General features: G+C 39.6%; 2 protein-coding genes across 5 annotated transcripts in view; both read left to right on the forward strand.

The window, feature by feature from the left end:
- The first annotated feature begins 8,130 nt into the window (after positions 1-8,130).
- lmx1bb (LIM homeobox transcription factor 1, beta b) lies at positions 8,131-86,116 on the forward strand. Of its 4 annotated transcripts, XM_084727883.1 has the most exons (10): positions 8,131-8,166; positions 9,003-9,069; positions 11,081-11,203; positions 11,819-12,005; positions 73,857-74,089; positions 77,663-77,838; positions 79,240-79,317; positions 79,690-79,756; positions 82,478-82,639; positions 84,922-86,116. In XM_084727883.1, the coding sequence occupies exons 2-10, from the start codon at positions 9,015-9,017 to the stop codon at positions 85,077-85,079; spliced, it is 1,239 nt and encodes a 412-aa protein (XP_084584009.1). In that variant the 5' UTR covers positions 8,131-8,166; positions 9,003-9,014; the 3' UTR covers positions 85,080-86,116. The 4 variants fall into 4 exon arrangements, with proteins under 4 accessions (XP_084584009.1, XP_084584010.1, XP_084584011.1 ...); XM_084727884.1 differs by lacking the exons at positions 8,131-8,166; positions 9,003-9,069 and adding an exon at positions 10,420-10,763 and having other exon boundaries at positions 11,007-11,203; XM_084727885.1 differs by lacking the exons at positions 8,131-8,166; positions 9,003-9,069 and adding an exon at positions 10,423-10,763.
- A 48,530-nt stretch (positions 86,117-134,646) lies between these two features.
- zbtb34 (zinc finger and BTB domain containing 34) overlaps positions 134,647-144,179 on the forward strand; it is an 11,869-nt gene continuing 2,336 nt past the window's right edge. The window contains exons 1-2 of the mRNA XM_084727887.1: positions 134,647-134,933; positions 143,711-144,179. The exon at positions 143,711-144,179 is cut by the window's right edge and continues 2,336 nt beyond it. Coding sequence (XP_084584013.1) covers positions 134,916-134,933; positions 143,711-144,179 — 487 coding nt within the window. The 5' untranslated portion in view covers positions 134,647-134,915. The remainder of the gene's footprint in view (positions 134,934-143,710) is intronic.

A 144,179-nucleotide genomic window follows, 5' to 3' on the forward strand; every position in this document is an offset into this window, starting at 1 on the left:
TCTTTATTTTTTATGTCTATTTGTTGTTGGTTTGTATCTCTGTGGTCTGTGTGCATCGCTGTGTGATCGTTTGCAGTAGTTTCATGTGTCTTTGCAGTAATTTTGTCCTTTGTGTAGTAATTTCTAATCTCCTTGTGGTTGTTTTGCATCCCTGTGGTTGTGTGTATCTCTGAGGTGGTTTCACATCTCTTTTCAGTTGGTTTGCATGTCTTAATGGTCATTGTCTCTCATTTTGAGTATCATTATAGTTGTTTGGAGTTTCTTTGTACTCCAGCTGATTCCACTAAATTCCTGTATGTTTTTTTACGGTGTGCTGCTAGCCAAAGTTCTGCATATTTTGTTTTAATTGCAATGATTAATTTCTGTCTTTTTGTCGTACATATACGACGATGATTTGATGCTGGTACCGGTTTGCCTTGAAAACAGAGCCATTTAGTTCCAGCTCTGTATCACAGCCAATCTATATGTAGATGTATTTAGAATATCTTTCACTACTTCAGCCACAAAAGTCTGCAAGCACATGCAATTTATTCAGCAGGCACAGAATTTATGCATTCCACATGAGGAGCGGGTAGCGAAGGCCTTCGCTTGTTGTTAATGGCACACATCCTAAACTCATGCTCCTGGCCTCCTGCAGCCTCCCTTTTCTTGTGTCAGAGGAAACATTATTTTTGTGGAGACAAATCCACTGAATAACATGATCATCTGATGAAAGGCGCTGCAAATCTTTCCTGAGCTGAGACACTTTTTTTTGCTAATGATGAAAACAGTCACGTAAAAACAAATGCCGTGTATCCCGCCGTGACGTGACGGTATTATATCAGTTGCTTAAATTCACGAGCCGAAGTTTGTGAAAGTCCTTTCCCAGAGGAGAAACCATTGTTTTGTTTCTGTGTCGCTGCTCCACTCAGCACCTCTTGTGTGGGATATTAAATGGTCCTTGTTGGAGAAAGATTTAAGATTCTTAAGGCGCTCATCAACAGTCAGAGAGAGTCACAAATACATGTGGGTGTGTGCGTCTCGTGGAGACGTTTGGAGGCCGTGGTTTAATTTAGTTTGAAATGACCGTGCAGTAAGTTGTTCCTCATGTGTCTGAGCGGCTCAGGCTCACATGAGGACTTGTTTGGCCATCGCCTGTGTGTGAAGTAAAACAGAAGGGAAGGGGAGATCCCCACATCACAGAATCAAAAGATTTTGTTATTGCTGGCTTTCATAATGTATCATCTGTTCCCATCTGCCATCCTACTTTGAACAAGTTCTTTAAAAATGTTTTGAAGATAATCCTTTGGAAAGAGAAAAGCATTCGTTGGGTTTCGACAAAACATTTCATATTTGTTTTTATGACACAATGCAGAGAAGACCTCTGTCAAATTATATTTTACAACTGGAGAAAAATACATTAATCTGATACACTGCAAATCATAGCAAATTAATTATGATCAGATCTTTTCATTTTACCTTTGAAATGGAAATATTAAAAACATGACCCATAATACAAATCACCATCATATTTTTCAAGTAGACTTTGCATATTTTTTGCAAGTTGAATGAATTGATGAATTGAAAAAAGTATTTATTGAATAATAATGTCTTTTTTTATTATTTAAGACTACAACTAAGGATTATTTTCAATATTGATTGATCTGTTCATCATTTTCTCTATTAATTGATTTGTTGTTTGATGCATAAAATGTCAGAAAATGGTGAAAAATGTTGATTGGTGTTTCCCAAAATCCAAGCTGACGTCCTCAAATGTCTTGTTTTGTCCACAACCCAAAGATATTCAGTTTACTGTCAGAGAGAAGGAAAAAAAAAACAGAAAATATTCACAGCTGAAAAGCTGGAATCAGAGAATTTCTACATTTTTTTTCTTAAAAATTACTCAAAACAGTTAGTAGATTATCAAAATAGTTGACGATTAATCAAGTAATGGTCGCAACACTGTTTTTACTGTAACTTGCAATATTCTCTAAAAAGATGTTTTTCATTGCAGATGCAGAAGATTGAAGCAACAATAAAAAGTCATTGTAAGTTATTACTGCATACATTTGCATTCAAACTAAAAACAAACAATAATTCAAATTATTCTAATGAAAGTCAGCAGTATAAACAGCAGACAGTGTGTTTAGATTTATGTTCTGTTGTTATTCTCATCAAAAAGAGTTACAGGGGAATTAAAACTGAAAATAAACAAATGAAGTACAAATGAGCTAAAAGCCTTCCTGTAAATATTTTACTAAGTAAGACAAACAGCAAAAACTCATAAAATGACGTTTTGTATTTTTCCTCCTGAGGATTAAAACATTTAATTCATTAAATAATTATGTTGAATATTACAAACCGTATAATTATAATTTACACTTACATGAGTTAAGTATTAAAGACAAATCCAGTATTTTTTCATTTAACTTTTGACAAATAATAATAACATGATATTTTTTGTAAATGGAAAGGATAGAGTAATCTTATTTTTCTCTAATTAATATATTTACAACATGTAGTAATCAATTCTGTACCTGTTTTTCAATATTTTAGATGAGCATTTCTTTAAGTTGTAATAGAAGTTTTGCAGTGAAGGAGCAGAGGGAGTTGAATTGTACTGCCTGGTTTCGTCCAGCAGGGGGTGATATTGTAATTCAGATAGTTGGTTTCAAGGGTTTCAGGTAATATCAGCGTACGACTGTGAAGTAATAATATGTGTGTGTGTTTAGACTGATTCAGGGGGACCAGGTGCATAAATCTGGCTGCATCCTGGATCACTGTCATCAGATGAGCTGCTCCGTCACTAAAACTGCACCGCAGCCCCGCGGAGGAGGAAGTGAGATTTGTAGCTCAGAGCCATGACATGGAGCAGTGACCAACAAGACCTTATAGTCATTTCAGTTTTCACAGGATTTTGATTTATTCTTGTTATTCTTATTACTCCATTCCATTTTTTATTATGAGAAAAGTGCCATATTAATATAACTTATTTAAAGTCATGAACATTACCCTGAAATAGATGTAAACAGAGTTGGAGATGTTTACCAGGAATGGGCTGATCAATCTCCAAAGTATTGATACTGCTGATACAAAGTCTGATTTGAGCATCAATACCAGTGTCATTTGATCAAGTAAAAAAAAAAAAAAACTAGGTCACATGATAGAGGACATCCTGTTCACATGAACAGTCTTCTGCTGCTGTTGTTTGCATGTGTGCAGCAATTATTCACATAATGAACAACATTTATTTATTCATATTTTAACATGCCTGAAAAAAGAAATGCCTCAAATTATTTAGTATTAGTATGTGGTGTTTAGGTAGTCTGTCTGTCTGTCTGTCTGTCTGTCTATCTATCTATCTATCTATCTATCTATCTATCTATCTATCTATCTGTCTATCTGTCTGTCTGTCTGTCTGTCTGTCTGTCTGTCTGTCTTCTTGGGACTTGCTTCTGTTTTTCTTCTAGTGAGTTTAAACAATTACATGCTTGATGGTTTTCAACTTATATTTATTGCTTGGTTGTACTTTTTGAAAGTGACATTAGTAGTGATTATATCAGTAGTAGAAGTACAGGTATAAGCATTTGTATTGTGTGTATTTTTATTAGAGTTAGTGGGATTATGGCTGTATTATTAGATTTGATGTTAATTAAATTACAGCTGAGTTTTGCTTCATATCTTAACAAACGACACAGATGCAGGTAAACAGTTTTCAGACTCACATTTCAAACTTGTCTGTCAGCCGGCTGTCACACAGCGCTCTGTCAGCCCATCTGTCAAGAACTCAATAAATTTGTCAGTGGAAAGAAAAAAAAAAAGCTGAATCCAATAAATCATAACATAAACAAATCTCGCCACGGGTTGACAGTGCTGTATTATACTTTGGCTTAATCCCCGGGGAGTTGGGATTATCCTGCAGTATCATTTTTTTTGGCTGTCTCAGTAAGATGAGGCCGCGTTGTTCAGACGGATAGAAGCAGAAATATTTGAGTGAGGGAGCGAGTGGGAGGAAGTGGATGTGATGTAAAGAACTCCTCTATTTATCCTGCTGTGCATCTGTGAGTTTAAGCATTTAATGCATGTAAATGATATAAAAAATGCAAAATAAATTGCACAGTAACACTTTACAATAGGGGCACATTAATTAACAGAAAAAAACAGTTAACTAATATTTACTGATGATATTTATGTTAACTAAGGTATTAATTTAAACTTTTTTGAATAGTTTAATAGTTATGAAGTCTTACTGAAGGAATACATGTTTTCATCTTTAAGATAAGGGTTCATTAAAGGATAATTATGGATAATTAATTCTTATATAACATGCACAATAAATTATAGGTGAGGCTATAAGTTAAAGCACATATACACGAGGATAAAGTAACAAGCAAACCTCTACATGAAGACCGTGGAGTGACTCCACTGACTTCAACCTTTTACCAAAAATACACTGTAAAAAAATATGTTAAAAAAAAGAAAAAAGACTTGCAGCAATGGCTGTCAAACAAAAACTATAAAATCAGTAAAATATGATTTAAATACATTGCAAAAAATTTAAATATTAACAGGAATTTTCATGAAAGATTTTACAGAGAAATGCTGTTATTTTACAGAGTTTTCCTAAATTATTATGGTTGAACGCCTTCAATAAAGTGACAGAACTAATAGTTTTACAGAGTGAGTCAAAAGTTTGGACTAGTAAGTCGATAATAATTATCTTTAAATAAATATTTTTAATAATAAACTGTTTTCTCTTAATTAAAAGGCTGTGACATACATGTTAATTAATACCTTTATCGACCATACTAATATTAATTAGTACTTTAATTAGCATGTAAAGTTACTTTATGCTTATTTCTGTAGTCACTAATGTTAATAGCATGTGTTCATGTAGAGGTTTGCTTGTTCCTTTATTTTCATGTAGAGGTTTTACATTAACTTACAGCCTAACTTATAATTAATGGTGCATTTTATATAAACATTAATTATCCATAACAGAGCTGGATTATTAATTGTTTATTAAATCAGTTACCAACCATTTTGATAATCAATTAATTGGGTTAAGTATTTTTTAAGATAACATTTTCTAAATTTTCTGATTTCAGCTTCTTTAATGTGAATATTTTCTGGTTTCTTTGCTCCTTTATGACAGTAAATTTAATATTTTTGGATTGTGCACAAAACAAGAATTTTGAAGACATAAACTCACTGATAAACATTTTTCACAATTTTCTGACTTTTCGTGGACCAAACAACTAATCAACTGATCAAGAAAATAATCCACAGATTAATTGTGAATGAAAACAATTATCAGTTGCAGCTCTAATACATAACTGGCCAATAATTGTGACTTTTATTATAAAGTTTAAACCATAAGTAATGTTTCATAGCTATTAAACTATTCAATAATGTTTAACATGAACACATTAGTTAACTGATAATTAATGCATATTATTGCATTAACAAATGTTGATTAAAGTACTCTTAATCAGTTGTATTGAATCAAATGGACTAAATTTGTGACTTAAATTAAAAATGTGAAAGTTGTTATTGGTTACTTTATTATTCAGGGGCCCTCAGGCCTGAGGGGCCCTGCAGTATCTCATCCTCTGTATTTGTTATTACAGCAGCGCACTGCCTGTTTCCTCTTCGTGTGAAATCATAACGTAACAATTTTCATTTTTTTAAAGCATTAAAGCAACTAAAAAAGCTGCAGAAAATCTGAAGATTCAGGCGGTCGGATTAAATTACAGTTGATTTGTCGCAAAGTGCCGCCGTGCAAACCTTCAGTCAGCCGCAGAGTTGATCCAGTGTCGAGCGGTCAGCGTCGAGGAAACTCCTCCGCCCCCTGAAAGCCTTTTTTCAGCCAAACGTCCGCAGGAGAGAGTCGCTAAAAAATGACTTCGTTAAAGGCATTTAGCAGGAGACGCTGCTGCTGCTGCTGCTGCTGCTGCAGAGTGTCAGTCTGTTTTTAAGATGCAACTCGGCTGCAAACAAATTAAAGGAGCTTGTAGTAGTTTTTCTTTCTTTTTTTTTCTTTCATTCGAGCTTTTAAAAACAGCATCATGGAGAGCTCAGGAGCTCTCATTAAAAGATCAAAGTGACTTAAACTATCAAAGTCCTCTAGCCGTGCAATTTAGGGAACCATTATGTCTTCGCTTTGCTGAGTTTCTCCTTTGAGGAGGTGAACTGTTCTTCTCTCCCCTTTTTCACGATTACTTTAAAAATGCTTATCGGTGCGCTTTGTTGGAGCCATAATTAAAAAATATTCCAGTGCAACAAAACCTGCTGTAGCGTTGTTTAAAAGAAACAATGATAATGACATATAAGCAGCGTTTATCCCAGCGCACATATTCAGTTGAATATCTACTGTTTTTATTTGTAATGCATTGATTGCAGCCTGCGGCTGTGAGGCCTGACTGACACAGTGTGAAGCTGTGTGAGTGATTCTCTGGGCTGCAAAATGAATGGATCCTGCGTGGCTTATAAACAGCGTGATGTAAATGTAATTAAAGGAGATAAATTGTCTATATGTGTACACCTATATTATAATTTGATTGATGCGTTTGTTCGAGTGAGATTTAAATATAACGAAGTCATGAAATAATTTAATTTATTTTTTAGATTAATTGATTTACGGTCACTTGTTTTTCCATTTTGTGGCATTTTTTTATCCTTTCAGAGTTGACCGGCATTTAAACAGACGTCATTGGCAGTAAATTTCTTTTTCTTCATGCACTGTCATCCTAACTTTGTTTCCGCTCTTTTGTTAAGTCAAATCTGCCGATTTTAAAGCCAAAACAGGCCAAACTCTGCACAAATTTTAGCCTTCAACTAATTTAATTTTTATTTATTTTTATTTAACCTCGATTTTAGCAGAAATATCCCCTTTGAAATTCATTATCTTTTATTACAAGGGCCAAGACCGCAGCGTGAAAAGTTTCAGACTTCACATAAAATGGATATTTAGATCAGATTTTTCCTAAATCATGTTGAGTCTAAAATCTTTCACTCCTTCACTCCACCCTCCTCGCCGTCTGTGGATTTCTACACGAGCGAGAGGTGAGTGATTTTCGGACACAACTTTGGCTCTTCCTCTGTATTCAAACCCTGTCCTCCACATCATTTCCTTCTTAATATTCGGAGTCATTTCTCTCGCTGTGAAATCTCTAATCTGAATCACAGCGGACGCAGAGCCCGCTGCAGGAATGTGCACCGCTTTAATAATGATCTCCTCTTACCTTTCCGATGGATGCAACAGTTCTGCTTTACTTTAAAGGCTAAACTTTGGGGTCTCTCCTGAGCTGCACACCTGCTGCGGTGTGTTTTCCTCGCAGGGAGGGCTGCTTGTCACGCAGAGGCTCATTAAAACACCGCCGGCTAAAAGTTGGCGGATTGATTTATTGAATGAATGTTTGATGTCCTCATTCACACGAGTGACCTGGACGATAACTGCTGAATGAATGGAAGGAGGACGAGGAGGGAGGAGGGGAGGGGGTGACACAGGGTTTATATATGTTTTTTTCTTTTTTAAAATGTATTGATTATTTTGTATTGAGCTCATAATGCTGCTTAGTGGAAGATAATCCAATATAGTCCGAGGCGGAGGAGGTAATTGACCCCATGCTGATAGAAGAGCTGGAAGGGAAGAAGCTGAAGCCTGAAGGGGTGGAGGACTTCATGACTGGCAGGTATGGACCACTGACATCCATTATGTCAATGATATGGACTGGTGTGAATGTATGGCGCTTCATGACTAAGACTTGAGTATTTATGATATTTATTTATGCTTTTAAACGTGTTTCTAATGGTCACATTTCCCTCAAAAGGTGAAAATACTGACTGTATTCGGCTCTGTCGTAGGGGAGAGCAGGGCATCTCGTCACATGGGTAAGTTGTCAAACTGCTACATCTCCAACACGAGAGCATCTAAAAAAAAATCTAAAAGCTGCATGTAAGGTTGTCAGGAATATTGAAGTACCAACACCTTTTCAAAAACAATAAAATATCAACATCAGATAATATACAAGCACTGAGTGCAGATTGTTACAAAGAGATTTTTTTTTCTTTTTGTCATGGTATCAAAACGAGTATTGAGTATAATTTTGTTATATTAGTAATGTATTACAACTCTGTGTTGCAGCTGACTGTTCTAGTCATTTTGCTCTTCCAGCATGTGTAAAGGTGAGGTGAGAACAATTTTCATATTTCACAAAAAACAAACAAACCACTGTTTATGTAAGAAAACATTTAGTATGTTTATTAAATCATATTTGCACAGAACAGAAGAGAGAAATAGTGTATTTTTACACCTAAATCAAAATCCTCTCTAAAGCTGCCTTGTGGTGCAGCGAACAATAACACACACGTCACTGTGGGCCGAGGTGTCTCATTACTTTCAGGACAAATTGTCACATGAGACAATTTGCCCTAGTTTGCATTATCAGGCTGCAGCCCTGCAGAAACTGACTTTGCTATCTGCAAAATTTGGAGGTCGCTATGCAACATGTAAACAACATCGTGTGTGTTGTCATACTGCTTCAGAGATAATTAGAAGAAGTAATTAAATTGTCATAAATAATGTGGCCACAAGATGGTCAAATTACACAGGAAGGTGCAAAATAAGCCTCTAATTAGAAAACATAATATATATATTTGTAGAAATATGAAAACAGGAGAAAAAATTCATAAGTAACTAAGAAAGGATTAAGGGAAGCAGGTTAAAATGGTTTAAATGATAAACGAAAGACTAATATTGCAGCCCACCACTCAACAAACATCTGTCTAAATGAATCAAGCGTGCAAAGCTTTCTGAAAATATAAAGATTCAACTTTTGTGCACAAGAATGTATTGATTTAATCTGGAGATTGAGTGACTGTGACTTCTTGAGTGAAAGAAAGAAGTGTGACAAGATGCCCCACTCTCCCCTATCAGTGAGCTCAGTGCAGCTGTTCTCAGACTGAACAGCAGAGGGCAACGCCAACAATCTGTTCTCTGTTTCCTCCAAACTGGGCTACAGGTCATCGCCTTGATGCTTCACAAAGGACAGCAGGAACAACACGCAGCCAGAGGCCGCAGGATCGAAGGTAAACAGAGAGACGGTACATCACAAACATTCACATGCATTTATTATTTATTCATTATTGTTATTTTTTAATAAACTACCTTGCTGAAAGTATTGTGAAATAGACTTATATGACTTGTATGTTACCTCCAGCGTGTTATTATTATTATTATTATTGTTGTTGTTGTTGTTGTTGTTGTTGTTTTGTTGTTGTTGTTGTTATTATTATTAATTGTGGCTGTCGTGTCTTCATTATTTTTAATTGAGCAGGTAGGTTTTTTGTTTTTTGTTTTTTATTATATTTAAAATAAAGTCCACCTATCATTCTGAGTGATCTGAACGAATATAAAATATTGCAGTAATTGGTACATTTTTTGAAACATATTTCTTGCATGTGTCCAGTCGTCTTGTCGTGATGTTCTCCTGCCTGGACCTGCTGTATCTGTGGCGTTTTTTTTAAAGATAACAATGAGTCTCTCTCTCCTGCAGCAGCGTGTCATGAGCAGCAGCAGCGCACGATCCCATTAGTAATTTCAGACAGGCCTCAGTGCAACAGTCCTCCTCCGCACCTTCACACGTCTCCATCAACAACATGACAAAGAAATCTAAACCACTGTCCATTTCTAAATTGTGATAATTTACAAAAACAGTAATGTACAAAATTTAAAACTGGGTGTTTTTGAATTTTCAAGTATTCAGATTGGGTTGATTTTAGCCTGCACCGTAGATCTGTAGCTGCTGTGCTCCTGCAAAAATAAATACAAGACCCTCCTGTAAGTATTATAATTATTTTTTAATATTATTGCTGCTATTTTTCTTGACCGAAAGACAGATATAGACATGGTCCGTGTTGGCCTCCTCGGTGCTGGACAGGCAGAGCCGCTCTTATCACCGCTGATCGCCAGGTGCATCAGCTGAAAGGGGACAGCAGCTTCCACCGGAGACAATACACAAAAGAGCAAAGCGAGCATGTGGATGTGATGCTGATCTGTCTTTTTCACTGAGAAAAAAATATACAAAGGTTCATGACTATGGGACGTTTTTTCTTATCTTGATGTAATATTCTTAAGTCGATTTTCAGCAAAATAATCCCCACAGAAAGACACTATTTTGTCAGAAAGCGCGTTGGAAATACGCACAATAATTTAATTATAGTAAATTATTATTATTTTTCTTATTATTGTTATTGTTGTTGTTGTTGTTGTTGTTGTTGTTGTTGTTGTTGTTGTTGTTAGATTGTTGTGTCAGTGTCCATCCAGCAGGCCTACATGCGTAAAATATCATTTTTCTCTTCCCACTCTTCTTCTCTTCTTCGTGTGTGTGTGTGTGTGTGTGTGTGTGTGTGTTGTTATTGGACTGTGTGCAGCAGCGCACTGTACTCTGCTCTCCAATAGCATCCCAATGGCAGTGAATGGGGGAATGAAAAAAGTGTAGCCATGCATGCAGGAGTGGGAGGATCCACTCGCTTCAATCTCGATCTCAGACTTTTGCAGCGACAGGAGCACAAACCAGCCAACCGTCTGAGTTACTGCCGGGACATCTACACACACACAGACACACACTCTCTTGATTTTTTTTAATGGGGATTTGTTGTTGTCAACTTCTTCTTCTTTTGCTTCATCATCCTTAACTAAACTGTTATTCGGTGAAGAAATTCCCCGCGTTCTCCCCTCGGCGCGTGGACGAGAAGAAGCTTCCTCAGTTTGATCCTAACAGGTGACTCTTCAGAGACTTTTATTGTTTGTTTCTGTCTCCACACGCCTCTCTGACACGTCCAGCTGGCTCACACTGACCTTGCCTTGTAACTGCGAGCATCACACTCGAGTATTTTTGCATTTCTTCCACTTACAGCTCACTTTCTAGCCTATTTTTCCTCCTCCGGGCTGCAGCAGGCTGTGTCACACGGAACTCCAACAGGTCTCAACCCTCCGTCTCTTCGCTCCTCTTTTTTTCCTCCAGAAAACGCGTAAAAAAGTGTGCGGCAGGATTTCTTCTTGTCCAGTCTGACCGTGTTCTTATGGATATTGCAACAGGTCTGGTGTCACTGGAGCGCCTCTCCGCGGGAGAACAGTCCGAGACGTGCATCATGCTGGACGGCATAAAAATTGAAGATCATCCCCTGCGATCGGGACAGGCCACGCTCGGAGTCATGCTCGGTGAGTGTCCTACTACTTTTACTGTGTAAACCTCAGAGAATCAGTGTTTGACTGTGAGCACAGATCCAATACAGACTGTTGTTCCTGTCTGGATGCCATTACTGTGCCTCCATGCCCACTGCTGCTTTGTTTCCTGACACAAAACCGAGAAAAGTTCATATTTACGCACGCAAGGGGACCAAAAAAACAAAAAACGAGATTATTATGAGGAAAACGTAGTTTTATTATCATGTTGTTGTAATCCAGCCTAAACATGCATACTTTACCTTCACAGTAACATGAGAATAAAACTACATAATTCAGTTTAAAGATGCATGATTTTCTTTTACAATAACATGAGAATAAAAACATTTTTTTCATTATAATTTTAATTTTTTTGATCCATTTTCGTGCGTAAAAATTTACTTTTTTATCATGATGTAATCAGTGATGTAATATCCAGGCCTTGATGGGGAGAAAATGTCAGATTAGTCCATTAAAATCTGTTTTTTTATTTGATTGAATACATTTCACCTTATTTGGTTTCTTTACGCACACATGGTTTAGGCCTTTAGGGTTTTTATAATCCTTGATTCAGGCCTTTTCTCTCTTTCCTGCCGTCCGTTTTAAATCCAGGGACTGACTGTCATCATCCATCCGTGTGTGAAGGATGCCAGCGTCCCATCTCCGACCGCTTTTTGATGAGGGTCAACGATTCCTCATGGCACGAGGAGTGTTTGCAGTGCACCGTGTGTCAACAGCCTCTCATCACCAGCTGTTACTTCAGAGAAAGGAAACTTTACTGCAAACACGACTACCAACAGTAAGCACAAAATCTCTCTGTCTCCTTTTTGCATTTCTTCAGATTGCTTTGGTTGGTGTGCAGTGATTTAAAAAAAAAAAAAGAAAAAAGAAAAAGGACATTGTGGTGGTTTTGGCTGGCCTGGAGGCCTCATCCACGGTGCAAAAACACAGCGTGGGAAGTCATTCAGCAAGTGTGAAGCCTTATTTTAATTTTACAAGATTTAATTAATGCAAACGTGGAGGTTTGGTGTAAAGTCACCTGTTGTCGTCGCTTGTTCTGCTCAAGTTTATATTTTTCTTGTAAACTTGTAAAAAATAATCAGAAATCAACAGGAAGAAGAGGAATTAAAGATAAGATTTTTAATGGTTTAAAAAGAAAAATGGAATAATAATGAATCAGAGGAATGGAAACGTCTGCGGTGCTCACGCTGGCTGGAGGACGCTCCCATTAGCGGCCATATATTATTGTCATATGCTGCTTTGGCTTTATTATTGTCACAGTGGCCCACGATATTTCCACATTTTGTCTCTGCTGGGACGCATTTATAATAACAAAAAGATGTGAAGATGTGATTCCACTCAGGCCCGAGAGTGTGTAGGCAGCAGGCGTGCAGTCAGGCGCGGGTGTGTTTTTTTTATTCCGCTCTCTGTCATCTATTTCCTGCATCATATGTCACCATCAACCGCTTCAGATTCACTCAAAATATGGAAAACATAATTTCAGTGAAGTTTCTTTGTCGACTGTGAGCCCACAGCACAGGTTGGATTTGTTTTCCGATCAGAACAGAGACATTTATTTTGAAAATCTGGCGTCTTAATTCGCCTTTAATATTAGATTTTTAAAATCTTCTTTTTATGTTTGACAGTTTTACAGTTTTACAGTGTTTTTTTCTTATTATTATTCTTAATTTATTTTCACTTATTTTTATCCTATTTTATTTTGGTCTGATTTATTTCATTTGATATGATGCGTTTTGGGAATCGGCATTTAGCCATTTAATGGATTTTAAAAAACTACCGTTTTTACGCATACCTGCAGACTAAACTGCACTGGTGGATTTAGGTAATAATGGAAAATAATTAGACGCTCAGGCGTTTTTGCGCAGACGCACACATTCACCCACAAACACACACACACTTTCAATTTTAAAGGCATTAATAATTTAGTGTTAAATTGTTTCACCGTTTGGGAACGTGTTTAAAAAATCGGATTTAATGCGATTAAAACGCTGGAGTGTGATTACAGCAGCAGATTCAAAATTCAAAACTTTATTGTCCATTAATGCAGCAATAATGGAACTAACATGATTAAATGCAGGTTCTTATAATTTGCAGAAACAAAATAAGATAATTTAAAAAATCACCGTTATTAATATTATATAAACTAAAAATAATGATTGTATAAATTATACATGACTGAGAATAATATATAAACCATAAGCTGATATTTACATGACTTCAATTAGAGCTGCAGCAAATAATCATTTTCATTGTTGATTAATCTGTTGATTATTTTCTCAATTACTCGATTTGTTGTTTTGGTCTTTGTTTCATTTTGTCTACAACCCAAAGATATTCAGTTTACTGTCAGAGAGGAGGAAAGAAACCAGAAAATATTCACATTTAAGAAGCTGGAATCAGAGAATTTATATGTTTTTTCATACTGGCTAATTTATCATCAAAGTGTCTGGCGATTAATTTAATAATTGTTCCATAATTGCAGCTCTGATCATATATTTATTCTTGTGCCTGTGCTTATTGTTTTTTATAGTGAAATATAATAAAGTTTTCCATTATAAGTTAGGCCAGTATGACAGCCATTAACCTGTGGAATAAAATAAATGAGTAAACTGAATTAGTAAATTATCACATAAATGCAGCAGAGATGGCAGATACATGGAGGCAAATATTGAGGCTGAGTTGACACAGGTTGCTGTTTTGGCCTGCGAGGACCCCGGGGTGTCCCTGTGTTTCTCATCGCATGAGCGCTTTTCATGCTTGTCACTAAATTTTCAGCTTTTTGTGTGCGGCCTTTTTAACAATTCCACTTCGATTACCGGGACATTATGGCTCTCTGCTAGATACCTCGCCAGCGACAAAGAGTTACATCTATTGCCATGCGTGCCATTCATCCAGCTTTGTGACAGCAGTGTAGTCGGCTGATAACAATGGGAAAATTCATAGCAGTAACTATGGGAGACCAGAGTCACGGCGTCACGGCTCAGAGGTGGCTGGAAGCTGAGACAGTCCGGCGGAGAGCAAAGCAGAGCAGAGCAGAGGAGGATCTCTTTCTTTCTCATGCCTCTTTTAGCCCTGACCACTTGGAGTTTTTTTTATTATTATTATTTGCTAAGACAGAAATATATTTTGCTTCCAGATAATACTCCTTCCTGGCATTTTCTTTCTGCTCTGCTTTTGAAGTACCATATTTGGTGCATATCTCACCGTTTTCCTTCTTTTCTCTCTGCTACGTTGAGCCTGTGTGGCGAGTCCGATCCTCCCAGCCAAACACAACAACCTGCTGGGCGACGTCCTGCTCTCACACACTGTTATTCATCACATCTTTTAATTCTTCACCCTCCTTTTCTCTTTTTTTCAACCCCTCCCAGGTTAAAACTAGCTGGAGGGTCCACAAGTATCTCCTTTTTTTCTTCTTGTTTATTCCATTTGCATTGATGGGATACTTAAAGATGTAATTGGCACCTTTTTGACTTTTATGACACCCATTTAAGATGCATTTGTCAGCCCACAAACTGCTTTGGGCGGCGAGGAGAGGAGAGCTCCTCGCCTTACAGAGGTCTTCGTGCCTAATTACATTCCTACAGCAACTGATTCATGCCCCGTAATCAGCTCTCACTCGCTATAATAAATCAAGGAATTGGCAAGCAGTCTTTTTTGGCACCTTTGGAACAGGTCTAAGTGCAGACGGGGGAAAACAATTGTGTACTGTGTTATTAAAACTCCCACCAACACTGTTCAACACATCTCGCTCCATACAGTGCAATTATATAGTAACAAGATTGGATTTTATTAGGCTTTATCCCATATGTTTGCCTCTTTTTATGCCGTGCAGCTGATTGTGTCTGTCTTGATATTTTTGTGAATGAGGGCTATATTTCATGGCTTAAAAAAACAAATGCACAGTAGGCCTTCAACTGAGGATTATTTTCATTATCAATTAATCTATAGATTATTTTCTCAATTTATCGATGACTTGTTGTCTATAACATCTCAGAAAATGGTCTTTTAAAGTCTTGATATTCAGTTTGCTGTAAAAAAAAAAAAAAAAAAAAAAATAATTCACATTTAAGAATCTGAAATCAAAGTATTTTGATTTTTTTGTCTTAAAAAATTACTCAAACCAATGAATTGATTAATAGAAAAGTTAACAATTAATTTGATAATCAATTAATAACAATTAATTCATCAAATAATTCTTGCAGCTTTCCTAGTTATATTTTAATGTCTGAGAAATGTGTCCTAGAACGTAACTGTCGTTGTCAAAAACAAAGTTTACTTTGTGTTACTTGTGTGTTTTTTAGCGATGCAACCGATGATTAACTGATGATCTTCATTATTGATTAATCGATTAGTTGTTTGGCCCAAAAGGCGTCAGAAAATGGTAAAAAAAAAAAAATGGATCACTTTTTCCAAAGCCCAAGATGACGTCCTCAGATATCTTAATATTCAGTTTACTGTCAGAGAGGAGTAAAGACACCAGAAAATATTTACATTTCAGAAGCTGAAATCATAGAATTTTTACTTTTTTATCTTGAAAAAGATGATCAATTAATCAATTATCAAAATTGTTGGCACTTCGTTTAACAATCGATAATCTCCATGCTAAAAGAAAAAAGCTTTAATTATATTTTAATTTCTGAGCTATGTGTCTTAGATTATAATTGTTGTTGTCAAATACAAAGTTTGCAGTTTGGTTTTAGTGTGTTTTTTTTAAGGATACAACTGATGATTATTTTCATTATTTATTAAATGATTAGGTGTTTGGTCTGAAAAATGTGAGAAAATGGTATAAAAAATATTGATCCCTTTTTCCAAAGCCCAAGATAACTTCCTCAAATGTCCCGATGTTCAATTTATTATCACAGTGGAGTAACGAAACCGGAAAATATTCACATTTAAGAAGCTGGAATCAAGGAATTTTGCCTTTTTCTCTTAAAAAAATTACTCAAACCGATTAATCGATCATCAAAATAGTTTGCGTTTAATTCAATAATCATTGCAGCTCTAATGTACAGATGTGAGGTATATTTTCCAGAGGGGGGATTTGGATGAAATATATTCTAGAAGAGTAGAAAAATTGCAATATAGTGCTGCCTTTTGCAGGAATACTTCAGAGCGAGGTTTGATGAAATTGAAGGCAAATACGCAGAGCTGTCAGTTGGACGGCGGCCATAGCCGTAGAGGAGGAACAAGCTCGAACGAGACGGGCGGTATGTAAAAGGTAGAGTGGAATTACACCACCCCGAGAGAGTTTGTTGTGCCCCGGTGTTTGGAGGTCAATTATACATCATTAGAAAGAGGGAGATCTTTTCCCCGGGGAGACCTTTCCTCTGAGCGAGCAGATGCTTTGAAGGGGAGAGCCACGTAATCAGGCCTATCACTGACCCAAGTGTTGGACAACACCCCTGTAATGGACTGCCTTGTTAGAAAGTGCCACGGGCCACAAAACATAACATTAACTAAGTATATTACACACCATGCTGCCTACTTTTGGGTCCTGCTGATGCATAAAAACATCACATTCCAGAGTGGATTTTTTTCCATGCATGCTCTATAAAGTTTTACTGTCTAGCAAAATGTTATTTTAGAATGTTTCATTTGTAACCTGGCCAAAAAGCATGCACATTTTTTCCAATTTTTCTAATTCAGGTGCTGTAAGCGAAAATGAAATTTAGGTCACGGTAGTATGAGTGGTAGAAAAACACACACAGCAGTGATGAAGCCATAAAAACAGAGCTCCCAGAACCTGTCTCACCTCCCATGTACGCTGGACGATCCCCCGGTGTGCTGAGAGCTGCTTTTTAGAACTGTTTGGAGTGCCCTCCTGTGAAATTGTTGTTTTTTAATTAGCTGTGCTTGGGACGCTGCAGCAGTGTGTGTGTGTGTGTGTGTGTGCCGGATAGATGCTGACGGCTGGGTTTCTGCGTTAGCTCACAGAGTCTGTGTCTGTGTGTGTGTGTGAGTGTGTGTGTTTTATTCACTGTAGGACACTCCCGTGTGGCCTGGCACTTTGTGAACACTCATATGCACAAAAAAAAAAGAGAAAAGAAGAGAAAGAAAATAGGATGTACTTTGTGTTGTCAACCCAGCTGGGTAGTTTTGCAGTTAATTAAAGAGTCCTCAGTCCTGCTGCCTCTGATCTGTGAGTGTGCAAGACTTTCTAACTTTCAGCTATTTTCTTTTTTTTTTTTTTAATTCTCCCTAAAAAGGATAAAAACTTGTCTTTAGCCACTGCTCTTGGGTAAATAAAAGAGGACCTCTACAGAGAGACAAATCTAATGTTAGAAACACTAAGCCGGATAATATTGCTTCAGCTTGCTGGGATTTTTAGTGCTCGGCAGCGAGGAGCTAGCTGAAGCTGGCCCCGTTCCTCAGTAAGGAAGTATTGGGTTTTATGTCAACATGGCTCGGCCTGTCCCTGCAGCATACTAGGACGCATCATCTGTCATCTCATGGTTTGCTAACTGCCCACCACCCCACCACCACCCCAACATATTTAGCCCCATTAAAGGACCTGTTGGAGTGGTATTTATTTGCATCACTTGCTACATCTTGGATTTTTTTTTTTCTCTTTTTTCTTTCCGGTTCCCACAAATAGCTCTTTGAGTGATAAATATTTGATGTAAACGTATCGTTTTACATGAACTCTTGTGTGTATGAATAGTGCTGTTATAAATTTTACACCGGCTATGTCCATAAAAGCGCCATAGTCCTCAATAGGCTGAATGTTTTTTGTGATGCTGTCAGTAAATCTGAAGCACAAGTACGAGTATTATTTTATATATTATGCTCTCATTTAGTGGTATACCACCATGCGATATTTTGGGTTCAAGCCCTCCTTCAGACATGACACACGTTACAAGTCCAAGGGGTCACCTGACAGGTCATGTGATTACAAATAGTAAACCAAAAATTATTATTGCGTAATAAACCCCTGACAGGGCGGTGCAGGACCCTGACACAAGGCAGAGAGTCTCCAACCATTATGAAAGGATTTATTTTTCAATAATGACCCGCTCCCTGTACATTATCACATTTATTACATGGCTACTTACTTTAAAGATTTGACATAAAGCATTGATACAAAAATATTTTTATTGCTATGATCCAAACTGCGTCCATAGCAATGGTCTGTCCTTCTGATTTTAGATTCTGAAATTTTAATATTTTCTGGTTTCTTTACTCCTCTGTGACAATAAGCTGAATATCTTTGGGTTTGTTGACAAAGCGAGACATATGAGGACGTCATCTTCAGCTTTAGGAAACAACAATTTTCACCATTTTGTAATCGACCAAACAGTTAATCAATCAAGTAACGCTGAAAATAATCATTAGTTGCAGCCAAATTACTGATGACTATTTATCAAAAATCTCATTATGATAATATTTTGTGAAAACATTAACGGTCATCCGTACAGTACCTCAGCAGTGTTGAGTTATTTGGTCAAAAATATGTCATAAGATCATCGTTATGTTTGCACCATTTGAGAATGTATGGCATGTTGTTTAGAGAAAATATGTGTATATTGAGATATATATCTCAGAATAGCCTAAAAATATTTAGATATTATTAATAAGCCATATTGCCCAGCCTGCCCAAGGGGTCACCTGACAGATCATGTGATTACAAAATAATAAACCAACAAAGGGAACAAAAATGCATAAAATTGTGAACAATGGAAAAACAATAAATATAATCAACTTGGGCTGCAACTAATAATTAACACTTTAATGTTTAATCTATTAAATGTCAAAAAATAGTGAAAAATGCTCACCAGTGTTTCCCACAGCCCAAAGTGATGTCTTTAAAATGCTTCTTTTGTCAAGCATACAATCCAACTCTTCATTTACTGCCAAAAACGACAAAGAAAAGCAGAAAGTCCTCACATTTAATAAACTGGAAATGTTTGACATTTTGAAATTTTTGCTCGAAAAATGACTGAAAGGATTAATTGATCATCAAAATAGTTAGCAGTTTCCCTCTGATCGACTAATGTATTAATCAACACACCACTGCAGCTCTCATTCATGTATCTAAACCACATAAATGCAGCTGAACAGATAAAAAAAAAAAAGGAAAAAGATTGTCTCAAGAAATCAGGTGATTGCACGAAGGCTTATATTATAAAGGTATTTCCGCCTTGTGTTTTAGTATAAATGAGTGGGTGCAGAGTGTGTGTGTGTGTGTGTGTGTGTGTGTGTGTGTGTGTGTAGGAGGGAGGCTATAAGTATACTAGTGTGTATGTATGTGTATGTAGCAGCAGTTGGAACACAAAGCACTTTGCAGGACGCTCTGGGAAGCCACAGAGGCTCAGCCACGGTAATGCCCATCACCACTTTAGAGGCCAGACTGGTGGCGAGGGATGTGGAGCGAGGTCTCTGTGGCTTTGTGTGAGAGAGTGTGTGTGTGTGTGTGTGTGTGTGTGTGTGTGTGTGTGTGTGTGTGTGTGTGCGCGCGGAGGGGGGAGCTGGAGTGCAGGGGAGGAGAAGGATCTGCACAGGGATCTGCCTGGTGTGCTCACATTACACTGGATGATAGCAGAGGGGTGCAGAGGAACTCAAGCATGCAATTTGTTGGTAGCCACAATTTAACCTCATCTCCTAAAGCCGGCTGTTAGGCAGCCAGTGGGACATGTCAGTCAATCGGGAATGCTAATCAGTGACGGTGGAGAGAAAGCCCTCGGCTCGGCTCGACGTACTGATTTTCATTACTGGCTCCGAGTCCTCGGGCCTTCAGGTTTATTTTCACAGCATGACAACTCTTCATAACAAAAAGGAAGGCTACCACAAACCATTAAATGCAATTTACAAATTAGATTTTGGCTAAATCTGTGAAATACTGTAATAGGCTTCTTAAAGTAGGCAGCTGAGGAATACACACACTCAGCAAATGTTTTCTATTTCAATTTGCCAAATTACATGTTTAAAATAGAAGAATAGTTGCTGGATGTTTGCTGTGTTGAAATTATTCATTTTAAACATCGTTTATGGTGTGTCTGTGAAAGTTTTTATTTATTTTACCAGGAAGTCCAACTGAGATGAAAAATCTGTTTTACAAGAGCAACCTGGCTGTAAAAAATCACAACGTATTAAAATGCAGCATATGCAACATTATATACAAGAACACACAATAAAACAAGAAAAGCGCAAACAAACACAAACAACCACGTCTCCATCGCCACATTCTTCATGATGCTCTTAAATTTATCAGTGGATATATGTGCATCTAATTCTATAAATCTGTATACTTGAAATCCAAAATGACACCAGGACACAGAACAGTGAACTATTTTTTTAGTGCTTCAGCTAATGATTATTTCCATTATCGTCATTTTCTCAATTAATCGATCAGTTGTTTGGTGCATAAAAGTGATGATAAATGTTCAGTGTTCCCCAAAGCCCGAGGTGTCATCCTCAGACGTCTTATTTTGTACACAACCAAAAAATATTCAGATTACTGTCGTTGAGGACTCAAGAAATATAGATAATAAATAGAGTGGTGATGATCTTTTTGTTGATTATTTCATGTCAAAGGTGCAAAGTAAGAAAACACAGTTTTTCTCAGATCTGTCTGAACTGGTACAGTAAAAAGCAGCCAGTTGGAGGATTGTAGCTGATAACTACCACAACTGACACAGAGAAGAAGAAGAATATTGGTTTATAGATCGATTATAGCAGTGCTGTTGTCTGGGAGGGCTTGTTTTTTTTTTTCACTAGCCTGGTTGAGCAAGTGGGGCAGGAAGTTACTTGCCTAAAGCCAATTTTTATTTTCCCCTATACAAATTATTTTATTTATTAGCAGTTATCAAATAACAACACATACTAAAGTTAACATGTCTTGTTTAGAACGGCAATAATTAATAGATTATTAAACAATTAGTTTGAATCATTTTTTAGGAAAATAACAATCAATATCCTCTGATTGCAGCTTCTCACATGTGGATATTTCCTGGTTTATTTATCTGTCTATGACAGTAAACTGAATATTGTTGGGCTGTGGTCAAAACAAGACATTTGAGGACGTCACCTTGGGCTTTTTGCAGACTGGGAAACACTCATCGCAGTTTTTTTACCACTGTCTGGCATTTTACAGACCAAATAATCAGTTAATGGAGAAAATACATGACAGCTTAATCAAGAATGAAACTAATCAATATCAATCCAAAACCCAAAGATATTCCGTTTATTGTGATCATGAATGGAGAAAAGTGGGAAAACAGCTATTTATGCAATTTTTGCATGGAAAAAAAACTTCAACAATTAATCTATAATCAAAATAGTTGAATAGTTTAGTTCTTTTTTAGCATTTGTCAGGTTGGGCGAGTGTGTAGCTAGATTTACTTACCTGATATGGCATTTTATTTGCTCTGGGCCCAATGACATTGAACTCACCAAACCATAAAGAATGCAGTGGTGAGTCAGGGACTTTGCAATTGTAATACAACGTAGAGATGCATGATACACTGAATCATGGCCCTGTAAAATGGAGGAGGCTGCATGCGTATAGAACATGTCACCGTAATTAATCAGAGACAGAAAAGTAGCTTCCGCAAGTTTTATTTAGAATGAAAGAAAGTGTGGCATTTACAAAATTACTCCCAGTATTTTTAATTACATTTCAGATGCGTTTGTGTCTGTCGTTTGGAAATAGCCCCCACTTGTTTCTCCAGGCAGCCTGGTCGAACGTGCATGAGAAATTGAGACATGGCCTCTGCTGCTGGCTCGCAGTATCGCTGCTGGCCCCAACTGTGTATATGTGATCCCACTCTGGAATGTTTTTCCAACACGTAGGCTTTTCACAGATACACTAGAGAGGACTGGCATCATAGTGGCAAGTGCTGCATTCAGACTGTTGTGTGCCCAAGGCTTACTCTCACACTCACGTCACACATTCTAGCTCTACATGGGAATGGGCAGAGCAGTGTGTTTGTCTACATACACCCCAGGTTTTTCAGAGGGTGTGGGCGCATGTGTATGTGTGTGTGTGTGTGTGTGTGTGTGTGTGTACACTTGCTTCCTCTCTCTGCTCCTTTTCTTTCTTTGTCTCTAATCTAAGCTCCTTCCACTGCCTCACATTCACTCTCTGTGTTGTAAAGATACATTTCAGCACCTCATCTTAGGAGCTGCATGTCTGATTTCAGCGGAGAAAATTTTTTTGCACAGACACGGCAAAACACATTTCTTTGTCTTCTTTTTTCACCCCTTTTAATCTTCATCAAATGAGATTAGCCCCCAAATACCGGTATTCCTGCCCAAAGTGACTGACAGAGATTTGCACTTTTATCATTAAGTGTGACACTAAGCTGGTCAGAGCTTTGTCTTGAATGGAGGGTCTGACGGAAACGGGGGCTCCTAATCCTTTTATTTGTGTCAGGCCCAGAAAGGGGGAAGAATGGGGCCGGGGTGGGATGGGGCCGCAGAATGCCACGGCCCTTAGTCCCCTCCAGACCCCGGCCTCCACAGCCAAGTGAGCATGAGACTCATCTTATGTGGTCTATGCACTCGAGCGGACGCATACACACTCATGCGCACACATTGGTGACATTGGTGCAGCTACAGTATGTTGAAATGATTGCTCAAGCACATGCACACAGTCGTAAACATGTACACATGCATATGTTCTCCTACTTCTGCAGCCAATCACAGATGCACGCACACATGCACAGTCGTTTTAGTAGTAGTGTGTACCTGCTCACAGTTTTCGAGAGTGTACCTGCTCTGAAATACTGAAAACCATGTTAATTTTGGTCACTATAATTGTGATTTTCATACTGTTTGTTCTCCAGCCTGTCTGTGAGTGCATGGATGGCATTATCAAGAGTCTGGGATGAGATTAATAAATTTTGATGGTGTGTCTCAGGGATGAAATGTTTATCAGTTTCATGATAATCTGCAGAAAAGTTCCTGTTGTATGAGATAGTTGAAAGTCAGTTTGGAGAAGCAGAGAGAGCATCAGCATGGAAGCTAAGCAATGAACTGCTGTGGACAGAGTCACCAACAAAAGGTATTTTAGCAACTTGAAAAAGGTCCAAGAAAACCGGTATCAGTTTAAGTGTACACTGTAGATTCAGTGCTTTACTTTGCCACAAGACAACCTTTTCTGAATGGAAACAGTCATAAATGCCAAAGATGACTCTCCAAACCAACCAAACTCCGTAGGCAATATCAGTACTTTTACCTCGCAGCACACAGGAGTTACTTATCTACAGCTGCCTCACTCTGTTAGTTCGTTTGTATTGTTGTGTGATTTTGGTGTTTTAAAAGGTTAATTTGAAGTCACCAAAGTCACACAATAACACAAAGAAACTAAAAAATAGAGGCAGCAGTAGACCAGCGACTTCCATGTTCTGCACAGTAAAGGAGCTGATTTCACCTGTGGAGTTTGGTTGATTCGGAGAAAGCAGTGTCTGGGTCATATAACAGCAGTTTGCCATCAGAAAAGGCTGTTTGACAGCAAGGTAAGATGGTGAAAATATTCAAAATATAGCATACATTTTAACTGATAGGGTTTATTTTGTTTAGTTGGCTAAGATACTATTTGTTGCTGGCTCCATCCACAGCAGTTCATTGCATAACTTCCTTGCTGGTGACCCTCTCTGCTTCGCCAAAATGGGGGCGGACCGGCCAGCATCTTTTGTAGGTTGTACGCTGACTATCGATAAGTACTTCAAATAATCCGAACTATCCCCTTTGTTTGATTGCTGCACTTTGAAAAACTCATGGTAAATACTGTCCAGAAGTCAACCAGAGTTAGAAACTGTCTCCCAGACACTGGCAACATGTTGGCTTATATTGCATCAATGGAAACACTGACATCACAAAGGACGTGATGCCACTTTTTCAGTATAAAACTTGGTAAAGCGATTTCAGTGTGCGTATCAGTAGTTTTTGAACATTTTCAGCACATTTCTAACGATAACACAATAATAATGATAACTGTGATCATTTTGGTCACTATAACCATGATATTTTCATACTGTTTTGTCTCTGGTCTGTCTATGAGTGCATGGACGGCAGTAGCAGGAGGTTCAGTCTAGGATGAGATTAATAAAGTTTGCCGGTTCCCTGGTCGAGGTCCAACGCGAGGCTTTTGTCTGCGGCTCACATCGGGTTGTGGGGCTTCAGCTCCTTTTGTGTGCGCACCCTCGTGGTAATCCATCTCCAGCGGGAGTCCCCTGGGGCACTTTATTTACTCATTCAACTGTTTGGAAGTCTGTTAGACTGCAGATCAGATGCAGTGAAACCAATGTGATTACTTTAACCAGCACTTCCAGATTCCTGCCCAGCATCTTCTCTCACCCTGAGCTGGTGAGCTCTGCAGGTGGGAGGGAGGGAGGGAGGGAGGGGAGGTCCATACCGACTCATCCCTCTCTCTGTCCTGTCCAGTTCATAGTCTTACTTCCAAAATATACTCCACTACAGATTACTGAATACATGCCCTGGGATGTAATTTATAGCATATTCCATGAGATTACTCAAGTTAAGTGACGTACTTACTTTAAATTACTTTGGATTACTTTTGGAACTCTTCAAAAATGTCTTGCTTGCTTGTTTATCTCCAACTGATGATGCACAAGATAACTTTACCTTAATGTATAAATAGCTGCTTTGATGATATGTCATCAATGTTATGGTCATATTCAAATGTATTCGAATTCAGCAGTAACACTGCAGCTTATATGCACACATTCAAAAAAAATAACATGAAACCCGTTGAATGAACAGATCGTATTTGCAGCTAATACAATTCATTCGTTCGTTACGATACTTACTGACAGTTTAGCTAAGCTAATAAACCAGCGACTTAGCCAAACTAACCAGTAAGTCTAGTCTAATTTTAAGCCCCAAATCACAAATTGCCTCAGGAAGCTTTACAATCTAACAGATTGTAACAAAACCGTCTGTCCTTAACGTTCGACAGTCATTAGCATGACAGAGCACGCTAGCACGGTGAAAAAGAGCGTCCCATGAAACAGCTAGCAGAATGTTTATTGCTTACATGATTCCTGTAAAAACGAGCAGCTAGGGAAGGACTTGTTGCTGATAATGACTGACTTTAGCGCTGAATGTGGGTTGCACAAATTGGACACAAATTTAGCGTACGGCCTTGAGTGCAGGATGAGTCATCAACAGTTTTGAATTGCTTTGCAGGAAAAGACAAACTCTGAAATACCATTAAGAACATCGATTCTAGCTTCATGGGGACTATAAAGTTGCCTCATGGTGCTTCTTCAAATTAGACGTCAAGTCTTTTGACGTGGAAAGCAGCTTGGTTGTTGGCAAGTGGCGCTCACACTGCACCGTAATGTTGAACCCACTTTTTTTTTAATCACCTTTTATGGTGCCTCGTGTGGATTTTAGAGCAAATAAAACAAAACAAAAAAACAATAATCTACAAAAAATACAAATAAGCTGCAACTGTAACAGAATACATTTACTCATATTTTGTATTTTATATACGTGACACCACGTATATTCCGTTACTATCCAGGTCTGCAGCCTGTTTACCGGCCTGGTGTGAGGGCCTGTCCAATATTCTCTGTTATGAAAATTCTGCATTAGGTATTGAACCTCCTGTGCCCACACACTGTAGAGCTGACTTGATTCTTTTATGATCCTTGTGTATTTGACTTTGTTATTTTCTCTCTTGCGTCTCCAAAATACAAGTTCCAAAACTGGTGGCTGGCATTTGTCAGGTCTCTCTCTCAGTAGCTCATAATTCAGCACTATAGCAAGTGTGGTGTCACAGTGTAAAAACTAACATCTATGTTTTATTGCAAACAATGAGATGGATTTGGTTATCCATCCATCAACATAAACCCAGAGCTATGTATTTGGGGCTAACCCCCGTGTTAAACCGTTGCAGGCTGTCAGGCTCTCTGAATTTACTCTCCGTCTCTTCCCCCTGGTGCGGTGGGGGAATATGGTCGAAATCGGCTGCCAGGACCGGCATCTACAGCCAGAGCTCCCTAAACTCGCTGTTTAGAACCAGCCGCTGATTGGTGATGGCTGTCTTGGCAAGAAAAATAACCTCGTACGAAAACAGTGCAGATTGGGTTTCTGCGCGTCTGACTCACTCCCGTCCTCTCTGACCGGCCCCCCCACGGCAAGCCAGCATGATTTGTGCATGAGGTCTCGTGACCCATGGAAGCTTCAAAAAGCAGCGAGGGGAAATATTTGGATGATCCTGATGGGGGAGTGGAGACGTGGGAGGGGAGGCAGGGATGATGGGGGCTTGGTAAGAGCGGGGCTGAGCGGTGTAAGGCAATGCAGATGTGGAGAAATCTGCAGTGTAGCTGCGATGACAGGGGAGTGTGTGTGCAGAGAGGACGACTGTCCACCACCACCGCCACCACCTCCACCTCAGGACAGCCGCAACACAGACGTCATGTTCTGCCCAGAAAGGTGGCAAACAGTAGAATAAACTGTACACAAGGGGTTGGAAAGTTTTACAACATACTCTTAGAAATAAGAGTGCTAACTAGAACCATAAAGTGTTCTTTGTGCTTGTCCCTACTAGAGGACGCTTTTTGGGTCCTGTTAGAACCTTTCATAAAAGTTCCACCCTTTCACAGAGTTCAGACTGATTTTACCCTCTATGGTAAGGTGGTTTCAGGAACCCCAATTGCAGTAAAGTTGGGATGTTGTGTAAAATGTAAATAAAAACAGAATGCAATGATTTGCAAATTCTTTTTGTCTTGAATTTAATTGAATGCAGTACACAGGCAGGATATTTAATCTTCAAATTGAGTGTTTTTGTAAATATTCACTCATTCTGAATTTGATGCTTGCAACACATTTCAAAAAAAGCAGTGACGATGTCCTGAGCTTATCTGAGATCGTGGACATGGAAAGGACCATCCAGATTGTTATCAGCGCTGACCTCAAAAGCCAGCGTCTGTGATGGTATGAGGTTGCTACCTGTCACATCTGTGAAGGCCCCTTTTAATGCTGAAAAGTACATACAGGTTTTGGAGCGACATATGCTGCCATCCAGATGACATCTTCAGCAAGACGATATGAAGATACATTCTGTGCTTGTTCCAGCAGCGTGTCTTTGTAGTAAAAGAGTTCAGGTACTAGACTGACCTGCCTGCAGTCCAGACTTGTCTCCCATTGAAAATGTATGGTGCATTATGAAGCACAAAATACAACAGAGACCCCAGGCTGTTGAGCAGCTGAAGACGTATATCAAGTAAGAATGAGGAAGAATTTTACCTTTCAGAACTTCAACAATTAATGTCCTCAGTTCACAAACACTGACTGAGTGTTGCTAAAAGAAAAGCTGATGTAACACAGTGGTAAACATGATCCTGTCACAACTTTATTAGAATGTGTTGCAGCCATCAAATTCAGAATGAGCGTATATTTACAAAAAACAAAGTTGATCAGTTTGTCATGAATTATTTTGTCTTTTTGCTGTATTCAGTTGAATATTGGTCGAAAACTTCTTTGCAAATCATTGCATTCTGTTTTTATTTACACAATGCCCCAACTTTTGTGGAACTGAGGTCATATCATACCAAGAACCCCTGACAAACTTCTTCTTTGGATGTAAAGGGATCTTAACAGAACACCTAGTCCTAGTGCAAGAACCTTTGGTGACCCTTTTTTTCAGCAGCAAATATTTCTGGGTAGAACGTCAGCCATCCGGGAAGAACCCTTTTGAAACTCTTATTTCTCAGAGTGTAGACGAGGCAGGTACCATGCCATGATACTGATCGTCTGTACCTCACCCCCCTGCTGCACACCCCCGATCCCTTCTCCTCTCTCTGTACCTTTCCTCTGCTGGCTGGATATTAATATTTCCCAGAAAGCTGCCACAATACGTCTTCTCGGGAAATTCCACGACTCCTGAACGCTGCAAAATGATCTGGTGTCTATGAGAGGGATGGATAAGGGGATAAAACATAAAGATTTTTCAAAGTGTTTTTTGTGCGCAGTGCTCTCTGGATGGAGATTTTCTATTCGGTTTGCCTTGATAAGAAAAATGTGTTGCTGCAGGTGAAGGCTGAGTTGTTTGCTCTATTCATCTAAATTTTCTCCTCTAGCTGATAGTATTGTTTGATTCAACCTCATGGCCTCATCACACATTATTTATGCACCAAATCTGCCTCTGGGGCCGCTTCGATGGAAGCCCCACTGAACAGAAATAGTTGCAGCAGGCTGAGGCTTCATGCAAACCCAAACTCAGCATTTAAGAAAGCAAAGCTGTGGTCTGAGGCTACCCCAATCATTCTTTGGCCTGTATGCTTGTCGCTGCCTCCTCCTGAGAGTGGGTGGGTTGACTGACCCCCAGGGTGTCTGTCTGCCTTAACGTTGGCCCGGCAGGCTCGGCCTCACAGGGGAGTGCCAGCAGCCCCCGGGCCGGAGTTTGTGCTCTGAAACCAGAGCTCCAAAGTTGTGTTGTGATCCCAGCTGGAGAGACAGCTCTGGCTCTGAGCGGAGCCCTCTCGCAGCGTGCAGCCGGGGTCACCGGTGGCCTCTCAACCTTCATCACTCCACTGTGCTCCTGCGCAGCACCAACCAGGACTGCATTATTTATTGACCCGCAGTCTTCAGTTCTTCTTAGAAGACTCTGTCTCGCAACAAATATCAGAGAGCTGAAGGTTTGATGAGGTCATGTTATCAATTACATCTGGCTCTGAGGTTAAACTCCACGAAATGTTGGTTCTGCCTAAGCAATTTTCTAGATGAATGTTTCACATGACTTGTGCTGTCAGTAATAGCACTCTGTCAGTGAAAACACAATGAGAGCATCATCTGTTATGTCTACTGTATGTTGGAAGGTCTCGCTTTTTAATCTGTAACCAGAAAAACGCCACTTTGAGTGTTTGTTTTGTGAATTTGTCTTCATGTCTGCAGTATATTTACTGCTCCATTTATGTTGAAATCAGTCTTGATGTTGGGACAGCAGTGTGCAATGATGCAAATTAAGTACAGTCAACAATTCCCCTAAAATGCATTAAAGGAACAGTTCACCCCAAAATCAAAACTACATATTTCCCCTATTGTTGGCCATAGAGGTGTCTGCATTCTCTCCAGTATAATGGGACTAAGTGGCACTTAAACTGGTCTCTTTCTGCAGTACAATCTATCTGAACTACTTTTGAATCTACTGGAACTACTTTCTTTTCTTTTAGAAAGAAAGTAGTTCCTACATGACACTGCAGACAACAAAGTCTGTGGATTATCTTGATCAACCGGGTCATGATTTTTAGAAGGAAACAATTATTTTTTTTTAATTTTTCAAATGTGTGTGTTTTTTTTTTTTGTGTTTTTTTTTGGTGCTTTAGGCTACAGAAATCGAGCACTTTTACTTCTATTACATTGGAGAGAAGGCAGACATCTTCACAGCTGAAATCTCAAAAAATCTGCAACTTATACCAGAAAAATCTAGATCGATAAACAGCAAAATGTGTATTTTTGATTTTGGGGGGAAGTGTCCCTTTAAAACTTAAGTATCAAGCCTGTTTTGAAAATGTAAGGAGTAGAGAGTTCAGATATTTGTGTTAAAATGTAGGAAGTAAAAGCCAAAAACAGTACAGATGCCTGAAAACTCTTAAAGTATTTGTATTTAGTTACTTCCCACCTCTGGTTGTAAGGTAAGGTAAGGTATTTTCACATTTCACATACAAAGGTATCACATTATAGCAAGAAACTTCTCTCATTATGACTATTTATCCTGTTATAAGAAGAAAGGTTTCATCTTATAACGAGATAAGTTATATTATCATATCATAATGTCACACTATAACATGAAATGTGAAAATGTGCTGTCAGTAATAGCACTCTGTCAGTGAAAACACAACGAGAGCGTCATCTGTTATGTCTACTGTATGTTGCACAGTCTCCTTTTTACACTTTAATGTGTAAAGTAACCAGAAAATCTGGTTTTAGGAAAAATGCCACTTTGAGTGTTTGTGGTGTGAATGTGTCTTCATGTCTGCAGCATGTTTATCTCATGCTATCTTCCAGCTTCCAGCTTTGCTTTGCATTCGATCGTGTTTTTTGCATTCCTGTGTGAATGTGCTGCAGCCATATGTGTGTGTAGCGTGCCCGTGTGGGTCTGTCACTCGGCCAAGTGTTGGACATGCTGTTGGCAGGCGACACAGTCTGTGGATTCTCCTCTCGGTCGTGCTGCTCTGGAGGCAGAAAGCGGTGCGTGCCACCCAAACCACCAGCCACCCCCTCACCCCTCACCCCCCCCACCCCCACCCTCTCTATCATCAGCAGAGCGGCCCTCTCCCTGCTCTCCCTGCTCTCCTTTTCCTGGGCCCCAGAGCCTGGGCTGTGGCCTGTGGATGAGTGCTACATCCTGGCTGTCAGCACAGGGGTTAGCTGGGGATTGGCCTGTGGTGGAAGTGCAGTATCAGGCCCTGTCTGTCAGCTCCTCGTTCCACTTCCTCCCACCCCTCAGCGCACACTGCAGTCGGTGGCACAAACACACGCCGGCCGAGCTGCGACTGACTCAGATCTCCAGGCTGAAAATGAAAGCATCACCCTCAGAATAGGCATATTCATCGCCGTGCCAATGAAAAGGGGCCGTTTAAAACCCTTAAGTGCTCGGTGTTGTGTTTTTAAACAGACCGCGAAAGCTTTGACAGATGGTTTACTATTTCACCCAGTATTTCATTTCAGGTACTTTTAACTGTCAGTTTCTGACTTCCGAGCAACGATCATTCACCCGCAGCGTCTATTTGCATACAGTCACTACAGCAGTGTGTTTCTGTCACGACAGGAGAAGAAAAACGGATCAGTGTCACGTTATAACGTTAAAAGTTTATGGTTACATAAACTCAGCTTTTCTCTGCAGTTGAGTCTCCCTCTCTTGACTGTTGTCCCTCTTGTTGTCTTTTGCATAGTTTTCATATTGTTACGTCTGTTGTGTGTGATATGCACTGATGTGTTATTGTTTCATCCATTTAGGCTTAAATCAGCACTATGACACAAAATAAAAGTAATCAATAATTCCACTGAAATGCGTAGTAAATGTAAAAAAAATCCCTGAAAATAAATACTCAAGTATTTGTGCTTAGTTACTTCCCATCTCTGCATACAAACTTATCACATTAAAACTTTTCTTGTTATTACAATATACTGTTCTTCTTTTTTTATTACACATGCTTGTTCAATCTGATCGATCCATTTCAACATCGTACTGTGTGTTATCTCTGAATGGGGACTGTATTCACTGTCTTTACGAAAAGAACGCCCCCCTCTTGTCGTAGTCACAACGTCACAAGCTGGAATTATTCTGAAAGCGTTCAGAGTTCACGACGACATGTACACGACTTCCCATGTCGTTATTACGAGTTCACGAGTTCCATTTGAACGCAGCGTAACAAAGCGTTGCCAAAGCAGTTGTGATCATAGACTCTGGAGGAGCGATAAGTTGGAGAGGGAGGCGGACGACATGCAGCAAAGGACCGCAGGCTGGAATCAAACCCACGGCTGCTGCAGAGGACTCAGTACATGGGGCGCAACCTCTTTTAACTTGGGATATTTTGAATAAGTAGCTGTGTAATAAGCAGGATGAAGACCCAATAATGGCTCCATCACTGTACATAACTTATATTGTTGTAAGGCTGTATATTGGCAGATAATCTGGCGATACAATACGTATCGTGATACAGCGGTTACGATTCAAGATATTGCGATACTGTTAGCAAGATGATGTATCGCTATTTTTTTAATCTAATTTTAAGAACACTGTCAGCATAAAGAATACACCACCATATGCATAAAATCTGAGTTAAAAAATACTTTTTTTTCACGCTATAACATGATACTCATCCGTTTTTCTTTTTCTGGTGTGACAGCGATACGCTTGTGTTAGTTACAGCTCCATTGCAACCTTGTTTTTTCTTTTTGTTTTATAGGAAAGACCCATCCCCATTTATTAGATTGATAAATGTGCAAACTGTCACTCAAGATATTTTATCTTCTAACTTGTGGGTCATATATTTTCTGCTGAGGGTTCAGATTTTGTGCGTATACATGAAGTGATACCTCCACTCTGTGTGTGTGTGTGGATCACATTATCTGATGCACACGCAGGTACGCACATGCTTGCACACACATGGACACACATCTGTAGTGCACATGGTCGCGGACAGGCCTACACATGTCGGAGGATTTGCGACTATAATCAGATTAATTGGTCCATCTCTCCTTGGAAACATCACATATACACATAAAGGCCTCTGGTAGCTTTCAGCTGGATGCTGCTTACACTAACCAGAGGCCAGGCAGCAGGCGTGGGGTCGGCGGGGTCACGGCGCGCTCTCTGGCATCAGCATCTCCTTATGGCTTACATGTTAGAAAAATTATTACAGCCTCGTTCTGTCTGACAGAGGAGGAATTTCTATCTGCTCCTCCTGAGAGTTCCGGCTGGTTTAAGCTGCACTTTCTTTTAGTTACATTTGACACAGAAACACTTTTTTTTCCCCACAACATAAACATGGAAGTTGGTGTTGCTTGGCAGGAGCCGCTGCCTCTTCAAAGAAAGTGGCAAAACACACTTGGCCTTTGCGATGAATATTATAAGAACATTAACCATAATCCTTATTAACATTCTCCGCGCTGCATGCAGGTTCAGTGCCTCAGTACGCAGCCTGTGTTTTTCTTATTACCCACAAGTATGTCTAAGTGAGGGACTATCTACACACATGCTGCCATTCATGATTTTATTAGAGACTTTAGCCTCACCACAACTTATACATAAGAAAGAGTAATGCTGCCTATCTTTCTTTCTCTTTTTCAAATTGTGTAATCTCCTTTTAACTACGTCTCCTCCTGTTCGCATGTATTTTAGTCATTATTATGTGTTGGGTGCTACTAAGAGCTATTATTATTGGCAAGTAGGCCAGCATGATATGAAGAAATGCAATGTGCGATACCTTTATGACAGCAAATACACAAATACTGAAGTGTGCATGTTAGCTAGTTTCATGTCATGGTGCATCAGGGATTTCCAACCAGAGGTGCTTATTCAGAGGGGGTAGTTCAAGAAATTTGATAAAACAGACATAATTGGTTTAAAAAATATATATTTACATTGTTACGGCCCCTAGCTCACGGTGGAAAAGTGAAAGCAGGATAAACCAGATCTAAATGATGAAATAAAGTTTTGAAACATTGACAAACGGGGGAAAAAGGGGAGGTGGAAATACAAAGGGAAGAGGACCACTGGATGCTACTCATCTTAACAGAAGAAATAAGACAAAAACAAACAAACAAAAAGAGGAGCTCTGACTAACTTGTCATGGTAAAAACTGAAATACAGAAGAGACAGCACCCCTATCACCTGGTGTCTCTAGACAGACATTAAATCCTTCGTCTGGGTCAGTAGAATCAGTTTTTAAACATAATACCTGGTTACAGTCCTTCTCTACGACAGTAATCAAAGTGCCTTGTTTTAAACAAAAGTTACTCTCGTTGGCATAAACCAAAAGCAACATCGAGAGGCACAATTGGTGAGCTGTACGTGAGTCGCCCAGACTGACGCTCTCGCCGAGTTCATACAGTGTCGCTCCAGCAGTGACGGGTGAACCGGACTAGGACTGCATCACTTGATAGACAGGACAGGACAGGAGCGGGATTGAGTCCACATCCAAACCACATTTTGTGTGCTGAAATTTGTGTTGAGTGCATGAAAGTAATAGCACAGAGTTAGAAGCAAATTTATTATAATTTGAATTTGGTTTGTGATACAAAATGTGAGAAAGGATTGCTGAAATGCATCTCTCTTGTCCTTTTTGTCTGCTCCAAGCAGCAGTACTGTAACAGTGCAGAAAGACGCACGTCAAAATCCAAGCGGCAGCTGCTTGATCGTGTTTCAGAAACGAGAGCTCACTTTACCTCAGTGCCCAGCCCCAGTAGGAATTTAACCAAACCTACCTAAACATTAACAGTTCCATTCTATGAAAAATAATTTAACATCCTCAATTATATCCACTTTTATAGCATTAATAGTTGAATAATATCCAGTTTAAAATCAGCTCATATGTCAGAGAAGGAGTTCATCTGACGGTTGTACGAGTGCGTCGAACAAAAAACTTTGTGATCCACCGCTGCAGGGGGTGGAAACATGATATTTATGCACACAAGCAAACTTCCTCCCCAAAAATAATGGCAGGAGAACGGTATGATTTTTGTTTAGTGTTTATTTTATCCACCTCCAGACAGCAGCAGGATGTGGTTTACCACATCAGAGGAATTCGGACATTGTTAGGTAAGCTGTCGATCACAAAAAGACCAAATTAACCTTCACATACTTCCTCCTGATTGTCCAAACTTTCTGTCTGTCTGCTCAGCCTCATGTGGTAAACCCCGCGCTGCTGGCACTTAAACCCAGCGAAGCAACCCATAAAAACGTATTTTGCAAAATACTGTTTCACCCAGCTCTGGTTTTTTCACACATTCTGGCGCTAATAAGCTCTGACACACCCTAAACAACCGCCTTCTCAAAGAGTACATCTAGTGTGGAGCGGCGGTTTGGTGTCCAGGGGAAGCCTGCGGTTCTGGAGCCAGAGAAGGAGTCGTGCCCTGCCGTCCCACAGAGATGACAGGAAGATAAGAAAGAGAGGTGGCCTCTCGGCACAAAAACATCCCACCAGGAACTAGCCTAACCTGGGGGAGAAGAGGAGGGCTGCAGGACTCATGTCAAAATCTATCTTTACTAGAAGAAAATACACAGAAAAAACATGTTGCTAGTCATCCAGTGGCCTCAGAATCACTGTAAGATGTTCTTGCGGTATCACAAATATCCATATTAAGTTTATACTACAACAACATGCCTCCGTATGTCACAACTGTGGCTTTGTGACATGGCTTCTCCTAACCAACAGCCACAGGAATAAAGGAAGGGGTGCAGTAAGAGCAAGCAACAAACTAAGTATCTGAAAAAATGACTTTGTATCTCAGAATAATCACTTTTGTTTCAAAATAATGACTTATTATCTCAGAATGATAACAATAATGATTAATTATCTCATAATAATGATATAATATCTCAAAATAATTAGAATTATAATGACTTGCAGGATATTTTTTCATCACACTGGGCTTCCATACACGTTTAGATAGCAGAATAGATAAAAAAAAAAAAGAAATGATAGATGAAAGATATGATGCATGATATCTGTTGCAGTAATACAAACATCCATATCAAGTTTATCCTACAACAGCATGTGTCTGTATGTCACAACTTTGGCTTTGTGACATGGCTTCTCCTCACCAACAGCCACAGAAATAAAGGGTGGGGGTGGGGGGGTGGACTAAGTGCAAGCGACAGGCTCTTGGCAGACGCAGCCCCTGCAGTTACAGTACAACTCAGAAAACCGCTTATAGTTTGCAATATTTGAGAAGGCGAAGTGAAAAGGTAGCCATTTCTCCTAGACGATGCGTAATGAGGGAACCGTAGGGAAGGAGAAAACAGCGAGCGGTTTGTGGAAGCGGCACTAACACAGGGATCAGCAGCATTAAAAGAGATTTACACCCCCAGCTCTTAAACAGTTTTCTTTTGCTCAATGGTTCCTCTTTTACAGATATTTCAAGGAAGTAATAAACTGCACTGACAAGCGTTCGAGTGGCTTTGAAACATCCCTCATGGGCAACAGAGCTCCATCACTTCTATCACAGCTGCCTCGGCTCCGGGTCATTATTCCTGTACAAGTCAGCCTGTTTCTCTCTCTTAACAGCATTTGGCCTCTCCTGGATATTATGATCAGCTTGTTGTTGTTTATATCAAAGAAATGTTGGGTAACTAACTATAATCCGTCAAGCAGCGCACGTTCTCCCCGAGGGTGAGCCGGTTCAACATTTATCTCGTTGTGAGCGGTGTGGTTTAGGCCGACAGACTGTTTTTCCTGACGGTTAAGTTCTTTTGAAGCTGTCTGCACGGTCCAGAATGAGGCCCTGCACAGTGTAAGATGTCATACTCCCACTGTGCTGCTGACCAACATGCTCTGTGGGCCTGGATGTGCCCATAACATTTAATGGTACTTTGGCAAATGCTAATGGAAACTCTTACTTTGCCCTGCAATCACATTTCATTCCCTCCTCTCTGGTTGGTCTTTTTTAAATTTACCATAATTATTTATTTGCCCCCTTGATATACTTAAGTATGAACTGAAGCCAGACCAATATATCGGTCGGCCTATATTATCGGCCTGATATTGGGCCGTCATAACTGTATTGGTCTATATCGAATCGTGTTCAGTATGCGCCAATTTGAATGCTTTTTTTGACCAAACATAATGCAGATTTTGTTTATTTTTTATTTTTATAAGCGGCATTTTATGTATATTTCATCCATTTTCTCCTTTTGCAGAACTTAAATGGTTATGAAAAAGTCATAGAAAGAATGCAATATATTTAGCAATATATGGATCTCAGAATTATTTTCCTCCCTATTAGCATCGGCCCCAAGAATCCTGCATCGGTCGGACTCTAGTTTGACCCCATCTGTGAGAGAGAGGAGTGGAAAAAATAATGCGTTATCTGCTAATTATTAAGATTAAAAGTGGGATAAATAAACCAGAACGAAAGGGAACATTTGTCTTGAGTAAGGCACGGTCGGTTCTCCATGTTCTGCTACCCCACAGCATGGATGTTTGTCTCGCTAGGATAGCAGAACATCACAGAGTGTCCCTTTGGATGTGGAGCTGCTGGGACCAGGGGTGGCGAGGAGGAGGAGGAGGAGGTGGTGATGGTGGTGGTGGTGGAGGAGTAGGGGGGTTAGGTCATGCTGTGGCACGTACACGTCTCAGTGTGGGATGAGGAAACATCTCGACCTCGCGCAGGTTCAAGGAGAAACAGCCTGCTTCTGATTAGTCACTCTGATCCGCAGTGATAAACAATTCCTGTGGTCTCCTGCTCGCAGAAACATCACTGGCAACGGCTGAGTGTTCACGGGTGGTTTGTGTGTTTGTATGTGTGCTCAGACATGCAGGGTTGGAGTGTGTGTGCGTGTGCTTTTTGTGTGTTTAAGAATATTTCCAAGAATGTGATTGAAATCATCAGTATCTCCCCCAGAAGTAGCGTGAATTCTGATTTATCTGGTTAGATATGGACCTTAGTCGTATTTGCAAAAGCTTGAAATGGAATAATGTGATGTTCTTATGGTCAAGAATGACATCAGAGTTGTAGTCTGCAATCCAAAACATGAGGATTTGTGGTGATTTTATTAACTATAGTAGGATGGTTACGCATATGGAAGCCCATTTCTGCCAATGTGATGGGAAAAAAAGACACTGTGAGTCATTTTAACAAGAAACATTCTCAAAATAATGACTTAGTATCCTGAAATAATGGCTTGGTATAGTAAAATATTGAGAACTTTTCTTAACAGACAGAGAAAAAGTGTACTGACTGAATATTTGTTTGTCTTAGAAATGATATTTAAAGCATTTTTGAGATACTAAATAATTATTTCATGAACATTTCTCATTACGTCTTCAGGATCTTTACTTTTTCATCACATTGGCAGAAACGGGCTTCCATACACACGTTAACATAGCAGAACAAATAGATATATGAAAAGATATATGATATATAAAAGATATGATGCGTGATATCTCATCATGCCAAATCTACAGCCCGACACAGTCCAGACCCATAACCAGAGGATGATGTAGGACTTTTCTGCTGTTGTCCTCCTTGCCCCTGCTGGTAACTGGCAAAGTTTATCTGTTGCTGCACTTCCGCGCAGATGCCTGGCATCGAGCCTCGAGGTGATAAAAACGTCCTCAGAAGGTAAGTGTTTATGGTGAGGATCCATAAGGTTAGCAGGATCAAAGCTCCGCTGAAAGGACATTAAGCAAAGAAACAGGAATAATAAACAAAAGAGCCAGTTAGTCATACCATCCGATTTATGACATCTAGAGACCATGTCAGGGAGAGGCAGGTTTCTGTTCTTTATTGCTGCAAAAAACCAGCCTCAAAGTCTGAAAAAACAGGCCAGTTAAGTAAAAAGAACAATAGCAGTGAGGAAGGGAGGGAAGCATTTCAGATTTCACACCATAAATATAGTGGCGGATCTTTTTTTGGCACTTTATATTTCTCTTGTGTTATTTTCTCCTTCTCGTAGAGGATTGAAATAAGACGCTGATTGGATGGAGATCGTGTTTGACTTTTTCATTCTCAGTGAATTTCTGGGTTTGTGGGGAGAAATGCCCAGCAGCCCTCTGTTTGTCTCACAAGGAAAAGTATTTTAGTGTCAGACGGGAGGCTTGTGTGCGGCTCGGCCTGGGTTCTCCCTGGCGCTCGTCGACCAGGAGCGGCTGATTGATTTGACTGTTTTAGCTGGGCATGCTCACAACCCCCCCGCCCCTCCCCTCCCACCCAAAATCCCACGACTCTCAACGCGCACCTCAGTGCCAGATTCAGGACAAAGTTAATAAGTGAATTTCACTTTTTAGACAATTGGGAAGTTAAAAACATACTTGTTTTTGTTTTGTTTTGATGTTCAAATCAGGTTTTAGCAGTTCTTAGCATTTCCCACAGTGGTCAGACGTTTTAATTTTTTTCCGTGTAGCCTGTGGGAGTCCTGCAGGAGTGGGAGTGGTGTACCACCCGGGCCTGCCATTCCCGTCCCGTCCAGTCATTTGCTCGGGGCTGCAGCTTTAAGTGGGAATTATTACTCTGGAGGTAAGTATGGAGATAAGGCGGTCCTTGGCTGTGAGATGTATGAGGTGTCTGGACACTGGGAGAGGTGCACCTGACCTGGAAATGAATGGTGTGAAGGTACAAGTGCACCACATGAACCTCCTTTTTCATGCGGCCCCAGATCATGACACAGATATAATGAGGTGCAGACAGTTGTAGTTTGTGAGGATTATACAATTTTATTGGGTGTTTAGGTTAAAACATCAGGAGTTTCTGTAGCGTAGCACTAAAGCTGTAAGGGACCGTATGAAAGTTATTGCATGAGAAGGAACGTTGAACTTTATGTTTCACTTTCTCTCCCGTTGGCGTTCTTCATACTTTATTTGGATCCTCCCATTGAATCAGGAAAAAACTGCAATACTCAACCAGTAATATTTCACAGTAATATAACAGCACTGGTGCAACTTGATTCACCATTAATAACTAACAGAAGCAAAGGTTAGTATTATTTACCATCTGTTTTTTTTTTTTTTTTTTGTATTTAGTCCAAGGCCTGAGCATTTTAGTTTGATCCTGGTTCAAGAAAACTGTAACTGTTTTTGTTTTAGTCAATGAAAACTTCAGACATTTTAGTCTTTTTAGTCCTCAGATCATAGTCAGTGTGGTCTAGCCATAGCCAATCAAATGTCAAAGATTTTATCTTATTATTACCCTCTGGAAAACAACTAATATGATAACCACCATCACCTTACACAGCAGTTTGAACTCAGTGCCTATGCTGGTATTTTTGTTTGTTTTGATGTCATTTCTTGTCAAATCTTCAAATGCTTCACATCCCTAACATATTTACAACCTCAGCTAGAAGGTTATAAAGGTCAATAAACCACAATAATTGATGAAAGCATTGAATTTGTGTCATACACGTGGCCATAAATAAAGAAAAATACAAAAATCAGAAATGTTTTTTCATCAGATTATGCTAAATAAGCACACAAAACATACTGATCCGAATGATTAGTAAATGTAGAAACATGAACAAAATGTCTCGTAACACTCCATAAGTTGTTTAAAATATGTACGTCGTTTGATTTTTGAGATAGTACAAAGGCGTTTTGATAGTTTCGTCTGTAATAGAACTATTTCCCTCATATGTGTCCTTGTGATGTCATTTCCTAGATTATCTTAAAAAGCTTCATATCCCTTAAATATGTACAATCTAAGCTGAAAACTACTGACTCAATCCCATTTCTCTCACCTATTTCTTGACCTGCATCACCACGTTTTGTACCATACATAACATGACATAATGATGTCATCAAAAGCGTACTACAATATGACGTGAAAGACAGAAACCTGAGCTCTCTGTTGCATAAAGAATGAAAGCTGTAGCTGTTATGCTTTTTATTTTAGATCGATTCAGAAAGGATCATGCAACCAAACGATCTCTGCGGTCAGTTGTGAGCCACATGCAGGAAGTCCGTTTTCTTCTTGTTTCTGTGGATGATATTTCATCTCCTCTTTTTTGCCAATGGAAATAAAGAAAGTTTTTGTTGTTCAAAGTACAGTTTAGTCTCATCTTCTTTCTTCTAGTCGCAGTTAGTGTTTAATATCTGGAAATTGTCGCGTCTTGTCGTGGAAAGAGATTGTTGACGAATGTTTTTTGTTACAGATTTTGTTAACAAAATTAACACAGCAAAGCATAAAGAATTTAAGATGGTGTGCCATAACCTTAAAATTTAACCCTAATGTGTTAATTAATTTTTAAAATCATTATTCTACAAGGAAACATAAAACATCAAGTGAATTATTAAGCTTGGTTGCCACAAAATTAAAAGATCCTCCCCTGCTCTCCCAAAACTACGATCCCTTCTGCAAAAAGAATACATGCAAATAGATAACGCCCTTCTCATTGTGCAGTCCATCTATGCTGTATTAGTTTACTTTATAAAATGTGAAAAAAAAAACATTTAGGATCTTTAACTTTCACTAAATAAAAATGGAATTAATGTCTAAAAACTTAATTGTCTACACAATTAAGGAATCTGAGATTTGTCTTTTTGTTTTCAGAGAAGAAAATTGATTAGGTTGCCTCTTCTCTGAGGTGTGTGGGAGAAACATTCCTCCTGCCTGGTATGTTAATTCGCAGCTCCGGGGCTTGTACCAGCCGTCGCTCTTTGAAGTTTCTCCTCGCGTTGCCTTCTCCCCATCAGGTGAACTTGTGGCCTCTTAGCATTTTTTATTTATTAGACAATCCCTCACATGTAAAAGAAGACGTTGACGTGTTACAGGCAGTCGACACTTTCGCCCATTGAGGAGAGCGCTTTGTTAAACACAGCAACAAATTTGAGCTTTACATTTGATGACACTTACATGCCAAAGGAGTTTGCTCATTGGACGGCTGCCAAGACACTAAAAAGAGGCCAGACCAGATCATTATGATCTTATAGTGTCAGTGAAGCAAAGTACCTGCAGGATATTTAATCCAGGTATTAAACCCAAAAGTCTGGATCAGCCTCACAACATAACTGCAACATAAATAAACTCAACAGATTCTCTGAATGAGAGAAAAATACTCTTAAGGAATATATGATCCTACCAAAAATGTCTTTTTTAGTGTGACAAAAAAGTGGTGAACCTCACACAAAGTACCACAGAAAATCTGACAAATGTTTATTACTCATACAAGTAAAATATAAAAAGTTCTAAAAGATCCCAGCCGACTTTGCCCCGGTGCAATCGCACTGTCTGCACTGTCTGTATTTACACCCCTGTGAGCAGCAATGGGAAATTGTGGCATCATCAATTTCAGTATTTTCAATACTTTCCCCTACTTTGATTTCTTAAGACTTTTGATTTATTATAAATGACATATTTATGAGACTAGTTGAAAGAGTTTCTGATGCAGTTTTTATTTACTTCTTTGCTCCTTCAATTCATTTGATTCATCTGTGAAACTTGCTTTTTGTGTAGCATGCGATTGTCAAAAATTTTAAAGTATCAATACTTCTTCAATATCATTTGTTATGAAACAGTAACATAGTAACTTTTGAAAGTATTGAAAGTACTGAATGCATTGGAAAAAAAATGATCAAAGTGCTCATTCAAGATCTCAGTTCAGTCTTTATTTTCCTGCCTAATATTTGGCTTGCAGACAGCAGTGTTCAGTACCTGCACTGTGTGCAGGTTGTTCATTTTAAAAAAAGGCACAACATTTTTCCTTTTTTTTTGTGTCTGGGAGTTTTTTTTTTTCTGTAGTATTGAAAGAAGTATGGAGTACCATTTTTTAATTCTAATATTGTATCAAAGTTTAAAATTGTGGTATCATGATATCTCTGGTGAAGAAGATGTTTGCTGGTTAGCTACCTGGAACATTTCCTCTCCTCTGCCAGTTGCTTTTTTCTGCTTTGTCTTCTTCTTCTCTACTAAGAATCGTTGTCAGGCAGCCAGCTAATGTCCAAAGAGGTCACCCGCTGTTATGATTGAAGCGAGCACCGGTGGTTTGACCCACCGCACGAAGAGTTATAGGTGGCCGGTCAGCTTGTCAGTCAGGTTGGGTGGTTTTTTAATCATTTCATCTTTGCTGGGGGGCTCTCCTGAGACTCCCCGCAACGTTTAGCAGTCTGCGGCTCAGGACCCCGGGGCTCGTCTAAGCCCTGCCTGTATCCGTGCTGCCATTATTAGCTCTGCTCTCCAGAGCACGCCGCTCATCTCTCCCCTGAGAGGGCGGCTGAGAAATGAAGCGCGCTGGCTGGGCGCGGCAGCGGAGGGCCAATAGCCCGACATGGAACAGTAATTACTCCATTGATATTCCTCACACAATAACACTGTCATCTCTCATTTGCATAACCTCGCTCGGCTCGCCACGGCAGATGAATGCATATGATCTCGTCAGGAGAGGCTGCAGGAGCTTCGATGGCAGATGAGCGGAGGGGTTTTTCACCTCCTTCAAGGTGCCAGTTTTGTTTCAAACAGTCGGGATAAACTGTTTGATTATGATTAAGTTAGCAAGATGAAAGAAGAAACCACCTTTCAAGTGTTTCTGTGTGTACAGAGCTCTGTGGCTCAGCTGTCTTTGTGGTATTAGAACATAAACAACAAAATGGAGAGAGGAGGCTGTGGTGTATCAGGTTTGTAACAGTGTGTGCATGTGTGTGAGGCTGCCTGAGAGAGAATGAGAGTGTGTTGAGGGGGTGGGGTGTCAGCGGATGTCATAGGGCCCTGTCTCAGTCCTTGGTTAATGGCCATTGGTCATAGGCTGTCTCCCCTTTATTTCTTTTGCTCTCCTGCTCTATCCTTCCAGGTCTCCCACTGGAGCAGCGCCCTCAGGCACCGCATCATTTATTGCTGTCAGGAGTCACAGGGGGAAGAGAAGAGGGGTGTGTGTGTGTGTGTGGGGGGGGGGGGGGGGGGGTGCAAGAGCAGGAGGTGGGGGGAGACAGGGCGAAGATGTGCTGCTGCAGAGAGAAGCCAACGGAGGCGATGGGGAGAGGCAGGCACGCTAGACTGTCAAATCTCAGCCGTTGAATATTTAATGGAGCCTGGAGTGTTTATTTAGTTAGCCTGTCGATTTTTACCGCTCTGTCAATAGCGGCTCCCGTGTAGCCTGCTGATGATCTTTAGTGTCTCTTCCCCCAGGAGAGGCCAGGCACTAAATGCAATTATGGATTTTCCTGCACCGCAATGTGTTTGATATTTTTACTGATCTAATTTGCAATCTGGTAGTTTATTGTTTGGCATTTTAGTGGCGCTCAAGTGGCGAGGCAAATTTGATTTCCCCTCATAATTCTTTATAACTTCATTAATGCTGTTAGCACATTGGCACAGATCTTAAATAAAGCTAGAGAATCATCGCATGGATGAATGCATTCCTCATTTTATTGTCTCCATGCCCCATTCTTTTTACTGATTCTGGTTCTAATTAAAAATCATCCTAGTGGTGTACTGTCTTTGTGAAATATGAAATCATAATCGGATTTGAATGGCTCCCTTCCTTCACAGAGGCATGCGCATTCAACCGAACGCCCAGATCTGTTGTGGGCAGAACCAAACCGAATCAAAACAACTTTCTTCCAGTGGCATTCAGCAGCTCCGGAGACAAATGAGCGTATTAGCAACAGAGCAACAAAAGTAACAGAGGCAAAATAATGCGGATGATTGTCTCCGAGAGAGACAGTGTGGTTCCACGTGTTCCTGTAGAGCCGTAGGATTCGCAGCCCTATGACGGATGTGTTAGTTAGAGGGGCAGCATTAGCCGTAATGCTGTTAGCATGTAGCCGCGTGAGTGATGTGCTAGTTAGATGCCCAGCAGTAGAGCTAATGGTGTTAGCGTGTTGAGCCTTCAGAGGGATGCAATCGGTTAGGCTGTGATGGATGAGTGTCGTGCCGCGGAGGCCTGCGAGCCTCCTCATTCGCCAGGCTGTCAGCTTCTTAAGTGGACGCGCACAATTAGTGCCGAAATCAGAGACTGCCTAATCTGATGGTAGGCTTAACGTTCAGTAGGAGAAATGGCTCATCTAGCCGGTGGTGAGTGAGTGATGGCGGCTGTGAAAAGAAGAGTCAAAGCAGTGTAAGAGAGAAGGGGCCTGATACACATCTTTCTCAGCAAATGTACAGTAAGTAGTACATGATGCTCAGACTTGGTCGTGGATGAGAAATCACTGACAGAAGAGAGCTTTATTTTAAGAACTATCCCACAACATGAGTTCCTGTCTTTCAGATCAAAATAAAAGTACGCCAGAAAATCTTTTGGAATCATCTGTCATCACTGCAACAGCTCTTTGTCGCTGAATGACAGACAGATGCCGTCATGTGTCACAGAAAGCAGAATACACACATTCCACCTCAGAGGTAATGAACGGGGCACATTTTCACGCATTGTTGAGTTTCCAAAACAAACAGAGGAGATATCAAAGGCGCAGGTACAGTCTGTAGCTCTGCCGCCGTGACCTACAACAGAACCTGTTCTCATTTGCCCCTCTGCTCTGCACAGACACATAGCTGTCATTACCCACCAGATTATCGGCTAGACTCGGGTTTTGCAGTGATGACAGAAAACCACGGATCATTACAAATATTTTTGTGTGTTTGTAATATCACATTGTTTTTCCCTTGATCTAATAGTCATCATCTCAACTTAGAAACTGTTATAGATGGTTACAATGGTGGAAGAGGTACTCGGATCTTTTCATTAACCCTAAATTAATCTTAATTATTACTGATATTTCTCTCTTCTTAATGCCTGCAGCCATGTCAGATTCTCCTTAAAATGAGATGAAACAAGCCTGTGTTTGCATTTTCCCAGGCATAGTTGCAGCAGCAGTATGTTTTGACATATATTTTGTGGTTATGGGGTAGAAACACTACCGCTTAAAAATAACAATATCACAGTGTAAAAAAACCCCCACTGTTATAAGTAAAAGTTCAAAATCGTACTCAAGTAAAAGCACTAAAGTATTGGCAAAAAAATTACAATTACTGATGCATTTATTTACTTTATATTCTGCTAATCTGTGTGTGGGATAATGCACAGTGAGCAGGTCATTACTGCAAAATAAACCCCAACAGGGTGGTCTTGAATTACCTTAAAGGGGTTTATTTCATAATAATGACCTGCTCACTGTATATTATCATGCTCACAACATGGCTACTTACTCTAAAGATTGACATAAAACATTAATTTTTAAAATGATTTTATCGATTTTAAAATGATTCTGTTGCTTCTCCAGAGTCTATTAGCAGAACTGTGTCCACAGCAATAGTCTGTTATTCATCACAACGGTCTGCTATTCAGAAACAACAGACCTTAAAATGCCCTAATCAACCAATCAGAATTGAGTATTTAACAAAGCCATGTGATGAAATAATAAATCAGTTAATTAGTTGATTTTGATTTTTATATCAGTAATCTGTAAAGTAACTAGTTATCAAAGCAAAAGTTATGATAGGTATCAAATAATAAGTACTTTACCTCAAAATTGTACTTAAGTACAGTACTTGAGTAAATGTACTTAGTTACATTCCACCACTGGATTACTGAAGGAGACTACTGTTATTTCTTTGGGTGTGACTCTTTTCTTCTTGATTACGAGTTTGGTGCTTTTCTGAATGATGTACAAATAAGTTTGTGGAATTTATATGATGAGAAACACGATGGTTTATTTGTTGAGGCAGATTTGAATGAGAAGATTAAACTGGTATTTGTAAGTTTGAGGTTTAGATAACCTGTGTAAGAGAATTTATTTGTGTAAGAGTACTTACAGAAATCTAATGCTCTGTACACATTAAACTCAGCCATAATTCTGTCTGTACCAGCTATAAATTATAAGAATCATGACGCGGATGGTTACCGTTTCTGATGATTCACTCAGCAAAGATGTTTATGAAGCTCTTGGTGGTGTTATCATCCTGTACCATGCAGTTTCTTCCATTTTTCCTGATTAAAAAGGTGTTCTTCCTTACCAAAATTGAGCGTCTACATAAGGGTTGTAAGCTGTACAGATTATAAAGCCCACAGGGGCAAATTGTGATTTTGAGCTTTATAAATAAAATTTGACTTGACCGTTTGTAGGCTACTTTAAAACAGAAAACATATTGCTTTTATTTGCAGTAATCCCTGTAATCGCTACTGTGTAGGCCCAGTTTGAGCACAAACTTTTATTTTGTAAAGATTTTCCTGACAGCGCAGATCCCCTCTCTAATGAGAACTGTCATCAAATCAGCTGCAACTCTCGCCCTTCCCCGTTTGCGTCACTTGTGGTTTGAGAAGAACACAGACCCTCTCAGCCAACTCCTAATGATATGAGCCGAGCTGAGAGATGTTTGCGCTCCAGCCATGTCTAAAATTCATCGTCCTTATCAGCTGAGATGTGAGGGGGAGCGTCTGAGGCTGAGGAGGATCTCTCTCGGAGCAGGAAATGTCATTTCTCTGTAATAGTTTATGATTCATCCCTCCACCTTTGACTAAATAATGAGGGATGACAATTAGAGCGGGCCATGGGAGGAGGAATCAAAGGGGCTGAGATTCCCTTTGGCAGAGCCCGGCCTGTCTGAGTGTGCTCCCAGCAAACTGGATCCAGATGTCGGGCTCTGTGCTGCCATATACTGCTGCCACAGCCGCACAACAGGCTGTTTCTGCCAGCCAGCCGGCCACTCAGCCAGCCGGCGAGCCAGCCAGCCAGCCAGCCAGCCAGCCAATCTCTCTGCCTCCATGCCTGCAAACATGACAGGAGACTCTCCCGGTGAGAGCCTGGGACAGAGGCCCCGCTAGCTCCAAATAAAAGAATTCCAGCTCGCGGCCTTCACGGAGCCAAGGGCTGCAGAGTATCATTTCTTTGCATGCTGTGATTTATCTAACCCTCGGTTTGTGTCTCTGTCCCCTCTTTGTCTTCCTTCATCCTCTAGTTTGTGCCTCTGTCTGAGTACTGTGCATGCAGGCTGGCTGGTGGTGGAAAGAAAATGTTATGGACATAAATAGGCCTTTATCAGGTGTAATATATCATCATGAAAATGCTGTAATGAGTGCCAAATAATTGAAATAATTCACACATAAACACAAGACCTTTTGAAGGTTTTGTTTATATCCCCCGCATCTATCTTGCTAAGTGACATCAACCACATACGTCACTTTTGTCTGACGGAAACAAGCGCTGTAGTGCTGGGCCAGTCAGTCTGTGCTGTGAAGATCTGTGGCAAACACCTCTTCACAGGTCAGTTAATTATGTTACTGAGCAAATGACGTGTGCCGATTGTGCCTGTAGACTAAAGCGTATTAGATAAAAGTCTTAGAGATTATGTGACTTAAATTTTTACTGAAAAAATATATGGCCCCTCTGAAAAATACCCACTTTAAGACTGGAGTTTGGTTTAACAGTCCTCTCACTTGAAAGACCACTGGGTGGGTATTTTAATGTGAATAATTTACATAAATTGCATCGACCTACCTTCTAACAATGAACCTTGTAAACAGCATAAAGTAATGTAGGAGGTGGAGCTAAAACCAACCTGTTTTCTACTTATCTCAGCCCGCAGTAAAAGTTGGTGCACTAAGCACAAAGTGCAATCAAAATAGAGACAGAGACTCCGCTTCACAAATGACCCATCTTTAAAAATCAATACCAGTTCATGGGTATGCTTTATTTATAAAATCTTTACCACTTTGCATCGCCATCATTCAGCCTTTTGCAGTTGGAAACTATTGTTTTGTTTTGAGCCAAATATCGTTCTCTCAAAAGCCACCAGATTCCTTTAGCAAAAATAGTAATTTTACCTCATCAGTTGTTCCTCAGTCGGTTGGTTAGTTTGTGTTAATGTGTGGCTTTGGTGTTTGACAGCGTTCATTAGGATTCACAGAACTCACATTCTAACACAAACAAACCAACAGACTGAAGCAGCGGTAGAACAGCACCTCCCACGGTCTGTGAGGTCAAATTACTGATTTTGTCAGAAGGCTGTCTGATGGCAAGGTAAGGCTGTGAAAATATTCTAAATATAGGTCAGACTTAAACCGCTGACTTTGTCCGCAGCGGTACATTGCTTAGATTCCTACACTGGTACTCCTGCTGCTTCTCCAAACTGACGGCGTGCCAACCACCGCCTACTGAGGGCAATACAATAACTATGGATACCTCATACAACCCCGCTTGAAAACATCTGAACTGTCCCTTTATTATCATCCAACTTTTTTTCCCCTGCAGAAAAAGTACAGCCTCACAGATCTCTAGTGGTTTGATGTGTCTGTCAGTGGAGAGGATGAGGGGCTGAAGTCGAGGGGGTCGGGCGTTGTCACTCAGCGCGGCGGCTGAATCAATGGTCCGGTGTGGCGGAGAAAAAGGCCAGCGGAGCGGCTATTGATATGTTTAACAAATTAGCCCTGATGACGGCAGGTGTGATTGTGTGCGCGGCGCCGGGGTCAGCTCGTCATATGGTCGCTAACAGACACGATATTGCTGCGTGTCTTGATCTCTCCATTCCCTCACAATGGCATTAGGGGCACCCCAGGGAAATAAAGAGTCCCACTCCCCTATCCCCAGTGCTCTTCAAATTAACTCCCCAGAAGGTTAAGCTCCCTGATTCATAATTATTCAAGCCCACCACCACCTCCACCACGACCAGCAGCCCTCTCTACATCCACTTCCCAACCCCTCTGTCTCTCCCTCTCCTCTTCTCCCTGCCACTTCTCCTGAGTGGCACTTGGCTTTTTGTGGGAAAGCCCAGGAATTAGATTAGCTAAGCCTGACCTGTGAACGTGCAGCCAGATGACGGGAGCAGGATTGGACTTGATCTCTGCCTGTCTAGCTGTCTCTCTATTCAATCTAGCTGTCTGTCTCTCATATGGTGTGTTATTGCTTGTGAGCGTCCCTATGGATGAGACATTTTCAGCCGCAGCTATTCTGCAATTGCATGTATAGCTCTCCGAGGAGCGGCCAGTGTCAGGGGTACATCTCACTTGCATGGACATGATTTGAATGATGGGAGGTGCGATTGGCCTTCAGTTCTCCCTTTGTGGGCTCGTCACGGTCTCAGCTCTGGTCTGCTCATTAAATAAGTGCCAACATCAAACAAAACACAGTGACTGTTAAGCAAAGATAGAAGGAGAGTCTTTCCACATGCAGTCTAATGCACTTACATGATTGCAGCTTGAGGTTCTTTCCTCTTAGAGTATTATTTTTTCTTAATATCTATGATCTCAAGAGGAATGTTGGCGGTCAAAAGCGATGCAGTCCACTGCTCTTAAAAGCAAGTTTCATTTGAAATAAAATGCACCAGGATTATCCATGGTTTTTAAGGAATTTGCTTTTTTTTCTGAGCTCACTTAGACTCTGGATTTCACTGGAAAACAGAATCTCAGAGTCAAGAAACAGACCTGTAAAGGGATAGTTCGGATTATTTGAAGTAGGGTTGTATAAGGTAGTCAGTTTTACCTATGAGGATCCGTTTAACTGTACGCTGTATTTCAAACTGCTGTTATATATATATAATATATATAATAGCAAGATGAAAATATTGATTGGTGAAAATATTCTAAATATAGCCTAGACTTCAGCTGATGTTGATTTTTTTAGGTGGCTAAAATAGGCTTTGTTGCTGACCCTTCTGTTCTGGTACTCTTCTCAGTTCTTCAAACTGGGAGTGTGTTGACCATCATACCTACCATCGTATCTCATACGACACCTCTTTAGATGATCCAAACTATCCCTTTAAATGCTGCAAATGAAGAGAATGTGGGATACAGTTGGCAATTAAATCCAAAATCCACATAAGAATTTGATCAAACCCTCAGAGTGAGCTCTTTGCAGCGATGCAGAGCATGAAGCTGACTCTCAGATCACCACAAAAAGATGCTTTTAACCTCAGTGGTTTTATTTATTTATTTTTTAACCTCCTGGAATCACAATAGAGTAGCACTACTACCACATGTAAAATCAACCATTAATAGTTGTCACACTTCTCAATCAGTGCAGGTCTTCCGTGGAGGAGCCGCTTGCCTCTGAAGTCAATTGGGTTTCTCAGGAGGCCGAGGTAATGTAATGAGGGACCGCTCTGACTGAGGGGCCGGGCTCCTTTCTCCACAATCACATAATTAATCTCCTGATTCCACCACTCACCGTGTCATGACAGATACGTTTGTGTTTGGTGCATAATGGTGAAGCGTTCTGTGCTTTCCCGCACGCCTCTGTTTTGGAAAACGGTTATAAAGCCCATTCCTTCACGGCCTGCAGAGGGTTACAAACAAAACAACGCTCCCTTTGGGCCCTATTAGGAGACAAAAAGAAACACACACACTTCTCAAGCAGGTACCCTAATAATATGTCGGCAATTTAGATAATGACTGGGAGTGAGATAAACTGAGGTGTGTATTACAGGTAATTGGATCTGCAGTGTGTTGGCTACCTAAGCATATATGGTGTTGTGTGTTGTGAGCTTCAGCTTACAAGGTGCACTTGGAGATGGACTGTCAATGATAAGTATTGTAAGGCTTTCTAGCATTTGCAGTAATAACGGCTGATTTGAGATATTTTATCCACCCACCACCTACGGACATCGTCAGAGCCTGCAGCAAATGAGAACTGGCTTCAGATATGTGACTCTGGACACTTTGCATCATTTCTCCTCAGATCCCTGACTCTCACAAGCACGTCCAGTTAGTCAGACGATGACAAATACAACAGCTCACTTAGGCTGTGGATTTTACTGGAAAACAATCTATGAGTCAAGAAAAGAACCTGAAGGGGATAGTTCACATTTTGTATTGTATGACGTAAAGTAGATGCAGCAGGAGTACCGGTGTGGGAAGCTAAGAAATGTGCTGCTGTGGACAGCGTCAGCAGTAAAATGTATTTTAGCCACCTAACAAAATCTATATCCATTTAAGTACTGAATATTTTCACCACTTTACTGTGCTGTTAGTCAGCTTTTACTGTAAGAAAATCACCGTTATATAAGCCAAATATCGCTCTCTTCAAAGAAACCAGTAGACAAAATCAGTAAGTTTCTGTTGCAGAGCTCAGGAGTTGCTGGTCTACTGCTGCCTCAACATGTTAGTTTGTGTTACTGTGTGCCTTGGGTGTTTTAAAGGGTAAGTTCGGATTCACCAAAGTAACTCAATAACACAAACCAACAGATCGAGGCAGCAGGAGACAAGCGACGCCTGTGTTCTGCGAGGTAAAATTACGGTAGTGAGAGCAGGATTAAGCTTATATGACAGCGGTTTTACACTGGAAAAGGAATGAAAATATTCTAAATAAAGTACTTACACTTTTAGGTGAGCCTTCTTTAGGTGGTCAAAATATATGGACAGGTTCAGCAGCGAAATTTGTTTTAGCCGCCTTAAAAAAGGCCCACTAAAGAATCTATATAAGTTTAATTGTACATTATATTTAGATTTTTTTTTTTTTCACTGTTGCTATACAAGTGAAACATCGCTCTTTCCAAACAAACCAAAACTCCACAGGCAAAATCAGTCATTTTACCTCACAGAACATAAGAGTTGCTGGATTACTGCTGCCTCAAACTGTTTGTTTGTTTGTTTGTTTGTTTGTTTGTGTGTTTTAAAAGGTTCGTTTGTATTGACAGAAATCACACAATAATGTAAACAAACTAACAGATAGAGGCAGTGGGAGACCCGCAACTTCCATATTCTGTGATGTAAAATTTCATTTTTTTTCAATGGACTCTGGTTGCTTTGGCTTACATAACGTGGCTTAAGTGATACTGCATACTGCATATGCAGTAATAACGACTGATATGAGATATTTTATCCACCCACCACCTACGGACATCATCAGAGCCTGCAGCAAATCAGAACTGGCTTCGGATACCCAGCTCTGGACAAGGCGAGACTTTACATCATTTCTCCTCAGTTCTCTCGCGAGCACGTCCAGTTAGTCGGAGGATGACAAATACAACACCCGGGGCTGTCAGAATGATCAAGTTGAGAGAGGAGTTTTTTTCCTCCAAGGTGAAGCCTAGAAAAGTTGGAGCCATAATGAGAGTTGTCAAGCCTGTGAGGTGAAGCGCAGAGTGTAGCAGGCAGGCGGTGGGAAGCAACGCACAAGGGTGCCTTTGGGGGCCTGGTGGGCTGGATCTCCTTGGCCTTTAAAGAGATTACCTTGGCAGTGTAAGGAGCAGGTCTACCCAGAGGGTTTGGGGGGAGATAGGCCAAGTAGCCCATTACCAATACTGCAGAGGACCCTCACAAGCTTCATTAATAATCTGATGATGAATCACTTTAATTGGAGCTTTATGGCTGTTGCCTAATCCCTAGTCCCATCTTCTCAACTCTATTCTTAATGGGCTGGTTGTTTGTTTCTCACAATACACACAATAATAATTGTTTTAATTGATTAAGTTTTTGTTACTTATTTCATGATGGATGGGTTGGATAAACAGGAATTGTGGCTAATGTGACGACTCTTTAACAAAGCACTCCTTTCCTTTCAAAAATGCTTAATTTGTCGTTCAGATATGTCCATATGGTTCAAAAGCAGTGCCTGTTTTAAGACTACACACAGGGTCAGATTTCTCCCACTCTTAATTAGATGAGGGATGGTCTAATTAAATCAAATTCATTATCCTCAGCTCTAGAAATCAAGAGGCTCTATTGGAAATAAGGTTAGGCTCCCCCTCATCCATCATGCCCCTAACTAACCAATTTACAGGCCAGCCTTTTGCATGAGGCATTATTACCTTGTCATAAACACTTACCTTTAAAATCCTCGAATCAAGCCGTGATATGCTAAGCTTTTATCACATTAGTTTGTGCTACTGTGTCAGCCTCTTTCTGCCTAAGATAAAGTAGGCTCCCAATAATTATATTAGCCACATAAGGCGGAGACAGTGCAAACGACTGCTATTTAAAGCTGGCTGATAATTCCGTATAATTAAGACATAGTACAGTTCCTCACACAGAAGAGGGATCGAGGGCTTTTCAGTGGTGAAACAATGAAAAACAGAACAAACAGCTCCATATTTATTGTTTTTCTAAAGCAAAAGAGGTGAAAAATCCCTCTAAGATCACATTTATCAGTGAAGAATTTCACTTTGGCTGCATGTAAAGTCTTAATGCCGTTAACTATACACTTGGCTACAGAGTCTCATTCCTGCAGCTGTGAGTCACTCTGCGTCCATTGTCTCGGAAACACAAAAAGCAACCATCATGATTATTCTGATGTGTCTGAGCGGACGAGTCATTCATCACACGGCTCGTCTTTCATATTACTGATGCCAAAAAATGATTAAAATTCTGTGTTTTAATAAACCGTCACAGCACCGCTTCACAGTTTAGATCTTTGCATATTTATATCCAGGCTTCAGGAGTAATGGATTACATGTAATGTGATTACATAATCTGGATACAAAAAGAGTTAACTGTAATCCATTACAGTCAGACGGAAAAATAAGGCGTGATCAGATCACAGATGCGTTTAATAAAAATGGGGAATATTAGCAATATTATAATTACCACTCTGGTCTCATGTGAAACTACAACTAATTTTATGTTTGCCAATCAATTATTATGTCTTCTAGATGAAAGAATGATTTCACTAATAAACCTAAAACAAACATAAAACATTATCAGGCTAAACTATTTCACCATATTTTATACTGAGGTCATCCAAAAGTAGTGGAAACGAATTTAAGTTGCTCAGGAAGAAAAAATGTGTGTGCAATAATACTATTATAAAAATTAGACATGATCACAAACAAAGAAAAAATAAAATAAATCTGCAAAATCTTTATCTCAATAAAATAAAAGTAGCAGCCATGATGTAAGCATGTGCAAAAAATGTCCTACATTGTCTTTGGCAATGAATATTTGAATTATGTATGCATAATTTCAAAATAAAAGCAAACGAGCAGTCCTTTAATAATAATAATAATAATAAAATAATTAACCATGTAATGTCATGGTATGTTTTGTCACAGTCCTGTATGATATTGAGACATTCTTTATTAAAACATTGCTATGAATTAATTGCCAACTTTTTTAATGTAAAAAATGTCCAAATTCTCTGACTTCAGCTTCTTACATGTGAATATCTTCTTTCTTTACTCCTCTCTGACAGTAAACTGAATATCTTTAGGTTGTGGACAAAACAGGATGTTATGTAACTGACTACTTTATTTAACAGGTATTTAGGAACTGTATCTGAATACATTTAAAGTAACCCTCCTAACCGTGTTTATATCTGATTAGTGCAGATTTAGCATGTGAATGGTCCCGGTAAAGATGTGAGAATGCTGTTGTTTAAAATTTATAACAGTCCACCATCGGGCCACAAGCTGCACGGTGGTGGAGCCATATTCTGCAACACATGAGGCCTGTCCTCTGATCTGTGTTGGAAAGTGAATTAGTAAGCTCCATTCTAAAGCCGGTGATAGCAATGGGCTGAGAGCAGTGATTTGTTGGCAGTGTATATTACAGCCCACGGTCAGGGAGGGAGGGATCAGAGGAGCGTGTGTGTGTGTGTGTGTGTGTGTGTGTGTGTGAGGGATAGGACAGGGGGCCTTATCACTCAGTGTTTACTCACAGTAAATTGAGTTGAAATAATAGTCTTTCTCTGAGGCCAAACAATGGAGCAGGCTGCAGGCCGAGGGCCCAGGCTGGTGCAGAGCCGGCCTGCGCCACTTCAAAATGAAAGGCTGAGCCCGGGGCCATGAGGAGGAGGAGGAGGAGGCGCGGTGGGAGTGGGGGGCCTTTATGTGGACGGCTACACCAGTCGTGGAGCAGACACCCCTCTGACAGGCACCTGGGTAGGACAACGGGGAGAGAGGAGCGTGGAGCTGGGAGGAGGAGGCGGGGGGTAGAGTGATGAGGCCTCGGGGCTCTGTCATTAGGTTGGTGGTGGAAAGGAAGATGACTGCCCCGAGGACAGAGGAGCGACAGGTCCCTGTGGGACAGCCACCGCAACCTCTCATTCCCCTGGGTCTGTGCTGGGACTGGTGGGACGTGTCAGTCTGTTAGCCCCCCCTGCTTCAACACGCTCTCATAACCTCTGGCTATGAGTGAGCACCAGGGGACGATGCACAAAACACCTGATGTTAAGATTCTCCTTCAAGTCTGAGTTAAGGTTTCCTTAAAGTAAAATTACTTGCACAAAACACCCTCAAGTCTTCTCAAGATTTCCTTATAATGTTCACTTAACTATTTAAGGTTTTCTCCTCATCTTATACAGCAATGTACACCTGCCACAAGTGGTTTTTAACTGCTTATGAAATCTTAATTTAACACTGATGCCTCTGTATGACCTACATAAGCAAACAAGACCATCCACGAGAAGATTGGCTATTTCTATTTATTCTCCTTCTCTAAATATTCTCCTTGAAATCAGATGAAATGAGGCTGTTTAGATTTTCTCTTTGCAGCAAGTCATCTGTTAGCCAGGTAAAAATAAGCACATTTAGATAATTTAATTTTTTGACGTTACATTTTGTGGTTAATATGGTGGAAACACTACTGCTTTTGTCCACAGGGGTCGCCAAAGACAACAAAATCTGAAAGCCCTTTAAAAAAGTTAGTTAAAAAATAAACTAAAATAAAATAAATAAAACATAAAGTTTTCATATCGGTGCATTTAGGACAAGATATATGTGGATACTGAAAAAAAACGATATGATGGTAATAAGCTAATATCGAGTCAATCATCAGTCAATATATCGATCAAGCTCAGGTATAACGAGCACCAGTGCACGCAAACGTAAACTGTACAATATTACCACTGTAAAATCTCTTTTAATGCATCCTTAATGTTTTGACTTAACTAAGGAAAGCTTTTAAGAGATTCTGTGCAACACCCTTAATTAAATCCCCAGCTAAGGAGAAATTAAGCTTCAAGTGTGATACTGAAGGAGAAAGCATAAGGTGTTCTGTGCAGCCAGGAGTCTAACCTGCAGAGGGTTTGTCTCTCTCTGTGTGTGTGTGTGTGTGTGTGTGTGTGTGTGAGAGAGAGAGAGTAACAGAGAGGCTGAAAGGGAGAGGCGTTAGAGAGCATATCCGTGTATTCGCAGACCCTCCTATGCCATTGTTTGTGCGTGTGTGTGTGTGCTTCAGCTGCAGCTCAGCTCTGCCTCTTCCCCTTCATTTATCATTCTGCAACATAAAGTGCTGCCACAGCATTATAGAAACAGCTGCTTTTTTCAGACGGCCACAGAGAATGGGGCTGCTCGCCGGCACACAAAGACACTCCTGGACCTAAAGAGAGTGTAAAATTGGAGGGTGAATACAAACCTTTTTCCTTGCTGAGAGGGCTGACCACGGGTGTCACTGCGGCGGGAGACATTGTCATTGCGTCTGAAGACAAATAAGCATCCATATCGGCCCAATCATGTGTACAATGAGTGGCAGGGGCACCAGTGAGATTGGCCTTGTTCACGGCCAAATATGCATAACTACAGCTGCCGCTGCATCACACTCTCTGGAGAATTCATATTAACCAGGGCTTGTATGTATGACTCATCCAGGCACCTGTATCTCTGTGGGCTTCAACGGCAATTTATCGAGTCCTGAGCCAAAGCAAAGGGAAAACAAACCCGTCAGTGCTCTGTTAGGGGTCATAATGCAGTCACTAAAGGGCTGCGGTAAGGCCACTGAGTTGACTCGAGGTAAGCGCCGCAGGGCCGTGCAGATACAGTTGGGTTTCTGGGGGCGGCCAGACGTGCCGTGCCATGCTTCACCATTCCACTCTGTGCCTTAAAGGCTCCACGTGCAGAAAAGGGAATTTTGTTGAACCTGTTCTCTTCCAGCTGGAGAGATGAGATTTTACACTCTGTCAACCACATGACAGAGAAATGCTGCGGTGTGTGTGTGTGGGTGTGGGTGTGTGTGTGGGAAAGACAGAGGGAAGTAGAAAGACAGAGCAGAGAGGGCATCATCAGACAACTTCTCTGCCAGACCACCTGGGGCAAAATGCATGCTTGAATACTTGAAGACATGAACAAAATAGTTTCACAGTAACATTAGCTGCGACGATGGAGAGAGAATTTCCCTCTCAAGATTAAACACACAAACACGCTCATACACAATGCAGGTCGCAGCAAGTCCAGACAATTCATTTATTGTTCTTTTTGGGTTATCTGTACCTTGTGTGGAATGTATATCATAGATAACATTGATGAAATTATCAGCAGAAACATTATGTGCTGTAGGTGCTTTTTAAATCCCAACACTAAGAGTAAAAAGACACAATTTTCTTTTGTGTATTTCAGACATAACAACGATTTGCCCTTGGAACTGCGAGCATGCATCATCATGCAAATTAAACACACATTTATGCAAGAAAGAATTTACAAGTAGCATCAGAAATACATGTGCAATTTAAAAAATAGTGCATCACAAGTAAAACTCCACAGTATTTAAATAGCAAAAAAAAGTACCCTTAATTCAAAAATATGGTCCATGTGCATGTTATACCAATATATATTATACTATTGCATTATAATAGTATTTTACTGTACTTTGTCAAGGTGGAGCAAATTCTATGTACTGCTGGGTATTTTAAACAATGCAGTATTTTATATCAAAAAGTAACTATAGCTTTACAATCAGAATCAGTTTTACTGACATACTTTGTGCACAAATACAAGAAATGTAACCATATTTTTCAGGTAAAAAGTACAACTGCACCTCTGAACTGTGATGGAATAGAAGTTCAAAGTAAATGTATTTAGTGACATTCCACCAATACTAATTTGTAGTAGACTAGAGGAGTAAGAAATAACCCAATTTTTAAAACATATATTTGAGATATAATAATTATTGGTCTTGTATCTGTATGTGTAAATATATAAATGAAAACCATATTTGCACAACAAATAAATAACATGAACTCCAAGTAGCAAAAATAAGTGTCTTATTTTAATCAGGAATTAATATTACTACATTGTTGCAGAGTCAATATTAATATAATATAATAATATAATCTTAATATAATACTGTCCAGCATTAACCAAAGTTAGGGTTAGATGCAGGCAGACATGATGCCATGTGGTATGATTTTTTTCTTTTTTTCAAAGAAATTTTATTGAGCTGAAGAAAGTTGTACAGACAGTCTACTGCTCTGTTTCATGTCTAGTGAGGGGAGCAGGGCTGTGACTAATGATTATTTTCATTATTGATTAATTTGCTGATAATTTTCACAATGAATAGAGTATTGATTCTATGAGATGTCAAGAAATTGGGGAAAAAAAGCTCATCACAGTTTCCCAGAACTCAAATCATCAACAATCATCAGATTGTTTCTTTAAGTCCAAAACACAAATGCTTTTCATTTGTTCATGTAAATCTCAAAGAAAAGCAGCAAATTCTCTCATTGAAGAAGATGAAACCAGCAAATGTTTGACATTTTTGCTTGAAAAATGACTGAAATGATTCAAAATCACTAGCAAATAATTTTCTTTTGATAGACTAATCGATTATTTGACTAATCGTGCGGCTTTAGGGAGCGGTATTGTTAAAAACGATTAAAACAGTAATTGAGGGTAATGTAATGCAATACGTGACCTGTAGTGAACCATTCCTTTAATAAAAATATATATGAAATAGCCAAAAAAGGAATAGCTCTCTTGACATATCTTATAGGCCTATTAAAGAGTAAATTTAGTTGGATTACTTTTTAGCAACGTGTCTTTTGTGTCCTGGCAGATCCGTGTTTTAAAACCTCTCTTTTACCTCCATTTCATCGGCTCAGATGTAGCTGAGTGACCCATGGTGGATAAAAAGAGGAGCATGTGGTATTTTGTTAAACACAACGTGACTCTTTAATGGAGCTTTACAGCATTTCTTTTATTCTTCCGATATAAATTCATCACTTTTATGTTTGACTCCCTCAGCAAGGCTCCCTTAAATCAAACCAATTGGGGAAAAAAATGCATTAAAAAAAAAATAACGATGATGCAGAATGACCTTTTTTTTCCCTCTCGACCTAAAGATCCCTGGAATTTGTAGGTGGTCTCAATAATGTAGCTGATGGTCTTTAGTGAAACAGCAGGTTTTTGGTTTGCTCTGCGGTGTGTGTGCGCCCCTCTGTCTGTTTGACACATTCCAACACTGCACCCCTCTCCAAGGCTCCTAACTACCAGTCCGTCGCCATGGTTACAGCCATGCATCCATGCCAGCCCTTCACACTCAAAGACATATTTGTTTGGCTAGTGTAGCTACGTTCCTGACAAAAAAACACAGCTTTTTAGCATAACACCTGCTAATCTTGGGATTTAGCTCTTTGAAGAGGATTGCTGATCAGAAATTCAAATATATTATTTGAATGCTAATCTGAATGTTAATCCCTGGCCCCCGGGTCTTAAAGCATCCTGTCTTTCAATAACAATGTTTATTTTTCATTTGCTTTGCCTTTTTTCATTTTCTCTCACCCCCGCCCTCCCACCCCTTATGACGCTCTGTAGTCTATTCCCTCGAGGAGACCAAAGGTGGACTCATCTTTTAAAGTATGTGCCGATGATTTGGACGCTGCTGGATTATTATCACTTGTTTTGATGTGAATTTTAGTTGACGGTGAAGGTTGCCCTGGGTGAAATGCTTAGTATCGATCTTGCTTAATTGATGCATCCTACCACCGTCTGTCAGACACCACCATCTTCTGGTTTTCAAGATTTCATCTCAGTCACGCCTAAATTTTTAATTTTTGCTCACTATTCCTTTTGAAACGCTTAGACTTGGTGTATTGGGTCTTGTTTTGGCTTAAAGCAGCCATGAATTTCCAGAGAGTTTAACATGCTTTCCATGCCAAACAGTCATACAGGTGAGCAACACCTCTGTAATTTTCCGTGAGTCAAGCGAGTCAGGCCTTCAAAATAAGAGCACTCACAAAACAAAACAAAATAAATGTATTTCTCAAATCTATTTCTCACCTAATCATCTACACAACTAAGGCATTTTCAAATATTAAATGGCTACTGCTGGTCATTGTAGTTTATAAAATAATTATTATTGAGCTGGGGAAGTGGAGCAGTACCCCGAGGAAAAAATCTTAGAATAAATTGGTAAAATCATAAGAAAAAAACCTGGATATTCTCTGAGACTGAAATTGCAAATTTATGTGAAACTAACTTAAATATTCTCTCAGGTTACAAAGTCATGAGCATCAGGAACTACGAAGCGATGGACAGAGGCAAAGATATCATTGGTTGATTCAAGCAGTATTTGTGGTACAACAGGACACACACAACAGATCATCAAATTAATCAGGCCTCAAGTTGCGCATTATAATTTGGTTAGGTCATCCACTGCAGGCGTGATACACGCCAAGCGGCGGCGTTTGTGCTGTGAGAACATTGATCCAACCTTGCAAAGTGAAGCAATGTGATTCCATGACAAAAAAAGTGCTATTTTCTCGTGTGACTCTAGTCTCAGAGAATTTCATTGCTTTTTACTACAAATGTATAACTTTATAATCTCTGAGAATATCTTGAGTTTTTTTTTTCTCGTAAAATTACCCCTTTAATCTGAGAGAATATCCAATTTTTTTATTGTAAATTTGTGGGTGTTTCCTCATAAATGTACCACTCTTTTTCTCTGATAATCTTGTGAGTTTACTCTCTGAATTTTACTGCATTAATATCAGAGAATACTGATTTTTTTTTTTCTTTCAAATCTGTGTTTTTTCTCTCCAACGCGTTGCTTAAATTTCAGAGAATATATTAGTTTTGTCTTGTAAATTTGTGCATTTTTTTCTCTCCAATGTGTCTCTTTCATCTCAAAGAATATCAGATGAGTTTTTTTCATAAATTTATGGCCCTACTACACCGCTGTACAATACGCATGCACATTTTCTTCTTTTTTGCACCATTTTCATTATAGTTCTTGTTTATTTTCCTCTCAATTTTGTTGCTATTTTCCTAGATGTTATCTGCATGACTCTGTATCTGTGAGATGAGTGGGAGGCTGATCTGGCCTTCCTTAAATTATGTTTTAATTCGGATAAATAAATGTAGAGAAAAAAAGAGGAGAAGATAATGAAAGACAGAACGGACCAAAACATATACATCCTTATAAAAACTACTACTGCTTATTGACTTATGTGAGTAGTTAACATGGTGTACATTAGACTGTAATTTCTGACTGTACATCCTCATCCAGTCTGCAGACTCGACCATGCTTCTGTAGCGCTGACTTTTGTCTTGGTTAAGACGCGGTGACAGAGAATCAAGGGCAGCAGGATCACAAACATGCGAATCCGGATCTTGTGAACAACGTCTAATTCCTGGTTGCCTCACATTCTCTCCCACCCAAACTAATTTTGGGCTTAGACTGAATCTCTGTTAAATAAACAGAGCCCCCTCATACAACCATTCTCCATCACAATGATCTCCAGATCATCTCTGCCCATTAAAACCTGGGCAAACACTTTACTTCACACCAATATACTAAAGATTGGAGGAAGAGAAGAAGGGCTTTTTTTTTTTCTTCTTTCAGTCGTTCCCAGATTGTCTCTCTTTCTCCTTTGCTACCTATTAATCCAGTATCTTTCAGCCCTGGTAAACTCCTCAAGATGGACATTGCTTGGTTCAGGGTGGAAAGGGGTCAAGCTCCACTGGCCTCTGCACAGAGCTGTGGAATTTTTCATTAGTGCACAGCTGGGTCACAAGTGGCTCCAAAGCCGTCTTAATATTGTGTAGGCCCACAGATTAGGAGCGGAGAAAAGAAGCCAAAGCGTGATGCTCTCCACCAGACCCTGTCTTTGCATATTTGCAGACTTGTGCTTTAGAACACCTCATATTACTGTTTGTTTTATTTCTTAGACCCAGAACCTCTGGGTCAATAGTAATTATAAAGCCCTCCAATCCAAATGTTGTTTTTTAACCATTCCAGCGCTGAATCTGTAAGATGAGTCCATTTATTTTCTCACTATAAAGAAAGTAAAGTATCTGAGCGTCGCTCGAAGCTTCTCCCGCTTTTTCACATCGTGATTTAATCTAATCTTTGAGGACTTTTTGTTATTTTTTGGACATGAGATCATAATTGTTTTTATTTCACCAAGAGTGATATAAGTATCATGACTTATAGTTAAAGGGATAGTTAAGATTTTTTTTAATGGCTTTGCGTAAGGTAAGGTCAATAGCGATCAGCACACCTCCGGTTTGGAGAAGCAGAGAGGACAACTAACACGGAAGCTAAGCTGTGGACAGGTTTAGCAGCGAAATGTATTATAGCTACCTAAAAAATCAGTATTTTCAACACTTCACCTTGTCATCAGACAGCTTTTTCCACCTGGAAGCCACTGTTACCAAACTCTATTACTGTAACCAAACTCCACAGGAAAAATCAGTCATTTTCACAGAACACAAGAGTTGCTGGTCTACCATTAGTTAGTACCAGTCCAGTTTAATTGTTTGTGTTATTTTGTGACTTTGGTGAATCCAAACTATCCTTTTTAAAACACTGAAGTCACACAATAACACAAACAAACTAATGGATCAAGGCAGCAGTAGACCAACAACTCCTGTGTTTGGTGAGGTTAAATTACTGATTTTGCTGATGGAGTTTGGTTGGTTTTGAGACAGCGATATTTGGCTTATATAGCAGCGGTTCCCTGGCGGAGAGGGCTGTCTGACTGCATGGTAAAGCAGTGAAAATACTCTAAACATAGTGTATTCTTAATCTCAGGAATGCAAACACATGCGTGGTGCGAAAAGAGAGAGCTACCGGAAGTTGGAAAAAATGCAACAGCAAAATATTATAAACCGTATGACAAAAGCTTAAATAAATAGGAATATTTAATATACTCCAATCAATCAAAGCCAGACAGATCTGAAGCAGTGAATTGATGTTTAACATTATTATTATTTTATGAATGAAAAAAGTTACATAACTGTAGTTCAATTATGTCCTCAATCTCCAATAATGTCCTCCCCTTAAAACAAACACAGTCAAACAGGCTGCCTAAGTCTTACCTGCCCTGGTTACTACATCAAACCCTGTCACACTTTAGTCTGTGTTGTGTCGGTCGTACCTCTGTGTAACTGTGTAAGACTCCTGATTGTGATCATTTTACAGGACGTAGTTTGGATTCACAGGATAGGGAGAAGCCAGACAGTGGGAAAAAAATACAATAACCGCAGATAATGACCTCATACAATCCCACTTCAAAAAAATCCAAACTGTCCCTTTAACCCCTGAGTCAATGTCTCATTAAAAAATACAAATAAAAACTAAACCTTGGGTATCTGTGGGCAGTTATAGTCAGCCATAGCTCTGTCCCATGTGATAGCCATTACACTTATTATAGCCATCACTCTCTGTGCTCTTACAGCTCGTTCAGGAGCAGCAATCACTCGCGGTGGTTCGTCGAGCTCTTAATGGTGGGCTTCTGCTCCACCTCACGCAGATTAGCTGAGAAGGGACGGACAGAGACCGGAGCGGTGGAATTATAAAAAAAAATATATTAAATAGGTGCATATGATTTTACAGATACTTTTAATGGCAGCTGTCCAGGGATTTCTTGGCGTCTTGCTTTTAAAGTGTTGTAAACATGTCACATCTCCAGCAGTGATGGCCCTTACAAACTGCCTCACTTAGTGACAAAATGCAGAGCACAGCACTTTATAACAGCCTGGTAATTCACAGTCTTTTCATTTATTTGTTTAAGGATCAACTTCACTTTGAGAACAGGTAAAAAAAAAAAAAAGCATGAAAATAAAGCCAAAATGCAAAAAAACATCTTTACAGTCATAATTTCCTCACTGATGCAGAGTATTGTTTGTTCTGAGCTCTAAAAACTGAGCCTAAATGCGATGTTGCACTCATTTTACATACTCAGGAACACCAGCTGTCCAAACAGCATCATGTGTGCTTGCCTGCTTACTCTTGTGTTTAGATGTGTACTTAGCCTCCTCTGCTGCCCAATACACTGTCCTTTTCACTCCATGAGCTTTGTTCTACCTGTGTGGCTGTGGGGGGGGGGGGGGGGGGGGTTATTTCCACGCTGTTTTCCCAGTGACTCATTAGCAGATACATGTGAAGGAGGAGAAGCATCGGGTCGCTTGATGCTGCAAGACAATTCTCTGCATACCTCTGTTGCCTTTGTAGCTTTGCATGAACATGTAGCCTTATCTTACACTGTGTATTCCTCATATCTCATATAGTTGGACATCAGCAAGCAAGGTTGTAGGTTTCTTTTCAGCATTTGCGGGATATGTAAAGCAGAAAAATTCTGAGCATTAAACACTTCATGTCCTGCATTCTGGTGGTTTTTTTCTGCACCAATTTGTGAGTTTTCTGCATCAGTTTATTATGAGAGTATTTGTTCATACTGAGGAAACTAAAATTGCAGGCACCGTGTCAAAATTAAACATATAATGGAACATAATGAGGCTCAGGCATTCGATTCTTCAGCATTAGAGCTGCAATGATTAATCAGTTAGTCGATCAAAGGAAAATTTGTATGTGGCCATTTTCAATCGTTTCAGTCATTTTTCAAGCAATGATGTCAAAAACCTGCTGGTTCCAGTTTTTCTTTGTCTTTTATGATATAAAATGAAGAGTCTTTGGGTTTTGGGAAATTGTTATGAACATTTTTCATAATTTTATAGACTAAACAATTAACGGATTCATCGTGAAAATTATCAGCAGAGTGATCGATAATGAAAATAGTTGTTAGTTGCAGCCCGAGTCAAAATGAAAGTCCTCAGCTGCTCGGGAATATAACAATGCTAAAAACTCATAGTATAATAATACCACAATAAAAAATCCAAGAAATAATGCAAAAATTAATAAATCTGACATGTATAGCATTTTTCGTTTGTATAAAATTATTTTTTCATTTTAACTCAAAGTGCTTCTGCTTCCCTTCTTTAATAAAATAAAATAAAAGCAGCCAGACATGACCTAAACGTGCAAAAAATTGTCAGGACTTAGTCAGTAGCAGTCCTTTTATAAAATAGGATAAAAATTATGAAATAAATTAATAATGTAATATCATGGTAGATATTGTAGATATTGTCACAGTCCTGTTTGGTGTATTGTTACATCCCCACTGCTACTTTCCTGTTTTTCTTGGGAGGGAAAAAAATTCTCCTGTTCTAAATATTTAGGGGGCCCTGTCCCCTCCATCCCCCCAGAAATCTGCGTCCATGCCAACAAAAAGAAAACTAGTCTAGGGCTGCAACTAATTATTATTTTCATTGTTGATTAATCTGTTGATCATTTTCTCAATTAATCAATTCGTTGTTTGGTCTACAAAATATCAGAAAATGGTGAAAAATGTCAATCAGTGTTTCCCAAAGCCCAAGATAATGTCTTCAAATGTCTTGTTTTGTCCACAACGCAGAAATTTATTCTCATAGAGGAGGGAAAAAAAACAGAAAACGTTCACATTTTAGAAGCTGGAATCAGAGAATTTTTCCTTTTTTTTCCTTAAGAAAATGACTGATGATGGTTAATCGATTATCCACATAGTTGCTGATTAATTTGATAGATGACAATTAATTGATAAATCACTGAAGCTCTGGACTTACCAGAAATTCTGATCTATACATTCACACTATTTGCATGTGTTTTAGACTCTTGCAGTGAGAATCCACATGAATGAACAGCTCCTCCTCTCAAGCACTGCCTCTCAAGTGTTGAGTAATCTGTGAAACACACGGCCGCTGGAATGAGATCATTTGAATAACGACTTAAGGGTTAGGATTTCTTTGTGCAGCTGTGCCGTATAGCGTTATGTACAGATATGCCTGGGATGTCTGTCTGGCCGGGGGACTCGTCACATTCCAGCACATAGGAGCTCATGCTGCCATAGAAATAAAGTGGCCATATTTATTTTCACAATAGCGGACGTGTGGGATAGACGATCCCGGGGACACTCCGCTCCAGACCGACTGCATGTAACCGGTGTCTTTTTACACATCCGCCATAGTTCTGTTCAGCAGCTATTACTAAGTGTGCTCCCTCTGAGATGTAGGGCAGGTGCATATGCATACACTAACACATCGAACACGTCTCCGCTATTATCTTTGCTATGCCAAGTGCAATCAGCTCGTCTCATTCCTCCCCTGTGAGCTCGCAGGCAGCCGCTGCCGCGCTTCAGTGCGGGGAACAAGCAAACCCTGTGGCCAGAGCCTGTGTGATGAAGAAGGCACCTTTGGGCCATTAGTGGTGTACACATCTCCCGTTAATGTGTTTTACTTTTACCTGCTGGGAGTTTAATTAAAAAACAAAGAGCCTCAATTTAAAGGCCATTATTATGCTAATGTAGTAAGCACGGGATGGTGATTAAGCAGCTTTTAGAGCTGACTGGAGCTGGCCCTTGGGAGCAGAAGGATGGCACTTTTTATTTGGCTTCATTACTCTCCATGAATCTATGCTCCAAAGAGAAATGCTGATACTATGAAACAAGGTCAGCTACTGAGATCATTTATGGAGACAGCATTATCGCTTCCACTTTTTCGTTCTGTGCTACTCATGCACACGGAAAGTTTGTTTTAACCTCCTTTCCATACAGGAAGATTGAATCAGTTGCCTTATTTTACACCACTTGCGTTAAAGTAAAACGTTCTTTTGTCATCCGTCCCTCTGCAAGCAATAAAACATTTGCATTAGCCAAATTCAGGTTGCTATTTTTAAACCGGTGTGGTCAACGTCTACTGTCTGCAGCTTCTAGAGGGCAACAGGACCATGAGGTACATAACAAAGTAATTTTCATCATGTTGAGCAAAAGTTGAAAAGGTTTTGCCTTCAAACATCTGGACATCAAATGTTTTCCTCTTTAGCTGAAGCTCTTGATACTGTTGCTCAGAACCAATTTTCACATACTGAGGCGTGTCTCATGACGAGCTGGGAAGTGGCTGTTCAACAGTTCAGAGGCCTCTGCTGCCGCTTTGAGACAGATATGTTTGTTGTGTTTCCAGACATCAAACAGAGCAAGATTTCATATCAAGAAATAGATGAGAAAATGAGCTGTTCATTCATTAAAATTTGGTTTAAATGTCTTTTAGGCATGTGAAAACTGCTTTCTTGTAGCAGTTTGTAGGCTTGGTTTAGCATAAAAGGAAAAAAAATGACTATCCTGGTTCTGTACAAAGGTAACAAAATACACCTCTAAAGTAGAGATGTTCCCAGCGACTAATTTCCCTGTCGATTAAACAGAAATTTAGATTTAGACTAGCCAACTAGTCTAAAAGTAGGAAAGCATTCAGAAAGCAATGTTGGATTGGTTTACCGAGTGTGGCTAACATTAGCAGTGCTAATACCAGCAGCCTGATCTCCTTTCAGGTTAACATCAACATGCCTGTGATGGACTGCTCTGTTCAAATGTCTATAATTTCCAGTTTATTCTGACACAGCATACATACAACCTTATTTTAATTCTCTAGACCAAAATACTTCCAGTGCACCAGTTTAGATGTCATATTTGTCGCACCTTGCTGGTCTCCAGCAAGGTGAATAGATTTCTACTGAACAGATATCTAATAAAACTCCTGGCCAGAAAACAAATCAGTATATCTATCACAATGTTTCTTCATCCTGTGTTCAGTCTTTATGCTAAGCTAAGCTAACCATCTGCTGGCTGTAGGCAAAAATTTAGCCAATAGTTATGATAGTCCTATTAATGTTATGATCTGATTCTCTGCAAGAATGAGAATGAGCATATTCCCCTTGACTTTGACATTTGAATTTAACATTAAAAAGTGGGCGTGTCATAATCAGACATACCATGCTGTTGCTAGCTTGCTAACAAAAGAGTCTGAGCTTGGTGCCACTAAAAGTTAAAGACTAGGTGGACGTCCATATATTTTTGGTTGGAATTAGTTGGTTCAAGCCTAAATAAGCACGTCATACTCATATTTAGTTTTACAGGAAAAAAACAAAACATGATATTTTGACATGTATTGTAAAATATGTGCATAGTGTGACTGGGGATGTGATATAAAGGATAAAAGGCATATTTCATTTCATAACCACGTTAAAAAAACATCCTGCTAAGCTTTTGTTTAGCTGCAGAGAAAAGACTGATTCAAGGTGAAGCAGCAAAATCAGGAAATATCAAGCGAACGCGTCTGACCGGTTGCTCCACATGCCCTCGGTCCTGCCCGGCGGCCCTTGTCTGACCTGCCTCCCAGGCCTCATCTCTCACCTCGGCTATGATTGGCGTGGCCACAGGTTTCCTGCTCAAACACGAGAGCCCATCTTCAAAGTAATAGCTTACAGCTGCTGCCGGGATAATCCTCATCCCCTCTGTCTTTGAAGGGATGCGGTGACATAATAGCCCGGCGCTATTCTTCCCTAAATTGTTATGGTGTTTCTCCGAGTGTGTTGTTCAATAGCAAAAGGGGAGTAGGTGAGACTGTTGCACGTGTTGCTAAATGTAGCATGATTATCAAGCGCCATAAGCAGCACCATACTCTCCCCTCCCTCCTCCCCGCTCTTATTCTTCTGGGCTTCTTTTATCCCGCCCAGTCCTCCTGATGCTTATCACTGCGGCAGAAGCATTAAATGTAATGTCTGTAGAAGGGAAATCATTGGCAACATGTGGTGAGAGCTTAAGATGTTGTCACACTTTAAGTTGCCTATAATCTGTTCAAAGGGAGAGTGCATAGTTCTCCAAAGTGCCGGGGAAAAGGGGGGAAGAAGAAGAAGAAGAAGAGCAGCAGAGACGCCGAAGTCTCTCAGCTGCACTTGGCTCGGCTGAAGTGTTCATCAGACAAAATAACTGTCGGTCCCTGTTGGCTTTTGTCTTCTTCATAATGCTTTTTTTTTTTTTTGTTCTCGTCTGTGTTTTGTGCTAAAAACACAGCTTGTAGCGTTACAAGCCTCAGCAGTGTGATAATCTGTCACGGCGAGGAGGAGAGAACCATAGATAACGTAAGAAAGAGCAGACAGGGGATTACAGGTATGTGGACACAGGATTAAAAAGAGGGACGTAATGATTCCTGTGGGACGGGGCTATGTGCTGAGACGGGCTCTTTTTTTCATTTATGAGTCCGGTTCTGGGGAGGCCTGGGTAAATATTGACAGTTCTCTCTGCTTGAGATGCGGCCATTGATCCGCGCAGGAGGGTCTCAGCGCCTGATCTGCGCGCTCAGGTGTGGGAGGAGGGAGAGCGAGGGCCGGGACGAGGCTGCCCGTCACGCTGGTGGTCTTCTTCTTCTTCCTCTGTGGTGTCACAGACGAGCTTAAAGCTGCTGATCAGGCAACATCGGGAGTCATGTTACACTCTGAGAAATAAAGGTACTAGCTAGAACCATAAAGGGTTCTTTTCCCCACAGGAGAGCACTTCTTGATTCTTTGTAGAACCTTTTTCAAAGGTCCAGTTTGGAACCTTTTCAGAGAGTTCTGCTTAGAACCATCTGTGAAAGGTCTCACCCAGAACCCCCTGTGAGAGGTTCTACACTAAACCCGTCTGTTTTTTTTTTAATTCACTCAGAGGGGTTCTACCAAGAGTCCTTTTATATTCCAAGGGTTTTATCTAGAACCCAGCAAATGTGTTCTACTGAGAACTTTGTTTATATTCCAAGGGTTTTATCTGGTTCCCACTCAGAAGGTTCTACCATAAACCTTTTTATATTCCAGGGCTGAGAACTTTTTTATATGCCAAGGGCTTTATCAAGAACACACCCAAGGGTTTCTCTTGAGAACCTTTTCATATCCCAAGAATTTTAGCCAGAACACAGTCAGGGGATTCTACATAGAACCGGTTTTCTTTAGAAAACACCAAATGGGTTCTATCAAGAACCTTTTTTACAGTCGGAGGGTTTTATTTAGAACCCACTAAGGGGGCTCTACTGAGAACATTTTTCCAAGGGTTTTATCTAGAACCCAGCCTACCAAGAACATTTTTATGCTCCAAGGGTTTCAACAATCATTGAGGAACCCTTCCTTCCAAAAAAGGTTCTTTGAATAAAAACAGTTTTTAGTCTTACAAAGAACAAACCCTTTCTTCAAATAGGTTTTGTTCAAAAAGTAAATGGTTCTGTGTAGAACATCAGCCTTTCAGGTGGAACCCTTTTTGGGAACCCTTATTTCTTCGAGTGTTCCCAGGCAGCTGAGTGTCCAGAGAGTGTATTTTTAGGTCTTAGTGTGGCGGGTCAGTGGGATCAAGTAGAGGCAGAACGTTGTAAATGATCAGTTAAGTCACTTTAAATCTGGTTCCACTCACACCTACAGCACTTTGATATCTTTAATATCCCAGCAGAGCTTCGCAGAACACTGCGAGGTCTCCTTTTCCCGCTAACGCTATCAGCAGCCCCTGTTGTTGATGTGTTTTTCTATATATAAAATCATCATTTACATCTTCTCCTGTGTCTCCCGTCGGCATGCCGGCCCACTGGACCGGTCCTCAAACCACTAATCAGGTAATGTTGGGGAGGTTGAATGGCGTGCCTCCCCCTGGTCAACCTTCACTGCTCACACAGTGGTGTTGTTTTAAAGAGCATTCTTTAGCAGCTGAACTTGGAAAGGTATTAAAGTGGGATTAGGCTCCTCCACAATCCACTGCTTGTGTCATTCAGGGAGTTTGTGTTCTCCTCTCCCCACTGCCACCTCCCCACTCCTCCTCTGTTTGATTGTGGCTAGCCGCAGGAGTGGGACTGACTGTGCCTTTCAAAGGAGAGGGGTAGGGTTAAATCCCTAGTCCACTGCTCCCTGCTAATTCTCCTTGTTCCTTAGAGAAGGATTTACTTCTGCTGCCAGCTTCTCAAAGGCCTTCTCTGCCCATCCGAAAAGTCGCCGTTGCCTTCCTGTGGAGGTGTGGTTGCCATAGAAGGGGCGTCATGCATGGCTATTCCATCTGAACCCCGCTGAGAATGGGGACCGGGGACTGAAAACAGGCAGAAAGTCCGGATTAGACGCGAGGACAAAGCAGGACAGGAAGATTCCAGAAGGGACGAATAGGAATTACAGCAGCAAAAATAATGCAAAGTGACAGAGAGGGGAAATAGAAAAATAATGGCTTACAAGATTAGACTCGGCGAGGAGAAAGAAGAAAGGAAAGAGGGCTGAATGAGAATGTTTTCATCTAGATGAGAAGATTTGAGAGAGCGGTCGTAGGTGAATGCGGAGTCCTGGACGTATCAAAACCGTGCTAACAAGTCATTTCCTCAACTTTTTCTGCCCTCTTTCTCAGCCTAAGCCGGCAATCATTAGCTAAACATTAGAGTTAGAGCTGGGAACTTGTCTTGACAGATTCATCACCTCTTTCCCCTGATCCCAGCATGTAACACAGTAATCCCTCTGAAAACTAGAAACAAGTCCCTGAATATTCAGTTTATCTTGACAGGAGTGTGTCAATGTCAGATTTCCTCTTTTTTTTTTTTTTTTTTTTTTTTTAATTTTATTCCAATTTTTTTTATTAGTAGTGTGGTTCTTGCCTTTTTGTTTTTTGGCGTCCAAACTTGGAGGTTTGTTTAGAAGATAGATCCAGGTTGGCAGGTCACTTAAACTAGAACCCTGCTTGTTTGAGAAACATGCCAAAATTTCTTTTTCAAGGGATTATCCTTGAGGTTTTTCCATAGTTGAATAATAATCTTCTTAACTTATTGTAATAAATGAAAGATTAAAGGATTTTATGAACCCTGCGAGTGCCAGTTTTCTGCTATCTCTGCTGTTTTGCTGCCGCATGACGGTTGAAAAGAAAATAAGATGCCGTTTTCTGTGCCAGATACAGGTGGTGATTTTGATCATAAGGGATGAAACTCGCGAAATATCCTATCAACTGATGTGATGTAATTAAGATACCGTACGATTTTCTCTCCTGATGCTGATCTGATGAGCAGATGTGAAGCAATTATTTTAGAAAGCTGCATAGACAACAGCAAAAACCACACTATCTTGTTTCAAGCGTGCATACAGCTGCTCATACACGTGTGAACACACACACACGCACACACCATATCAGTACTCAATCAGCACCTATAACAGCATTACCATAACAAAACCATCCTTTGGTTTCCCTGCGCTCATATTTACACATTATATTCATCACTATCGCTCATCCCTGTCCCGAACCAGCAGATGATGTCAATTGCTCCTCTTGCTGCCTCCCTGCCTTGCACAATGAAATAGATGTTCACCACAAATAGATAGGCGGTTGCCAGCTGTCTTCCAGACCAGGGCAAACAAAGAGGCCACTAATAAATCCAGCTTTACGGCTGGACAAGATCAACCACACTCCCTGCCTTCTTGCTCCATTTAATGTGGCTTCTTCTGAACAACAGAGAACGAATTAAATGCCTCTCAGTCACCAATAAAACAATGCAAACATCTTCCTGAAAGGATATAAAAGAAGATGGAGGCGTTGTCGGGGAAATGGTGATAGAGGTGGTGTTGCACCACAGAGGCGTGATATTAGCCAGTAAGATGAAATATGGACAGACCAGAGGGCAGCCCAGTAGTCAGCCATGAATCACAGGCTCTGATACGGTATCTGATGCATACAGAGTGTCCTGGATATGAAAGAAATGTGTAAAATGTCAGCAAAGGCTTGATTGGGATCACCAGGATTTGGTGATCACTGCACTAGAACATGATCCCAGCCTCTTTTTCAGATTTGCAAGGGGGTCTGGGTGCCCATGACTGAGCTCGCTTGGAATGATGCGGGGCCGGGCCCACCCTAGACATTTTAACAGATGAGCTGCTGCCAAAGGAGTCACCTCCTTGGCTGCCCGCAGGATCAGCAAGCCAACTTGACTCTTAATCAAAAAGCCTTGATGGGCAAGTCAAGAAAAGGCAGTGGGAGAACATGAAGCCAAAGGAAAAGCATTTTCAGTGTAACTTCTGCTGAACAGCAACCACTGTGGCCACAAGTGACATTTCTAAGATAATGGTAAATGATAAAACACAATATAAGGGCAGTCAACAAGTCAGTGAACAGACACCACCATCTACTTGAGCTAAAATAATAAGCTAACATGAGCTACCTTACTACTCATAAGGTAGCTAAGAAAGGTTGTATCTGCAAAACAAGGATATTGAATTCAGGAATGATGCAGTAAATAGTGGGCATTTGATTTATTTACATTTGTCAAAGAAAGAATATGTTATTATTTTATTACATATTCTCACTTTAAAGCAGTGTATCCTAAGCTTCGGGTCGCTACCTGAAATGGGTCGTGGGCCTGTTTTTATTGAATCCCCAGTTGGCAGAGTAAAATGCACACCACATTTCCTCAAACAGTGGCATGCAGTGCAGAATGAGACACAGAAAGCAGCACCGCACAGCTTAACCCTTTCATGACATTCAACACAGGAAACCATAACTTTTAAATACAGAAATAAAATACAGCTAGTGCCAAGAAATGACACCACCAAATGGGTTAAACTATAAACAGCACAAAAATGGCAAGTTTGCTACGATCAGCTACTGATCAGACCAGACCAAGGAAGTTGTAGCAGCTACACATCTGATACTGAACTGATCAAGAGTGCACTTTATTTCTTATGAGTTGAACTTTTCATATATAAAAGAACCGATGCTCTTTTTCTGCTTTCAGAAGTTATATACTGCTGCTTTAAACAGCTACTTTTTCTCTGTCATCAGCGCTCTTACATTCATCTTTTTTCCCTGTTTTGTAGGTTGTTTGCCACCAAGTGCAGCGGCTGCATGGAGAAAATCGCCCCCACAGAGTTTGTGATGCGCGCCCTGGAGTGCGTCTACCACCTGAACTGCTTCTGCTGCTGCGTGTGCGACCGGCAGCTGAGGAAGGGCGATGAGTTTGTCCTGAAGGAGGGCCAGCTGCTGTGCAAGATCGACTACGAGCGGGAGAAGGACTTACTCAGCTCGGTCAGCCCGGATGACTCAGACTCAGGTGAGCCCCTCTGCACCCTCTCACACACGAGTGAGAACAGCACCGGGGTGCGATCATCACATGGCACCAGGGTGTTGTATGCTCTGTATGCTCCGTTCCATCACAGTGGAAGCCAACACAGACATCCACCATCAGCTGAATCTTACTGGTTTCAGTACTGTGGTAGTAATATGAAAGGAGTCAAACAATATTAATTTGTCCTTAAAGGATTATTGTAGATTATTTGAAGTGGGGTTGTATGAGTTACTTATTGAAAGTCAAAGTATTAACCTGCAGCAGAGAGTCTCAAGTTTTTTCTCAGCCAAGAACCCCCTTACAATAGATAGAAAATATATGGGGACTCCCTCATATGCAGGTGACACGTGCTTGACTTTTATATACATGTATAATTTATAGATTGTTAAATTAGAACTTAATCTATGGAGATTTAAACATTAAAACATTTTTTTTATTAAACTATGAAACGGTTTGTCATGATAATTTAAATGAATGAATCTGAAACCTTTTCATGGACCCCCTGGCAGAGTGCCACAGACCCCTGAGTGGGCCCAGACCCCTATTTGAGAACTGCTTGTGGACCTACAGCAGTTCCCGGATTATTTTCACCACCTTACTTTGTCATCAGACTGCATTTTCTATCGGAAAATCGCTGATATGTAAGCCAAATATTGCTATATCCAAACCAACCAAACTCCCCCCCAAAAATTATTAATTTAACCTCATAGAACACAGGAGTTGTTGGTCCACCTCTTCCTTGATCAGTTGGTTTCTTTGTGTTATAATGTGACTTTGGTGAATTCAAACTAACCCTTTAAAACACAGAGGTCAGACAATAACAAACAAACTAACAGATTGATGCCAACAGCTCCCATGTTCTGCGAGGTAAAATTACTGATTTTGCCTAAGGAGTTTGGTAGGTTTGGAGAAAGCAATATTTGGCTTGTGTGACCACTGTTCTCTGTTGGAAAAGACTGTCTGATGGCAATGTAAAGTGATGAAAATATTCTAAATATAACAGACACATACTGATTTTTTTCTGTGGATCTTTTTTTTTTTATATACCTTTTGTTCCTGACCCCATTCACAGCAGTTCAATGCTGGTATTCTTCTCTGTGTGCTATCCTCCATCTACTATTGATAATACACTGACTGATAGATACCTCATACAACCCTACATCAAATAATGCAAACTATCCCTTTAAAATAGCTGCCAGATTATGTGCTGGAACATCTGAGATTTCTCAGATTTCGCGCATGCAGACCAGGCAGTAAAAAAACTTCTAACATGGCTCCATCTGCAGCTTCTCAATAGCTGATTCTGCAGCATTCTAATTCAAGCAGGGGGCGTAGGTTTATGATACAGTAGGAAGTGGAAACAGGACGAAGCCAAGCCACCCTGTATTAATGGCTCTCCATGCGTGGGCAGGGTCTGGTGCTGGAAAGAATTAAATCACTGTATCGTGGTGAGTGACAGAGGGATTTGGGGCCTTTCTGCAGAAAGCCTGCTCCTCCACTCTTATCAGCTCTAGTGTTCCTCGCCTATAGCCTCCACACACAATGAGGCATCTCGCCAAGCCTCACTGTTCACTACCATCTGGCTCACATTTAGACATGCACAAAAGCGGGGAATTTGTCAAATACATCTGTGCCTGTGTCAACTTTTGTCAACTTGTGGGAATATTTGCTCTGCGTCTTCCTCGTTCGCTTGTGTCCCGGCGTATCGCACAGGCATGTCTTTTGTGCATGTCTCCAAGTTTCAAGATGGAGAAAATGTTGACATGAACAGAGGTTAACCTCGACATGTGGCAGATGAAATGTAGGTTTTTCAGTGGAGAAATGTAGATACTTATCAGATAACAGGAGACACACCGAGGCATCATGTGTGCCTCTCCTTACAGCCCCAAAATCATCATTAACAACACTGCTGGTTTAGATTTGGAAACACGTGTTTTCAGCCCGACACAGAAGGAAAATTCATGCTTTTTGTATCGTTTCATTTATTTTTCATGTTATGTTTACATGGCTTTGTGGCCTTTGTGGCAGACGAAGCTGAAATGCATGAGTCACAACATAATTCCTTCATTGTATTTCATTCTATATGTCATGCCACAGTTATTCAGCTACAAACAACACATTAAAGGGATAGTTCAGATTTTTTCAAGTGGAGTTGTATGAGTCACTTACCCGCAGTTAGTGTGTTACTTGCAGTAGATGGCGGTCAGTATGCTCCTGGTTTGGAGAAGCAGCAAGAGTACCAGTGTAGGAAGCTAAGCAATGCACTGCTGTGGACAGGGTCAGCAGCGAAATGTATTTTAGAGATATTTAGAATATTTTTACAGCTTTACTTTGCAGTCAGACTGCCTTTTCTGGTGGGAAATCGCCATTATATGAGCCAAATATCAATAATCAATACAGGAGTTGCTGGTCTACTGAGGCCTCGTTTGTTTGTGTTATTGTGTGACTTCAGTGAATCCAAAATAGCCTTTTAAAACACCAAAGTCATGCAATAACAAACAAACTGACCAGTAGAGCAACACTTCCCGTGTTCTGCAAGGTAAAATTACTGATTTTACCTTTGGAGTTTGGTTGGATTTGAGAAAGTGATATTTGGCTTGGCATATAATGTTGGTTTCCCGTTGAAAAAGGCTGTCTGACCGTGAGAATATTCTAAATACTGGCTAAAATATGTTTTACTGCTGACCCTGTCCACGGCAGTACATTGCTAATACCTCACTTCAAATAATATTTACTATCCATTTATACAAATTTACACCTAATAGAGGATCGACCCTGATGATACAGTGTACGCAACAATTTTTCAAGTTTCACATTGTTAGAATTTCTCTTCCCTATAATGACTTGTTCTGGGAGAGAATTGAATATGTAGTTATTATGTTTAATAGCTGCAAACAGTAAGCTGACTTTTGTGTAAAAAAAATAAACTAACAGGCATTTTCTTAATAACAGAAATCTAATAAAAACCAAGTTATTATTCCATTTTAATGGCACGTTGTAGGATAGAAGCATAAAAAATACACCGATTTTACTGCCCAAAACTGTAATATCCTGCTGCTGACAGTAAAAATCTAGCCATCCATATGAGCGTTGTCATTATTAAAGGCTCTGAAATAGATCTAAAAATTGGACTTTCTTGCTGCGTCACGGGAGATGCATTTCCCATATGTACTTGTGTTTCCTTTTTCATGTTGCACTTGATGTAGTATTCTTATCAGAGATTGATTTAGTGTAAATCAGACAAAGCTGAGAGCAATAAATTACGAGTGACGCAGTGTCCAGTTCAGTGACAAATGTGCATATTTCATTGTGCTCTCCGAGAGCGAGAGCCGTAGACTTCTGTACGTCTAATCGTACATGTGGCTTTTTCCTTTTGTAACAAATTGATAACAAAGTATCAGAAACACATGTGTCTCCTTTGATTATGCACTTGTGGTGTGTGAATCTCCCGGAATAGGGAAGAACGAAAATATATTTATCAGCAGACTGTCACAGACTAAAAGGGTGTAGTCAGTTCAAGCTCGTGCTGATGATACAGAAAAATGACTCTTTCTGCAGAGAAAAGTGACGATGAGGAGTTGGACATCAAGCCGGAGAAAGGCATAGGAGGCCAGGGGAAGGGGGACGATGGGAAGGATCCGAGGAGGCCCAAAAGACCACGAACCATACTGACCACTCAACAGAGGCGGGCCTTCAAGGCTTCCTTTGAGGTGTCCTCAAAACCTTGCAGAAAGGTAAGACAGTTAAATAACATCTAATTCTTAAATTGCAGTACTTGCTTTTTCGTTTTCTTTTGACTTACTGTGGTTATTGTAATGTACCAAACAACAAAGCAAATTCCTTGTATGTGTAAACCTGCTTAAAGAAATAGTTCGGATTATTTTGAAGTGGACTGTATGAGGTAGTTATTGATATTTAAAGAATGACCTACATTAGATGGGTGAAACAGCCCCAGTTAGGGGAAGCAGAGAGCCGCACCAACATGGAAGCTCAGCGGTGTACTGCTGTAGAGCGTGGTCAATAACAAAAGATATTTTAGACACCTAAAAAAAACCTTTACTTTGGTGCTAGAGAGCCTTTTCTGATTGAGATCTGTCGTTGTACAAGGCAAATATCACTCTCTCCAAACCCACCAATCTCCATAGGCAAAATCACTCATTTTACCTTGCAGAACACAAGAGTTGCTGGGCTGCCACTGCCTCTGTCTTTTAGTTTGTTTGCATTATTTTGTGACTTTGGTGAATCCAAACTCTCCTTTAAAATCACAGAAATCGATAATAACAATAACAAAAAAACTAACAGATCGAGGAAGCAGAAGACCAGCAACTCCCATGTTCTGCCTGGTAAAATGACTGATTTTATCTATGGATTTTGGTTGGTTTGGGGAAAATCATATTTGGCTTATATAACAGAGGTTTCCAGTCACAAAAAGGCTGCCTGACAGGAAGGTAAAGAGGTTTAAATGAATAGTGATAATGATTTTTCAGGTGGATCTTTTTAAATGGCTAAAATACTGTTTATTTCTGAGCTTCAGTGCTGGGGGGCCGCTCTGTGCTTCTCTAATCTAGCTAATACACCAACTATCAATAAGTACCTCATACAACCCCACAAATAAGCCGTACTATCCCTTTAATAAACATGAAATAAACCAGATCTGATTTTGATAAAATAGTAGAAAACCAAGCCATTGTTTTTATATTCCCTGGTCTGCATTTGGATATTTAGATGCTGACCACAAGCCCTACAGTAGTTTCACAAATAAAATTCTCAAATTAAAAAAATCTCCCCCACCTCAGAGCTGAGCTTTGAAGTGGCGAGCAGCTTTCTGTTCTGTGTTAACTGAGGCAGGCTGGTGTAACGCAGTCCGCCTGCACCAAATGTCATACTGAGATAGGAAAACTGCCTCCGTAGGCCGGGCCCTAAAACAGGCGCTGCACCCGCGCCAAGGCTTTGAAGAGGCAATAACCAAGAGGTCCAAAAAGACCACTGCATTCATTCAACATTGAAAATCAAAGAAGCAATGTGCCTATTGGAAAATGTGCACGATATGTTAAGGAGGCAAAGTATTTCAGTGTGCTGTGAAGTGCTTTGTTTTCTCGTGGGATGCTGGAAATCTTTTGTCTTGATGCTTTCAGGTGAGGGAGACGCTGGCTGCAGAGACGGGACTCAGCGTCCGGGTGGTGCAGGTGTGGTTTCAGAACCAGAGAGCTAAGGTGAGAGCGGCTAACACGGGATGAATTAGATTTCGTGTCCACATACAACAGCCTTGTTCCATCTCGGAGTCCAGCTAATAAATCACCACAACTATGTGTGTTAAACTTATCACTGCATTCCTTTCACAAATGTTAAAAAAGAAAAAAAGCCAGAGGAGTTGCAAATCTAGCTCACTCTTGCATTAAATGTCTACGCCCTCCTCTTCTCTGATTATTATCTTGTGAAAACCTTTGATACTTGACAATGAAGTGCACTCAGATACAGATTTGGTGCGGTTCACTCGAGGGTGAACAGCGAGGAGCATCCTTTTTAAATTAAAGACTGCATGTTAGTTTTGGGGGTTCCTCACAACTTTGACTCCTTCGTTTCAGATGAAGAAGTTGGCAAGAAGACAGCAGCAACAACAAGAACAACAGAATTCTCAGAGGCTCGGCCAAGGTACGATACTGCACATAGCGTGCACACACACGGTGGGAGTGTTTGTCTCGAAGCTCTTTGTCTGGGAAATTTATAATTGTTGTATATTATTCACATTTTCAAAAATTTAAGGCCCCCTTTCACTCAAAAATGTTTTTTGCCCATTGCTTTACTTTGGTGTATGAGCTTCACAGCATAGAAAAAGGCTGAGTCTTAGTAAACGAGCAGGCATGACTTTGTGACGTCATCAGGAAAGATGACAGAGATGCAGGCAGTGGGCGTGAATATGAGTTAAACTGGGTGAATGAATATGATTCATGTAGAAAAAATAAACAAAGTGTTTCCTGTTGCTATCATCCTGACCTTTATTTCACAAAAATTCAAACAACTTCTTTCATCAGTTGTTTCCCCTGTTATTGTTAATGATTGATAAAAACTTGTGGGGGTGTAGATTTTTTCTGTTTCTGAAGGGGGGCATGCCAGAAAAGGTTTGACAAAGATGCCTCAAGGCATGCAGGCGGTCAAAAACTGACCTCCCAGACAGGCGTCTTCCATCCTCACCCCATGTGTGATGTGGAAACCTGCTGGAATCAGAATTTTTCGGCGAGGGACAGCGAGTAGATGTGATTTAAATCATTATATGCATATGCATATTATTTGGGTTTTTCATATCATGCAACATATTTAAAATGTTAACATCAAGCTAGTTAAAAGATTTGTGTGAGTACTTCTTGTTGATGACTGCTAAACAATATTTCAATATTATGGAAAACATTGGATGAGAAAATGAGAGCTTGTCGTTTATTCTTCTGTTGCAGTATAATCAAATGTGTTGTGAGAAAAGAATTCATCTGAGAAAATAGTTCACAAATTCAATAATTACTCTGAATAACAGATTGCAAATATGTCACAGTGTAAACAAGAACATTTCACATCAAAAGCAAGACAGATATTCTGTCTGGAAGCCAAATAAAATGAACAGCAGACGTCATTTTGCAAAGCCACTGCAAAGGAAAGTGCCGGGAGGGGGGGGGATGGGCCCCAGTGATGAAGCCACAAGAGTTTTGTGTCCTTCTCACAAGTCTGTTAGCCAAGAGCAGTGTTTGTGAAGGGAATTGTGGGAGAAGCCACAGGAAAGACTACTGTAGGTTTCCATGGAAATATTAACAGACGCAGGCAAGAAATCCAGGTATTTGGAGGTAATTATAGCGCTAGAGCCCTTTATTTTTAGCAGGTTTTTTTGCTCTGACAGTCTAAGAAAAGTACAAACTTAAATTAAAGCGAGCTTGTGAAGATCTAAAATTACCAGGCATGAATGAGCAACTACAATGTCCCTGCTGTTAAAGGATAATTCTGGTATTTTTAGCACAAAGAAGAAGTTGGTTAGCCATTTATGGCAGAAAATTTGCTATTTTAACCCAAACCATGACTTATTTTTCTCCACTAAACCTACCCAAGAAGGGCTTTCTGGCAGAAAGTCTTGAAGGTTAACTACTCCAAACAACACATTTTTAACCAGAAACAGACATTTTTGTCTCCTTTGTCATTTTTCCTCACAGATCCTCCACTGATTCCTAGATCAGTTAATTTGTTGCTGTTTAAACAACTGATCTGAATTATCATTTTGAAACACTAAAGTCACATAACAGCACAATCTATTGAGGCGGCTGTAGACCAGCAACTCCTCTGCTCTGTGAGGTAAAATGACAAAGGGGTCTGGTGATGTTGTGCAGAACAATGGCTTCAGTTCCACGTCAGACAGAGCTGTGTGAAAAATCCCCTGTCTGCAGGAATCCTTTCCATAATACTGTCAGACACTTATTGACACTTACACTTTCCTGTGCATTTTGGCCTTTTGTCTACACACATAATGGCCTTTTAAGTCACTGAAAATGGAGATTTTGGAGAACTCGTGTCAAGAAAAAGTGAGAGGGCCGTGGCAAATCCAAAAACAATAATGTATACAACAATAAAACGATACAACCAATCAAACAAGATCAAGTCAGACTCATCAGAATCAGAATGTCAGTGTAGTGTGTTCCATAATTTAGGCACTAAAGGACGCTGACCGAGTATTTTTGGGGTCTGTGGAACTGTTAATAGCCTTGAGTCTGATGATCGTCTCCCTGCCTCATCATTACCACAGGGATTTTTTATGAAACAGTGCTGAAACTCCCTTCTGTATAGAAATCATTTTATCCATGTACATGTTGTTGACGAGGCCCCAAGGATTACGTTGTGGCCATTGTGGCCCGTTTCGTGAATGCCCGCTGAGGTGATTCCAAAAGTTTTGGTATCTACTAGCCTTTTAGACCCCCAAATATGTAAAAAGTACGGCTCAGGTTTAAAAATACTGGAATTACCCTTATAATTACAGTAGGGACGTGTTTCTTCCTTGTTGTTTCCCATTCATGCCGGGTAATTTTAGATCTTCACGAGCTCACCTGAATCTGAGTTTGCACTTTTCTTAGACTGCTAGACCAAAATAAAACTAATAAACATAAAGGGAGTTTGGTGCTTGTGAGACAGCTATAATAACATCCAAATACCTGGACTGCTTAGCTGTGTCTTACCTTTTAGTGCTCTGATCATCACGGTTTTCCCCCGTTCATCACCACCTTTCTGTGTGTGTGTGTGTGTGTGTGTGTGTGTGTGTGTGTGTGTGGCTGCATTTACATTCTGCAGACTCATCCTGAGTTTATGTCTGTTTTCTCTAATGGTTTTCCCCTCATCTCCTCACAGAGGTAATGTCCAATCGGATGGAGGGGATGATGAACTCCTTCACGCCGCTGGCTCCGCCGCAGCAGCAGCTGGTCGCCATGGATCAGAACGGCTACAGCACAGACCCGTTCCAACAGGGGCTCACCCCCCCACAGATGCCCGGGGACCACATGAACCCATATGGTGAGCATCACACCCACTCCTACCCCTTAAACACACACACACATGCCTGTCCCCTTGATCAACCTCATAGTTGCTCCCCAGTGTGGGACGAGCGTTCAGGCCACAGCTCCTTCTGATTTAAGCCGCTCGCAGCAGAGACGTACGAGCAGCTTCCCCTCCCACATGAGATAACACGAGCATAAGCTGTTGCGTTTTGAAGTTAATTTTCAAATGTGTTTAATATGGTCGCGGCTCCCCGTCTCCACTTCTGAGACATGTCCTGTTACTGATGATGTTTTCTGATGGTGGTAAAAACATGTGGTCAGATAAAGTGCAGTCCAAGCAGATGATTGAGGGCTGCGTGAGCTAATGAATCAGAATGAGAAAACAACACAGCTCTGATTTCCGCGTGATACAGACAGAATTAAAATGCAAACAACGAGGAAAGGAGGGGAAAAAAATCAGTCAATCAAGCATTAGTCCACAGGATGTAACTGGAATAACACATTTCTAAGTGATGTCCTCAACAGGCCCCAGAGGGACCGTTTCCTCAAGTTCATAACTTCCTTATAATTTGCCTCCATTTAGTTCTTCTCGGTAGTAAGAACCCAAATCCCCAGTCTCATCACTCTCCTTTGGTTCGGGGAAAAGAACAATATTGGCAAGGCATTAAAAGATGTGTCTCAAATCACTGTCCCCATTTTGTGCAACACTATCATTAAGATCCAGAGTGTAATAAAGTTAACTATTCCCTCCAGAGAAATAACATGTTGAGGTTTTATGAAAGGCGGAAACAGTTGCTATTAACCAGATCTTTTAGGAGGATGCCCCTTGTTTACATGCTCCCTCATAGACCGCAATTGTCCCAGCGAGGGCAGCAAAAAGTGAGCTTTGATGATAACTAACAAAACAGTTTCTCCCGATTGTGATGACACACAACAGCAATTTCTCAAAGTGACTATTAGTAATTATAATTTCCCAACGCTGCTATAAATCTCAGATATAAGAGTGTATTGATTTCCGAGCGGGGCGTGTTTCTGAATGACGCCTCTGCCACCGAATCCTCAGGGTTCAGAGGTTTACTTTAAAAATGTATTTCACTACAATTACTAATTACCTGTTAAAATGTAGGAAGTAACCTAATCCAGGTATCACAGTATAAAAGTAATGTTACATGATTACTTTGTGTTACTTTTGGATTACCTCAGTACCAAATATGTTTAGCCTAATATAATGTTTTATAATCGTTGTTAGGTTTATTAATGTGTCTTTGTGAATGCATGTTTAGATTATGCACATTTAAATGTAATGTGTCAGTTATGATATTCACACTTCACATCAGTGATGCACCTGAATCCAAATATATTATTCAGGAAAGCACCTTTAATGCACCAAGATTATTCCCTTCAACTGAAGGATATTTCTGTCTACTTGCACATCTGTACTGTAGAATTTCTATTTTCGTCGCAAAAAAGAAGCTTTCGATTTCTAAAACTTTTTTTTTTCAGTTTCTGATTTTTCAATATCCCACGGTGAGCTTCAGATAGTTCATTAAAAACTTAGTTTAGCTAAAAGTAGAGAAAGATGAAGAAGAAAAGAGCAATATGTGGATATTGAAATATATTTCCTAATTAGTTATATTTCAATATGATACCATTTTGATGCTTTGTAGGCTCTTTTCCAATGAGGTTTCCAATTAGGTTAGAAAATAAAACATTTACTACATATAATAATATAAACCACACCCACTTCCAGTCTTTTATCCAGGCACAGAAACAAATAAGAGACTCATAAAGTGTTATAAAGTGTGCACACTGGGTGTGGCAGCATATCGTTCTTTGTTTTAAAATGCATTTAAAATAGTAATTCTCCTAATAATCCACATTTTTACTAAATATATCTGTAATTTTGATTCAGGGCCAACATTTATTTTCACCATTGATGAGTCTGACTGTCATTTTCTTAAAATGTTTTCATTAAAATGTAACATAAAATGTCAGAAAAGGGTGAAAAATGCTGATGGCTTTTTCCCAGAACCCAAGATGACGTCCTCAAATGTCCTGTTTTGTCTACAAGACATTCAGTTCACTGTCAAAGAGGAGTGAAGAAAACAGACAATATTCACATTTTACAGGGTGAAATCAGAGAATTTAGACTTTTTTCTTCAAAATCTTTTCATTCTAAATGTAGTGGAATACAGTTATCTTGTTTGTATGCTAATTACATAACACTGTTACTTGTAATCCATTCCTCCATGAGCCTGTGAATCCTGACGTCTGTCTCTGTGTCGTCTCTCCCTGCAGGTAATGATTCTGCATTCCATGACATAGACAGCGACACGTCTTTAACCAGCCTCAGTGACTGCTTCATGGCGTCGTCGGAAGTCAGCTCCATGCAGGCCCGCGTGGGGAACCCCATCGACCGCCTGTACTCCATGCAGAACTCTTATTTTGCATCATGAAAGGGACGAGTGAAAGTGAAACATCAGCAGCACAGAATAAACTGCCCATCTCAACCTGAAGCGCGATGGCCAGGAGTTTCTCTACACCAACACCACGGACTCGACAGAAGAAACACCTCCTGGTTATGTGCTGAAGCTTACTCAAAGATAGTAAAAACCACTTGTTGTAGGACAGTGAAGACTCCTGGGAAAAAGACTTAAATATTGTTAGAGATTATTCGGTAGGATTGCTTATCTGTCACAGGAGATATTACTCTTTTCTTTGTTCACTTAAAGAAAACAAGTAGATATTGAAGCCACTTATTACACACTCTCAAAACCAAATAACACAGTGAATTTATACAGTGCATGATCAATTGTAAACTAAAACTTTTTGTAAGCCCCCCCTGGTTAAGATGTGGTGTTTGGACTGTTTCTTCTTTACACTACACATGGATTTCCATGTTCACCGTTAGCATTTTGATCACTTTCAATAGGTTTAGATATTGTGTTAATAGTAAATAGGTGCAGCATGTCTGCAAGAGTGACTGTACATTTGTGTATGTATGAGAGTTTGTGGTGAGAAAGAATTGTTTAGAGGAGAAAAAAAGAGGAGAATCTGGTGGACACGTAGGATCAGTGAAGTGTAAATACTCTCCCCAGGCAAATTGGATGTGCATGTTAAAAATGGAAAGCATTCTATTTATTTAACTATAACAGGCTCTTGAAGGTGCATATTAAAACTGAAAAGCTTTATTTAAAAAGGAGAGCATTTTTTTGTTGAGCAATTAGTGAGTTCATGAGTTATCACGACTCATCTGTATGCCTTTTTAATATGAAGATTAACCCTTTTTGTTTTTGTTTTTTCTTCAGCCAAGCTGTAAATGAGCAATGTTGCTATTTATTTCGTACAGACCATAAACCTTTTGTTGTCATTGTCATATGTGCATTCTCAAAAATGTTAAAGTTGCTAATTGACCAAAGTTGACTGGTTTGATGAATAAACAATGTCTTTCTCCTGATAACATTAAATAAATGCCATTCAGTGATCATTCAAACATGGTAACATTCAACTGCTTCAGAGAAAAGGACTTTTTTTTTTAGCAATGCTGGCAACAGCTATACACAGTGTTTACTCCTACACTAATTAATACATTTCTAATGTGCATCCCGACGTTTCAGAGGACAGAGACCATAGAAGTTCACTTTTTTCCCCAGAATTTTATAATATATGAAGAAACTGTTGATTTCAGATCAATCTTGCATTTACTGCATTACGTTACCCACAAGCTAGCATGCTATATTGTTAGCCTCTGTGGCATCTAAACGCTGACAGTTTTGCCATTGCCTAGCAGTGTTGTTCTCACAACTTTAGGCAGCAAACCTTTGAAACATTACCATGTTAGCATTGTCTTGAGCATGTTCACAAGTTGTGCCCAAGTACAGCCTGGTAGAGCTGTTAGCACGGCTGAAGACGAGGTCGGCCCAAAGTGAAGCCCACAGGCACAAACCTGGCCTGCCATAATGTTAGATTTGGCCCAAAATTAAAATATATCTACAATATAAAGCACTGTTTATGCTGACTAATTTTTATAGAAGCATTAAAGGTCCAATGTGTAACATTTAAAGAGGTTTATTGGCAGAATTAGTGTATTTTCATTAGTGTATAATTACCTGAAAATAAGACTTGTAATTATCACACCTTAAAGGTGTGATAATTACAAGTCTTATTTTCAACTGTCTTCATTGTCTTGTGACTACGCAGCATTCATGATATTCTGTGTAACTATGACTCAAAATATTCCTATTCAACTACTCTGCGAGCACATTCTGTTTGTACGTGTAGCGAGGGTGAGGTTGGAGAAGAGTTCAGGTGACATACCAATACAGCTGCACGACTAGAGAGAGAACCCCACCTATCACCTGAGGGCTTGTCGGGCGGCTCGTTGGAAGTACCATCTGGGTGCTCCTTCATCTCGCTGACAGCTCCTCAATGTGGCCAGGCAGGCTTCCACCCACTATCTGTGTGTGTAGTCATGTGACCACGCAGATAAACAACGCTTTTATGATTGTTCTGTGATACTATGACTCAATATATTCCTCCTCTCATACTCATGACAGGGTTTAATAATCTTGGCTGCTGTTCGTGAGCAGAAGGCCACATGAAATTGTCAAATCTGTGAGGATTTAGAGCGTGAGCGCAGTGTGGTAAATATATATATATCTCCACTATCAAGCCCTCAATCTGACAGCCAGGTGTTGGACTTGTTGGCAGGGTTACACCGCCATTTATCTTCACTTGTCACACCGGTAGGCGAGCGTCCCTGGAAGCACCCCAAAGTAACATCATTTCAGTCTGGAACCTGATTGGATGAGACGTGTTTGAGTATGTAAATGAGAGAAAAACTCAACTGACACAAAGACGAGTTTGACAGTTTTTGTGTCTTTTCCTCATTACTCCACCTGTTGCTTTATGTGCACTCTTAAAATAACAGTTCCAAATAAATCCTTCCTGAAGAGCTAAGGTTCTATCTAGAACCATTCTCTTCTGAAGAACCCTTTTTTTTGAAGATAGTGTTTGTTTAGGGTTGTTTGTAAAGCTGGCGGTTACATTAAGAACCACTTTCATCCAAAGAACTCTTTTTGAAAGAAAGTGAACGTGTTCTAGATAAAATCCTTCAGACATAAAAAGGTTCTTAGTAGAACCCCTTGGGTGGATTCTTGTTAGCACAATGAGAAAGTAGAAAGGTTCTGGACAGAACAAGCAGAGAAGGTTCTGAGTGAAACCATTAAAACATGGAAGGGAACGTCTTATAGGGGGTTCTGCGTGAAACCTTTCACGAAGGGTTCTAGGTATAAGCCTTTATATTGGGTTCTCAGTAAAACTCTGGAAGGGTTCCAAGTAGAACTTGGAACTTGAAAGACACAAGCTGAAGAACCCTTTTTGGGTTTTGTCAGCACTTCTATCTTCAAGAGTGTGATGAAAACGGTATGTCAAGTTGAACAGGAAACACTGTCTGTCTACCTGCCTGCATGTCTGTGTGTGTGTGTGTGTGTGTGTGTGTGTGTGTGTGTGTGTGTATGTACATACAGTATGTGTGTGTTCATACAGTGTGTGTGTGTGTGTGTGTATGTACATACAGTATGTGTGTGTTCATACAGTGTGTGTGTGTGTGTGTGTATGTACATACAGTATGTGTGTGTTCATACAGTGTGTGTGTGTGTAACTATAAGTAAGGCTGTATGAGGATAATGAACAGGTTTCTAGTATATATGTGGATTAAAGTGTGGAAGACTGAGTAAACAGACGGGACAAAGGCTCCCATTTACAGTAAACATGGACGAAGCTGCTACGCACACATTGTGTTTGCACGGGACAGACAGCACAATTACATTGAACCTCTCCCTTTTCAGGACAGGCCAGGTGAGCTTACACAGAGGTGTCTGGATGTAGAGGAGGACAGAAGGCTGCTGCTGCTGACATTGTCGTGGAAATGTGAGAGTAAACCCTCAAAAACCATAAATTCTCATACACATTTTTACTAAAATATATATCTGTACGTAACTCTGTTCAAAACTGCAGGTAAATACAAGGGTGCAGCCATACACCACTAAAAAAGATAAATGATTCATTTCAATTAAAAAAGTGCATATTAATAAACATTTTTTAGACATGGGAGAATTAGCTGAAAGTTTTCATCTGTAGTCCCTGGCCAGATGTAAAGTCACTAACCTAAACACAATATAAAAATAAAGTTAAAATTATCAATTATCATGGTGTAAAGGCCTGCTAATTACATTAAAAGCAGAATAGAAAGATATAAGCAGAAAACAGACACGGGCAGCAATAAAAGTATAAATAAAACTTGTATATTTACTTACAGTTAATTAGAAAAGATTAGTTGATTATACAATATTTCTGTATGATTTTTTGACAGTGATTGTTGACATACAATTTAATAGTTGTGGATAAAAACACCACAAAGCCTAAACTTCCTTCCCGTCATGTAAATTCCTGTCAAATTATTTTTAAAATCCTGTTCTTGAACCATTTGCATCACATGCACGGTTTTGATCTCTTTGCAAATGTAACACACTTGTGTTTTTACCCCAGCAGTCAGGATTACTGTAAGTGCATTAAATGATAGAAGGTTTTAACATGTTTTGCAAACAGAACTTGTTAGTTAGAAAACACAATAAGACCACAGAATTTACCTATCCTGAGTCCAAATTTGATAACGATACCACAGAAAATAAATATTGACTTGTTTTTCTATTGGTATGTCTAAGTGTTTTTTTTCTAAAAAGATATTATGGTGCTTTTTTCACATCTTAAACAGGTGCTATGTTGGAAAAGCAGTTTATACAAAAAGCAACTCCCAGCAAACAATTAAATTTACATAATTTCCCTGTTCTGGTTTTATATTATACATTGAAACATATGTTTATTTCCGGGATTTCATTGGCTACTCAAAGCACCAATCATCAGCACAATCTGTTCAGTTAGCTCTGTCTTTACACAAGAGAAGATGGGCAGGAACTTCCTCTCAGCGTGGACTCTCATTGGCTGTTGTAGCCTGTGGACAGGCCATGGCTGCTCCTATTGGCTCATGTGAGGCATCAATCAAAAGGTCAGAGTGCAGTCGGCTAATTTGAAGTGATGCAGCAGCAGATTGTGTGTGTTTACTGATGTAAATGTGCTTTTTAGACTAAATGTTTCACTTGATTGGAGTGACTGGATCCTTCAATCTAAGAAGCCAGTTTATGTTGGAGTTTTATCGATCAGTGGAGAAATGAGGCTTCATGGGTGAGTGGCCTGGATTTTTAGGAAACAGATGTTTGCTAAGTTAGCTGCCTGTTGGGAAAATTTATGCTAAGTTAACTGGCTGCAGGCTGTAGCTTCATATTTTCCTGCACAGGCGTAAGAATGGTGTTGAACTTTTCATCTAACTCATCAAGACAGCGGATGAGCATATAACTCCAGTTTTCCAGAACAGCTAGACTTCTACTCCGCTCCATCCAGGCTCTTATTGGTTGGAGTAGATAGATTAAGAAACAAAAATACAATTTGCCCGGGATGCATTTTATTGACCATCTATACCACCGCATTATTTTTTTACCTCATGTCCTCCACTTTCCTCAGTTCGAGACTCCAGTCTGCCAAACGGCGAGTGAATACAACCTGTGTCGCTGCTTGTTCTCTGGCACTCGGATGTGAATCGGCCAAAGAAGACACTTTAGAGGTTGAGGTAAGTGTGGCCTCGATATGAAAACAGTCACGCTGAAACCTGAGCCGAAGACACGCACACACACACAAACTCATGGAGAGTTAAGAGTCGGCCTTCGGTAAACTGTTCACACATTTACTCTTCTGCCGTTCTGGCACCACATAGGAAATGAGTCTAGCGACAATATTTTCATTAGATAACCAAAATCCTGCAATTTTCCACCTGAGACACAATCGGAGGTTTGTGATTCACTTCTCTCGCGCTGCCCCATGAAAAACATATGGAGCTTGATTTGTTATTCGAGGTAATTTAAAGCAAGATTCTCACCAGCTGCCCCATAAAAGCACAGCATGACCCAAAGACAGTAGCTGTGAAGTGAGCAACATGTCCCACCATCACTTCATCACACTAAATCAGACAGGGAGTGACTCATTCCAACCATGCAACGCTTTTATTTTGAAATAGCCATTGTTTTGGATTTACTGTACTAGTAATTGGCATTCCTAATTGGCATTTCTCAACAGACCAATATTACATTTCTTTTTTTTTTTTTTTCACAAACCAAGCCCAATTAATTGTTGCTTTGCAGGGCCAAAGACACTCAGACGTTTGTGGCTTCAGTACAGTCTAGATTTCTTCTCATGATTTCACAGAGTTCACAGGAGTTCACAGCGAGTCCCCAGTGGGAGTGGGGGGGGATTTTGGGTGTTTTCGTTGGGCATTTTCCATGGCGTGTGGTTAATTGTTAAGGGAGACTTGTAACCAGCGTCTGACACATATTCTTTGAGCCTTGAGGGCTCGAGCATAATCAAATGACAGACTATGCTGCGGTTTTGACCAAGGAGAGGGGTCACAGCCAAACATCCAAGCATGTCCTCACAGCGGTGCGTTGCTTTATTGTGTCAGTCAGCAGCACAAAACACTGCTGCAGCCACAGTATGAGTCGTTGTTTACACGCTACAGGTCCATCAGAGATGTAGTAACACTGGTTTACTCTTTCTTGATCCGACTGTAGGAAACTATTTTACTGGAATACCACAAGTGATGCAATGCAGACATTTAGCAAGGGTGGAGAGTAACAAGTTATAAGTAATGCAGATGAGTAAAAAATATTTTTTAAGGGACAAGTACTTTTCAAGTTCCTTTTTAAAAATGTACTATTACTTTTTACTCAAGTAATGTACTTTGTAACTTCTAGTCTGCTCTAAATGCAGGGATTAAGTGTACTGGTGAGAGAGCACACATGGAGCAACAAGTTGCTAGCTGCTTAGAGGAAAAATGGTTGTGTCTTGAAGGGAATCCTAGATTTGCAAAACTCTCACACATGCGCACTTGATTCAGCACAGTAGTGACTCAGCAGTGGCGGATATACTGGCAGACGTTCCAGTACTTCTACATATTCTTGTCTTGCCAAGTTTGAAGTGTATTGGCAGTCGCACAAGGACGCAGACTAATGTTATTGTCTTTGTTTGTGTCTGAATTACTCTAAATACTTTACATCTTCTCAGACTATACATAAAGATAAACAGAGTTAATATTAGACTATATGGTCACAAAACAAAAATAATTACAGATATCAGTACAATCCACCGGTGCAGACATTTCTATGTAATTTCTAGTGACAAATCATGTAAGTTATAGGATACTTGGCTATTTTGAAAAGTTTATTTATCATTTATCGTAATATTATATGGTGCTCATAAACAAAACATATGAATGGATGAATCAGTGTCATATGATATAAAGTTCCTTTTGTTTGTCATTTTATAGCACAGGTTTGAATGAAAAACAATGCTAGTTTTAGTCCTTTTATGCTACCCACCAAACAAATTATATCAATAGATGAATGAATAAGTCATAAAAATATATTTTTTCATGGTAGAATGCAGTAAGACGCTTTGGATGCCGCTACAGCCTGAGGAAAGGTGCACGCAATGGAAAAACAGCAAGCACGAATCTAATGAGAGTTTTGCAAAACTCTCACATTCAGGGTTCCCTTGTAGACAAGAACAAGAAATTTGCGAGTCAGTGTCCAGCAACAGTCCCTGACCACATCTGGCCTCATATCTTACACCTAAACCTTAAAAAGACGACACTTCAAAGTCCCCAAAACACTGAGCTCTCCACTTTTAAAAAGTCCTCTTTTAACCTCTGCACGAACATTGTAAAAGTAAATAATAAATAAAAATACATGAAAGCCACAACCCAAAGAAAAGGTTCAGGTGCAGTCCATTACATTCATCCCTCATGTCGAAGAAAGAAATGACCATTTGAACCTCTGCGCCGACATTTCTGGGACATGTAAACATATTGCTGCAACAGTATTTTGACCTCCTGCCTCTGTTCCTGCGCTGAGAAAAAGATGGTGTAGGATTCACCTCTCAGCGCCCAGGGGTGCAGATAGAGCCCTGGATAGGGCTCAGTAATCCCCACCACTATTGGAGCCCATCTGTTTTGGTTTTCATTTTTCTGCATTATTAGTGCTTATTGGTACATGGTCTAGGAATGTAGCCAGGGTGTTTGAAGTGGAGGAGGAAGGTGATGCCAGGGGCATTAGCTGAAGGAATGATGACCTTAAGGTCTAACACAAGCCAGCACTCCTAACCTCCAGGAGCCTCTCCCTTGATGTTGGAATCTAAGTCCTTCTCTCTCTCTTATCGCGGACGCCAAGGACTTTGCAATTTGCCATTTTCATCTGGCAATATTTTCGGTTTGATGCTGCACTAAAAAACTTCTATCTAAATATTTCTAGTCCTATAATTTCAGTTAGTCAGTTTCTCAAATCAAAAAACAAAAATACCACACATGCCATTTGTGATCATTATCAGACCTCAATCACAGAAAAAGCAAAATGCACTGTTTTTGGTTATTTGTGTTTATTGGAATTTTTGACAAAAAACAAAAAATGACATGTGAAGTGCATTGTTTTTAGAAATGTGACTCCAGAAGTTTATGATTTAACTTTTCTCCATGGTCTAGCACCAAAGAAGCAGTCAAAAATTGCAATATTTGTAATTGCAATTCCGATTCAGCGCCCCAGTATCACGATAGTATCAAATCGGGAGATGAGCGCGTCGCCCAGCACTAATGGATCAGTCCTTGGTTCAAAACTTTTAGTTGCAAATTAATATTAGGAAGGATGAGACCCTCAGAGAAAGTAAAGTTCAAGCAAACATTCTAATTGTCCACAAAGTGAATTTTGCTTTTATAATCAGTGGATCGGCTCCAGGCTGCGCAGTGGTTTAATACTGCAGATTAGAATCATCATTCTGTCCTTTAACTCCAGCTCTTGCAGAGCTTGTTGTGATTCTGGTCTTCTCCTTTAATAACGACTCAGTGACAACACCGATCAGTCACATTTTGCTCTTATGAAGAGCGATCGGTAATTAGTATGTTTTCCACTTCATGGCATGCACAGTTCACTGATACCTGATTCTTTATGATTATTACGTGACTTAAGTTACCTTTTGGCAAATAGAGAACCCCAGCACTGACTAAGTAAATGTCTCTTCGTCCGTGTGTTGCATGGATGCGTATTTGTCAAACCTGAGCGGAGAATTAAACCTGTCAGTGAGGCAGATAAAGGCAGCAATTATATTAACCACAAGAGTTGGAAGAAAGTGCACAATGCAGGTCAGGTTACTCAGCAATTTAATCATCTTAATAAAGATCCACTTTTACGTGTGTTACTCCTCTTCCCAAAATATGTTTGCATATAAAAGAGAAATGTTATCGGTGTGATCTGAAAGCTTGTTAAAGTTTGAATTCACAGTAACTCCAGATGAACTCGGAGAGGAGATCGAGGAGGCAGTCAGAGCTGTTCACAGCCGCTCTGACAAACATGGCCTCTGGATGTGGGACACGGTGCAGGACGAGGTGAGCCCTCAGCCGTATATTTAAGCCCTGGATGTTTCGACAGAACTCACCTGTGAGGCTGATAAATCACTCGCAGTGTACGCTCAGAGCCGAGCGTGGACAGTAAATCTGAAAGTCAACAGCCGGTGCGGGCTTAACCAAACTGTAAGGAATTCTGTATTTGGCACGTTTCCTGTCATGTATGCCCTATTTATTATATACCCTAATGACTCCAATGAGAGGCTTTCTGGAGGCCATCAACGCCTCATAAGACAGAGATTTGCTCTGAAAATAACGCTTGACCTCTGTCCTTCAGGTTACACAAGAACTCTGTTAATAACCTTTTATTTGTTTATATAAATTAGATTTAAATTTAGTGATTCCCAAAGATCTTAGAATAAAAATGTCAGCATCTAGTGAAATTCTGATATGATACTGAAAAATTCAGTGCTGATTCACTGACTCCCAGTTAAAGGGGAGGTGGGTTGGTTGGACTCTGATTAAAGGGTTTTCATCTGCTTTTTAAAATATAAATCTCATCATGTAGAGCAGCTGCAAACGGTGGACTGCACCAGCATTGATCCTGCAAGTTTCAAAATGATTTCAAGCAGGAGACGTTTAGAGACATTTTCACCCCATGAAAAGCAGATGTCCATATTAACACCAGCATTTACCGCTTGTTTCATCACGGTACAAATATAATTTAGTTAACCACTCAAAAATCATGTTTAAATGTGCAGTTCCTTTTCAAGCTTGTTAGCATGCTAAAATTTGCTAATTAGCACTAATGACAACATACAGCTGAGGCTAATGGGAATGCATTTATTCTGAATATTTGACAAAAAGTGAAAAAAAGTTTATGAAAGAAGTCTGTTGTGTTCCTTTTCTTTGTCTATATAAATTAGTGATTCCCAAAGATCTTTATAAAACTGTAAATCAGTATCTAGTGAGTGTTATTGTGCTATTGCACAGAGATCATCTAATGACCAGTGGGACATATCTGACCTCCTGCGTGACCTCGGCTCTAACTTGATAATCAGTATTTTGAGAAGACAGAGGTCGCTGCCACTCTGCCCTGATGTGACCTTTTTTATTATAGGAAGAACCAACATGATTATCAGTTCATCAGAACAATTATAATCCATAATGTTACATATGAATATCATTTGTCAGTGGTGTCTTTCTGTCCAGTCCCCTCCTCTCCTGAGACGAGCTCCTCTAATAGAGCTTTGATTTGGAGTGCATTGATTAGCCTCGTGCTCTCCTCCAGTTAACACCAGACAGTCATCCTTTGTGTTTCGCTGGTTTTGACAGTTTTATTATGAGGACTAAAACCGCCCAAATAAAACCACAGATGAACAGCCACTCCTCGCTAGCTTCTCAAAAGGTTAGTAAATTTCACCATATGGATTTTTTGGTGTCTCCCCCAAATGTCATGGCTTAATTATTAACTGTGGGGCCATTTTGGAGAGAGATTTGCACTTTTACAATATTGTCGCGCCTGGTGAGGTTAAGTGTTGAAAGTGCAAGGAAGGCCATTGTCCTCCGTCCGTGTTTAATGAAGATGGATTTAGAGATGAAATGTTGGTGTAATAAAGACAGCGTGACCTTTAAGGCCTCGCCACAAGTAGACAAACACACTGATGGTTTCAGCAGACAAATATACTTTAACAGGTTTTAAAAAAAAGTGCAAACTGGTTTTCAGAATTGAACGGAGTGAAGCTACAAGGTATTTTATCAGCAAGTAGACAGTTGTGTAAAGTAACTAAGTAGATTTTAATCTAAAATTGTACGTAAACCTACAGCAAAGAGTTTTTAACTGGTTATGTAACAGTCTGTTTAATACTGATGCCTCTATACGACCTGCCTAAGGTAACAATTTATATAACTTTATATATATATTTGTTCCTGATGTCTGCCACCAGGTCGGATTCTCCTTGAAATCAGATGAAACAATTCTGTGTTTAAATTTTCCCAGACAAAGTTACAGTGAGTCGTATGTTAGCAAGTCAAAAAGAAGCAGGAGGAGATTCTCACCTGGATGATTTTATATTTGGTGTTACATTTTTTGGTTATATGCCCCCCCTTTTGTCCACAGGGGGCTCCAAAACCAGCAAAATATTAAAGTTCACTGTAGTAGCTTTAAGTAAAATTTTGAGGCATTTGAACTTTAATTGAGCGATTCCATTTTATGTTATTTTATTGTACTCTGCTACATTTATTTGATAAATTTGTAGAGTTGGGTATCATTTGTTTTTGGGGGGGTTTTTTCAACACTGGTTTTCAAAACAGTACCAGCGCCCAACCAGTGCCTGAAGCAATACTTTAAAATTAATTTGCACTAAATAACAGTTACAGTACTAGTAAATATTCATAAAATAACATTTTAAATTGATGTTCTTGTTGTTTTACAAACTTCTGCACTTTATTTGCAGAAATATGATCATAATTGCCTACCTGTGGTTTCCCCATCATTAATATAAATGTCAAGTCGATATGACACACTGATGATTTATATCTAACACTTTCACTGCCAGCAGATTTTCTTGTCATGTGGTTACACAAGCAGTCAAGCACAGAGAATCCATCCGATTTCAAGTATTTCCCGGTCCATCACCAGATTCTTTGTTGGACGTCCCACCCGGTATCGGAATCCTTTTGTGTGAAATACAGCCACACTTTAGACCGTTCGGATTTGAATTGTGTTTGAGGTAGCTACTAGCTAAAGGAAGAGTAACGTCACCTGCTGCCAGAGCCATGTAAGCTTTTACCTCATTCAACATGTTAAAAATAATACAATACTAACATTTGATAGTAGTAAAGTGCTGAATATATTAAAAAATGATTTAGGAGCTCGATCAAGATTCGGTTCAATCTTTATTTTCCTGCCTGAAATGTGTCTTGCAGGAAAGCCAGATCGTGTTCAGTGACTTTTTCCTGTGCTGGCAGGTTGTTCCTAAGAAAAAAAGAAGAAAATGGTCTAGGATTTTCTTGATGATGTAGTATCAAAAGAAATATTGAGTATCAATTTCTAATTCTAGTGTCGTATCAAAGTTTATATATAGTATAGTTTATTGGGAGCTGTGTTAATAGATTTCCAAGTGGCACCAAAATGAGGCTCCGAAATTTGTGCAGTGAGTTGGTTCAGCAGGCACCGAACATAAAGGAACCAGAGCAACATTGTCTTTGGGTTTTCATTTTCAACCCTACTAGTTACTTCACATATTAAAATTATTAATACAAAATATTATTAAGAAATTATATTTATTTATTTATTTATTATTGTTGTTGTTATTATTATTCTTATTCTTATTATTGTTATAGTTTAAGCTACAAAGATGTATAAAATCCAGTTTAAAATTACCATCACCTACCATCTCTGACAATAAAATCATATGTGCATTAATCTACTGAAATATAATTAATGTGAATTATAATATACACGATTCTGAAATGTGACATTCTGCATAATGAATACATTTTTTGTGCTAATACTTTTGTACTTTTGCTTGAGTAAAGTTTTGAATGCAGGTCTTTAACTTGTAACAGAGTATTTCAACACTGTGGTACTGACACTTGATCTGAGTACTTCTTCCACCTCTGATTATAAATATTTGTTATATGTTTTCTGTCCTTTGGCATCATCATTGAATGCTGTTGTTGTTCAGTGAGAGTAATTTCTTTTCCTCTTCAATAGATCCAGATTATGAGCTCTAACTCAAGATTATAACCAGTCACGAACACCAAAGGTCGCGACCTCCCAGTGTGGCCGTTATGAGTAAATATTGATTACACTACAGTCAGTCAGCTAAGTGGAGCCACCGGAGCAGAACACAGCCGTGTACTGTGGTGTTTTTTGAAAGGAGTAATATCTGGCCTAATCCCAGCCTCAGCCCTGCCCTCGCCCCAGCCGGTGCACGTCTCTCTGCTGTGCAGATCAGCATGTGCGGCTCTGCGCCGGGCTCAGGTTTCTCAGAGCTCCTGCTTGGTGCAGGCAGACCTTCGCGGCGGTGCGTCTGAATAGGCTCCTGAAACTTTGAGTCCTCAGGCTCGGGCTTCCTTGGGGCACCGACTGGCCGACTCCTCAGATGGTATGGCAGTATCTGAGTTCACATGTTCCTCACCCCCACCTTCATACATGTCATCAGACTCACCGTGCCCGCCTCAATGAAAGCTCTCTGTTGACTTCCTCTGCTGACAAGCGAGACGTGACCAGCTCCATGGCGTTGAGCGCTAACCACTGAGCAGGAGCTTTGAAATAGAATAAGTAAAACTCTGTTATGAAATACTTTACCTTGCCAAATTCATCATGTTGCCTATACTGGAGCTTTCAGTATTAAATATGCTCTTTTTGAGAGCAGGCAGTGATGTTTGATTCATGTGCAAACGAGATTCCGGTATGATTTAATGAGTGTATTATAAAGAAAAAGTTTAAAATTTTGGATAAGTTAAATGTGAAGATTGATACTATTCTTTTTTCTGTATGGTAAATAAAAGGCGTCACCCTGATGTCTTGGTTGGTGGAGCGGGTGCTACATATGTCGGGGCACGGTCTTCTGTAACAAGCGTGACTTTGATTCCTTCCTGTGGCCCTTTGCTGGGTGTCATTCCCTCAGTCTGCTGCATCCTTTCCTGTCCTGGCTTCAGCTAGAAGCATAGAAAGTATTTTAAAAAATATTTAAATGCATAAAAAAGCCCCACTTGCAGCCAATTAGCCTAACTTGGCATAAAGGATATGTATTGGTCTATTTCTTGGCCAAGAGCTGTAACTTCCTGAAATCTCCGTCATTATAAGTTTGGCAGACAATCAGCAGAGAGGCTCTAGCAGATTTTGTTACCTTCAGAAATGACTAGGCAGGCTGTTTTCTAAGGCTACACCCTAATACTGAACTAATCCATTTGTTGGTGAGAAGAGTCTTAGTTATGCATTAGTCATAAAATAAACAAACAAAAAAACACACCTTGTTGCACGACTTTCTCTTGTTACATTCACTGCACTGCTGCTTATTGTGCTGTAGCTGCCTTTAGCTCGTTAGCTCAGTAAGTAGTCCTGTTAGACTCAGACACAGCCTCCGAGCCCCACAGAGGTCGGGATGACGGCCAGGAATAAAGTATGGAGTCCAGATAATGAAGACACTGCAGGTTCAGGCGTGAAGCAAATTGGTAGCAAGTTAATTTCTAAGCATACATTCACAAGCTTATTTGCAAAGGTCTGTATCTGTTCTTTATTGAAGGTCAGAAGTACGACTGGTGATTAAAAATAACATTTAATCAACTCTTGGTGTGAGAAAAGGTGATTTAGGAGCTGATAGCAATTTTTTTGTGTGTAAATTTAACGGATGAACTAGGCAGCAACAACACACAACAGTCTGCCCAGCAGTTAACGTTGCCATAAGAATGATGTCAATCATTAAAACCACATTCATCTGGCGACAGGATCGCTGTGAATGATCTCACCATACGGTCTGCATCCAGACCTTGGTCCAGACTTTGAGAGGTTCTAGTGTATATAATCCATTGTGTTGTCCAGGAGGATTTATTTTTGTGAAGCTGGAAGTTATTTAGTCTTTGTTTTGAACAATCAGACTTGCGTGAGGTTACAGTGTTGAAAGAAATCAAATAAATTATATTAATATCCGATAAATAAGTTAATGTCTCCTTGCAGGTTGTCCCGACACATTAAGAAATATTCCATTACCGTAACCACTTGAGCCGTTCGTGTTTAAGTTCAGTGTGCGTTCAAAAAATACATATTTAAATAATTAAATTAATATCATAAATGTGCAACAACTAGACGGCCTGGTAGCTCACTTGGTAGAGCATGTGGTCCATGTACCGAGGCTGTAAGTCTTCTGCAGCAGCCGTGGGTTTGACTCCCACCTGCTGCCTTTTACTGCATGTTGTCCCCACGTTCTCTGTCCAACTTTTCTGTCCTCACTGCAGCTGTCCTGTCTAATAAAGGCATGAAATGGCAAAAACTGCTCAACTAATGGCTTGACCTACTTGTCAGCTAGGAAAGTCTTTAGTTGGGAGAAGCTCAACTATTTTCCTCTTTTTCCAGTCTTTATGCTAAGCTAAGCTAACAGCTAATAGCTTCTGGCAGTAATATATTTAATGGACAGATATAATGTGTCAATCTTCTCATCTTACTCTCACCAAGAAAGTGAGTAAGCGTATTCCCCAAACTGTTGCTCTAAGTTGTTGATCTGAACATCCTCGCACACAGGATGATAAAACGTTTTCATTATCTACATGAATCTCGACATGAAGAGAGGATCGTGAGCCTCGTACAGCAGCGGTGTCAACCTTCAGATTGACAGAATGTCCTGATTTTCTTCTTCGGGTTCTTTGGAACTGGAGGCTCAAGAGAAGGCAGCAAGCCCTGACAGAGAGCTGCCACTGCACAGAGCAGAAACCTACCCACAAACCCTTGCCTGTGGCTTGCCCTTTGAAGGTGCATGTCTCTTCTTGACATTTCTTGTCAACGTGCCTTGGGAACATTGGATTCCATCCTCGTGGTCCGCAGTTTGTGTTCAAACTGTCTGCGATGATGCAGGAGATATAAACCACTTCAGTGTCTTTCAGGTGAGGTACACAGTCATTAATCCTCAAAGTCATTGTGAACCGTTTAAAAAATAAAAGTATCAGCCTGGCTCTCAGGCTGCGTTTCCTGCTAGGCATTGCTAGTTAGTTCCTAGTTGCTATAACTTCCAGGAAACACGGGATATGTATGTCAGAGAGTGAGGAAGAAAGTCGAGCATGTGACTAAGCATAATGTGAATAAAATTTTAACACACTGTCTCCTCCAAGAACCATCAGCTATAGAGGCTGTTTAAGAGTGAACATAACAACTCCCATGACGCCACGTCAATTTACGACATCATCAAACTACGTCTATCGTTTAAATGTGAGAGACGCCTGGTGGCAGAGTTTACATATGGTGCATTTGAGACAGTAGTTATTTTACCCCAACCCTCCTTCATTTCCTAAATCAAACCTAACCAAACTGCACCAAATGTTTCTCAGCAAGCTTTATTTTGAAAGCGTAACTGGACGTTGCATATTTGTTATTGCTTTCTCCGCCATAGAATGAGACCAAAGGTGAGACTGTGTTGTGGAGGAGGTGCAAAAGGTTCAAAAGGTTCAAAAGGTTGTATGACGCACCATCCATACAGGAAAATATAGATGATACGATTCAAAGCGCAGCTAAGTTTTTTTTTGTTTTGTTTTTTTATGCCTCCGCACCGACGACAACCATGACCACGGGCATTATGTTTTCAGGTTGCCCGTCATTATGATCTCAAGCACACCTCGACCAAATTTCTACAAACTTTGCTCAAGTGTCTATTTTGACTCGAAGATGAACTGAGTAGACTGTGACATCATAATCTTCGGCTCTCTATCAGTCCTCTGTCCTCCTCTGTAAAAATAATCTCCGAGTGAAGAAGCATGTTTCTCACTGGAAATCATTCACTTGAATCATGCATAACTTCCATTTTGCCAAAAATACACTTAATACACTCACTACTTTTTATTAAAATCCTTCAAAGTCTTCACTACATATTTTATAGGATTCTGGGCAGACATGGATGTAAACTTTAACTTAACTGGTGTGTGGAGGCGTACAACTGCGAAGCAGTAATTCTAGTTTATTCCTGCCTTTTGCATAATAGCGCACCATCCTTTGACATTCTCTCTGCATGCCTGAGCACACAGATACACACCAGAGCTGACGGGGAACATGGCATATTTGTGTCACTCCAGCAATTGGAACAGAACAACATTAATAGACCATGCAGGTTGTAATACAATTAAAACATAAATATGCAAAGTACACAGGGGTGCCGCTGCTGCTGTGCCGTATCTGCAGAGACAGGTGCCAGCCATCTTTAGTGTTTACGACAAAGATCCTGCAGCAAATGGCATCACAGTGATCAGACTGGATTACTACGTGATGTCTGGGGGCTCGAATTTCAGCACAAAAATAATCTAAAACAGTAAATGATCTCAGCAGGAGGAGCTCTGGTCTAAAACAATGAAGTGATCTGATATTTAGAAGAACTTGCGCTTTTGTAAACTGTCAGTTCTGGCAAATGTTGGCAAATGAGGAGAGTTCATATATTTTTATAGCTTCTTACAAACCAAACAAGTTAATGATCATTGTCTGTCCGCCTTTGATGAACCGAGGTGTTAAAAACATTCTGCATGTCTGAACAGAGAGCTTTGTTTGCTCCAAGGCAAGTGCAACTGAAAGCCAAGCATGTTCTAGATAGTGCGAGCTGACAGAGTCCTGTCTGTCGAGCTGATTCTGGCCTTCTGACACGTCCTGTCGTCGTCCTGTGCACAGGCATTTACTTTCTCTTTCATCAGCTTCATTCTTGGCGCTCTTTGTTTTCAATTTGACTGATTGAGCGGACGGTTCCAGTTGCCGCCTGGCAATTTCTACAGACGTACACAAATTGTCAGTCAAGGAGTGACTGTTCAATAATATAGCCTTTACAGCCTCTGCCCAAGGACCTGTAGGCCATTACAGGGCCATTACCAGTGAAATCCTTGTCTGGACAAGTGGAGGGAAACTAATGTGTTACTGTGACGAAAGGTCCTCGTCGTGAAGGTTGCAGCAAGAGCTGAGCAGGGCAGAACAAGGAAGATAGGATCAATTGCAAATTAAGCCAGAAGCTGTGAGCGTAGTGAGTGTGTTGCTGCAGCAGATAGTCCTCTTCATTAAAAAAAAAAAAAACAGAGAGAGAGTTGGGTAACACTTTATATAAACATATTTAGATGTTATTATCTGCTTACATCACTGTTTAATTACAATTAGAAGCTGATTTATAACCAGGGCTGGGTAGTCACAGATTTAATGTAATCAGATTACAATTTTAACATTATTTTCTTTTCAATGCAAATATGCATTTTATATTCATTGCAAATCTTTTTCAGATGTTTACAACGAAAAATAAATGTGGAACTGGAAAATATGTGGCTGTGTCCAGGTTTTCAGTATAAGATGTAGTGTTTGATTTTGAAGTAATCCAAAGGTAATTCAAAAGTATTCAGATCAGATTATATTTTTTCATTACTAATTACAAAAATTACTGTTTATGACAGCAATCATAACATATTATAAGGAAGAGTAAAAATCATAATATTTAATAATTGCTGATCACCCACTGATGTTAATGGTGTGTTATAATTATCATAGCTGTATGACCTTATAACATTTAATAATGCTTGGAGTGCTTTATGTAAAGGAATGAAACTCCTGAGGTGTAGACAGATGTTACAAGCTGCTTATAAGTTGCTGTGAGTGGTCATTGTTTGCTTACTTGCTTATTTTACAGGTAGTTCAAATGGTAAATCATAGAGGTACATAAGAAGCACAAAGAAAAAACTGTCAGCATACCATTATAAATATTTATGAGTGATTATTACTGTAATTATAGAGTGCTATGAGAAAATTATAACAGATAATAAGGATGTTTATTATGCTTTATGTGCACGAGCATCATAGAAATTGTTACCAAAAGTATTTTTTTAGGACAACCAATCTACAGTATATCATTTTTCTACATAACTTTTTAAATTTTGCTTAATCTTATTATACAAGCCTGTGTTATCAAATGAATATAAAATAAATCTACCTTGTACCTTGTGTGCCAGCTGGCTCACTCTCACATTAATGCCTGAGAAAAATGCTGCTGCAGTTTTTCCCCAGATTGTGTCGACAGCTGTATTTGTTCACAAAAATCTGAATCTGCAAAAACATTTACACTGCTAATGAACATCTCAGTCATGACTCAGATTTGTTTTACATGCTTTCGATTTTAGCATCTATGATGAATGTGTTTGAGGATAAAGATTGACACAGGAGCTCGTACACACTTAAGTTTGGTGAAGAAACACTCAGCCGTATGTTGACAGCTGCTGACAGCCAGAGCCAACAGAAGAATTATAATAATTGGCTTTTTTTTAAAAGTAAAATGACAACAAATCTTTTGAAAATTAAAATACAGTTCTTGCAGTGTAGATCTGACAAACTGGGGAGAAGTTGGTTTTAATCATTGTGTTGCATTCAAGTACAGTAGTAAAAATTAGCCGTCTAGACGACTTCACTGCTGCTGCTGTTTCTGACGAGCTTAATTCTGCACTTCCACATCTGTCTTTATTTTCCTTCGGGTTTGAACTGTCTATCACAGTGTGGTTTACTGAATTTGCTGGGTGTTTCTCAACGTACCCACACAAATCTTTCCAACTCCAATAATAAATTCACTTTCATATGTTTTCCGTGGTTAACCATATATATTTTAGCCTTTCTCCCAGATATCTTTTCAGTAAATATCTAAATACACAAATATGCGTCAGTTCTTTTTGTGCGTACAGAAACCATAAATTAGACTGACGGGAAGTCAGTGACGAGCTCGTGATCAACGAATAACGGAATTAAAGAATTTAAAGCTTTGAAATGCAGCAAATTTCCAGTCCGACACAATCAGAGTCGATAAAACTGAACAGCCTTCACTCTTAGAAATAAAGGCGCTAACTAGAACCATAAAGGGTTCTTCAGCTTGACCCTCACCTTTTATAAAGGCTACACTTGGAGCCCTTTCAGAGAGTTCCACCTAGAACTCAACAGAAAGGGTTTTACATCTGACCATCTGTGAAAGGTTTCATCCCCTGTGTAAGGATCCATAAAGAACCCTTCTCTGGTGTGATGGTTCCACCCAGAACCCTTCCACCAAATTAGCTCTGGCTCTTGAACCGTACCAATTTTTAATTTTGGTTTAAATGCTGAGAACGGTTCAAAATTTGGTGCATAAACCGGAACCAAATGGTGATGGACAAGGCCCGTCTGGGTAAGGATGCTAATAAGAACCCAACCAGGGGGTTCTGCAGAGAACCTTTTTATATCTCAAGGGTTTTATCAAGAATCCACAAGGGAGTTCTATGAAGAACCTTTGTATATTCCAAGGCTTTTATCTAGAACCCACCCAGTGAGTTCTACAGAGAGCCTTTTTTATATTCAAAGGGTTTTATCTATAACCCCCTTCAGAATCCCTTTATATTACAAGGGTTTCATCTAGAACACACTGCAGGGGTTCTATAGAGAACCTATGTGTATTCCAAGGGTTTTATCTGGAACCCACCAAGGGTTTCTACCAAGAACACAGGGGGTTCTACAGAGAACCTTTTTATATTCCAAAGATTTTGCCTAGAAGCCATCCAAGCGGTTCTATCAAGAAGCATTTTATTTTATGGCACAAAGAACTCTTGACAAACGAGATCTTTAAGGATTTTAACAATCCTTGATGAACTCTGTCTTGCATAAATGGTTCTTTGGATGAAAAGGGTCCTTAACGGAACCCTTAGTCTTTGACGAACCCTTTCTTTAGAAGCCAATAGTTTTTGATAGAACCTCATTCCCTCAGGAAGACCTCTTTTGGAACCCGTATTTCTAAGAGCGTACAAGCTAAATGACCGTGACATGAAAGTGTGTCAGCGTTCACTTTTCTGTGGACTGAAGCAAAAATTCTCGTTCATTCGAGTGTGGGTGTGGATGTGGGGCGTGTGTGTGTTGGGCGTGTGTGGAGGGGTTGTGTGTGTGTGTGTGTGTGTGTGTGTGTGAGGGCGGGGGTTGTGTCTTGGATTAATTAAGCTGAGGAACTCCCAGTTTGGGGAGCTTAGCATGTGCAGGCTGATGTTTTCTTCGGAGTCTTTTCCACAGGGATAGGTTTGCACTCATCTTTGATAGTTAACCCCATGTGACCTTCCCCAGAGTCGGTCCCACTCCCACCTCACTGCTCCTGCTTCTCATTAGAGCCTGTCCACTCATCTGACTGGCCTCTAAGTAGGCCGCCACCCAGGCCACTGACGCACCGCCGCTCCCTCCAAAAAACATAAAATAATTTGAGTGTGTGTCTGTGTGTGTGCAGGATCACTGCATGACTGTGTGACTTTCTAACCAGGTTTATCAGTGATCAAGATGTCAGTGAAAGAAATCTCATTTTACTGACAGATTAATATGCATGTGTGCATATTTTACTGAAATTACAATTTTGCTAATTAAATGGTTTATTTTGGCACGTGGCAGCATCAGAGCACTGAGTTCATATTTTACTGCTTTCATATAAAATATCAGTACCACTTTACAATAAGATTACCCTTATAAAAGATCTATAAATACCTTATGATTAAGGTAGTAATTAGGTTGTAAACACTTCAGAAATTATTAATAAACAGCAAGTTAAAACAGTTTTCATACATTTGTTGTGCGCTCACTATTTGGCAAAATCTAGTTACTCCTTACTGTTATTTAATCTTATTAGTGATGACTTATTAATATTTCAGTTTGATGCTAAATTAAATTTTTGGACTATTAAACTATGCTGATGGCTTTTAAATGCTGTAATTTGTGAAAAAATATCTGATGAAGCTGATAAGTATATATGCTGCTGATGGATAAATAGATACAGATAAATGTGGGCTGACTATTTGGCAAGCGACAGCATACGCTCTTTTTTATTTAATGTGCTGTAAAAGATTATTAATGATGTATGAAATGTTTCAAACTTATTTAATAACCTAATTATACATCATTCATAAGAGTAGTCTTATTGTAAAGTGGTACCAAATATCCATTTGTCAAGTTAGTGGACCCGGCAGAACAACACTGAATTCATTCAAATAGCTCCTAACAGGGCCGCATAGTAAAGTAATCAGATTACAAAAGTATGTAACTATAATCAGCCTAGATTATATTTGAAAAAATGTGTAGTTAGATTTTAGTTGCATTGTCAAGGATTACTTGATCACAGTTTTTATTACGACTTTAAAATCTGCCATTTTTAGGATTATGAAACTTAAAAAAAAAAACAATAAAAAAAAACGCTGTATTCATTAATTAAAATCACATCTGACATCAAGGGTTTCTTAGACAAATGCTGGCAGGAGAAAAAATAACCTCGTGCAAAAACACAATGCAGTCTTGTTCCCCAGATGTAAGAAAACATGTTTGTTTGGTACAGATCCCAACAAATGATGCAAATTGTGACGCAGAAATGATCTTTCCTTCTAGTGTTGCAATCGCAATGTGTCAAAATAATCACAATAGGAGATTTTCACCGTATCACGCAGCCCTGAAAGAGAAAAACTCCAGTGTTTTTGGTTGTATAGTATTTAGTATTCAGGTTAGATTACATTACTTTTGTAATCCAGTGGATTGCCATGTAATTTGTATTCAGTAACTGACAATATTTCAAAGTCACCTGACTCAACACAGTTCATTAAATATCACACACATCGAGTTTGGTTATATGCACAAAATGTTACAGTTTTTGCTCTTATTAAAAAAGGACAACATTCCTACTAAGCTGTTTAAATGACTAATGAACACGAATATTTCACTGATATTCCCTTTACATGCAGCTGTGCATACTCTGATTAATGCAGTGATGTACGTCCTACAGCTTATGTATTATATCCAAATCATTATAAAGCAGATCCAAAGACCTGTTGATATCCAGGTCTTGTGTTTCTCCTTCTTTTCTGCTTTACTCCAGCCTTAAAACTGTTTGTTGGTTTGTTTAAAACGCACAGAGCCGACCGTAAAAAACTCAACTGAGATGTTCAGTTTGGATGCTCCTAAAATCTGAATAATATCAGCATATCCCACGTCTTAACTGGAAAATGCTACATTCAGAATAAGGAATAAGTGAAACTGAATATGCTGTTTGTATAATCTGTATCATCAGCCATTAATAGATGAAAATAAGTGTTCATGTAAATGTGGTCAGTGTCTTTAAATATACTGGTTACTAAACTGTTTTTAGTTTTCAAAGCATAAAACATATTAAAAACATGCAAATAGGTTAATCTAAAATGTCTTTCACCTTTATAAATAAAGATCAATATTAGCTGATCGCTCCACAGGAGATAAGCTGTTTTGATGAACATTTTTTACAGCAGAGGCGACAGGGTTGACATTGCAGCTGAGTCATTACCCTGTATCATTGCTATCTCGCTGTATGATGAGACGTGAATTTGTCTGACCTCCCCGGGGCAGCACAAAGGGCTGAATTCAAAGCGGGGCACCCAGGGGCCAAGCTGGCGGCGGTCCCAGCTGAGGAGCACCAGCCAGCCACCACCTGCATACTGCTGCTCGCCCGGTCTCCCTGGATATGAACCCCCACCCTCCCCACTTCAGCTACCTCCCACCACCCCTCCTGCTCTGACAAGCCTCATCTGCATCCCAGTCATATCCTACTCCCACTCCTAATATCTGCCCGGTCCATCTGATCTGTCCATCACGCAGCCTAAATTCGATGTGACAGCGACACTATGGCCTCAGCTGTGAACGCTCCTTTCATTCTGTCACCGAGCTGCTGCCGAGCTGATTTTCAGATCCTGCGGTGACAATAAGTTGTGCAATCTTTTATCTCCCCAAGGACTGTGATTTAAACATTTGAGGGGTTTTTTTTTGCAAAATATCAAATTTTAATGCCCCCTAGGCAGAAATAGGATTTGATACCAGTGGCTAATTTTGCTATTTTGTTTTAATTCTGCTCTTAAATCCAATGCAAACATACGATAATTTTATAGAATATGATTCACTGCTGTAGATTAAAGTAGCCAGCAGTATATAAAGTAGCTAAAAATAGCACAACATTAAAGGGACAGTTCACCCAAAAACAAAAAATCCATATTTTCCCCCTGGTCTGTAGTGCTATTTATCAGTCTAGAATGATTTAGAGCTGCAGAGTTGGAGATATTGGCTGTAGAGATGTCTGCCTGCTCTCCAGTATAATTAAACGGTACTTGGTTTGTGGTGCTCAAAGCACCAAACAAAAAATACATTAGAAAAATTCAAAAACCGGTGTCTTTTTTACGCCCTCACATAGTGAGGGATTGAAATATGTCATCATTAACTACTATTCTACTTCTGATGTTGCCACCAAATAATTTTCTAAACATGAGACATTTCTTTCTACTGTTCTGTTAATTATTTAATTATATGGAGGTTTAAACACAAGGCAGTTTTTTATGGTAAATAAAGAAGCGTTCATTGTATGAATGATCGATGGCTGCATGCACAAATCAGCACCAGGATGTCATCTAACAAGTGATGGATCCAGATTTTTTGGTGCACAGAGACGTCTTTACAGACTGTGTCAGTTTAACCAGCAAAGTTATCTGTATCTGTATTCAGACCGAATACCAGGAATGTGTGTAGTTTATATCAAAAGTCACGTTAAATCTGGCAAGGCTTTTATATTCTAACCTAAAATGAATTGGCAATGCAATGGATGTACCTAAAAAGCACCAAAATGATTTAATACAGGGATATAATTATGAAATATATTTCCATATCATCATACTGTACTTTTAACTGATCGCTTTCTCCCTTTTTATTTATAGTTGAACTAAGTTTTGGGAACTGTCTGAAGCTCACAGCCACCTCACTTTAAAGGAGGGATATAAAAAATGTTATACATCAAAAGATTCTGTTTTGCATTGGAAATACAAACTCTACAGTAAAGATATACAAGTATATAAATATATCCTTCAGTTGAAGGGAATAAACTGGGTGCATTATAAACATATATTGTAAAAAATCTGTTACCATCTCCCTGGATCCAGTTGCGTCCCTTGTATCCTCTACTCAAATCAAGTCTTTGTACTGGTATCAATACTTTGCAGATCGATTCACCCTCCTCTAATATAAGATATTATCACCTCTGTTTGTGCATAAACACTCAAACACCAGCCCTGCCCTTTTCCTGATAAAACTTCAGAGAATAATAGGAATGTCAAAATACATGGAAATGTTCCAAAAATACCTATTAAGTTGTTGTTGCTGGTAAACAGCAATTATCTCATTAAACTTGACAATGGAGTTCTGCATCAATCATTTGTGCAATGAGTGTGTTTATATCTGATCAGCCTTCCCAGGAATGCTCACCCTCCCCCAAATAATTAACAAAGGTGCCGCACGAAAGAAGGACAAGTTGTTTCAGGTATCATGTGACAAAGTGAACTCTTATTTCAGCCCCTGAATACAATCTGAGAGTTATCAATAAGGCTGTGATTATTTGCCTTTAAGCTTCCATGTGCTCAGCTGAAGTGTTTTTCTCTGGCTCTACTGTCTCAAGTGTGTTTCTCTCTCAGTTCAATAGTGCCCCCTGGAATATACTTTGTGTACTGCAGCCAAGAAAAGCTGGATGAGGGTGTAAAAAGATGGCAGCCCCCTGGACTGATCATTTAGTCCTCCCATCTGCCTCCAGTGAAGTTTTGGACTCGGCTCTGTTAGCACTTTAATTTTGCACATTTTGACAGTGATGTTGAGATTAGACCACGCAAAAAAAGCCAGAAATAAATTAATCATGTGCTCATTGTGAGGACTATTTTTTATTAATAATATGTGAGGATGATATCAGTATGGTTAGCATGCTTGCTAAAAACAAAGGCTCTCTTCATCCACTCTGTTTTTCTGTCAGAGTTTAAATTTTCACCTTTATTATGATCACTGTTTGCACTTCATTTCCCGTCAAACTCAGATGTCACAACCCACGCGACCCTTGCCCTTGAGCAAAAACAATATGAAAACAGTGAGCTGGGAGGACAAACGGAGCCAGACGGGGAGCACTGGGATGCCAGCGACAGACAATAAGAGGGCCAAACGGAGGATGGTAGAAATTCTCCTCCCAGCTGTAGACCTTGTCGGATCCCTATCCCAAATTCCTGAGCTGTCTGGAGGAGCCCTTGGGGCTGGCAGAATGGCAGGGTGCGTTGTGGGAGTCTGTCCTGTTTCTGTAAGCCCAGGCAGGGGGTCAGAGGAGGAGGAAGGGAGGGGGGGTGTTTGATAACACTGCATTTTTGACCCCCTCACGCTCCCGCTGTCTCTGCCGCAGCGTCTGATTCACGTGGAGGCATCGCAGCAGCCCCTTCAGAGCCGTCTCTGAGATTCATGCCAGGACTAATTCGGCGTCTTGTTGTGGGTGACAGACTTTGACACCGTGCAGCAGCTTCCAAGGTGGACTAATGGGAGAGTTCAGCGAAGGTTAAAGGGTTAGTGCGCTTTACTACTGCTCTAACCTTGATCATCAAAGTAATTACGAGGGAGGGACTGAGAACACGCCGGGGGCGAGGGATGAGGCAGAGGAGAGGAACACACTTTGTGTTTATAAATGTTTATTTGTGTGGATGCCACGGATCTGTGCACATATTTGACGTTAGAACACAAGCAACACCCAAACACACCATTTAATCTGTGATGTTTCCACCGTCTCTGATGCATCATAATTTGAAGGGATGTAGTGAACTGTAGTGTTGACACATCTACTGACAACACCCTATTTTTCCCTGGTAATGTTACTCATATTGTGCTTTATCTGGCATCACATTCATAGTGTCAATCACTGCGAAATGAAACCACAGAAATAACCAAATAAATGTGTCAGATTTTTCTTAAGACGACATCCCATTTTTTTCACCAAATAATCAGTGAATGGTAATCTATAACAGTGGCATGTAAAATCACACGCTGTCTGATGTCACACAGAAATGACATGCAAAAGGCAGAATTCATATTTGTAATAACTGCGACAATGTGCCATTTGGTGAAACCATCCTGGTAGCTGCGCCAAGTCAAAACAGGTCTTGAACCATTTCACAAACTATGCCAGATCATACTGACAGCAATGTTACGTAAAGTCATGCAATGTTATGATTTATCCACGTGCAACATTTGTTCAACTGGGACTAGTCAGAAACAAACAACCTAATGACACACAGTGACAGCACATTTGGCTTTGGAATAATCTCTGGTGACTCAGCTGAGTTAACAAATGAACTAAAGCAGAATTTAAAGCGCTGAGCGGTCGCAGATGTGTGGAGTTTTTCTTGCTCACATGGAAACCAAATCCTGTGTGCTGCTGCTTCAGCAGAAATATCAAACAACTGGAAGGAACTCACCAAAACTTGGCAATTGTTCTTTGTCTTTGAAGTTGTACATACTCCTGTATCAGAATAAATACATAGTTGTAGTGAGTGAGTGATTAGAATGAATGGTGAAGGTCTAAAACATGGTAATAATCAAACTCACACAGATCTAACAGTCACATTCTTGAAGGGAGACACTGAAGAGAAAGAAAAACTCCACGTTGCTCCTGATCTGTTTGAGGCTGTCATACTGCATGAAAGTTGACATGTCGTATCGTGTGTGTTCATCAACATGCCGCGGCTCTCCTCGGAGCGCAGACCGCAGCTCCGTGTGCAGGACCAGTTCGGCCTCTGAGGGGGCGGTTCTGGAGGCGATCCATTATCAGTAATGGGTCAGGGTCACACAATGGGGGCACTTTGTCAGATCTGTTGGGGATGCACTGCGGTAGGCAAAGGGCTCGCTTTGATCTCGGTGCGTATGTTCACCGGAGTGTGCCATGTCTGAAAACTGATCCGCTCTCTGACATTTCCCTCCCATAACCATTTCAGGATCTATATCTGCTCTCTGAAGAAAAACTCACCAAAAAAACAGAGAAATATTCCACTTTGACTTTCAGCAGAGAAATTACAAACCCATGCCGCTAACAACCGATGCGGATTATATCTTTGTCTTTGCTATTGTCTGTCCATTGTATCAAAGATAAATGGGCTGTTAACAGTTGGTGTGTGTGTGTGCATGTGTGCGTGCAAGTGTGCATCTGTGTGTCTCAGATAGGAGCCCAGTGTTTGTAGTTTTTGTAGTCCTCTGGGCCCCTGGTGGGTGTGCTCACTTTAAAGGGCCCAGTGAACTGTGAGGACTTGAGACATGAGACTGTGCCGCCCAACTGGCCCCAGGACACGGGTTCACCCGGAGAATGTGAGCCGAGCGGGGGAACTGGGCCGAGACGGGCTCCCACAAACCTCCGCTCCATTCCTCAACGCAGCGATCCCGTCTGAAAGACTCGACTCCCGCTTGTCAGAGGGAAACTCGACCTTTCTGTGGTCACTCGTCAGGATCTGATTTACATCTAAATCTGCCGTCTTTGTTGCAATTGCAGTTATTTTGAGCAGGTTTATTCACATTTTAGGAGCACATTTAAAATCAGCCAAATCTGTAATGACTTGGTACTGACTGTATCCAACTGTGAAGCATATTTAGTCCAAAAAAAAGAACTTTAAATTAACGTCAGCGCACATGCCAGTGAGGATTCAAGGACCGGTTCAATGAATATCCTCATGTGCAACTGGCCACAACACTGTGGCACTGGGAGACATGTTTCTTCTTGAGTTAGTGCATCATATACATCATCCTTCTGCTATACAATAAATGTGTATTATGTATAAATTTGTGTCATTATGAAAGTAACACCAGTGACTGTCCGACCAAATTCTCCTTTCTTAATAAGTAAAGCACTTCTTAACCCATTATTTCCAGGTACAGGAGCGAAATATCCAGACTGGATATATTTTATTTTCGAGTGATGGGCTCTTTAGGCGACTCCACTCCAAACTAACTGACACCATGTCAGTGTACCAGTACAAATCCCCACAAGGACATAAGAGCCAGACAGCTTTCTCAAAAAATACAGGAAATGGTTCAAGATCAATGATATGATGCATCATCACCGGCTCTCTGTAACACATCTTCAAACTTCAAAGTTTTGCCGTGTTTTATGTTTTTTCCTGTTGAATTTGGTCTTAGCATGTTGCATGGCTAATGTGTCTGTTCCCACAGACTGGGGCGATGTTGGACTAATGTTGTAACATTGAGGGACAGTCAAGAGAAAGTGTGTGAACATTAAGCCTCATTTAAAGCCAATGAAGTAACAATAGTAGTGGTCGGATGCTGGTAAATTATTTGTTTAAGCTGAATTCTGTGCATGTTTCCACTGTAGTGCTACATTAGTGTACTTAGCATTAGCTTTGATGTTATACAGAAGCTGTTTCCGTGAGCATGTGTGTGATTCTTTTGCTGCTTTATATAAATGTCCTTGGTAAACATGCCCTGAAGGTAGTAATATAACTACATCTGAAAAGGAAATGTTGTTCATTTGCTTGACATGGTTGCGTAACTTTGATCAGCACCCATGCAGGCCACCAGGCAGAGTCACTGTAGAGATAATTTGCAGATTTTCTGATCAACTAATCGATTGGTTGAAGAAGGTGGAATTTCAGTTGACCAAGATTGTCTTTGGTTGACCCTATTTTAAAAGTTTATTTCTTTAGCAAGGAGTAATTAACTTGGAGCTGACAGTCACAGGCAGGGTGGAGAATGCTGAAAAGTAATGAGAGACAGAGAAATGAATTGTTGGATTTGGCATTTCAATGGGATTTGTTGACAATAACAAAAATATAGAATATTTTCAAACTTATCTTTTAAGGCTGATGAAGTCTTAAATTAGTGGCAGCAAACTCACAGACCAAAGTGCACTGGTGAAATTGAATAATTCTAGTTATATAAATCAAAATGAACAGTTTTTGTTCATTTAAAGACTGAGCAAATGATTTATCTTCATTTTTGTATTCCTATGCATCTAAGTCATCTAATGACTATAAAACATCTAGTAATAGATGTCACACAGGTATGACATTGTGGCAGATTTGTTTTATAGACAATACTGACATCAGTCAATATAAAAGTAAGTAAAATATCCCTCTTCACAGTACACTGCACTGCATAGCTATCCATTTTTAACAGTGCATATAGAGAGCCCAGCCACTCATCTGTCCTTATATAATAATGTCTATATTTTCACCAGATCACTTTTTAAACTTTTGACACCAGCTGTACTGTATGTCGGATTTATTTTTAGCCATGGAGATAGTTTGAGGAAGCCCATATAGATTGCACCCTCCCAGGAGAGAAAAACAGAGACGGCAGAAGCAAAGCGAACCCCAGCTGAGTGTCGATATCAGGTTATGATGTTTGCTGTTTTAACATGAGCCTCTTTTCTCTTTTCTCCTGTTGTTTCTTCTCCTCTTCAAGGGTAGACAGGCAGACAGAGCCCGGGGCTGTATCTCCCCAGCTGGGATCTTAGGTTAAGCTCCAAAGAGAAAAATACCACTAGTGTTGACTTTTTTTGGTGCATTTCCTTCACTGCAACTCTATTTTACATTATCCACTGGACAATTCCCATCACATGGTTTTGTTGTTGTAATTTGGACAGAGGTTCCTTTAATTTAAGCAGCTGTTTTGACGCCAGTTCATTCGGAGGTCAGGGGTTAGAGAAACACTGTCAGTGAAAACTGCTGAGCTCTGCCCAGTTAGTGTCATTCAAAGGTAAAATAATAGGTGTAGTTCTACCGGCAAACCTTTTTTCTGTTGCATGCAACCAAAAAACTATTGCCTTAAAGGGACAGTTCACCCCAACATCAAAATTACATATTTTTCCTCTTACATGTGGAGCTATTTGCATATCTAGATAGTTCTGGTGTGAGTTGCAGAGTTTTGGAGATATGAGCCGTATAGATGTCTGACTTCTCTCCAGTATAACGGAACTAAATTATACTCAGGTTGTGGTGCTAAAAGTGCCAAAAATACATTTGAAAAACTCAACAGCAATGTCTCTCTCCAGAACTTATGACGCTGTAACTCAAGATAATCCACAGACATTGTTGTGAGCAGTTTCATGTAGAAACTACTTTCTTTCTAACAAACACCAGTGTTGGGTTTCTGAAAGTGAGTAAATAATTTCTAAATCTTCTCTTAAATCTTCTCGACCACACAGCATTTTTCAGTGTTGGCTTCTCCATGTCACTCATATTAAACTACTGAGTTGTCTGTAACTCTGTAAATCAGTAACTTTAGCTAATAGCACTAGCATGGATGACAGATCCTGCAACGCTCACATAGCCAGACCTCTCTCCACAGCGCTCGGCAATGGATTAAAGTCTGGTTCACATTCATATTATCATTCTGCTAAAGGAGAAAAAATGCTCTGGGTTGTTTGTATTTCTTTAAATCAATCACAGTCATCTTGGGCATCCCTAAGCCCAGGATGCAGCAACACTACCCCTGCAAAACAGAGGTAACTTGTTTTGATGCAGCATTTTCAAGTGAGGAGACAAGCCCTGGATTTAAAATGCTGCAAAATAAAAGTTAAGAGCCACTAACTTGTTAACATTTGTACCATTAGCAACCAAGGTGCTAATTTGCCATTTGCCGGACAGACAAGTGTATTAAATGTAGATGATTGAAAGTGAAGCTACTGCAATGGATTGATTTAAATATAATGCATGCATTTTATGTCAGGTTCAGAAGCCGCACAAAATGTTTCCGTTGGCTGCACTTTGAGAGCCCCTGGTCTAGATGGATAAATAGCACCATAAGTAAGATGAAAAATATGTAATTTTGTTTATGTATTCTGGAGTAAACTGTCCCTTTAAAAGAAGAAAGAAGCACTGCAACAAAGCAGACACCGATCAATTTGCAGTGATGAATTGTGGCTTTGGATATTCGATCTATGATCTTGGGGAAAAAACAGAGTACTCTATAATCTAATCTCTACAGCACTGAGAGACAATGAGTGAAAAACAGCAGCAGCATTTTCTTTTATGTTCACAGAGCAGCATTCAGGTGGTGCTCTGGGTGAGGTCTGACGGATGTCAATTAAAGGGCTATTTAAATATTTAAGCAACAAAGTTTGCAAGTCGTCCCTCGGGTGCAGTTATTGGAGCGGGGGGTGAATGCAGCCTCAGCTCTCCGAGGAGCAGCTGAATGCCAGGCAGGCGGTGTGGATAGTTGGGAGGCATCACGTCTTGGGTTACAGTGTGAATTAAAGCTGACACTAAGAAGCGCTCCTCACAATGACCTGCAGAAAACAGCAGACAAAAGAGTCTATTTTAAAGCAGGACAAAGGGGAGGTTAGTGGAGATACCTGAGCCCAGGCTGGCCTAGTCAGCGTGTCTGTAGAAGGACGAATGGCTGGTGCCGCGGGACCACCACAGCTAGACCCGGCGGGAGAAGAAACACACTGAAAAAGCACATTCCTGCACCAAAAAAGACATATGACACACACAAGAATATCCTAAGCACAAGTAATTTGTAAGACATCATTTTTGGTATTAATATCAGGCCCAGCGGGGCGTCAGTTTAGGCCCGGTGGGCCGTTGGGCTTGCAAAACACTGGGGGAAACCATGAACGTAAACTAAATGTAGAATATTTTAACCACTTTACCAGAGGTTGAAAGTAACAGAGTACAAATACTTAGTTACTGTACTGAAATAGAGTTTTCAGGTATCTATGCTGTACTCAACAAGATGTAACAAGATGAAAATTCCATTAAAAAAAAAGAAAAGAAAATGACGCAACAAGAACAATTAACAAAAACAATGTAATAAGATGAAACTGACGTAAAAGAGAAACACAATGTAACAAGACAAAATTGTTGTAACAAGAGTAACACGATGTAATGCGAAAATAATGTAGTTAGACTTAACAAGATGAGACAAGATAAAAATGACATATTAAGATGAAAGCAACATAATAAGTTGAAAACAAAGTAAAACATGACATAACAAGAGATAACAAGATGAAAATGACACAACATGATGAAAACGAGTAAAGAAGTAGAATCAGTACTTCCAAGTTTACCAAAATCTTTTTTTCACAAATATACAAGACAAAAACACTGCAAAAAAACCCTCAAAAATATGAAAAGGACAAACATAAGAAGAAAACGACGTAACAAGAAGAAAACAACGCAACAAGACATAACAAGATGAAAACAAATTAACAAGACGAAATACCATAATAAGACGGAAACAGCATAAAAGACGAAACACAACGTACAAGATGAAAACAATGAAAACAACGTAACAAGATGACAACAATGTAACAAGACAAAATCAATCTAATAAGATGAAAACAACTTCTATACTTTGGTAAAAAGTAAAAGTGTTGAGTCTTTTCTATACAAGTATCTGTACTACTACTTCAGTAAAGATGTACTTTTGCTTCCTCTGTGCTTTACCTTGCCACCAGACAGTCTTTTGTGAACTAACCCTTTAAAACACTAAAGTCACACATTAACACAAACTAACTAACCAACTGAGGCAGCAGCCAGTAGACCAGAAACTCCTGGGTTCTGTGAAGTAAAATTTTTGCCAAAGGAGTCTGGTTGCTTTGGGGAGAGCAATATTTGTCTTATATAACATCCGTCATAAAAAGCTGTGTGACAGTGAAGTAAAGCAGTGAAAATATTCTAAATATAGCATAGACCTAAACTGATATTGTGATATTAACTTTTTTTTTTTTTTACCTTAGCCCGGACTGGCTTAGTCAGCGTGTCTGTGGAAGGACGAACGGCTGATGCCACGGGACCACCGCAGCCCGAAGAAAAAGCACATTCCTGCACACCCACAACACCAGAAAAGACATATGACACACACATGAATATCTTGAGGACAAGCTGTAATTTGTAAGACATCGTTTTTGGTATTAATATCAGTGTTGTCAGTGGTGTGACTGGTGGTGTTCTGCGTTTGTGGTCATGCACACGCACACACACACACACACACACACACACACACACACACACACTCAATATGATTTCATAACAGTTCAAAACAGAGGGAGATTGTCAGCGATCTGTTATGTTCCCTGGAGGACTTTGTCATCTGAAAAGCATATTTAACCTTTCAGATCTTTTCAGAAATGTAATTTTCCCTGCAGCAAAACTTACTCAATCATTACTATTGACATTTTGTGATGAAATTTACATTACCAAAAATACTTCAGAGAACGCTCCAGCTCTCTCGTAGCAACCCCCACCCCCACCCCCACCGACTCCTCCTGCCTATGAATGCTTGTGAATTCCACAAGAGTTTGTGCTATCTCCCTTCATCTGCTGTCACCATGGTCCTCAGCATGCTTTCACCTCCATCCTAATCCCCCACTTCATCTGAAAGTCAGGATGACAGCTCTGGCTCTTGTCCTCTCTCAGTGCCTGTGTGTGTGTTTCGATTTTTCAGCAGCATCCACCTGCTCTTAGAGTTGGGGGCTGCAGGTAAGCAGGTAGAACTAATTGTTGGGGTGACTGGGATCTTCATGCTCAGTTACTAATATCAATTATTTTGTTAACAGGCATTTCTATCTACCACTATTTGACCCTGGCGCCAGACTGAGGCTGAGCCTTTTCTGATGGGAAACTGCCCATACATGAGCCACATATCACTCTGCAAAGCAACCAGACTCCATTGCTAAAAGTCATTTTATGTCGCAGAACACCAGAGTTACTGGTCTACCGAGGCCTCGATCAGTTCGTTTTTTTGTGTCCAAAGTGGCTTTTTAAAACACCAAAGTCACACAGTGACACAAACAAAGTGATCGAGGTGGTGGTAGACTGTCAGATGTGCTGATCATGTCTGTATTTTGTTGGTCTGTCCAGGACTATATCTGTGCAAATCAGGGTCAATATCTAGACATCTAACAAGGAGATGTTTTTCTCTATGTAATTACACAAATAAATATATATGTAACATATTTGTTATTGTTATTAGAAAGAAAGAGCGTGCAAAAGAGTTTTATACACTAAACTAGTGCAAACCCTCCTTAAGACGCAGAGTAATATTTGGCTTATAACTAGTTTTCCATCAGAAAAGGATGTCTGACTGTAAGGTAAAGTGGTGAAAATACTCTTAGTGTAGATGTAAACTGATATTGATTTTTTTAGGTAACTAAGATATGTTTTGCTGGTGATCCTGTCCACAGCAGCACATTGCTTAGTTTCCTACACCAGTACTTTGCTTCTCCAAAATGGGGGCGTGTCGACCTCCATGTACTGGAGGTAATACACTGACTATGGATAATTACCTCATACAACCCCTCTTCAAAAAAAGAATCAGACTTATCTCTTTAATAATTGATATACTACTTCTGTTCTTTTTTCAGACAATAGATCATTTGCTTCTAGCCACGCTGACATTGTCCTGGATGAAGTAATTACTTTCTGCAGACGTCTCCCAGGGTGCAAAGTGTCCTGACGACAGCCGCATTCTTAAAGGGGCGCTCTGAGGGTCACTCAGCTCACTCAAACTGGACTGTTCAGAATACCATCTGAAACACTATCTTTGCATTCACTGTGTCACTTTCTCTCCTGAAGTATTCACAAAATACTCTTGGCACTTTGTGAAACACAGAGGAGGAGCTGCAGTCTTAAAGACGGTTTACAATGAATGCCAAATGCTATCAAGCTTACCACTTAGGGCTTGGTAGGAAAGTTTGCTTTCACACTGTGAAAATAACAAGACTGTGACACAACTTGCCACAATCTAGAAGGGCAATTAGAGGAAAAGTGCCACCAAGTCAAGTCAAAGAAAACTAAAGGAGCCTCCTCATTTAAATGTGGCATTTAACTGGATATAAAACAATGCAGACAACACTGTTAGGTGTAAATGGAAGTGAGACTAACAATGTGAAGTAAGTGATGACACATGATGGATGTCAGAACTTGTGAATGAACCAGCTTTTAGTCAGAGAAACGCTGAAATTAAAATCTAGGATTGTCACTGCAACAACAAATGGATTTATTGATTTTTCTCAATAATAATTAATATGATCCTATTATTATTATTATTATTATTATTATTGTTATTTGGGACATCACATGTATGCATTTTAAGCTGAAGTGCGTCATGTAACGCTGTTGTAACAGTTGTAACAATAATCAGGTGGTCTTCCTCATTATATTCCAGCAACCTTTGTGTTCATGGTGATCTTCATCACAGTTAATGTTGTGAAACAGTTAAGTGCATTATATAACTAACATATGTCCGCTTCTTCAATCCTCAAGAATCTCAAGCAAAGATTTAATTCAGTTTTCTTTTGATGATCACATAGTTAAAATTCTTTGTCACTGTTATCATTCCTTCTTTTGACTCTTTTGACTGAAAAGATCTCAAAACCCACCCTGCATCATTGTTCTTTCTCAGGAACACATGTTTTCATGGCCGGAGCGAACAGGAGGGATAATTACAGCAACCAATAACAGTTTCAGTGCACACAGGGGCACGTGAATATTGATTTAAGACAGTTTTGAAAAATGATTAACCTGTCCTTTAATCATTGCAATATATGTTTTGTAATTTGCGACTTAGATGGTTTTATTGATTATGTACAAATGATTCAATAATAACAGAACATCTTTATAAATAACATGACAGTTTCCATTTTCTATATTCATGATGTATTATTTTCCATGTAATCTGTATTTCCTATAATTAAAAAACAATCAAATATATTCGACAATACAATACAAAACGTCAAGATATTAAACGTGTATTTAAGCACAAAAAGTCAACAACAACAGCCTTTTTTCACAGCAGGAAAAGCACAGGTGTACTAATAACAATAACCATGGCTCTGTTCAATTCAAGTGTCCCAATGAGCCACAACAGTGAGCCAGCATGCACATTACCGGGACCCTCGTTAATTTGCACCTGTGCTTCTCCTACTATGACAAGTCAAAATGTCTTCATGATTTAATGTTCAATTAATTATACATTTTTAATTCAGTGTTCAATATGATAGGCTACCGGTTTAATTAATAATTTCTTAATGACATTGAAGTTTTAGTGGTGAGTTTGTATTGACACATGTTTTAATATGAAATGCAAAGTGTGGTAAGAGCACACAGTCAGACAGAGGAGCCCCAGCAGGAAACCAGCAGCTTATATGTCTCCGGTCTCTACTGATTAACATGGATAACTGTGACCCACAGAACGGGTGAGGATTCCTGTCTAATTGAATTACTGTCAGTCTCCCAGCCTCCAAATATTGTCTTGAACTTATACCCCTCTCTGTTGCCAGAAACTGTTTACATTATATATGATGGAGATTGTTTTTTTCATTTCAACCTAACTGCAGTTTAGTTTTAGGCTCTGGTTTATGTAATCGGCAACTACTTTGGTTACATGTATGTTCTTGAACCATACATCTGAACTATAAAATATTCTTTTTTTCACAGCAGCCATTTTGAAATGAAATAGTAGTGTGAACAGAGGTGTTACCACCGCTGCTAATTAAAGTTTGTTCTATTCATGTCAGGATGCTGCTCACTGGAAAGGCTCTGCTACACTAAATTTCACTGCCATGAAAAAGGTCTATTCTTGCTGCCTTCAACTGGAACTCGTGAGCTTGCATTTACATGGGAACGTGAGTACTTGATATACTTGGCATTTAAGTGGTTAATTGTGGGAACACTGTCAGGCAATGGCAGCATGGACACCAAAACTTTTGGTGTCTAGAATTCGCAGAGGCTAACGATTTAGCAACAAGCTAATGAGTGATGAGTGCAATGCAGGAAATGCAAGAAAAGATGAGGTTGTTGTGAATATCAACATTTTCCTCAGACATAAGAGTATGAAGAAAAACTAGTCATGACTAAAATTACAATATGTTAACTTCCCGAAAAATTAACTTCCATGACTCTCCTTTCTGACAATGTCAGTTTTGGAGGTTGTGAATGCCACAAGAGGGCAGCGTTCTGATGAAAATGATCAACACAACCCCATCTGAAGGCACCAATAGTCAACAAATAAAGCCCATATGATAGAGATATGTTGCCTACAATAAAAGTGCATTCTTTGGGAAAGACAATCAAAAGTTGACTTTTTACTTGACTACGCAAAACTGAGCACCTGCACTGATGTGGCCTCAAAATAGTCAATTGAAAAAGACTTTTATATGTGTTCTGTGGGAGAGTGCTAGGGCCAGGCATAAGGGAAAAAATAAGAGGAGGAAGATTTTTAAAAATTTTGAGAGTAAAGTTAAAATGCCAAGAATAAAATTGAACTTTCAATATTCTTATATCATATGTATATATGATATAAGAATACATAAAAAAGACATAAATCAGAGGAGGAAAGCTTTTTTATTTGTTTTTGTAGATTTCTTTGCATTTTGAGAAAAAAGTGGAAGTACTGGGAACACTGACATACATAAAGATGGACAACAGTTCTCCAGTGCCTGCTACTGTACAAAAATGAGGCCAAAATCTCATAAATATGAGCGCTGCCCTCTTGCACTGGTTACATCATTTGGAGCCAGAGTCTGTGTGGAGACCTCAGCTGTCAATCATGATGTGACCCTCCTTTTTATAGCTTCAACTGATCAGACAAAATAAACACTTCAAACATCAGCATGGTAAAATTCCATAAACCGTCTCTGAGAAAAATGCATTTTTTAATGTATTTTTTCTCCATTTACTAACATGGACTACCTGCAGCCAGCCACCAGGGGGCAATCATTTGGCGTTATGTTGCATACGAGCACATGCTGGTTTTGGGAAGGAAAATCAAAGCAGGTTTTGTCTTAAGACACAGTAGCAACTTGATAATACAGAAGTACACACCTCCTGTTTTTTGGTCCCAAAATAATCAGATTTTTGTATTCAGTACAGCTTAACTCATGAGGGCACATGGAACTTAAATCTGGAGCTGTGATCTAGTGCAGGGAGGACAGAGGTTAAAGGAAAACTCATCTCTGAGTGTGAGTCTCATTCTTATGTTGAGGCCAAAGTCATGTCACTTATTGCATTGCTCTGGAATGAGGTGCAAAAACATGGCTGCCAGCCCTGTTCCCCCTCAGGCCCTTCAAAACCCAGAGGCAGGACTTATGTGCCGTTTCATGCATGTTATCCACTTTGCATCATAGGAAAACACAATAAAGACCCCTCAGCAGTACGGGCCTCCAGCGGATAAACAGCTCTGTTATCACTTGTTAGCATCTAGCAACAGTTCCCTTTAATATAAAATGCATTTGACTTGGACATTCAAGTCACAGCGACATGAACGTTGTATTAAATATGCATATCTCAAGTGTCCATGTCTGATTCCAAAGTGGACAGTCAAAGATTTATGGCACCATTGACCCTCATTGCTTTGCTGCTTCCTCAAGAGAACCTGCCACAGGCTGCGTGCCAAATGCTTTAAAATTTAAAGAGGTGATGAAGAAACTATCCAGAGGAGACAAAAACACATCAGTTCTGCCACAATAAGACTTTTCTCTTCCTTCCTTCCAGCCTCTTCTTTCCAGTTGATCTGTTTTAGCCAGAACTCTCAGTGCCAGCAACGGCAATGAGTTGACAACCGGCCGTTCAGAATTATGTTTGTGGTTTCGTATTTGGAAAGCCTGGGAAAATCAGATGAACTTTTCTCTGTAGAATCCCTGCAGGACCTCCAGTCTGGATGAAATGAAGAAACCTTTGGCTTACCTTCTAACAGATACACTCTCAGAAATAAGGGTTCTTAGTGAAGGGCTGAGGTTCTACTCAGAACCATTTGTGCCTGAAGAACACTTTTTTGAAGAAAATGTTCATCAAGGGTTCTTTGTAAGACTCTGGATTACATTAAGAACCCTTTTCATTCAAAGAACCCTTTTTGGAAGAAAGAGAACTTCGAGGATTATCGAAGACAATTGATTGTACTTGTGTTCTTGTGCTTTTGCCTCCTCTGTAGAACGCAGTATGGTTCTTTGTAGAACCCCCAGAAGACAACTGGGTTATAGGTGAACCTATATAAAAAGGGGGCATTTTTAGATGCCCTGGGTGAGTTCTAGATGAAATCCTTGAAATATAAAAGTCTCTATGGAACCACCTGGGTATGCTGTAGATGCCTGTAATACAAAAGGGTTCTTGGTGCATATCCACCAGTTTGAAGTGGAACAACTGTATATGGTTCCAATATGACTCACCCAATGGAAACCAACGGGGAACCAATTTTTCAAGTTCAGAACCGATGGAATGATGGAAATGTTACCCAGTTCTTGAACTGGACTGGGGCTGGTTTCGTGTTGTTGCAAGAGGCCTATCATAGAGGGTTCTGGGTGGAACCTTTCGCGTATGGCTTCAGGTATAACCCTTTATGTTGGGTTCGAGGTAGAACCCTCTGAAAGGGTTCCAGGTGGAATCTCTGTAAAAGGTTCTACCATGGTGCTCTCCTCTAAATAAGCTCTGATTCTTGAACCGTTCCATTCAAGGTTCTCTGAGCCTTGGTGCTATCTCGTGAACCAATCCGTGTTTCCACAAGTTATGAGTAGAACCACTGTAATCAATGATGTCATCAACAGAAAGTGCTGCAGAACATGACACACACACTTTGGTTCACGAGGAGAATTTGCTATTTTTCTGGTTCCAGATGGGAAGCAAATTCCAAACCCATTTATTTTTGGTGGAAATGGTCAAAATGGTTTGAAATTAGGTCCAGAGTGGGTCTGGTTCCTTGTTGGTGGAAAAGATCTACCAGGAGCCAAAAAGGATTCTCTTATAGGGACAAACCAAAGAACCCTATATGGTTCTAGATACCACCATTATAGTGTAGTTCTTTGATGCTCTGATGTGTAAATGTCCAGTACACACCAAGACTGCAGATATTAGTGACTCCATCACTGTGAGCACCATGTGAACAGCTTTGTTTATGTGCCTGTTCACAGACTGCAGGATGAAGGAGGCTCAGGGACGGTTAGGGGAGATTTTTTTTTTTTTTTTTTTTATGTTTTCAGGCTGTTTGCTGCGAGCAGAACACCTGCATTTCTCCGGGCTCTGGAGGACTCTGAATTTGACCTCCGCGTACAAGTAAAAGGGTATCCAACTTCTTCAAAATGTCAGAATGCCACATAAATCTATTGTTCCTGACATGTTCTCTCCACCGAGGCTAGGATAAAGAAACACCTCTCTAAAAGTGGCGAGGCTGACATACTTTTCAAAGAGCAATGGAGGAAACAAGAACTCCCATATTCTCACAGCAGCTCTCTGATTTGTCCACACTTACTGGTAAACTGATAAAGTACTGTGACAATACCTCTGGAGTGTCTCATAAATGCTGTGTATTGACCTTAAAGCATTTGCTGACCACAAACAGAACTACGAGCAGGGGTGGGGGGGGGGTTCTCTCCTGTGGGTATAGGAGATGATTTTCTCCGGCAGGCACACAGGATCACTGTCTTGGTACTCTAAGCTGACCTTCCTCAGACAGCAGCACCTTCCATTGCTCCAGGCCCTCAGCCCTGAAAATCTCTCCTCTCTGCAGGATGGATTGGGTTCCAGGACCCTCTCCTCTCCTGGGACTGACCCAACCTGGGGAACAGGGGGCTTTCATGGGAGATCACAGGTGCTTATATACAAAATGGCAATTTTCTTCGTCCATAATTCCATGTTACTGCATTACCAGATCTTATCGTGAGGCCAGTATCTCATTCCTGAGGTTTTAGACGTTAATGAAAGATGCTTTGCCTCCGGCCACTGGGGGCTAAATCAACAAGCCTAGGATTCCTGTTGGCCTTTGTAGGGGAATACCAAAGGCAAAGAGCAGACCGAGCTGAGGTCAGCTTGTATGCAATCTACTGCAGCAGTTCACAAACTTTTTTTTTTTTTTGGTCAGACGTACGTCCCACAGCCCTGTCAAATGTCTCAAGTAGCCTTTCAGTGACACCACCTGTCGTGTTCCAAACATGTTCTTTTGAACTGGTTTTAAATGGGATGTTAATCATATAAAAGTGGATACTGCTACAGTAATATTTTTTATACAACTGAGCTCCATTTGTAGGATCACTTGTAAACAGATTTATTATTTTACCAGCTGTTATTTTTAGCTAAGCATTAATTTGTTACTTTTAGCTAACTTTTAGCTAATAGCATCCATTTAGCCATTATGTTTAGTTATCTCACCTATTTACCTTTTTATTTTCACCTTTAGCTAACTAGTATTTGACGTGTTTAATACTTACTTTTAGGTTTCACTATTATTTTTTTTTTAACATTAGCAATCTATTTTAACCATTCAGTCAGTTACTTTTGCTATCAATTCAAACCTTTAGGCCAACCATGTCAACCATTTAGCTTTAGACAGTTTATTCATTACTTTTGGCTAATTATTTCACCTATTACTTTTAGCTAACTATTTGAACAGAGTTTTTCATTACTAGCTATCTAGTTTGACCTTTTATCCATTACTTTTATCTAAGTGTTCTCCATTAGCCTACTTTAGGCTACCTGGTTTAACTATTTATACTTATCTGAATTGTTCATTACTTTTGGAGCAGTTTCATCTATTACTTTTAGCTAACTGATTAACCAGTTTATTCATTACATCTAGCTATCTTTTTAAACCTTTTATACATTATTTTTACATAAGTTTTTTACTACTTCTCCATTAGCCTAACCTATTTGGGCTATACAGTATATTTTAACCATTTATCTACCAAGAATTTTAACAGTTTTTCCATTACTTTTGTCTTGCTAACTGTTTGAACACATATACATTACTAGCTATATATTTTATTGATCGGACTGTTTTACCACTTCCACATTAGCCTATTCTACCTTAGGCTATAGCCTATATTTAACTTTTAATTATATGAACTGTTTATTCATTAGTTTTGGTTCACTATGTCATCTGCTACTTTTGACTAACTGTTATTACTAGCTACCTTTTTTTCTAACCTTTTATCCATTACTTTTACCTAACTGTTTGAAAACCACTTCTACATTGAAGTGGCTCACTGGTCATCATTTTTAGCAAACTTATGCATTACCTCTACCCACCTATTTTAACCTTTTACCCACTACTTTTAGGAAACTGCTTTCTTACTAGTTTTGTGTTACAGCCAACTACGGATATATGTTTTAATTAAATTGCTTTTTTTTTTTTTGCTTTTTCAGGTTGGTTCTTTCATAATATTCTCACATACTCCGTTGCACCTGCAAAACCACCCCCTTCTTGGGACTAGTACCCTTGGTTTGGAATCACTGATGCACACTAACAAGCTGACTTTATATTCCCTTTTTATCTTTCCCTGGTCACACATGCAAATCATCCGATGCTGTCATACTGTTACACAAACAGCTAAATATTGAAATGACTGGATCTATGTACACTATGGTATAATAATACATAATGATTGCCATATTATTCTTTTCAGTGGAGAGTTGAAACATTTTGACAATCACTTTTTATGCCCTTAGTGTGCCCTGGAATCAGTCTGAAACTACCTCAACAATATGTGTCGAGGATATGTAATTTCAGCCACTTAGGATCATTAAAAAGAGATCATATTGAATATCACTTCTAGAGAGGGAAAGAGAAAGCGAGAAAGAAATAAAGAAGAGATTTGTTTGTCAGTCAATTCCGACCCACTCAATCTCCTTAGCCTTGTGAAAGAAGGGGGAGAGAAAGGGGTCGGGGTCAGCTTTCTGTAAATCTTCTGATGAAATGTTGACAAAACAGCCAATTTTCTGTAATTTTCCTGCGGCCGTCTTTCAGCAGCTTACTCACTCAGAACCCCTTCATTTCAAACAGCAGCACACAGCGACCTCTGACATGTATCTCGTCCCTGACTTCTTTGGCCTGGCAGAAAGACAGTAACAGTTGTGCCTTTTAGGTCAGGTGGATGCCGTTTAAGAAGCCAGCCTCATAAAGGACTCCTTTGTCTCTCAAACAGGCTCTCTTGGGCCCCAGTAAAAGGATAAGAAATGTAGTTAATAGCTCAGGAGTGGCCTAATCATCAGCTGCCATTACTGCTCCAATATCAGCAGAGATGACAGACTTATCAATAACAAAGGCCCAGCTGAAGCCTCCACCGCTCTGTCATTTTGATCTTTGCTCCACTAATCAGAGCTTTCATTTGAGCTAAGCACCAGGCAGCACACCTCTCATTCTCTTCATGCTGTGCCAGATATCACTCATCTTTACAAGCCACTCTGTATTCCCTCAACCCCAGGCCACCATTTCCACAAATTGGCTTAATTTCTCAGGCAAATATATGACACATCTGAGAGCTCATTATCCGTGCAATGCAAGTGATTATTGTACTTACTGGTAAAACTCTCTTAGCTTTCGAGGTTTTGTCTCGAATGGCTTTGGTTGGAGTCCAGCTGATTTTTAAAATGAAATGAAGATATGTCAAACTGACTATCATTGTGCTATATAAATATTTCATAAGATTACGCTGTGTTTGCTTCAGTAGTGCACTTCCAAAAACACAGGAGGATTCTGAGACATGTTGTTTGTACTGTTTGTCCAATACAATGCATGGACTGAAGACCAAGACTGTAATATAGCCTACCTTGTGACAGGTTTGCACCAACAAAGCTTAATTTAAAGGTATGATGTGCAACATTTTCCAAAGACAAAAACAGTGTATTAACTCACACACACGATGGCTTATGACCCAATAGAAGTGTGTGGTTGTGTCTGTATCTGCAGAGATCCTGCCCTCTGCATGTGTTTTCCCATTTTCTCATAATTTTACAGCTCAGGACATTTTACCAACCCCAAACATCAGTATTTGACGTCCTGGAAATGAGATTCAACAATGAACCATTTTCCTGGTGTGCTTAAGAACTGATCGGACAAATCCTACTGATTCTACCTTCTGATCAGAGTTTAGCAAAACAAGTTTTTGAAAAAAGTAAATTAAAGATTAAGAGTTAAGCAGAGCTTGTTTGCACAATTAAAAACTAATCTCTGTTTAGTAAATCCAAGTTTATTGATGCAAACTGAAATGAAACAGTAAGCGTGGAGAATAACAGCTTACCAAAATTGAAATAAATATTGCTTTTAGCTGCTCTATATCATTATCCTAGCAAGCTAAAAAGTTTTTTTTTTTAAGTTTATATTGTTTCCTAGTTAGCTAAAGAGTTAGTTAACCTACTTACAAAAAAGTAAAATTTTATCTGCTCTATATTAATATCATGACATTACATTGTTGACTGGCTAGCTAAAATGTTAAAGGTTACTGTTTTCTTGCTAGATAAAAATTGTTTGCGAGCTACATAAAAATTTAACAAAATGTTACAGTTTGCTAGCTAGCTGGTGCATCCCAGCCTATGTGCTGTTATATGAATAAAAGACTGTCAGTATATACAGATTAGATAACAGTCTGTGCCAATAGCCTCAGAGAATAAATGCAGAATATTACATATCCTTAAAAAGAATGATGCATATGCTTTTTAATAGTAACATACATACTTTAATGTCAATATTTCTCTTGTTCATTCTTCCACAAAAAGCTCCTCCATCAAGGAGAAACCTGAGAGGGCCAAAGAGGTGCTCCCGCACCTGGACGAGCTGGCCCTTTCATTTACAGTCATGGTGAGGATCAGGCACTGACTGACTCAGACACCTGCTATTGGGAAATATGTTCTCCATCAGTGAGCTATAGACTATTTCTGGACAGGAGCACTGGGAGACCATTGTTCTCCCCGGCACTGACGGCCAAGGTATTCTGGGACTCTTGGCACACATAGAAAACAATGTGTTATTCATGTTAAGCTTAAAATTTGGGCTACTTATTCAACATTACCAAACAAAACTGTGGTTAGACTGGCGTTTGTTGACTGCAGAGGAATAGTTTCACAGCTTTTAGTATTGTAATAAAAATACAGATATTATATATTCCATTAAAGGGACAGCTCACCCCAAAATCAAAATTACATATTTTTCCTCTGGCCTGTAGTGCTGTTTATCCATCTTAATAGTTTTGGTGTGAGACACCGAGTTTTGGAGACATCAGCAGCAGAGATTACCAATAACCCTGATATAAACACTAAAAACTTGTGAAGAACCGTGATATCAATGCTAAAATCCATCATAAATCTCTAATATCAATGCTAAAAATCATGAAGATCTCTGATATGAATGCTAAAATTTGTCAAGAACCACAATATTGATGATAACAACTGGAAAGAACCCTAAGTATCAATACTAAAAATTGTAAACATCCCTGATATCAGTGCTAAAAATCCTTAAGAACCCTGGTATCAATGCTAAAAATCATAAAGAACCCTATTATCAACTCAAAAAAATCATAAAGAACCCCAATATCAATGCTAAAAATTGCAAAGAACCTCAATATCAATGCCAGATATTATAAAGAATCCCAATACCACTGCTAAAAGTAGTAAAGAACAGTGAAACTGATAGATCAGAATTATTAAAGCCAATTAGTCTTGTGAAACGTATAAGCATATATAACTAGAATCACACAAATGTCCTTTTCAGACATAGAATAAATACCTATCTTTCATATTAAGCATAACCTATGCTCCAAGGCTTAACATAAAACAGTGGAACTCCTTATTCCCTCGGTTTGATACATGATATGTGCTCTTTAAACAAATCATCTGGTTTCTGCTCCTATACAGTCTTATACAGCGGGGGCAGAGGGTTTGGGGATTTTGCAATGTCATCTGGGATTAAAAAGGAGCAGCACATCAGAGCCCCGGGCCACACCACCTGGAGCCCCTATACGATCCCTGGCGCTGCACCACTCAAAACCAGCCCCATTAGCTTACCGCCAAATAATTCCTGGTCAACCAAATGACACTGAGCTAACAAAGCCCCATTTCAGAAAAGATTACAACTCCAACAGGAAACCCTTTGATTATGAGTTTGTTTGAAATGTTATCAATACCATGATCATTCCTGCGGATCAACAGAACCATCTCTAATCACCATACCTTGGCTGCACCTTCAGTTGTGCATCAATCTCCTGCAGAAAAAAAAATCACGGTGGAGAATAGAGGAGTGATTTGTTTAACAAGAAGCACGTGCAATGACAAAGCGATTCCTTTCTCTGCGTTGATCACCCACCTGCACACAGATTAGGTCAGATATTCACCCGAGCTGCCAACCTGTCACTCACACTCAGTCCAAAAAAAAAGAGAAAGAAACACTGCACACATTCATTTCATGTTAGTGCTGCTAACAGTAGACAGCAGACAAAAGTTTTCCTGTCTCTTTTTACCAGCAGAAATAAATATAATTATCAAGCAAATAAAACACAGCATATACAGTGAAAAGAAAATTCATTGCTTTGTTAATTGGTATATTGAAGCAAAACTGTCAAGCTGTCAGGATTTTCTGTTTTTCTTTGTCATTTATGAGAGTAAATGAAGACTTTTTGTGTTTTGCACTGTTGTTTTATTTGTTCAAACGTTTTTATTTAAACTTGTGCTTTTTTTAAACACTTTTTATATTAAGCACTTGGAGGTACATTTGATGTGTGACTTGTGCTATATAAATTAAGTTTGACTGATCAATTGATGTGCATTTTTCACACTTTTTTGACTGAAAATAATGAAATCTGCATCAGATTGATCAATAAAGAAAATAATTGTTTGCGCACCCTAATATCAACACTAAATAATGTCAAGAACCGCATTATCAACACCAAAAACCATCAAGAACCCTAATATTGATGCTAAAAATGGTAAAGAACCCTATTATCAATGCTAAAATCATCAAGAACCCCGATATTGATGCTAAAAATCGTGAAGAAACCCAATATCAATGCTAAAAATGATCAAGAACCCTGATATCAATACAAAAAATATCAATAATAAAAACAATTATTTCTTGCAGCCCTAATCTAAGAGTAAAAATGAAATTCAGTGAAATATAACCATGTACTTTAAGCCCTGGTTGAGGTCATAATATACATTTACAGATATACAAGTTGATAAACAAAAGATTAAATGATGGTGAAATATTGTACGCTCAGCTTTTCTGTGGTAAATGCAAAGCACTGAAAGATAATTACAGGCTACTTGCAGAACTCAATTAGAGCAGAGCTCTACTTAAAACAGATTACTACAATAAACAAATCTCTTTGTCTGCATTGGGTGGTGGCCAAACATGGTAAAGATAAATTCACTTTCTGTTTTCTTAAGATCCTGCATGAAGGTTACACTAACAGTATTTTCCATTGTGCTTTTCTATACTAATGGGAACACTATGCAGATGATCAGAAATATTTTTACTGTCTTAAGGAAATGCTCTGATATTTCTTTGAAGTTCCTCATTAAATTCTCCCACATTTTCTTTTTTGCCCACATATTTCCCAAACAATCATGATGCACAAAGTTGAATATGCTTAATATGCATCAGGGGTTCCCACACTTTTTCATGTCGAGGACCCCTACAATAAGTGCACATTAGACCACAAACCCCCAGTCTGACAGGATTTTGTCTCAAAAAAAAACAAAAAAAACATCTCCTCTGAGTCATTTCTTTCTTTTTTGATTTTCAGGTTTTAAAATTTTAAGGCAGGTTTTAAGATATTCTAGTCCTCCTTTTGCTGGGGTCTCCATACAGCCTTAAAAAGAGGCCCCTTTTGGTACCCGGACCCCAGTTTGAATACCGCTGATATACATAACTGAGACCAGAAAACAAACCCCCCAACAGGAATTGGTTGTGGTAAATAAAATTAAATATGATACACATAATCAAGTTAATATTTTTAATCACCACTTAATCTCAGTTTCATAATTTATAATATAATTTATTGTACAATGTCATCTGATTGGTGACAAACATATATTTCTTGTAACGTTGAACCACGTCAGCCTTTTAGGAGATTCTTATGATGGTGAAAGTGAGGTAGGGGATGCAGAGTTGATGTTTTGACATCAATTTAGTCTCTGGCGCCCCTTTGTGGCATCAGTGCAGAACTGAATGAAATCATTTGGAGTTCATAAAAACAGACTGCAGCTCAGTTATAAAGATAAAACTTTTATTAAACACAACAAATGTCTTTTAAAAATCAACTAAAATGTGTCTCTTCAAGTTTTTTTATGAACTTATGTTTGGTCATTGCCTCTGAAGTTGTTATAGTGACACATCTCAGCTCAACTCAAGCTTGCTACCCTCAGTTAGTGAGCTAAAATATGCTAATCAGTGGTTTTCAAACTGCGGTCCAGGGACCAGCAGGGGTCCTTGACTGTGTTGTAGGGGAAGGCCAGCAAAAAGAGGAATAGAATATTTTAAGTGAAAGGTGTACATTTTTTAATGTAGTTTTTATATTATATTTTTTGTCTTTTATTCTATATGTTTTCTTATTTTATTTGTATTTCTATTCATCATTATTTACTTATTTATTTATTTGATTCTTCAGCGGCTTTAATGAGTGAATTTCCTCAGTGTTGAATCAAGAAAGCTGATCATATCATGTGTTATCTATATTGGGGGGTCTGCCGTTTTGATTTACTGTAATTTACTATATAGTAATCCTATTTTGATCATTGTTAAAATATGAAGAATTTATTATCTTCAAACATAATGATAATAATAATAATAATAATAATAATAATAATAATAATAATAATAATAATAATAAGAATAATAATATGTAATAATAAGAGGATTTTTTAAAGACAAAATTCTCTAAATTTAGGGGTCTTTGGTCCAATATGTATCAATTTTGGGGGCATTTGACATGAAAAAGTTTGACAAACTGGGCTAAATGAAAAAAAAAAAATCTGTGGTAAAACTAGGGGGTTAGCTGCACAGATGCACATCTGGAAACTGATCAATCTCTTTTCCGATTTTAGATTTATAAACTATATATACGTATCTTACAGCATTTGCAAAACAGAATTTGTGCACTAAATATAGTTTACTGTGTTATTCCCTACCACTGTCAGTGTTGTTCAGCGGTAGCAGATGAAACTGACCTGTGTATACTGCCATGGCATGGGTGTAGTCAGTAGATAAGAGTGTGAGTATAGCCACGTTATCTGTTGAAACCAATCTGGAGACCGACTGTGGGACAGTCTACGTTTAATTAGAAGGATATTCCGCCATCACGCCATATATTACGAACATGATGTCTCAGTACATAAGACTGGTATGAGCAAGGGAGGGGCTGCTGCACAACACACTGATAGAATGAATGCAAAGAGCCAAAAGAACACTTCCTGTTGATGCAAAAATTGCAGCAGCAACTGTCTGACACATCTGGACTGGAGAGGGGGGGAGGCCTGGCTGTAGTGTTAGCGAACTACTGAGGGGAATGGACAAGGATTCATGTTAATCTGGAAGACGGTGAGTGTGCTGGACTTCAACTTTGACTCGGACTTGTGACCGTGATGCGTCTATAATGTCGATGGGTCTTCGCTCTTACGGTGGAAGTACTGAGGAAATAATTGCTTGTGACCGTACGTTAGCAATTGAATGCTAGCTGTCGTTTAGCTGCTACTTAGCACTGGTCGCTACTTAACTTATCTAGATGGGAACTCTAGGTTTGAGACACTCGCGAGATACGTAAGAGTTGCGTTTACGTTGTGCACGTTGTGCAAAGTAAATATGTTACACTACTGAGGATATCTTCTTTTCAATTTTAGGGACAAAAATACTTGATTATTGTCAGGGAAAGCTCATAGTTTGGGTTGAAATGATCACTCTCGCGAGCTCTTTCGCGGGTCAGGGTTTCCCATCTAGACACGACCGTCTCTACGACACGGTTTGTGTCGACAAAGGAACCCTTGATTTGTTAGACTCTCGCGAGACTTCTCTGCGTTGCGTCTTCTTGAGCGCCGTGTACAAATTAATACTGTTTTATAATGTCTGAATCATGTGGCTGAATTCGGGGCAGAAAGTATTTTGTTAGAGTCAAAGAAAAATTATGGCTTGAGTTAAAATATATTTAGTCTCGCGAGAGTTTCGCCGGTCTGGGGTTCCCATTCTGTGACACCGAAAGGCTTCTAGCTAAGGTAGCGCTATATAGCTAGCTTGAGCTAACTAGCATAGTAGCTACTTCATATGACAGCCGACATAGTTTGGTCCCGCATTCGACGCTATAATTTAACTACTAGCTAATACAACGTTGACAAGCTGTTGTTCACTTAGGAAAAGCTTGACCAAACCGCAAAATAAACTACCATGACAGACAGACTGAAGTCTGTGTGAAAGTAACGCATTTTTCTGAAATAATAGTTCGATTCTAGACGCTAATACAGCTAGCTAGTTAGCCTATGCTGCTTGATAGTTGGGTGGTTCGGCCCTGTGAACCGAAGAATTTCTTTAAACTACGGTTAATGTAGCTGCAAGTTACCACTGAAATGAGAAATGGTTGAGACAACATTAAAATAAGCAGGTGGATGTGACGGTAAAGCTAACGCTAAGGTTAGCTACTCCGCAAGATAACGTTAGAGCCCCACATTAATAGCTAACCAACCAGTGACAGAATGGTGTGCACTAAAGTTTGAGCACATTTGCCTTCCAATGTATTGCCTCTGTAAGCATGTACGATTGGATCAACAGTACATGCTAATGTCCCTTCATTAATGATGAAGCCAAAACGGGTTAACGGAATACTTAATGAGTAAGTTAACGCAAAGAGTGTGTAGGTGAGACTTGCAATAATTTACTTGACTGAAACATTACCTGTCATGCCCCATTTTAATGCAGCTGGCAGCTGGCCCATATGCATACATTTTGCCAAAACCGACCCAGCTCCTTCATGACATCTGTTAAACTGAAAGACCAGTATTACCAATGCTCTTAGTAACAATTCATGGAGCTGTAAACTCATTGTATGTGACGTTATGGCAATACAGGGCAAAGTGCGGGGACATGGTAGGTTATTCTGTACATCTAGGTTCACCTGGATTACCAATGACTGTGTTCGTCACTTATTCCTCTGACATCCTTTTGCACTGAAATTCTCAGAGACCAAGACTCGTGGTAGTTCACCTGATTTCACCTGACTTGCTTTATTTTGATATCACTGACATCAGGCCTGTATGTATTTGGTGTGGCTGCATGATATGGTTAAAAAAAATCTATTTGAAATGATCGTAACACATATTGCAATTATGATTAGTAGGAATGATCTTATTGCATCACGTATATTTCCATTTTCACTGAAAAAAATAGAGGTACACGATTTTGGATTTTTGCACACACGCTGATATTTTCCAACTTATTTTGGCTGATAGCTGATGCCAATTATATCAATATAAAGCTCAAGAGCAGGGTTTTGGAAGTGAAAATCCCAATCACATTCTGAGTAGAAGATTTAGATTATTAGTCATAATGTTGTAGCCATATAAGGTAAACTGACCATGAGCTATGAGATTGTGAAACAGTTGTATATGCTCCTGTAGAAGCCAAAAGCCAGTATGATATCAACTTTGTTCGAAGACAACCAACTTTTATTTGCAATGCCATGGAGAAGTACTTCACTACCCACAATCCTAAAGTGTAAGAGCGACTTCTCTGATTGGTGGACCTCATTGTTACCAGAGAAATGTTTACTATCCCTGCAAATGAGTAGTTCAGCCAGCAGGGTGGCAAGTTTTCTAGCTAACATGAGTTGTAATAACAATGTTTTTAAGCCACAGTGAATATGATTTATGAACACACAAAATACAAACTACAGAGTATTACAACACTGTGACAAAAGTTAGATTTAAGAAGACGTATCATTCATGGTGGTTTATGGGATAAGTAGTTCCTTCACTTTATTTTCACATTATGTACACAGTCCTGTATCTGTTTTACTTTTTTTTCCCCTCTGAATCAAATGTTTTATGGTCATGATTCATTTCGAAGTTGGTTGGCTTGTTTCCAGGCTTAAAACTCTTTATATGACAATTTTCTGAAATGTTAAAGGAGTGAATGAGTGGGAAATTCACTTCCAGAACCGAAGTCGCTGAAAAAGTGGGCTCTCAGTGTTGAGCTCTATATGCACATGTGGTTTTCTGCCTAATTACAGAGAACATCAAGTCTCTCCTGTAGTGAAGACTGTGTTTTTTCTCTTTGTTCATTGTAGTAATCTGAATGACAGTTCTTACATATTTGCACCACATGCGCATAATTAAAGCATAATTTTACCGAACTGTCATCTCAGCTGAAATAAGATTTAAAGCTAATGCCGATATTTAATTTTTAAGCCTTCATCTTATGATATCGATGACGAGCCTATAATTGTTTGCATCCCTAGACTATTAAAACTATTAAAATCAACAATGATGTGACTTTTGTTGGGGTTTGTACCAAATAAACATGCTTTTTTACATCTGGAGAACAAGATTTACAGGCCAGGACATATCTGTAGCACTGCAGTACTTAATCATAATGATGTCTTGTCACACATTTTTACTTAATCAAGGATTCTGCAATTTGGATATTCAACTTGGCCTTATCGTGACTTCAATAATATGCCAATTAATTGGGCAGCCCTAGTATTTAGTGTGTTAGAACTGAACCTGTTCATTACCTTAAATGGTTTTCCTAAGCTGAAAGACTAAAGATACCACTACTGTGTTGCCTATGCCCTTGGTAACTATTAATCTAGTTGTAAAGTAATTGTATGTGAAAGTTATGGTAGGACAGGACAAAGTGCAGGGACATGGAAAGTTATTCTGTACATCTGGTTTCACCTAGGTCACCAAGGACCACCAAGGTGTTTAATGCTGCTTCTCAGACATGTATTTGCTCTGAGATTTCCCAGACTGCTGCATACTGTCCAGTTTGAAACTAACAACATGGTCTAAATAGTACAGTCTATGTACTGTAACTACAAGGCATGTCACAACAGAATGGAGCCAAACCAATTACAACTTTTGCATGAGCTGGCATTATGGCTTTGCACCCATTCAACTCTATATCTCATAGTCCCGTTTCTGTTTGGGATAAGCAGTAAAACTGAAGTGGTTTGAACTGCCAGCTGAAATGAGTGACTGTGCAATACAAGGCATACCCAGTAGATGATAGGTACACTTAGTGATGACTGGTGAAACAGGACTGTATGAGGTCTATCCTGGTATTCTGGAATTTTAGAAATTGTTGGGGCAGTCTCAGAGGTTACTAGCATTTATCAGTCAAAAAATATCAGCACTCTTAAAGTGATATCAATACCAATAGAGGACTTTGTTTGATACTTTTTTGTCTACTTCATTCAGCACCCATCATCTGAATAGAACCATTCCTGATATAATACTTCTGCATTCTTTGCATGTATTTTCATCAGACGCCACCATGTAGTACATCCATTTGGCTTCGTTGTTGTGAAGGTATTGCAGCATACCAGGATGTTAAGAAATCCTGAGAGCATGATTTTCAACAGCGTCAAAGATACAGATCTTTTTCTTTCTATTAAGGTGGCGTGCGCTGTATTCGCTGTTCCTTCAGAAAATTTACCACCCCTTTTGCTCCCCTTACCCTTCTCCTTGTCCTGTGCAAATGCACAAACGCTACCTGTCGCTGTTTGTTTGGCTCAGTCTGAGACATGTTTTGTTTCCTGTTCACAGAGCCATAGCTGTGTAGAAACATCTGTTATGTTTTGTTTTTTTCCAGTGTTGAGCAGAGGAAAAGATGAGCAGTAAAGTCGTCTTTCTGGCAGTAAATGTACAGTTATAACACAGCTGTAACGATCAGCTCCACTTGTGTTAAGGGACTACTACAGTACAGTGGATTACAGATGAATTGAGCCTGTTTACACAAGTTTTACATGAATTCAGCCATAATATCGTATACCCCTGTACATCTATGTACAAAGAGGATCAATTGCAGGTATTGTTTGACTGGAGAAGTTTATTTACCTTTAAGATAACAATTACAGATGCCCTAGCTACCAGTAAACAAGTTAAGAGAATCATCTTCACTGATATTTTTGGAAACCTTTTTAAAATTTTGTTGCATGCTCATGATATTGTGGTATTTATCACCTAATTATTGATATAGATGTAACTACATTTATTGATTTTTAAACCACAAGGTAAAAAGTTGAACTTGTTTAGTCAAAATATTCTCAAGTATTTACTTTCTACTCGTATGATATTACCCGAGGAAGACAGTAAAACTGACAGTAAATGTAGACATTTGCAGGTTTTTTTCTGCATGTCAGCAGCAAATGGTGGCTGCCTTCAGTGCCTTGTTTGAATTCTTTTCTACCTTAAGCACAGCCTGACCATTTGGCAGCAATAATACCAGTTTTAAGGGCATTGCGTCAAATGTATCACTGCCAACTGTAATTGCACCAGTGGAATCACTGCAGGGTGGCGCTAGGTGAAAAGACAATGTAGCAGCAGGATTATATTCCAGCTAATTAGTGCTAGTCATTAGAAACACTGTTCACGCTGCAAACAAGATGTGGTAAATTTGTCAAGGTTGACGTGGACAAAATGCATGAAAAGGCCACAGAGTGCTGTCGTGGATCAGCTCAGTTCCCTTTCAACTAGTTACTCTCATCTGAAAGCATCAGTTGTTGCTTGTGGTGAATGCAGATAACAGAAATGGGAAGGGATGTCTTTGTGGATGCCTTTTTTTTTGCCCTTTTTTCCCCTCATGTCACCAAGGAGAACGTAATTATGTGATCATGTCAAACTTACTTCATTACACTATACAGTACACTACAGTATAATTCTGTTAGTCAGTTATGATTTCTGTTAAGTGTTTGTAGATGCATGGCCCTTTGTTGCACAAATTACAGCAAGTTTCAGGAGGATATTTTCTTGGAAAAGTATAAAGATAGTACTGTAATTCTTTTACTCATGTTCATCTGATCAGCACGTGAGTAGTCAGAACGATGAGCATTTTCTTGTTTTCCAGTTATTTACCCCAAGAACACACCCAAAGGCAAAGCATGCAATATTTAGCCCTGCATACTGAGCTCCACACAGCATGTTATTCTCACACCAGGAAAGTTCCTCACATCATACCTTTACTTCACTCAAAATCTAGTCTATTTTTATCAGTTTTTTTTTATTATTATCTGTTTGAAATTGCTCTCCCAACCTTTGCTTGTTAAGCAGTTCTGTTCTGGGTCTGGTCTGCCCCACAAGCTGTTTTTCAAAGTAGGTGAAATGCTGCTGATGTTGAAGAAAGCATACAATGCTGGCTTGCTGACTTTGATTTTTCTCCTAATGTTTTTTCTACCCTTTTTTTTTGAGTGACATGCTAAAAGAGACTTTAGGTGATGTCGTACCACCAGACTTATGCTGACCTTATGTTCCTCAGCATCCTTTCTACCTTCTTACATGAAGCAGCTGTGTCAAAAAGGTTTATTACCACACCGGGAACGTGAGCCGCAGATGGTATTTTTGAGCTGAGTTTAAACATTTTCGTTTTTTCCCACGTGAGCTGAGCATGTGACCCTCACCCAGCATGTGCATCTCAACTACTGAGCATGCATTCTTTGGCTTCCCTTCAACTTGGCTCCATTCAGTATGCATGCTGTTGGCAGCCATCACTGATATGTTTTAGTGTTTGAACATGTTTTATATGAAGACTGGTAATGGGCAAGTGAAAATTATGTGTACACCTTCTTACGATTCTGTGTTTTGCTACATCTTTCCCTCCTCTGTGCCAGGATGAGAGCATATGGTTTGTCAGACAGGTGTCTTGGCAAGCTTTTGGCAACTGGAGAAAGTGTTTACATTCCCAAAGTGCTGACAGGGACCCAATGCGCAGATCATGCTGAATTGCTTGCAAGAGGCAGGGGAGGGAAGGAGGAGGTGCAGCGGGAGAGATGGGAGAAGGGCAGATGGAGTGGGGGGAGTGGAGGGTTAAGCTGGAGAAATGATACATACTGAGGTTTTGCAGCATGGAAGTATTAGCTTTTACAAACACACAGTTACACAGTAGGTGGAGTATAATTTCATTTGCAGCTTTTCAAAGTGTGGTTCAACTAGCTCTGCTGAGAGGGCAGCGCCTATGTCTGTTAATATTTCATCACCCAGGTCACGTCTGTATATTATTGTGTAAGAGTAGTGTCCCACTCCTTTATGCAGCAATGCCTTTCATGAAGGGAGTATAATGGCATGTATGCTATGAAATATCTTAATGTAGGGCGAGGCTGTCGTCGGTTTGTGCTCATCACACGGTCAACCAGCGGTATGCACAATTAAATAGTTAAACAGTCATTTGCATCAGTGTTGTTAAGCACACATGTTTATGCAACCATATCGAAGAAGAAAGGCTTTGAAAGGAGGGACTTTTCTGGATAGTGTAGTGTATGCTCACCTTCCAAGCAGAACCAGATTTTCTTCTTTGTCTGCCAAATGCACGGTATACTGTAACGTACACCATTATGACTTTAAAGCTTCATTGCCACTGGAAAATTGGTACATTGTGCGCTGTCAGTAACGATCATTCTATCTACTTTCCTCGCACTTTCCTGTTTCACAATAATAGGTATGGATGAATTATATTGATACTGTGATATAAGACTAGATATTTTAAATCTTGAATATTTTGTCATATTGAGATATTACACAAGTGTTTTCTTTTCCTTGTTTTAAAGACTGACTTACAGTGAAGTGATGTAATTTTCTGAAATTACCAGACTGTTCTAGCCATTCTGTAATTTGCGTCTACCCACTTAGTCATTATCCACATTATTTAGCAAAATCTCACTGTGTTAGCCCAGTATTTTGTGAAGGGACCAGTAGTCATCCCTAAAATATTGTCACAATATCTATAAATATCAGTATCGAGGTATTTGGGCAAAATATTGTGATATTTGATTTTGTCCATATTGCCCACCACTGTTTGGAGTGTGTTGTCATCTTTGTTCTTCCACTCCCTCTAATACTTGCACTTAATTCTGTTAATGTGTCACTGGTGCCACACCAAGAAGCCCACCAACTAGTATTGTCAGCACTTTCTATATGTTTCTATGAAAAAAACCCAACAACACATGGTTAAAATATATACTGGATCTGTATGAAAACTGGAATAATTTATGAAATGTCTGATGTGACAACAAAATTAGTTTGGAGTCACCAGTTGTGGCATAGCAGATGAATTTTGTTTTTTTTTTAGAAGATTTTCATAAATTCCATATCATATAGCTCGAACAATATGTTTTTTTCAGATCTGATATCAGTTACATAGTGGTGACTACACACTGAGAGAGACAGCTGCATAAGAGCCAAAATAGAACATTTTAGAAATTGTTTTATCAGCAATCAGAGAGAAAGTATATTGAATATATATATTTGGTAAACCACTAGCATACCAATATGACCAGGGTGCATATGGATTTCTTGAATGATTTTTGTATTCTTCCTCCTGCCCCCCTGAAAGACCAACATCAACATATCAAGAAATCCAATACATCAATTAGTATCCTTTTTTTTTTACATAAGGAGGCAGAGGCTGAACAAATACACTTTATTAGTGACAGTAACAATAAATGTAAGAAATATTATGTAACTTTGTTTTCATTATTGATTAAGAATTATTTTCTCAATTAATCAATGAGTGGTTTCGTCCATAAAACATCAGATAAAGCTGAAAAATGTTGGCTGTTTTACTGTCGTAGAGGACAAAAGAATCCAGAAAAATGCACATTTGAGGAGCTGAGTTCAAAGAATACGACTTTTTTCTTAAATTGAAAAATGACTCAAAATGATTAATCAATTATCAAATTGTTGGCGATTTAATTCAGTAGTTGATTAATAACTGATTAATCGTTGCAGCTCTGTATAACATGTTAAATATTGGAAGGTAGATTTCACTGGAAGGTTCATTAACATTTATCTGTCTGTCTGTCAGTGGGGGTTGACAAATGTATATTGTCTCACAGCATATAATCATCATATCAATATATTACTCTAAAGTGCTGTTTTCCTGCAATGCATTCAATGCTTGTGGGTTTTTTTTTTTTGTTGTAGAATTTGTTCCATACAGTGCTGTATAAAGTAAGCCTGCATCAAATGCTAATTTTAAACAGCCTTCTGTTTCATTTGTCTTACATATACAGTGCAATAGCTTTTTTGTTCCCTGGGAAAATGTTAAGTGCTGCAGTTCATTGCAAATGCCTTGTTTCAAAACCTAATGTTTTCTTCTCGTGTTTTTTCTTTTCCCACCAGGCTGTCGGCAAACTGGAGAAACATATCCAAGAAATGGACGACGGCAGCTACATCGAGTTTGATGTGCCGGAGTTCAGTAACACTGTTCTGACCCAGCTCAATGAGCTGCGGTTGCAGGGGAAGCTGTGTGACATCATTGTTCACATTCAGGGCCAGCCGTTTCGAGCCCACAAAGCTGTGCTGGCAGCTAGTTCACCCTACTTTCGTGACCACTCAGCCCTCAGCACCATGAGTGGCCTTTCCATCTCGGTCATCAAAAGCCCCGAGGTGTTTGAGCAGCTTCTCGCTTTCTGCTACACAGGTCACATGTCCCTGCAGCTCAAGGATATTATCAGTTTCCTCACTGCTGCCAGCTTTCTGCAGATGCAGGCCATCATTGACAAGTGCACCCAAATCCTGGAGAGCATCCACTCCAAGATCAGCATCCCAGTCAGTGTCTGCAGCCCAGAGAAGGATGACTTGCAGGCCA

This window comes from Lutjanus erythropterus, chromosome 10 (assembly GCF_056507025.1).
Source record: "Lutjanus erythropterus isolate fLutEry1 chromosome 10, fLutEry1.hap2, whole genome shotgun sequence".
Lineage (NCBI taxonomy): Eukaryota > Metazoa > Chordata > Actinopteri > Lutjaniformes > Lutjanidae > Lutjanus > Lutjanus erythropterus.

Excerpts from the sequence above, each read along its gene's own strand:
- lmx1bb (XM_084727883.1), top strand. The coding sequence starts at position 9,015 with ATGCTTCACAAAGGACAGCAGGAACAACACGCAGCCAGAGGCCGCAGG. Across the intron at positions 11,204-11,818 it reads CACGCTCGGAGTCATGCTCG|GGACTGACTGTCATCATCCA; the intron begins GTGAGTGTCCTA and ends TTTTAAATCCAG. Across the intron at positions 12,006-73,856 it reads TGCAAACACGACTACCAACA|GTTGTTTGCCACCAAGTGCA; the intron begins GTAAGCACAAAA and ends CCTGTTTTGTAG.